At 44.9% G+C, this 144,179-nt stretch overlaps 1 protein-coding gene across 2 annotated transcripts; it reads right to left on the reverse strand.

Annotated features, from left to right (window-relative positions):
- Positions 1–20,567: 20,567 nt before the first annotated feature.
- SP3 (Sp3 transcription factor) lies at positions 20,568–66,981 on the reverse strand. Of its 2 annotated transcripts, none has more exons than XM_073545914.1 (6): positions 66,744–66,981; positions 66,410–66,534; positions 26,065–27,280; positions 23,440–23,632; positions 23,096–23,292; positions 20,568–22,405 (listed from the first exon to the last, which is right to left on the reverse strand). In XM_073545914.1, the coding sequence occupies exons 1-6, from the start codon at positions 66,748–66,750 to the stop codon at positions 22,092–22,094; spliced, it is 2,052 nt and encodes a 683-aa protein (XP_073402015.1). In that variant the 5' UTR covers positions 66,751–66,981; the 3' UTR covers positions 20,568–22,091. The 2 variants fall into 2 exon arrangements, with proteins under 2 accessions (XP_073402015.1, XP_073402014.1); XM_073545913.1 differs by having other exon boundaries at positions 25,957–27,280; positions 66,744–66,979.
- Positions 66,982–144,179: the final 77,198 nt, after the last annotated feature.

Consider the following 144,179-nt stretch of genomic DNA (forward strand, 5'->3'; position numbering starts at 1 on the left):
TAAAAGTTATTGTGCAATTTGTCCTGAGTACGCTGATACCCCATATGTGGGTGTAAATGACTATTTGGGCGCATAGCAGAGCTCGGAAGGGAAGCAGCGCCATTTGACGTTTTTGGCTAGAATTGAGATCGGACACCATGTCGCGATTGGAAAACCCCTGATGTACCAAAACAGTGGAAACCCCCCACAAATGACACCATTTTGGAATCTAGACCCCCCCAAGGAACTTATCTAGATGTGTGGTGAGAATTTTGAACCCCCAAGGGCTTCACAGAAGTTTATAACGTACAGCAGTACAATTAAAAAATCATATTTTTTCCACAAAAATGATCTTTTCACCCTCAATTCTTATTTTTCCAAAAGTAACAGGACCCTAAAAGATATTGTGCAATTTATCCTGAGTACACTGATACCCCACATGTGGGTGTAAACCACTATTTGGGCGCATGGCAGAGCTCGGAAGGGAAGCAGCGCCATTTGACGTTTTTGGCTGGAATTGAGATCGGACACCATATCGCGTTAGGAAAGCCCCTGATGTACCAAAACAGTAGAAACCCCCCACAAATGACACCATTTTGGAAACTAGACCCCCCAAGGAACTTATCTAGATGTGTGGTGAGCACTTTGAACCCCCCAGTGCTTCACTGAAGTTTATAACGTCCGGGCGTGAAAATAAAAAAATCGTATTTTTTCCACAAACATGATCTTTTAGTCCCCATTTTTTTTATTTTCCCAAGGGTAACAGGAGAAATTGGACCCCAAAAGTTATTGTCCAATTTGTCCTGAGTACGCTGACACCCCATATGTGGGAGAAAACTACTGTATGGGGACACGTCGGGGCTCGGAAGGGAAGTAGTGACGTTTTGGAATGCAGACTTTGATGGAATGGTCTGTGGGTGTCATGTTGCCTTTGGAGAGCCCCTAATGTACCTAAACAGTGGAAACCCCCCACAAATGATCCCATTTTGGAAACTAGACCCCCTGAGGAACTTATCTAGATGTGTGGTGGGATAAAAACTGAGGAAAGAAAGAGCGCAATAGGGTCTTATCTGGGTAAAAGTTGGAATAAATTCAAATGGAATCTACTCACCTTTACCGAAGCAGATTAAAGCATGTAAATCAATGTCAGCCTGCTGCACGCCCGAGGTTCACAACCGTGACCGCCAATGTAACTCCTTTTGGATAAAGTATTTAGGCTTACTGTGCGCTGCTGAGACCAGGATAAAATTCACCACATAAGGAACTTTTTAAATCTTTATTCCCAACGCGTTTCAAAGTGAAAAACCACTTCTTCTTCAGGGGATGACATATAGTGAATAGATACAGCCTTCTCTCATTAAATACATCCAATATTTGAATTTGGGCGCCAAAAACTCACATGGGATGAGGGGACAGATGTCAGAGTTCAAGGGTTAATAGTGCGCAAAAGGCATTTACAAATGTTCTTATTACTTAACAGTTATACTCTCTTAATTTGTATTTTACAGATAATGTATAAGAATATATGAAGCAAAAAGGAATTTTATAACATATACTGAAAAAAAGAAGAAAATGATATAAAAGTTGAAACGAACCCATTAAAAAATTGTATATATATATGTCATAGTCCGGAGTCTATACCGCTTGAATAGAGCGGATTTCGTTCGGGAAAGGAGGAAAAAATCAGATGCAAGAAAAAGTTAAAAATTATTACAGGAAAAAATATATATATAATAAAATGTCATTAAAAATTCTTTTATTAAAAATATAAATGTACTAAAATATGTAAAAAATTATATATATATATAAATATATATGAAAAATTATTATGTGTAATAAAATTGAGTTGGACTGATGATTGTTTGGAAACGGTTTTTTCTGTATAGGCTTGGGAATATAGCTCAGGTGAAAATGTCCGAATGATTGGTTGGTGCAAGACAAAAGAAGTGGACCTACAGAAATAAAACTGGGGAGATACCTCATGAGAACAAGTTTGCGTCACAAAGGAAAAGCACACCTGAACCAGCAAAAAAATCTTTAAAGGAAAGAAGGAAATAATTGAAATTAGATAATAAATGAGTGAGAGCGCTCTAATGGAAGACAAGACAAATATGCAGTGAATTCTATGTGAATGTACTCCAAAAAATTATTAAAAGAAACAAAAATTTTTAAAAAAGGGAGATTATAGGAAAACTTCTGTGATTTCGTTTAAACCATTAGGCTTCAGCGTATTTAGTCTATAAATCCAAAAGATCTCCTTGCGGTTCAATTATCCCAATCTGTCAGGGTGATCACTGGGTATATGTTCAATGGGGATTATTTTTAACCCATTAAAGTTTTTCCCATGTTTAAGAACGAAATGCCTGGAAAGACCGTGTTGCATAAAACCTATTTTAATGTTATGTCTATGGGAATTAACCCTTCGATGTAAGGGCTGAGTTGTTCTTCCCACATATTGCTTTTTGCAATCGCATTGTATTACATATATCACAAATCCTGTAGTACAATTTAGAAAACTTCTAATAGGGAAGCATTCTTTAGTGACAGTAGATTCAAAGATTTTTTCTTTATGGGAAATAATACCGCAACATAAGCAATTTCTTTTGCCACATTTGTATATCCCTATTATTGAATTCAAGGGAGCAGAAGATGGTTTTATTCTAAGGCGACTGGGAGCAATTAGATTTTTAATTCTAAGGCGACTTCTACCTTCCGTAGAGCACCTACTATTAAAAATCTAATTGCTCCCAGTCGCCTTAGAATAAAACCATCTTCTGCTCCCTTGAATTCAATAATAGGGATATACAAATGTGGCAAAAGAAATTGCTTATGTTGAGGTATTATTTCCCATAAAGAAAAAATCTTTGAATCTACTGTCACTAAAGAATGCTTCCCTATTAGAAGTTTTCTAAATTGTACTACAGGATTTGTGATATATGTAATAGAATGCGATTGCAAAAAGCAATATGTGGGAAGAACAACTCAGCCCTTACATCGAAGGGTTAATTCCCATAGACATAACATTAAAATAGGTTTTATGCAACACGGTCTTTCCAGGCATTTCGTTTTTAAACATGGGAAAAACTTTAATGGGTTAAAAATAAGCCCCATTGAACATATACCCAGTGATCACCCTGACAGATTGGGACAATTGAACCGCAAGGAGATCTTTTGGATTTATAGACTAAATACGCTGAAGCCTAATGGTTTAAACGAAATCACAGAAGTTTTCCTATAATCTCCCTTTTTTAAAAATTTTTGTTTCTTTTAATAATTTTTTGGAGTACATTCACATAGAATTCACTGCATATTTGTCTTGTCTTCCATTAGAGCGCTCTCACTCATTTATTATCTAATTTCAATTATTTCCTTCTTTCCTTTAAAGATTTTTTGCTGGTTCAGGTGTGCTTTTCCTTTGTGATGCGAACTTGTTCTCATGAGGTATCTCCCCAGTTTTATTTCTGTAGGTCCACTTTTTTTGTCTTGCACCAACCAATCATTCGGACATTTTCACCTGAGCTATATTCCCAAGCCTATACAGAAAAAACCGTTTCCAAACAATCATCAGTCCAACTCAATTTTATTACACATAATTTTTCATATATATTTATATATATATAATTTTTTACATATTTCAATACATTTATATTTTAATAAAATAATTTTTAATGACATTTTATTATATATATATTTTTTCCTGTAATAATTTTTAACTTTTTCTTGTATCTGATTTTTTCCTCCTTTCCCGAACGAAATCCGCTCTATTCAAGCGGTATAGACTCCGGACTATGACATATATATACAATTTTTTAATGGGTTCGTTTCAACTTTTATATCATTTTCTTCTTTTTTTCAGTATATGTTATAAAATTCCTTTTTGCTTCATATATTCTTATACATTATCTGTAAAATACAAATTAAGAGAGTATAACTGTTAAGTAATAAGAACATTTGTAAATGCCTTTTGCGCACTATTAACCCTTGAACTCTGACATCTGTCCCCTCATCCCATGTGAGTTTTTGGCACCCAAATTCAAATATTGGATGTATTTAATGAGAGAAGGCTGTATCTATTCACTATATGTCATCCCCTGAAGAAGTGGTTTTTCACTTTGAAACGCGTTGGGAATAAAGATTTAAAAAGTTCCTTATGTGGTGAATTTTATCCTGGTCTCAGCAGCGCACAGTAAGCCTAAATATTTTATCCAAAAGGAGCTAGATGTGTGGTGAGCACTTTGAACCCCCAAGGGCTTCACAGAAGTTTATAATGCCCAGGCATGAAAATAAAAAAATCGTATTTTTTCCACAAACATGATCAATTAGTCTCCAATTTTTTTATTTTCCCAAGGGTATCAGGAGAAATTGGATCCCAAAAGTTGTTGTCCAATTTGTCCTGAGTACGCTGATACCTCATATGTGGGAGAAAACTACTGTATGGGCACACGTCAGGGCTCGGAAGGGAAGTAGTGACGTTTTGGAATGCAGACTTTGATGGCATGGTCTGCGGGTGTCATGTTGCTTTTGGAGAGCCCCTGATGTACCTAAACAGTGGAAACCCCCCACAAGTGACCCCATTTTGGAAACTAGACCCCCTAATGAACTTATCTAGATGTGTGGTGAGCACTTTGAACCCCCCAGTGCTTCACAGAAGATTATAACGACCGGGCGTGAAAATAAAAATATCGTATTTTTTCAACAAACATCATCTTTTAGTCCCCATTTTTTTTTATTTTCCCAAGGGTAACAGGAGAAATTGGACCCCAAAAGTTGTTGTCCAATTTGTCCTGAGTACGCTGATACCTCATATGTGGGAGAAAACTACTGTATGGGCACACGTCGGGGCTCGGAAGGGAAGTAGTGACGTTTTGGAATGCAGACTTTGATGGATTGGTCTGCGGGTGTCATGTGCGTTTGGAGAGCCCCTGATGCACCTAAACTATTGAAACTCCCCACAAGTGACCCCATTTTGGAAACTAGACCCCCCACGGAGCTTATCTAGATGTGTGGAGAGCACTTTGAACCCCCAAGTGCTTCACAGAAGTTTATAACGCCTGGGCGTGAAAATAAAAAAAACATTTTTTTCCGCAAAATTATATTTTTGCCCCCAATTTTTTATTTTCCTAAGGGTAACAGGAGAAATTGGACCCCAAAAGTTGTTTTGTAATTTGTCCTGAGTAGGCTGATACCCTACATGTGGGGGTAAAACACTGTTTGGGCGCATGGCAGAGCTTGGAAGGGAAGGAGCACCATTTGACTTTTTCAACGCAGAATTGGCTGGAATTGAGATCAGATGCCATGTTGCCTTTGGAGAGCACCTGATGTGCACAAACAGTGGAAACCCCCCAATTATAACTCCAACCCGAACCTCAACACACCCCTAACCCTAATCTGAGCCCTAGCCCTAACCCTACCCTAACGGGAAAATGGAAATAAATACATTTTCTTTTAATTTTATTATTTTTCCCTAACTAAGGGGGTGATAACGGGGGGTTTGATTTACTATTTATGGCGGTTTTTATGTTTGGCAGCTGTCACACGCTAAAAGACGCTTTTTATTGTAAAAATAGTTTTTGCATCACCACATATTGTGAGCTATAATTTTTCCGTATTTTGACCCACCGAGTCATGTGAGGTCTTATTTTTTGCGGGACGAGTTGACGTTTTTATTGGTACCATTTTCGGGCACGTGACATTTTTTGATCGCTTTTTATTCCGATTTTTGGGAAGCAGAATGAACAAAAACCAGCGTTTCATGAATTTCTTTTGGGGGGTGCGTTTACACCGTTCCGCGTGCGGTAAAATTGATAAAGCGTTTTTATTCTTCGGGTCAGTACGGTTACAGCGATACCTCATTTAGGTCTTTTTTTATGTTTTGTCTGTTTTTTGCAATGAAAACAATTTTAGATAAAAAATAATTATTTTTGTATCGCTTTATTCTGCGAGCTATAACTTTTTTATTTTTTTGCGGATGACGCTGTATGGTGGCTCGTTTTTTGCGGGACAAGATGACGTTTTCAGCGGTACCATGGATATTTATATGCGTCTTTTTGATCGCGCGTTATTGCACTTTTTGTTCGGTGGTATAATAAATCATTATTTTTTGCTTCGTTTTTTATTTTTATTTTTTAAGGGGTTCGCTAAAGGGGTTAACTAATGGGACAGTTTTATAGGGCAGGTCATTACGGACGCGACGATACCAAATATGTGTACTTCTATTGTTTTGGGGTTTTTTTATTTTGAAAAAATGGATTTATTGGGGAATATATTTTTTTTTTTTTTTACTAATTTATTTAGCGATTTTTTTTTAAATTATTTTTAACACTTTTTTTTTTTTTTTTACTTTATTACCTTGTCCCAGGTGGGACATCACTGTCCTGTGACAGATCACTGTGACAGATCAGCGATCTGTCACAGGCACTGCTGCAGACTTCCTCATGCCTGCGCTTTGCAGGCAGTGAGGAAGTCAGCTCCCTGCAGGCCCCCGTCGCCATCTTGGATCCGGGGGCCTGTAGGGAAAGAGCTCCCCGCAGCAGCGCTGCACATTGCGCTGCCGTGGGGGGCTCAGGGAAGCACGGAGGGAGCCCCCTCCCTGCCGATGCTTCCCTTTAACCCCCGGTACACCGCGATCGCGTTTGATCGCGGTGTACAAGGGGTTAACGTGTCGGGGGCGGTCCGTGACTGCCCCTGACACATTGTGCCGGGTGTCAGCTATGATAATTAGCTGACACCCGGCCGCGATCAGCGGCGCTCACCACGTGGGCGCCGCTGATCGCTGGGACGTAATATTCCGTCCATGGTAGTTAGGTCCAGGGTCACATGGATGGAATATTACGTCCTTTGTAGGTAAGGGGTTAAAAAGAGCTATAAGAACATCTGATGTCAGTATCACGATGCAAGTCCAGAACGCAAATTGAGCTTCGGCCGCCATATTTTTATTATTTCCTTTACATTAATATTTTTATACAGTGTTAACTGTATGATATAAATAATTAATTACAGTACTATCTCTTTCTAATTGAAGTTCAGTGACTCCGGTGGACTATGCTTTCTCAAGACACTAGTTATTCATTTGTGGCCCGAAAACAGAAGGAGCTATAAACGGCAGTATCCAAGCGAACAAACAAGAACCAACATAAGCTGAACCGGGGAAAGGAAAAACATTCAAAGGGAACAAGGAAAATACAGTAAAGTGCAGAGCAGGATCTGTCCCTCCCAATGTGATCAACAAGAAAAGGCTTTTAAGGTAAGTACAAAAATCTCAGGGATTTTGTTGATCTGTTTTTTTGAGACCCTGCACTATGGAATATTCAAGAGCTGTCCCAGAGGGAGGAGAAGAAAAAACAGAATTGTTGAATACTGGAGATACCAGGGGTGCTGCTGAGGCAAGAAGCTGCTCAAACTGCTAGCGACATCTTTCTAAGTGCAGAGCAACTGCTGTGACCTGGAAATAGCACATATGTGGTACAGGTCATTTCCAGGTCACAGCAGAGGAGCCTTTTAATGCACGTGTTCATGGACCCCTGTCTTGTTAGTCTATAGCAGGCCTTGGCAAACTGCGGCCTGCGGGCCACTTCCGGCCCCCTCACTGTACCGACACAGCCAGACAGCTGGAGAACTGATCTTTCTCAGAATCGTCATTGCAACTGAAGCCCCGCCCCATCTCATTGGTGGATGCAGGGCTGCTCAGTTCCAGGCTTGCATAACTGGTGAAACCTGTGCAGGAGGCAGAGCAGTCAGGACAGGAGGAGGGAAGCAGGGACTACAACACCCATCTGCTGTAGTTAATGGGCAAGTAGTTTCTAAGAGGAGCCCACCTGGGAAGCAGCATCGTGTGTCTGCTGTGCCGAGTAGGTCACAGCACCTGCGTTGCCTCCTTTCACAGTGTGGAATTAAAGTAGTGGGACTGCAGTTTATGTTGAAGAACAGCAGCTAATTAGCAGCCACTGCATCTCGCCGGCAGCTGATAGATAAAACACTGGGGATGAGTATTCCTACTGAATATGGGGTCCAGCACTGGAGTGCCCCCTCACCTCCACTACATGCAGCCTGCAGCTGGGATATTCCATGTGCTCCCTAAACTGCTCTTCTGCCCCATCATGCACTCTGCAGCCTCCTCACCTCTGTATGTGAGGGTTAACCCTTACCTCCCTCTTTGCTCCAAGCTTGTACTGTTGTACAGTCATGGCCAAAAGTTTTGAGAATGACACAAATATTAATTTTTACAAAGTCTACTGCTCCATTTTTTCTAATGGCAATTTGCATATACTCCAGAATGTTATAAAGAGTGATTAGCTTAACAGCAATTACTTGCAAAGTCAATATTTGCCTAGAAAATGAACTTTAACCCCCAAAACACATTTCAACATCATTGCAGCCCTGCCTTAAAAGGACCAGCTAACATTGTTTCAGTGATTGCTCCATTAACACAGGTGTGGGTGTTGATGAGGACAGGGCTGGAGATCAATCTGTCAGGATTAAGTAAGAATGACACCACTGGACACTTTAAAAGGAGGCTGGTGCTTGGCATCATTGTTTCTCTTCTGTTAACCATGGTTATCTCTAAAGAAACACGTGCAGTCATCATTGCACTGCACAAAAATGGCCTAACAGGGAAGAGTATCGCAGCTAGAAAGATTGCACCTCAGTCAACAATCTATCGCATCATCAAGAACTTCAATGAGAGGGATTCCCTTGTTGCCAAAAAGGCTCCAGGGCGCCCAAAAAAGACCAGCAAGCGCCAGGACCGTCTCTTAAAAGTGTTTCAGCTGCGGGATCGGGCTACCAGCAGTGCAGAGCTTGCTCAGGAATGGCAGCAGGCAGGTGTGAGTGCATCTGCACGCGCTGTGAGGCAGAGACTCTTGGAGCAAGGCCTGGTCTTAAGGAGGGCAGCAAAGAAGCCACTTCTCTCCAGGAAAAACATCATGGACAGACTGATATTCTGCAAGAGGTACAGGGAGTGGACTGCTGAGGACTGGGGTAAAGTCATTTTCTCTGATAAATCCCCTTTTCGATTGTTTGGGACATCTGGAAAACGGCTTATTCGGAGAAGACCAGGTGAGCGCTATCACCAGTCTTGTCTCATGCCAACTGTCAAGCATCCTGAAACCATTCATGTGTGGGGTTGCTTCTCAGCCAAGGGAATGGGCTCTCTCTCAGTCTTGCCTAAAAACACAGCCATGAATAAAGACTGGTACCAGAATGTCCTCCAAGAGCAACTTCTCCCAACCGTCCTAGAGCAGTTTGGCGATCAACAATGCCTTTTTCAACATGATAGAGCACCTTGCCATAAAGCAAAGGTTATAACTAAATGGCTCAGGGAACAAAACATAGATTTTGGGACAATGGCCTGGAAACTCCCCAGATCTTAATCCCATTGAGAACTTGTGGTCAATCATCAAGAGATGGGTGGACAAACAAAAACCTTCAAATTCAGACAAAATAAAAGCATTGATTTTGCAAGAATGGACTGCTATCAGTCAGGATTTGATCCAGAAGTTGATTGAGAGCATGCCAGGGAGAATTGCTAAGGTCCTGAAGAAGAAGGGTCAACACTGCAAATATTGACTTGCTGCATTAACTCATTCTAACTGTCAATATAACCTTTTGTTACAGAAATATAATTGCAATCATATTATGAGTATGTGATAAAACATCTGACACACACACATAAAAACCAGAGGCCAGCAGATCATGTGAAAATATAATATTTGTGTCATTCTCAAAACTTTTGGCCATGACTGTATGTCCTGTGCAGGAGAGGTAAGGGTTAAGTCCCCCATAGTGCTCCCCCGTTATCTGTGGCTTATCACATCCACTCCATAGACTGCAGTAAAGGGCCAGTCACACGAAGTGAGATCGCTAGCAATATCGCTATAACGTCACTGGTTTTGTGACGCAGCAGCGATATTGCTAGCAATATAGTGATACATAGTAATCACATAGTGATGTGTGACACTTACCGCCGACCGGCTCCCCCGCTGGTTATCGCTGATCGCGCGAGAACGGCCTGGGCCGTTTCTCGTCAGCTTCCTGCTGTGGCGACGAGTGGACGCGGGCGGGAGGACGTCATCGCCTCGTCTGACAGGTAAGTAGCGACCGCCGAATCGCTGGTGAGATCTGCCTGTGTGGCAGCTCACTAGCGACCACTTAGCAATGCACCAGCGATCCTGACCGGGTCGTATTGTTGTCGGGATCGCTGGTGCATCGCTAAGTGTGACAGTACCTTAAGGCTTTCTCACCCCCTGCCTGTCAGCTCTTGGCCCATATGTGATGTGGAGCTCTGCATGTGGAGCAGAGGTGGGGAACATTTTTTCAATATTCCCAATTTATTGCTTGAGCAACTACTATTAGGGAGAGTGCACACAGTGTGGAATGACCTGCGGTTTACCCCTGCGTTTGGATACCTGGACAATGGAACAGGTGTCAAACTGCTGGGGAATCCACAGAAAGAATTGACATGCTGTGGATTTAAAACTGCAGAAAAATCCGCAGCATGTGCACTGCAGTTTTTAAAAGCCATTGATTTGCATTGTATTGTACATTGCCGGCGAATCCACTGCAAAATCCGCACCGTGTGCACACACCCTTAGGGTATGTGCACACGTTGCGGATTTGCCCCTGTGGATCCACAAGTGATTTACAGTACGTTATTATATGGGGGGAAAAAAAACACTATGCACATGCGGAAATGCAGCTTTTTTTCCGCAGTATGTCAATTCTTTGTGCGTATTCTGCAGCGTTTTTACACCCATTCCATTATAGGAATCCACAGGTGTAAAACCCCAGGCCAAATCCGCACAAAATCTGCAATAAATCCGCAGGAAATCCACATAAAAAAACTCTCGCGGATTTTGACCTGCGGATTCTGCCAAGAGATGCAGATTCCGCAACGTGTGCACATAGCCTATTACTTGTTGCAATAAAACTTATTGTAACAAGTAAGGGTATGTTCACACGACTGTGTTATTTGTCCAAGTGCTGTCAGTGAACAAAAAAATAAACCCAACCTCACACAGAGGCACTAGGAGCAATGTTATGGAATTGGGCTATCCAGATTACAGTCAGAAATGTTTGTGTGAGAAAGATCACAGCACCCATCGGTCTCTTCTGTATTTCGAATGAGAATCGCTTGTTGAAGTCTGTGTGTGTGCAAAAATAAAAATAGAACCCACATGAATCATCCCTATAACATCCGATTTTTAATAAATAATAATAATCTTTATATAGCGCTAACATATTCCGCAGCGCTTTACCATTTGCACACATCATCATCGCTGTCCCCCATGAGGTTCACAATCTACATTCCCTCTCAGTATGTCTTTGCAGTGTGGGAGGAAACCGGAGAACCCGGAAGAAACTCACGCAAACACGGGAATAACATACAAACTCCTTGCGGATGTTGTCCTTGAATAAATGGGTACTAGACATGTTAAATGTGGAAGCCAAGGATATCAAAAAATTAATCATTAAATTGAAATCCCCCACATTTGAAACAGGACTAAGCAGGATAACTGCACATTTACTAGAAATCACCAAAAGGACAAGCAGTCTAAGAATCCATAAAAAGCAATATTTTTTTAGTAATACATATAAAATTGTAACAAATGGACACTACAGTGCATGGAATGGGGGAACAGTATAAATGGACGTGCACAGTGGTAAAGAGGACCAAGTACACTGTGAACACAGCACCAGGAAAAAAATATATTGCTCAGTATGTAACATAGTAACTACATAGCCTTAATACAAAGTCAGGAGGACATACTATGGATGCATATATCCATGAGTGCATTACAATGATAGCACATAGCAAATGCTGCTGCCTATAGTTAGACTACCGCAATTTCCTGACACAGTAAAAAGAAGAGGCTATTGCAGAGCTTAGTGCTCAAAATAAGTGCCATACCCGCTGGATCATAGCAATTACAGCATAATTACCTGGGAGCAGTGAAATTGGTCCTGTCCCCGACGCGCGCTTCAGAGCTAGCGGCTCCTTCCTCGCCCCGAGGAAGGAGCTGCTGGCTCCGAAACGCGCGGGTATGGCACTTATTTTGAGCACTAAGCTCTGCAATAGCCTCTTCTTTTTACTGTGTCAGGAAATTGCAGTAGTCTAACTATAGGCAGCATTTGCTATGTGCTATCATTGTAATGCACTCATGGATATATGCATCCATAGTACGTCCTCCTGACTTTGTATTAAGGCTATGTAGTTACTATGTTACATACTGAGCAATATATTTTTTTCCTGGTGCTGTGTTCAGTGTACTTGGTCCTCTTTACCGCTGTGCACGTCCATTTGTACTGTTCCACCATTCCATGCACTGTACTGTCCATTTGTTACAATTTTATATGTATTACTAATAAAATATTGCTTTTCATGGATTCTTAGCCTGCTTGTCCTTTTGATTTCTAGATGTTGTCCTTGGTGGGATTTGAACCCAGGACTCCAGCAGTGCTAACCACTGAGCCACCGTGATGCCCTTCCATTACTAACAAAGGACATTGTATTTAAATTTTAGTCACTTCTGATGTATAAAAATGAATGCTATACGGCTGACAATAGACAGAAAATCGTCTTTTTCTGGATGAAAATAACGATTTTTTCTATACGATCGGGTAAACTTAATCACATTAGCAACTGCTTTATATAAAGTGAATTTACATCCATAAGGTGCCAATGCCTTAGGACAACAGAAGTAGGTTAGCCCCTTCCTATGCAGGTCAATATTAATTTTTGCACTTTACTTTTTTTCCCTTCATACTCCACTTGCCACCCCTTTCTACAAAGCCATGAGGGTTTATTTTTTTGCAGGATGAGCAAATACATTACCTTAGAATGTAAAGTACCGAATAAACAGGAAATACACATCAAAATGGGGTAAAATAGTGAAGGAATATAAAAAAAAAAAAAAGTCAGCTTTAGTTTTCCATCAATTTAGGGAGCTCCACTTTGTTTCCTCTATTGGCTGGTTATTAGAGTTGGTCCAAATTGATTTGCATGTCATTTCATTAGCTAGCCTGGCGCAAAGTCACGCCGCACCAATAACATTGCGCCAGGCCGGTTAATGAAGAGCCACAAATGTCATGAGGCAAGAGGAAGTACACCCTCCCATTTCAGCAGCCACGACCACTATCCTGGCCAATGGAATGGAACATGCAAATTTATTCATACCAATTTTGATATAAATATAAAAAAATTTAACAGCCATCTCACCATGTCAAGGTGACACTATTTTTGATGGTCCTAACCTCTAGTATTAAATCCTTACCATATGTCAAATGACATAAATGTGAACAAGAACCCCATGATGGATGTCGGGGTCCCAGTCCTGCTCGGCCTTTTCATGTATTCACCATTTGACATATGGTAAGGTTTTAATGGTAGAGGTTAGGACCATCCTAAATAGGGTCACCTTGACAGGGTGGGATGTCTTTTACATTTTTTTTATCAAAATTTTTTATTTTCATGCGCTATTGCTATTTATTTTACTGCAGGGTATTCGCTCATTTTGTTTTTATCTACGGTTTTGAGAACAAGCTGGAACAGGAAGATTTGGACACGCTATTTACGATTTCAGCTTCATTTTTATTTATAGAAAGGGCTCATTTATAAATTTCTGGCTTCCTGCAGCTTCCAATAAAAGGACCAAGGGATCTACAAAGTCAGGTTATGAAACTATTAGTACAAAATTTCTGACCTACACTCAATTTAAAGGGAGGTGGTCTCACGACAAAACTTTGTTTTTACCTTTAGAACCTGTCAATTTGGGCAGCAGTTGAGGTTGCAGAGGTCAGCTCTCCATGGTTCTTAGTTTTATATCTTGTCAATCAAACTGGTTATAAAAGTACAGACCGGGTTTCTGCAGGACAACCCTTTCACGCTTCATAGAAAACTGTACAACCTCTTCCTTTACTCTCTAACATTATCAAAAGGTGAGCAGATCAGAAGAGTCTTTTTGACAAATCCGATGATGTGTTTAAAGAGTACCTTTCACCATAGACCACTCGTATATTAGGGTATTGAGATGACAGAGTAAAGACAGTACATCCATTAACCCTTTCACCTAAAAGCATATGGGAGAAAAGCAGAAAAAAGTCCTACTTAATCCCCAAAAGTATGCAGTAAATCAACAAGATGTCAGAAGGCAAATGTTATGGACCATCTCAAAGACCTGCATCAAAAAATATTAATTTTTCTTAAAGGACATGCGACAACTTTAGGAGAAATATTTGTATTTTTGGCTTAAAGAGGAAGTTATTCTAATTTTTTTGCATAGATAATCCACGTAAAAATAAGCAACTTTGTAATACATGTTGCCAGAGGAATACTGCTTTTCTGCCAGGACTGATTTTTTTTTTTTTAAATCACAATTCACAGATAGTCTGCATTCAGTGAAGACCGAATGTTATATTACTGGAACAGATGACATTGCTGCTGCTAAGACTCTATGTAGAGGAGAGGAGGTGAAGAGGGTGGAGCTCTGCCACTTGCTCCTCCCCTCTACATAGAATGTTATCAGCAGCAACTGTCAACTCCTCTCAGGATCATAAAAATACATGTTCACTGACTAGATTTTACCAGAGAATTTTTAGAATAAATGATCAGTTCTCGTAAAGGAAAAGCGCAGATTTCTCTGATAAGATATATTATAATGTGGCTTATTTCAGGTGTACTATTACTTTAACAAAAGTTAAAAAGAAAACGGTTAGCCTTTAAAATCACTTTTGCAATTTGGTTTAATTAAAAACAAAATTTTAGAATGATTCTACCAAGAATCTATCAGTGAGCTTGTTCTGTGGGGAGATTTTGACTCTTACTTTCCCTCTCCTTCGCTCCTCGCAGTTGATTTATGACCACACGAAAGATGAGAATCAGAACTTTGTGGCCATAAGTCTGACATAAGATTTAAAATCTTCCTTTGGAACAGGCTCCCCGATGGATTCTCAGTTTATACCCTGCAACAAACAATGCAATACTCAGGGCCCGATTCATCAAAGCTTTCAACTCCAAAATTGTGGCGTATAAGCTTTGAAGAGTTGCAAAATTTTGGAGCAACTCACTTGCACCAAAACTTTGCAACCTTTGGCATTTTCATGCTAGTTTCTTGAAGGTCTGCCTAAATGGGCAGTGTCGGACATCACAGCTCATTTAATTCATGGCAAACTGTGGCGTTCCCTACACCAGAAAAATCTCACTCCAGTCTGACTGTTGTAAGATTTCTGATGTGGCACACAACACTTGTCTGATGCTCCATGAATCCATTGGGAAAATCTGACTTCAGCTGACCCGCTCATCACAACCGGCATGAATAATTCCAGTTCTAATGAACTGGGCCATCATTAGCAGGTACATAGTGCAAAATTTAATTGAATAGATTTTTAGTCAAACATACAAGCAGACAAAAAAACAAATTAAAAAAAAGTCCCATTTCTCCCATCGCCGTCCATTTTTTTAAACTTTATTTTATGTGAATAACTTTTGTGCACATAACCATGGTTGTGAGTTGAGGTTGTCAGTTGTAGTTTTCATGATAACTACCTTGCTTAAAGGATATACAAGCGAGTCATTTTGAGACAATGCTCGTGTCAATACATTTTTTTCTTACCTTTCGTGGAGATATATATATATACACACACACAAACATACTATGAAATCCAAAGCTTGACATATAGTTAATTGTTTCTTCACATCGCATTCCAATCCGATTCACAACAGCCTATCCCAGTCCAGCCCTGACCATTAGAGGTGTATGCTTGGAAACCGCTAAGAGCAGAGAAGTTACATTACTTCCATATACAACCCCTGCCAAAAATTATGGAATCACCGGCCTTAGAGGATGTTCTTTCAGTGGTTTAATTTTGCAGAAAAAAAAGCAGATCACAGACATGGCACAAAACTAAAGTTATTTCAAATGGCAACTTTCTGGCTTTAAGAAACACTAAAAGAAATCAAGAACAAAAAATGTGGTAGTCAGGAATTGTTATTTTTTAGACCAAGCAGAGGGTAAAAATTATATGGAATCACTCAATTCTGTGGGAAAAATTATAGAATCACCCTCTACATTTTCATTCCCAAAACTAACACCTGCATCAAGTTAGATCTGCTCGTTAGTCTGCATCAAAAACAGAGTGATCACACCTTGGAGAGCTGTTGCACCAAGTGGACTGACATGAATCATGGCTCCAACACGGGAGATGTCAATTGAAACAAAGGAGAGGATTATCAAACTAAATCATCACGCAATGATTCCATAATTTTTGCCAGGGGGTTGTATATGGAAGTAATGTAACTTCTCTCTGCTCTTAGCGGAGCTCTTGTAGCATATAGAAAATGAATGGGACCTAACAAACCAACATCAATCTGCTTTCTGTTTGAAAAGGCAGTCTTTTCTGCTGACAATTATCTTAAAAGTCTCCATACAGATTGGCTGAATTTCAGCAATTGTGTTCCAGCCACCCCTTAAACACTTGTTGAACCTGCACATGACAGATCCATTTGTCTTAAAGGGAACCTGTCTGCAGGATTGTGCACAGTAACCTACAGATGATGTCATGTCAGTGCTGTTAAACTGATTAAAATGATACCTTGGTTGATGAAATCTGTCTTTGTGGTTGTTGTTTAATCTTTATTTTCAGTTTTGAGTTAGTGATATGCTCATTCCCCAGGGCGGCCTGTGGGGGGGTCTTCATGTTGTGCTCTGAATAGCTATTCATAAAGCAGACTACTGACAGGTCACTGATCTACTGCAGTGCTTAGGCCTGTTTCACACTTCCGTATTTTCCAGTCAGTCAAAGTCCGCCAAGTTTTTTAAAAAACGGATCCGCCATAAAAGGGGCGGATCAGTTTTTTTCCCCCATAGACTTACATTATTGGCGGATCTTGACTGACGGTTGTCCGTCCCACCCGTTTTTTTATGGATCCGCCAAGATTTTAGCGGCTCCCGGGAGGATGAGACGGACCCTGCAACTTTTTTTTTGCTTTGACGGTCCGCTTTTTTGAGCATTAACCCATAAAATGCCGTTCCGGGAGCCGCTAAAAATCTCTCTCTCTCTCCCCTCACGTTTCCCCGATCTCGCTCCACCTCCCGGCCGACCACTCTCGCTCCAACTCGCGGTGGCTTTAAATTACACCACGTCGCTTCTCCCGCGGATCCTTCCTTCAACAACTCCGCTGCCATCCGTCCGTCAAGGATCAGTTGCTCTCATCCTTTGGCGGATTTCAACTGACCGCTGACGACGGAGTTATGAAACAGGCCTAAGACAGGCAACCACAAGACTATGTGCACAGAATGATGGGCCCAAAGATACTGGGTGGGTTTGGAGCCTTTGAGGATGTTTTAGGGGGTTAACTTTCTTTTTATGGAGTTTGCCAAATACATGTCACTAGATGACACTTCTTGGAGAAGAGAAAATTTATTATACCTTTTGCTGGGAGCAAACACTGGTTGAGAAGTCTCATTAAGCCTCCAGACACTATCCAAAAGGAGAAAACTCTGCTTGATTTGCTTACTGAAGAATGGTTACAGACGTTTTGGCATATATGAACTAACCTTACACAACCCTTATATTTGCAATACAGGTGAACAATGCACTTGCATAGATGATTTTTCACTTTTTATAGGTGTAAACAGAGTGGAGAAGAAAACAGGAATATTTAAAGAAGTTGTCCATTACTTTGACAACTTATTTTCATACCCCTCGCTTTGACCTCAAAATAATAAAGCTTATACTCTCCTCCCGTGCGGGTGCCCTTCCCGCTGTGTCGGCACTTGGTCTCCAGTGCTGTTCTGACACGTGACGCTGGCGTCACTGTCCCAGTCTCCTGTCGAATTGAGCAGAAAGGAATTCCAAAATCAGCTGCAGCCCGGACTTCCTCTTCATGTTTGATTTGTCATAAGGCGGGGACAGTGACGCCAGCGCAGATTGGGCACCGGTGTCATTAACCACACGAGAACCACGGGACCGCGAGTATCGACACGGGAGGCAAGTACAGGCTTTATTTTGATTAAGAAGAGGTTGTCCTAGTAGTGGACAACCCCTTTAATGAAGATTTGCTCTGCAGCTGTGGAGGGTCTAAATTCAATGCATTAAGTAACTTTTCAACCCCAAAACACGTATCGCTAAAAATCAGTAAAGACACCATAACTTTAATAAAAACTCAAAGGCTGATATAAAGTAAAACGTTTACAGATTTACAGATTTGTACTTTATTTTTTTTCTTTAAATCTACCTATGCAGCAAAATTCCACCTACATGCATATTACAGAAATATACCATAACGAAACACATAGGAGCAAGTATAAAAATGCATTATGTTTTAAACAAAGACATAAATCTTAAACTATTTAATGGCAGAAGACGAAAAAAAAAAAATAATGGGAGTATAATTTTAAAACAATAAAGAAACACATGGAAATAAAAAAGGAAAAAGAAAGAAAAAACTTTAGAGGGGAAAAAAAAAGTCGCCAGATTCTGAGTGTACAAGACACAATTTAACATCATACACAACTTTATAAAAAGGTCGTTACAGCTTAATTGGGTGAGCATTTCTGATTGCAAAAAAGTGCTGACAAAAAAAATATATATGACAGTTCACAGTTCAATATTAAAAAGGTGTATATTTAATCTAACAAAAAAAAAAAACTGTATAACGGTTGGACTTCATCTGGGGCTTGCAGTAGAATTTAATTAAAACGTTAACGCAAAGAAATACTAAAATTATGCCGGGGCGGGAAGAACACTAGGGGAATGTTTAGTTTCAGAAGCATGACACAAACAGCTACAACAGATCACAGGCCATCATCTCGACATAGGCTTTTGGTTTTCTTCGTTATTTTAACCAAACATATCTTGCGTCATTTTATTTTGCACGAGTTTGAATGTACATTTTTTAGATTATAATATGTAGATGCCCACAATAAAGACAGCCACCTCTTGTATTCACCGGGCAGAACAACTCAATTCATTATGACGACTGGGCCAATCATAAGGTCGCAATCATACAGTACTTTGAAAGGGAACCTGACTGGAGATTTATGCTGCCAGATCCAAACACAGCATGACTCAGACACTGGCTGTGGTATTGGAGCAATTTATGTTTAAGGCTATAGCTACAGAGCAACAAGTGTTGCGAGACTTTGAAATTGCAGTGCCGTATTGCAACATTGCATCCAATGACTTCCTATGGGCATTGCGACCTACTGCAACAAGTCGCATAGACCTTCAAATGGGTCGGATATTCTGCTGTTGGTCACAAAATGCATGAGACTCACTTACCATAGGCTTCATTGCAATTCGCATGTGAATGATCGCAACTCTAAAGTAGTCGCAGACAAGTTGCAGATTTTTTTTTTTTGTCGCACGCCTTGTCTGAGAACTGCTGTTGCGTCAGCCTTTTAAGAGAAAACATACTTTGATGAATCAGGGCTATTGCCTTTTTTTTGGTGTGTGTTTGCACCAATCTGGTATAAAAGTATTTTAAAAAAATTGCATCTTTTTGGTAGCTTTTGAACGTTTTAAGACCAGTTACATCTAGCTCCTCCAAAGTTGATGCAGGACCAAAGCATCCCGACGCCTGCTTATATAAATCAAGACAACTTGTGGTGTACCTTATTCCACAAATGTTAGTCCAGTCTGTGAATGAAACGTGTGCCTGTCTCCAATGCGAACCCCCCCCATCCTGATTGGCACAAAGCTGGTCTTGATGAATTGGGGCGAACATGCTTTAGTTGACTTCTGAAGCAAGGCCCTTGTGGTCTCTGCTTGCCCCACTACTCATGACTGACCCGCCATACACACACACATACAGGTGATCCACAGAGTCTAGGAAAGCAAGGTAGACCCTCTTGGAATCTGTCTCTTGGACAAGTCTGAGACCCATTGTTTCCAGCCACCTTTTCAAAGTATGTCGTCTCTAACACCATTTCAGAGTAAAACTTGGAATATGAAATACCACAGCCACTGTCTGAAACATGTTACCTTTGGGTTGGGCACTATGAATCTTCTGTCAGGTTCCCTTTAACATGAAGCAGTTACCGTATGTAACAATTAAACATAAATCGAGTTGCTTAGCAGTTTACCAAATGATTTCCCCTAGTTTGAGATGTGAACATTTATGGGGATAACAGGTAATCTGACATATTGAGAAGATCGCAAATAAAGTCAGCCCAGTCGTTACGCCAGATCAATGGAGGCTCCGTTTACCCGTTCCATACACATTTGTCTTTTATGACAGTTAATACAAGCCATACTCTAAATCCTTTTTACCTAAATGTGAATTTAGTAATTCTGAACTGTCTACTTTACAAGAATTTTCTTTTTTTAGGGCCAGAGGGGTTGAAAAGTTTGAGCATACTTCAATTAGGTGGGTGGGGTGGGGGAGAATATATAAAAAAAAACCTTACCATAAAATGTAAAGCAAATCTAAATGTGTGATCTATTATTTGTTCTTATTATACATACATTCAGTGATTTAAAGGCAGTTTAACTTCGCCAACTGTGCTGAAGCCAACGTGAGAATAGAATATAACGCTAGATGACTATATATTTGGAACGGACAAATATATTCAATGAGTATGAAAACAGCAAAGTCAAAAGAAAGAAAATAGTGTTTTATTAAACTACCACACTGATATAATACACTTTTAAACATACACATTTTTGTTTTTTAAAGGTAGCTTTTTTTCTTCTTTGTTTTTTTTTTTTCCTTTTAAATCTGAGGTGGTCAGAACAATAAGAAATAGACCCAAATAAAGCCGGAAAATAGGTGAACTGTTGTAGGTGCTGCAATTTTTAAATTCTTTTCTTTTTTGTCTTTTCATTACACTACGTGTCTTTAGAAAAAAATGGTACAGACCATACATACCTGCAATGTAACTTTGTATTTGTACACGTTCTATAGTTGAAAATATAAACAATTAAAAAATAAAATGAAAACAGCAAAAAAAACAAAACAAAAAAATATACATATTTATCAGGTACATGTATTAGATACAAACAATTTTAATGGGTAGAAGCAAATAGGTTGTTTAAATGCTGATTCACCAACTAAGTAAAAAAAAAAAAATATATATATAATTAAAAAAAAAACCCACCCTTATATTTCCCCTTTAACCCATGACTAGTATTTGTATGCCTCATATTGTCACTATGGAAAAGGACTCAATCATGTTTGCATATGCTAGACTACTTCATTTACAACGTTTTGATGTCCGAGTACTCAAAATTGATAGATGTGCTGTTGAATGACAGTTCGCTATTTTTTTGGTCCACCGGTATATTCAATAACATGGGTGCTTAATAATAATAATAATAAAAAAAAAAAAGATTGCGTCAGCCTGCAAAGTCTTTCTACATTGGTTATATTGCCTCCATGACTTCGACAAGATTTGGTTTGGCAAATTAACGCTTGCACATGGCTTTTTTTTTTCTTTTTTTGACAATCCAGACAGTGGCAACTGTCAGGTTAAAAACCTTGCTTTGATGTACATTTTTTACAAGAGAAACTTTATTTTTTTTTTTAAAACTGTGTACATTGGTTCACCTGGTTAAAACAAATTGGTTGTTAATTTGGTAAGTTGGTGAGTCGTGGTGAAACCCAAGCCAAGTTATCGTATGTGCTGGGAAACGTGATTTGTCAGTTATGCATAATAAAAATTCCAGTCGTTGAGAAAATTACAAAATTTCATACCATAACATAATTTCTATTACCCATCAACTTTGTTATCTTACAATAGATAAATACCAACATGTTCTTAATTTTTTCTTGTTTTTTTTTTCCTTTTTACACTAAACCACACAGGATTGATGCATTTGGTTAGACTACCATATCCATCTCCGTCAATATTATTTATACTCGAGTCATGGTAAAATTGTATCAATTCTAGATTCCAAAAGTACCTACAAAAGCCATGCAATTTTACCAATTCTTCATACTTATGGAATAGCATACAAAGTAAGGCATTTCAGTGTCATGTTTAACCAAGTTACTGTCAATCCAAAAAAGTTTGCACATCAATAAAAAGATATCTAAGAACTCAAGAACAAGGTTTCTGGTTTTTTTTCCCCTCACTACTGTATAAAAATAACCACAATTAACAGGTTTCATGTGATATTTACTCAATTGTCTCATTTCCAGAAACTGTGACAAGCTGTAGGGGAATCTCTGAATTGGAGAGGAGATCTTGACCGCCGGTGCCTGTAGTTACAGTCCCTATGCCGGATACAGACCCCTGTTGAATGTTTGCAAGGATAAGGGTGGTACCTTCGGCAGTTATCAATGTATCCTCAGGCTTAGCTTCTATGGATGCCAATACAGCGCTGCTGGCATGAATGCCTTTCTTGTTTTGATGGGTTTTAATGTGTTTGGCAAGGTGATCACTTCTCATAAATCGTTTGGAGCACTCAGGGCAGACAAACTTCTTTTCACCTGTTGATGGAAAGTGTAAATTATTCCAAACATAATAGTTACATAATAAAAAGGGGGTCTTGATGCAGAAATCACCCACTGATCGCTAGAATGAAGGAGCAGCTATAGCGTTGTTTCAATTTCCATGTACAGGTGCATCTCACAAAATTAGAATATCAAAGTCAATTTATTTCAGTTCTTCAATACAAAAAATGAACCTCATTATATAGAGTCATTACAAACAGAGCGATTTCATATTTATTTATTAAGCCTCACATATTTTGGAGCTGGAGAACACGATAATTAGAAGACTAACTAAATGAGGACGTTGTAGAGCTCTTGCATTCATATGGACAAAGATTATAAAAAAAAAAAAAAAAAAATGAATAAAAATATGCCTGAACTTGAACAGAGGGAAAAAAGTAAACTAGTCAAAGTGAAAAAAAAAGCTTTTAACCAGCAGATAAATACATGAAAAACTCAGCATCTTACTCAGGCAACCTAAAGAAATGAGGTTGTGGGTTATTCCAATTACTATTTTCCATTCATTAAGGAATATTGAAGCATAATATATAAAGGATTCACATAAACAAGGCAATCTGGAGTAACCAAATAGGTAAAAACATTCTAGGATTATCATACCCATAGATCCACAATTATCAAACACATTTGACTGATAAAAAATTTTAAAAAAGGACCCCCAAGCCTTACCAGTATGTGTCCTTCTGTGTCGCTGTAGTTCATCACTTCGTGTAAACCTTTTACCACAGAACATCCAAGTACAGACAAACGGACGTTCTCCAGAATGCCAGCGCAAATGAGCTCTCAGATGTGATGTTTTACCATACACTTTACCACACCCTGGGATATGACAGATGTGTTGCTTTTTCTTTCCCAGGTTGGTACCCCTGAAATAGTTTGAAAATAAATTAGGGACATTATACATTCTGCTATGGTATATACTATAATTTTCACATATTCACTCTGCACGATAAAGTACGTGCTAGTTCATTTACTGAGAAAAAAAAACCTGTTGGTGAGATTCTGGTACAAACCTTCCGGCTCCATCTTTACAGTTGGGACAAGTACAAGCCACTCTTCTGAGTCTCTTTCCTTCTTGATTTGGTTGGTCCAGTTCATCCTCAACAACCTGGACCCTCAGGTGGGTTAAATCATTGGTGTTGACTGTCGAATCACCAGTAAGTTGCCACTCCTCCGGATCAGGTTCTTCTTCCTTAATTCGTATACCTATGGAGAATGGAAAAGAATAAAAAAGAAATGATAGAAAACATGAAGGTTTTAAGTAAAGATTGGAAAACCAATATAATAAACGCACTTAATACAAAATAGGAGCTTCCTGAAATACTACAGAACTCACTCTGCAACACAACAGTTTATTAATTTCCAATAAAGAAATTAACCAGACATTTTTTAGTTACATGATGAATAACTTAAGTTTATTGGCTTCAACCCCTGTACTAAATAATTTAGTTATTGGCATAAACAATGCTGAAAGATCCATCTTGTATAGGTGTTTGCAGTTTGATGGCTCTGAATAGTAAACATTTTCTTAAAACTGACTATCACCCACTTGTCAAGAAAAGTACTTCATCTTTCTACTCTATCACAACTTAGAACAGTACTTTGCAAAAAAAAAATTTTTCGCTAAAAATATCTCGTTTTGTGTACACAGTTCCTTTGCAGTTTTAGGTCTCTATGGCAACAGTGTAGTCAAATGCATTCTGATCCTGCATTTATCTGCCACACTCTTCCGTCTGACCGTGCTTGGAAAGAAAGAGGACTCAGATGGAAAGGAACTGCACAGGATTGTCTGATTTGGGTAACCATAAAGACATACACATCTGCGTAATAGCTGTATACACATACATGTAATGCCAAAATTCTGCTGCCTGCAGAAAAATAGCTGGGAACGATATTCTCCCCCTGGTTGCTAATTATAACAGCTTCTAGTTGTAAATGAGGCATTTTTGATAGCATTTAGAACAGAATGGTATACCATATATTTTGGAAAGCATGTCCTGATGTATCAACTGACAGGTACACCACATTGTTTTCATGTTACATAACACTTTTCCTTGGAGGATGGTGAAGTGGAAAAACTATACCTTCAAGTACAACATACCAGATGCTATGAAGGATGTGTTGCTTAGGTTCATACTAATTTTATAGATATGCAAGGGAACTTTTAAATAGGGGCTTTCTGGGTTATTTAGACCATAAAGACTAATCATTTTTCAACCACCAAAGCCAATCTGGTAACCTAAACAGTGGACTACTCTCATTTGGGAACCAACAGGGCACATGGAAAAGGTTTGTCTTGGTGACAATAATAAAACCATCAAATGGGGCACCACTTCTACCCACCAGGGCTATTAAAAATTGCTAACGTCATACAACGTATTTGATAATTCCTGGCCACATGTTTTAATGTGAGTCACCAAATATTAAGAGTCTTCTAAATGATTTTAGCGTGTACATTATTAACAATACACATCTCAGCTGCTGCAGAACCACTTTTTAAAAGTAACCTCAAATTTGGGTGTTTTCGGAAGGAGATGAGCAGCAGTTATAATGCTAACATTTAATGTATGTCAGATGCGGGTCTCCCTCTGAGATACACACTGAATTAATCTCCAAAATAGCGATTCCCTGACCTCTATCCTGTCAGGTTAGGCAGCCATTGCTTGCAGACAGGGAATGAATGGAAAGGTAGCCGCATACAAAAACAGCTCTCTCCAATCATTTTTGTGGGCGGTAAGGAGACAACAAAGCTCGCCTGTGGACAGGTCTTACATGTCAAAGATGAGAATATCACTTTATATTTGCCAAACTCTAGCAAAAATAAACAATTTGCAGGATTCTGGTTGAAAGGCAAAATCGGTAGCCCAAGGCGGCCGGACTGGAGCCCTGACAACCTCCTATTACTTCAGCATCCCCACTGACTTTTCTTTATAGACTGTTGTGACCAGGGCTGTGGAGTCTGTAGCCTCAGACCATGTACATGATGTGCAGTACAGATTAATCTCAGCTAAAAGCCAAGACCTTTATATCAGTAATAGAACAGACATTTATTGGACATTTCATAACTTTCTGAAATGCTTATGAAACATTTACACCCTACACTGAACTACTGAACCCAATTTATTATATATTTTAGGAGTTGGAGTCAGTCCATTTTATACCAACTCCAACAAAATGGACACTGACTCCACGGCCCTGGTTGTGACAATTTCTTTGCGACGCACACTGGCCTAGTAATCAGAGGAGGCGCCAGGGATGCCACATTTAGGAGGAGGTTTGCACAGCTTGTCTGGCACTCGCAAACTACCGATTAGTCCAGCAAGCTACATATCCTGAAAAACTTTTTGCTCTACTTTAGAAAGTACCTATTAATGCATGTTATACTACATATTACGCATTCCTAGATAGCAAAAGAAAATTATAAAGGATAAAAAAAACAACACTAGTAAGACATTTTCAGGCTTGTTGACTAGCTGGTTCAGATTTGCCTTCTTTTATTTCAATTAAGATAGGAAGGAAAACAAACATACCTGTAGGGCTATCAGAGTGCTCTCCGTGCTGCAAATGGATACCTGCAGCATCCACAGAGTTTACTGTAACAGTCTGCAGATTTGGCAACTGACCCGCACTTAACGTACCTCCTCCGCCAACCTGGCCAAGCGTGAGTGTCTGCACAGGTGTCAATGTTATCTGTTGAGGAGACGAATTCTGAATCTGCAGGTTTTGCAAGTTCTGCACGCCTTGAACTTGAAATGTTTGCCAGGCAATTTGGCCAGAAGGAGTCACCGTTTGAGCTTGAATCAAAAACGTTCCAGGGTTCAGCTGCAACTGAAGGTTTTGCAAAGCTTGTGGCGATAAGCCTTGTCCTCCAGTCTGAACAGCCTGGATTGCCTGTTGTGCAATGCTTTGCACAAGTTGGGCTTGACTGGTTTGCTGCTGACTATCGTGAAGCTGTATTTGCTGTACCATTGGTTGTGATGTGGTGACCTGAATGTTGTGCGACTCATCAGAAATTGAAGCCTGGATGTAGTTTCCCTGAAGATCTGTTTGCACATGCCCAGATGGACTGTCGGCCAAACTGTTTCCACCCTGCTGAAGCATTCCTGTACTGTCTATAGTAACAGGAAGCTGAGATGAAGAAGAGGTTGGCACAAACAAATCTGTTTCAGAGTTTGTTTCGCCGACTTCAGGAGAAACATGTTCTTGCTCTGCAGTCCTTTCAGAAGTATCAGAGCTATCTATGGCTTGCCCTGCACTTATCAAGTGTCCATCTGCAGTAATGCCCGTCATGGCTTCTGTGCTACCAGACAGACCCAGCGAATCTAGGTCAACACTATTTATAGGGACAAAAGTGATGTTACCAGGAAGACCAAGCGGGACGTTAGCAACAACTTGGGTCTGTCCTCCATATGTCTGTCCTCCGATTGTAACTCCTTGAATCTGCTGAAGTTGACCAGCTTGTGTTAATATATTTGGATTGGATGACAAAAGACTAGAATTTCCAGGAATAATCTGAATCTGACCAGATTCTTGATCTAAACCCCCATTATCAGCAGATGTGGCAAAGCCAAGCTGGACCTGTTGACCATCGGATGTCTGAAGCTGTGGTATAACTTGATACTGCACATTGGAAAGCGTGCCATTAGCAGTGTCTGTTCCTTGCGCTACAGAAAAGAGATGCTGATTCTGAAGAGTCTGAATAGGCAGCACATACTGTCCACTGGATGTTACTGTAGCACCACCCGGAAGCTGAACTATGTTTCCAGCTTCATCTTTCAGTGCAGCTTGGGCCGGAGTCAAGACTTCCCATCTGTTAGGGCCTCCTGTCAATTGCACGGTTGTCAAATCCTCGGTCTGTATGGAAAAAGGATAACAATTAATGTCGCACAGCAGTAATCTGTAAGAGATTTTGATACAGGAAATTTCAACCTAAATTTAAATACACTACGTCTAGTCACAGGGTTATTTTTTCCCCCTTTCATTCCAATTAGAATCTTTATTGTATGTAATCTATTTTTTTTTGATCAGACCGATTCCTAAACAACCAAAATAAGATCAAGCAGAGATCGTAAAAGTCGCAAGAAGGCATCAAGCAATTTCTAGTGTAGTGAATCTCTATTTTTCATAGCTAGGTGTGCTCTGAGGATGTCAGGACAGCAGAAATTACTCCATCACCAAGATGAAGTAGGTTCCATTACCTACTGATAGTGGCAGGGCAGCAGATATGGGAATGTCATGTTCCAGCAACTGCTCCCCCCTTTAGTGAAAAACAAAATTTCCAATAGGGCCAAGTTATTACAAACATCTATTTGGTCCATGTGTTGTCAGTGTGGAAAAGACGCTGCACATGGAACAATGTCAATGTTTTATTCCCCCATATTTAGATTACACTTGCACAAACATTAGCATGGTGGCTCTGTGGTTAACACTTGCTTTGCAGCACTTATTTTTAACGTACTGTAATGGAAAAAAAACAACATGGACATAACGCTGTGAGGAAAGATTGTTCAAATTACTGATTGTTCTTTCTCCAATACTGTTCATAAACCTGTCTATGGCCAGGGCTTCACGCAAACGGTGGTCGCAACAGCCATTGCACAACCGAAGTTCACTTAGTGCTGCTGCTAAATTGCGATGCTATAAAAGAGAAAGGAGGTCGCATTGCGACACCTATACTACCGCGACCAGCCAGTTGCAAAAACTTAGGCTCCACTTGGAGTTGTTATGACTTGCTTGTTTGTTGTTTAGGTGTCAATGAAATCCCTTTCACTTCTAAAAGTGCCGGAATGAACTGAGCGACCTGTGGTTCAGCAACACCCGTTGCAGCCCAAATCGCCATGTAGCCCAAGCCTAAACAGGCTGGTAAACAAGTGCTGTTTGTTTAGTTGTTCGGTGCTCGTTAACCCCTCACTGCCATTGGACGGAATAGTGCGTCCAATGGCAGTACCCACACTTTGATGAGGGCTCCGGCGGTGAGCCCGCATCAAAGCTGGGACATGTCAGATGTTTTGAACAGCTGACTTGTGCCCACAATAGGCGTGGGTGGAATCGCGAATCAACTGCAGCTATTAACTAGTTAAATGCCGCTGTCAAACGCTGACAGTGACATTTAACGCGCGCTTCCGGCCATCGGGCTGGAAATACGCACACCGCTGACCCAGTCACATGATAGGGGGTCATCGGTGCGTTGGCATAACAACCAGAGGTCTCGTTGAGACCTCTATGGTTGTTGATGCCGGATTGCTATGAGCGCCACCCGGTGGTCGGCGCTCATAGCAATGCTGTAATTCTACTACATACGTAGACGATCTGAGCATCGCCTGTATGTAGCAGAGGCGACCAAACTATGGCAGCTTTTAGCCTCCCATGGAGGCTATTGAAACATGGCAAAAGTGTAAAAAAAAAAAAAAAGTTTTAAAAATATAAAAAGAATAAAAATATGAAAAGTTTAAATCACCCCCTTTCAAAATTAAAAAAAAAAAAAAATCATACACATTAAGTATTGCCGTGTTCAGAATCGCCCGATCAATAATAAGATCATATCTGCACAAAAGTGGTATCATTAAAAATGTCAGCTTGGCACGCAAAAAAAGCCCTCACCCAACCCAAGATCACGGAAAATGGAGACGCTACAGGTCTCGGAAAATGGCGCAATTTTTATATATTTTTTTTTTTTGCAAACGGGCGGAAACCAGTTTAGTGCAAAAACAGTAGAACAATGACAATCAGCCTTAATGTCGTAAACAATATGTCTGGCAAGGGACCACCCTGACATTCATGAAAAAATGCACATTAAAAAAACACGAGCCAACCGGCTAACAGGGTTGGTGCTGTGTCCCCCAATGAGCGTCTCGGAGAAAAGGATTTTACGGTGAGTACTCACAAAAATCCATGTTTCTCCTTCGTCTCATTGGGGGGACACAGGTACTGTTGGACGTCCTAAAGCAGTCCCTGGGTGGGATATTGACTCACCGATCCAAGCTACATGCACCTCTTGTATAAAGGTGCAACACCGCTGCTTGGAGAATCCTTCTACCCAGGCTCGCATTCGCCGAGGCCTGAGTATGGACATTGTAATGTTTAGTAAACGTGTGCAGGCTGGACCAGGTTGCTGCTTTGCATACCTGCTCCGCCGTAGCCTGATGTCGAAGCGCCCAAGAGGCGCCCACTGCCCAAGTAGAGTGCGCTTTGATCCCCGATGGAATCGGCACACCTCTGATACAATAAGCCTCCTGGATAGTTGAACGGACCCATTTGGCTATGGTCGATTTCGAGGCAGCAAGTCCCTTCCTTCACCCTTCAGGGAGCACGAACAGCGTGTCCGTCTGACGAAAGGGTGCCATCCGCGACACGTACCTCCTGAGTGCTCTGACCAGGTCTAATGTGTGAAGGGCTTTTTCCACATGATGTACTGGCGCTGGATAAAACGAAGGCAAGACAATGTCCTCATTGATGTGGAATCAAGACACGACCTTCGGCAGAAAGGGGGGAGCAGGTCTAAGGACCACCTTATCCTTGAAGAAAACGAGAAAAGGTGCCCGGCAAGACAGAGCCGCCAGCTCAGAGACTCGTCTAACGGAAGTAATGGCTACCAAAAATACCACCTTCCAGGAGAGGTACGACAAAGATATCCTGAAGCGGCTCAAAAGGAGCCTCCTGCAGAACACTCAGGACCAAGTTAAGATAACAGGCGTCCATTGGCGCCCTATAGGGCGGTACCAAATGCGAGACTCCCTGGATGAAAGTCTTCACCTGTATCCTGGTAGCAATCTTTCACTGGAAAAGGACGGACAACGCCGAAATCTGCCTCCTAAGGGAACTCGGGGCTAGTCCTGAGTCTAGGCCTGACTGGAGGAAGGCCAAGATGTTGGGAATAGAGAAATGTCAGAGGAGAAAACCCGCGCCATCTTTCCTAGAATCCTCATCCCAAAACGAATGGTATGCGGGACTGGCTGCTGGAGCTTCTGGGCCCCTTGCCGGAGCGCTATGGCTTTGTCTTGAGAGAGAATTACCAAACCTTGGGAGGTGTCGAAGATCATACCTAGAAAACCAATCCTCCGGGCTGGAACCAGAGATTTTTTCCTGTTGACCAACCAACCTAAGCGGGAGAGAGAGTATCCAGCGTAATGCTGACATTCGCCTCGCATGCCCGAAATGAGGGATCCTTCACCAAGAGGTCATCTAAGTAAGGAAAGACGACTATGCCCCGAGAGTGTAAAACGGCCATCACGACTGCCATTATCTTTGTGAACACTCTGGGGGCGGTGGCTATCCCGAAGGGCAGTGCTGCAATTTGGAAATGTTGGCCATTGATGGCAAAACAAAGAAACCTTTGATACGGAGGAAAAATGGGAACGTGCAGGTAGGCATCCTGGATGTCGACCGAGGCTAAGTACTCTCCCCGCTCCATGGCTGATATGACCGAACGGAGAGATTCCATCCTGAAATGTTTGATTTTGATGAACCTGTTCAGTCGCTTCAGGTCCAAAACCGGCCTGACTGTCCCGTCCTTTTTGGGGACCACGAACAGATTGGAATAAAACCCGAGCTTTCTCGTGCTCTGGTACAGGAACAATGACTCCGTTGTATTGGAGTGCATCGATGGCCCCTTGCAGCGCCTTTGCCCGGGACCTTACCCTGGGAAGTTGGGAGAGAATAAACAGTGTTGGGGGGTACCTGATGAATTCTATTTTGTACCCCGAAGACACCAGTTTCGTCACCCATGAGTCGTGTGCTACCTCGGCCCAAACATGACGAAAAAAGAGCAGGCGGCCGCCCACCCTGCTGGTGTCGCCTCCCAGGGGCTCCGAGTTATTTGGCTGCGGGCCTCTGGGCCCTGGCCCCTCTCGACCTGGGCTGGCGAGCGCGCATCCTTCCCCCTGGATTGGGTCTATATGAAAACTGTCGCTCCCTATCCTGGTTGGAGCGAGCTGGACCGGCCAGGATGGCTGATGCCATCCACCCGGTGTTGCGAAAGGCTCGAAAACGTGCCGGGGCCTGGCGAAAAGGCTGTTTAAGCTTTTGCTGCGGGAGGGAGCTGCTTTTTCCTCCTGTAGCATCAGAGATGAGTTGATCCAACTTCTCCCCGAACAGGTGGCCTCCCTGATAGGGCAAAGAAGTCAAGGACTTCTTGGAGATTGAATCGGCTTGCCAGGTTCTTAACCAGAGGGCTCTCCTAATGGCTGCCGCGTTAGCGGCTGCAAATGCTGCACAACTGGCTGCATCCAAAGAAGCATTAAGTAGTCTCCCGCCATGGCAATCTGACTTGCAACCTCAGACACCTCCGCAGGCAGGTCTCTATCCTGCAAAGCCTTACTCTATATATATACACCTTTTTTTTCCTTTTCCCTCTCTAAAGGAGAGGGGGGGAGGCGCCCCCTTGGTCTCTAGTGGGCCTCCGCAGCGAAGCTGCACTCACCTGTTCTGCGTCCCCCGCACAGTTAAAGCGCACCGCAGCAAAAACGATCCTCTGTGGGGCAGGCCGACCACTTCTCTGGTCGCGGCCTACCCCGATCTGAAGCCGGGGCCTAAATTTAATCCGGCGCCCGCCCAGTTCATGGGGCGGGCCCCCGGAAGTGACACTGCGCGGCCGGGGGCGGGAACTTCCGGCGCGGCCTAGCCTGACCAAAAACCAGGACCTAAATTTAACACTGCCCACGGCGGTGGTGGCGACGGTGCGATGCGGCGCCGATAGCGACGCCAGCGCCCTTTTCCTTTCTTTCTCCGGCCCCACTAGTTGAGGGGCAGGGAAAACCCCCACTGCCTGCTGCTGCCCAGGAGCCCCCGCATCTGACGAACGCCCTCAGCTAGCAGGAGCCGAGATCCCCCCCCATGCCCAGTGCCTTCATCCGAATAACTTTACAGGTAGGCAAAACCAGGGAGACCGGGGGGGTGGTGGGGGGATCCAGGACAGTGCAGGCACCCAAACTCCGTCCAGCCAGGCCGAGGAGAGGGACCGTCCGCCGCCTTGCAGCACCCCCGTCATGCGTTGGTGGAGCAGTGGGGGCAGCTCGGACCGTATTGTGCCTCTGTATAGCCCATGGCTTCAGTACCTAGGGGTGGACAGGGCTAGGTCCGGCATAATGTCCCACGTCGCGGAAGAGGATACGTGGAGGGACACACATGCTCGCCCGTTGATGGTTTGGGGGAAATCGGACCCTTTCAATAGGATCCGTTGCCCGTCTCATCTTCTTAGAAAAAAGAAAAGAAAAAAACAAACAAATAAAAAATTCTGGGTAATTTCCCAGATTTGTCCCACAGTGCGGAAAAGGATACGTGGAGACGATACTCGACACGTGCTCGCCCGTTGTTGGTTTGGGGAAATCGGACCCTTTCAATAGGATCCGTTGCCAGTCTCATCTTCATGGAACAAAAAAAGTCTGGAGAAAAAAAAAAAGACCAGACGTGTGCCTCCATAGACACCAAGCAAAAAACTGGTTTCCGCCCGCAGTTAGGGCGAGGGTGTATACGGCAGGGGAGGAGCTAACCTTGTGTTGTTTGCCTAGTGGTAGCACACACCCACAGTACCTGTGTCCCCCAATGAGACGAAGGGGAAATTTATATATATAGATATATATATATATATATATATATATATAAATAATAGATTTATCTGTGTATAGCCCCAACGCCGCATAGCCACATTAACTATAATATCCCACATCATCCCGTCAGCCAGAGATACCGGACTACTACCCCTAATATCCCACATCGTCCCGTCAGCCAGAGTCACCGGGCTACTACCCCTAATATGCCACATCATCCCATCACAGCCACCGGACTACTACCCCTAATATCCCACATCATCCCGTCAGCCAGAGCCTCCGGACTACTACCCCTAATATCCCACATCATCCCGTCAGCCAGAGCCACCGGACTACTACCCCTAATATCCCACATCGTCCCGTCAGCCAGAGCCACCAAACTACTAATATCCCATATCATCCCGTCAAAGCCACTGGACTACAACCCCTAATATCCCACATCATCCTGTCAGCCATGCCACCAGACAACTACTCCTAATATCCCACATCATCCTGTCACAGCCGCCGGACTACTACCCCTAATATCCCACATTATCCCGTCAGCCAGAGCCACCGAACTACTCCCCCTAATATCCCACATCATCCCATCAGTCTGGGGTCAGAACCAGAGCGCTGAGTGGAATGGCCCTAACTTCTATACCAGGGATCCCTTTAAGAGAGGCCTGGGGTCTGTACCAAAGCGCAGAGTGAATTTGCCCTCACTTCCATACCAGGGATCCCTTTAAGAGAGCATGGGATCAGAACCAGAGAACTGAGTGGATTTGCCTTGACTTTCATACCAATGATCCCTTTAATAGAAGCCTGGGGTCAGAATCAGAGTACTGAGGGATTTGCCCTAACTTCCATACCGGAAATCCCTTTAAGAGGGAAAATGTGCCTATGGATGATGTATGATATGTATATGGGCACGGGAGGGGGGATCCATTTCTGTCATGTGCTCTCTGCTCCTTTCTGGGGGCAGACAATGGCTGGGAGCTTATGATCCCAGGGATGCTAGATTTCGCTCACCATTTCAGTGTCTGCTGAGGTGTTTTCTGGAGTGGGAAAACTGTTGCTCACAGCAACCAATCACAGCTCAGCTTCTTTTAAACAGCTCTGGTGAAATGAAAGATGCTTCGTGATTGGTTGGTGATACACACATTCATTTTTATATATAGAGATGACTTGCATTGCATGCACAGAAGAGAATATATAGTTTATTCTAATGAGCTAGCAAATGTTGAGCAGAAGCTACTTTGCTTTTTAGATTTGCTCAACCCAGTCAACTATGAGATAAATTTTTTATTTCCCTATCTGCATTCAAACACCATGCCTTATTCTGAAAATCAGACTCTGGATAACCGACTTGTCACCTATAAGGTAATTGATCTTACAGTATCAACGCACTGCAGTGATTATTATATGAAGAGTCAGATGTAAAATTTATCAACCAAGTTGGATTGATCATAGATTATGTTGTTGCAAGTTTAATTTCACTGTTTTGGCAATACCTTCCCATTTAACCTAAACAGCTGTTCACCCATTCACCTCTGTTCCTAAATAATCCTCTTCCCTTGCTCAGATGCATAATCAGCCAGTATTACACATGCACACAGATGACTACATTCACATGCCCTTTCTCCCCAATTAACATTCAGCAGGTGACTCCTATGAACATCTGGCTCCTGCAGCACAAGGTTTCCAGCATAAACTATAGAGAAGCAGAAATCATACTTTATGCTTTTCAATACAATCCTATAGGCCTTTACATGGTTAACTGAAATATCAAAACTGAGGAAAAAAAAACAAAACAGGAGAATACATGTTGCCATTGATTATTCATCAATAATAGGGTGGGAAAAGTATGGCAGAAGTAAGACTTCTTCCTGAATATCATTATTTACTTTTGGAAAAATAAGCTGCAAGTCACTGCAGATGATAGCAAAAACTGTGACACTGCCTGATGAATTTGGTTGAAGGGTGGCTTGCATTGTTACACTAGTGCTGCCCATTTACGGCCATGTTTGAATGATACTGCAGACCCCGAGCATAAAAACCATGTCGCAAAGGGGTTAATTGCACAGAGCTGCAAAAGTAACCTTTAGCTCACACTACAAGTCCACAACCTGATGATCTAACATTCATACTGCAGTGACCCCATATTAATCAAGTGATTCTGCACATATCTTACAATTTACCTAAAGGGAAGCCACCCTAAAAATGACTTTGGGTATGTGCACATGTTCAATATTTGCAGCAGATTTGTCCACTGCAAATACTGGAGTGTTAGCAGAAAAAAACAAACACTAAGGCTATGTGCCCACGTAGCGTTTTAAAACGCTCACTAAAAACCGGACTCCTTCCCAGAAATCGCGCGTTTTTCTCCGTTTGGCAGGTCACCAGAATCCGCAGCAGAATCCGCAGCGTGTGCACACACCCTCAGGCTATGTTCTTTTATCGCTTTTTTTATGCTGCGTATTTCCGCTGCGGCAAAAGCGCAGCGTTTTACAGTACCAAATAAATGAATGGGATTTATTGAAATCTCACCTCCGCTGTGCTTTTTTATGCTGCATAAGTTCACCCTGTGGCGCATTTTTACAATACGCAGCATGTCTATTTCTCATGCGGAAACACAGATTTCTGTGCGGAATTTTCCCATAGACTTGCATTAGATGCGGAAAATCAGCAGGTTAAAAAACAAAACAAAAAAATAAACATACTTTTAGTGCATTTACGCAGCGTAAACTCCTCAAAAACACATGCGATTTGCACCTAGGAATGTCAATACCAGTTAGTTTCAAAACCAAAGCAGCTTTATTTAAAGCCTGACACTAGAAAGACGAAAAAAATGCAATGTCAAAAACGAAAGTAAACTAAAGTGCAGAAATCCTGCAGCGTCAAAAATGAAACAAACATTGATCGTGGGATCGTAGCCTTAGTTTCCTATGATAAAGAACTGCAATGTATCCACAAGAAATCCAATGCTATATGGTGGCTCTGTATGGCATAAGATTTTTTTTCTTTGACAAACAGACTTGAATGGGCGAGTCTCATCCTAAACTAGAAACTATAGCATGCTACAATTTTTCACATGCAGATTCAGTCAATTTGGAAAAAATATATATATATCGCTCATCTTCACTGCCCCTTTGAATAACAGTGGAGTCATTCAAAAGTACAACTTGTTCAGCAAAAAACTAGCCTTCATTCATTTGTATGGACAGGAAAAAAAAAAAAGTTATGGCACCTTGAAGAAGGGGAGGAAAAGACGAAACCGCAAAACTGACATTGGACATGAAGGGAAGGGGTTAAAAACTGTTTTACCTGCTGCAGGTCTAGCAGTTCACTTTGTAACCCCGCTCACACCAGTGACTGGCAGCTGTGTGTACACTGTGCATGCCCAGGAAGCTGCCAATCAGTGGGGGTAAGGTTGGATGCCCGGCAGGTTTTTTAGTCCTCTAGTCATAATCTGCTGCTGCGAAGACAATGATTTTTTATAAAAACCACACAAGTAGCCCAGTTAGGGACACATCGCTGAAATCAGGGTCTCGGTCTCTACATTACTCTGGTCTCAGATTAGGTAGCTGAGACCAGGTGACAGATTCCCATTAAAGATTAGAATTTGGAGGGGGTAGACCTTGCTAAAAATATTTTTAAAATATTGAAAGGTAAAAACCTGATTTTAAAGGGAATCTGTCACCCCTTTTTTCAAATATGAGCTGCCGGGACCCGCCATCAGGGGCTTACCTACAGAATTCTGCAACGCTGTAGATAAGACCCCGATGTAACCTGAAAGAGAAGAAAAAAGTTAGATTATACTCACCCTGGCGTTCGATCCGGTCCGATGGGTGTCGCGGTCCGGCACCTCCCATCTTCATATGATGCCATCCCCTTTCCTTCCTATCGTGGCTCCTGTCAACAGGGCAGAGCAGTGCGCCTGCGCCACGACAGGAAGGAAAGAGGACGGCATCGTATGAAGATGGGAGGCCCGGACCGAAACACCCATCGGACCAAGACAGGACCGCCCCCTGGTGAGTACAAGCTAAAGCCCCCGTCACACATAGCGATCTCGCTAGCAAGACAGCTGTGTGTGACACTTCTCAGCGACCGGCCCCCCTGCTGGGTATCGCTGATCGTCCTGGGATGGCCAGGACATTTTTTTGATCGCTGGTCTCTCGCTGGCCAGCACGCATCGCTGCGTGTGACAGGCGGGAGACCAGAGATCTGCCGCTGGTAACTAAGGTAAACATCGGGCCTCTAAGCGGCACGCAGCGCTTAGAAACCCGATGTGTACCTTAGTTACCAGCGCGCTGGTGCAGGGAGCTGGTAACCAAGGTACACATCAGGTTTCTAAGTGCTGTGCGCCGCTTAGAAACCCGATGTGTACCTTGGTTACCAGCTCCTTGCACCAGCGCGCTGGTAACTAAGGTACACAGTGGGTAACTAAGAGACGTGCGTCGCTTGTTACCCATGTGTCGCTGGTGCTGATCGCTGGTGAAACTGCCTGTTTGGCAGCTCACCAGTGATCATGTAGGGACACACCAGCGATCCTGACAAGGTAATATCGTTGTCGGGATCGCTGGTGCGTCGCTATGTGTGACGGGGCCCTAACTCTTTTTTCTTATCTTTCAGGTTACATCGGGGGCTTATCTACAGCATTACAGAAAGCTGTAGATAAGCCTCTGATGGCTGTGCCGGCAGCTCATATTTGAAAAAAGGGGTGACAGATTTCCTTTAAAGGGAATCTGTCACCCTTGTGGCGTATATAACCTATTAATACAGCTGATAGAAATGTTAAAATAGTCTACCTATATGCCTCATATCTGCTGCCTTGCTGTTGAGGCACACCCTTTGCTTTCTTTATGCCAATTATTTTCTCCCAGGCTTAATTTGCTTCAGCATTCTTCTGCCCAGCGATAAGAGTCTCTCCCCATTTCCTTCCTCCCTGCATAGTTAGGAACCATACAGTTTCTGATGCCCCTGTCACTCATGTATGCATGGTGTGGAGAACATCTTATAGCTGTGCACATCAGAGGTCACTGCAACAGAAGTAGCAGTGACTCGCCTGCGCAGAAAAACGCTGAAGCCAATGCCCATAAAAGAGTGGAATAGGTACTGTATAGTTGCACTATTGCAGGCCACAGGAGCTGGATTCCCAGGCCACCATTACACATCGCAGGAACTGACACTGATGGAGGGTGGCGGTACACAAATGAAGACAGGAGGCAGATTTCTTCCAGGCACTGCACACACTGGAGCCTGGAAAAAATCATTAGCATAAAGAAATAAAAGACCATTTCTCAACAAAACTGCAGATAAGGCATACAGCTAGGACTAGTTTAACATTTTTACCACCTGTATTCCCATATTAATAGGCTATATACGTCAAAGGGGATGACAGATTCCCTTTAAACAATAGGTAATTTTCTGATTGCTTCCCTTTAAAATCTTCCTTTAACGTATAGATGCGTCATAGGTCATGAATCCCCCTTTTATGTGGGCTCCAGCACTGAGTCACATCTTTTCAGGCACATAACAGTTGATTTGATCAGCTGTCATGTGCCCCTAACAGCTGCAGGTGGAATCAGGATCCAACCATGGCTGTTAACATGTTAAATGCTGCTGTCAATCTCTGAAAGTGGCATTTAACATGATCACGCCAGAACCACGTCACAAACCAACGCCCATCGGCGCCCGTCACATGATCAAGGGACGCCAATGGGTTAGCATGACAACCGGAGGTCTACAGAACACCCCCGTGCTCGTCATTGCTGATCTGCTATAAACACCAGCAAGTGGCCGGCGTTCACTCTTAAGGAGACTATTGAAACAAGTAAAAAGTAGAAAACCATGTGTTTTAAAAATATGAAAGTTCCAGTCACCCTCCCCTTCTGCCCCATTAAAAGTAAAAAAAATACACATATTTGGTATAGATACGTTCAGAAACACCTGATCAAAATAGAATTAATCTGATCAGTAAACGGCGTAACAAGAAAAGTCGTCAAAACTCCAGAATTACTTTTTTGTTTGTTTGTCGCAACATTGCAATAAAATGCAATAACAGGTGATCAAAACATATCAACCCCAAAATGGTATCAATAAAAACGTCAGCTCCACAAACAAAATAATCCCTCACCCAGTCCCATATCAGGAAAAATGGAGACATTACGTGTCTCTAAAAAAGGCGCCATTGTTTTTTTTTTGTTTTTTAATTTGGATTTTTTTTTCACCACACAACTAAAAAAAGAATCTACACATTTGGTATCTGAACTCGTAATGACCTATAAAATCATAATGGCGGGTCAGTTTTAGCATTTCGTGAACATGGTGGTAAAAAATAAATTTTGGAATTGCACTTTTTTTTGCAATTTCACTGAACTTGGAATTTTTTTCCCGTTTTCCAGTACAGTATATGGTAAAAATAAATTGTGTTAAAAAGTTCAACTTGTCCCACAAAAAAACAAGCCCTCACTCGACCATATTGACTGGAAAAAATAGGTATTAGACCTACCGGTAATGTTTCCAGGAGTCCATCCTGACAGCACCATGGAGGACGTCCTCCTCCGCCTTACAGGGACAGGAAAAGCACACGAGAGGTTAAAAGGTTTCGTCCCACCCCACTTCCCTCAGTGATTTAACAAATACCACAGCGTGGATAATGCAAGTAAAATTTTAATGATACAATCATATTACAGCATATGACATCACATAACAGGGAGGGAACTACCCGTGCTGTCAGGGTGGACTCCTGGAAACATCATTACCGGTAGGTCTAATACCTATTTTCCAGGACGTCCCCCTGACAGCACCATGGAGAGTACCAAAGCACCTCCTTAGGGTGGGATTACCGCCTGGAGAACCTTTCTCCCAAATGCGGTCAGCTGACCCACTAGCACTTCAAGCTTATAGTGCTTGAAGAATGTATTAAGTCTGGCCCAGGTTGCTGCTCTACAGATTTGATCAACCAAGGCGCCCGCCCATTCGACCCATGAGGCCGATACTGCCCTTGTAGAGTGGGCCTTTATCTTACCTGGCGGATTAGCGCCTTCAGCTTGGTAGGCGTCTGAGATTACTGACAATCCATCTTGCGATGGTTGCCTTAGAGGCTTTCTTCCCATTTTTACCCCCAAAAAGGATTTGGATCAATACGCCAACTGTTGGTGGCCTCTAAATAGTCTATAACCGCGCGTCTCACGTCCAGTGAATGAAGACGCTGTTCCTTCTCATTACAGGGATTGTCACAGAAGGATGGTAACACTATCTCTTGGTTTATATTTTGGCAAAAGGCTACCTTTGGAACGAATCCCGCGTCTAATCTCAAGATTATACGATCTTCTCTAATCTGGAGATATGGGTCTCTGGTGGACAGGGCCTGGATTTCCCCTATTCTCTTGGCCGTGGTAATGGCTACAAGGAAGGCCGTTCTGCAAGTTAGAGTTGAGATAGTCATCTCTTCATTGGGGACATAGGTTCCTATGTAGGGATCCCTAAGTACCAGACCAAGGTCCCATGGTGGGGTGAGCAGCCTAATCGTGGGGCGAAGACGTTGCGCGGCCTTTATGAATCTTACTACCCAGGGATGAGAAGCTAACGGTTAATCGAAGTAGGAGCTTAAGGCTGAAATCTGGACTTTTAAAGTGCTGGGCCTAAGACCTTTATTAAACCCTGACTGTAGAAAGTTTAAGATACTAGGGAGGTCAGGGGTAGCCGCCACGAGGTCGGACCTGCCACAGTCCAAACAAGAATCTCTTCCAAATCTTCCGGTATATTGCGGACTTAAATCGGTTTCCTGCTGGCCTGTAGGGTAGATATGACCTGATCAGATAAGCCCTTTGCCTTCAGGATGTCCCTTTCAGGATCCAAGCAGAGAGGTGAAGCCTTGCTGGATTCGGGAGGCGGATCGGGCCCTGGTGGATGACATCTTTCTTCAGAGGTAGCTCGACTGGGCTTTCCACTGCCATAGCTCCTAGTAGGGGAAACCAGCTTCTCTTTGGCCAGTATGGAACCACCATTCTCACTTTTGCGCGGTCCTCGCGGATCTTGCCCAGTACCGCCGGTATGAGCGCTAGTGGTGGGAACGCGTAAGAGAGGGGTTCTTCTCAGGCCTGGCTCGGGGCGTCTACACCCTCCGGGTGGTCTGTCGGGTTCAGGGAGTAAAATCTGGAGACCTTACAGTTTCTTCGATTTGCGAACAGGTCTATGCTGGGGGTCCCCCAACGCTGACATAGTTGATGAAAAATCTCTTCGTCCAGTTCCCACTCTGTCGGGCAGACCTGTTCTCTGCTTAGGTAGTCTGCTATCACATTCTGGGAACCCTCCAGGTGGACTGCTGTTACCGAGAGGACTGTTCTCTCTGCCCAGGTGAATATTCTCCCTGCTAGAGCCTGGAGCGATCGATGCCTGGGGCCTCCTTGGTGCTTCAGGAATGACACTGCTGTTATGTTGTCGGATAATACTCGAACATGTCGATTCTTCAGGATCGGCCGGTTCCGTCGCAGAGCTTCCCAGACCGCGTAGAGCTCCCTGTAGTTGGAGTATCCGTTTCCGATTTCTGCCGGCCATCTTCCCTGTAAGATCATCCCTTTTACGTGGGCTCCCCATCCCCACGTACTGGCGTCTGTGGTACCACGTATGGAGAGGTTGTCCATAATATGCCCACCTGGAGATTCCTGGCCTGTGGCCACCACCGTAGTGACTTCTTCACTAGTCCTGGCAGCCTTATGGATCTGTCGAGTGAAGCCCGACTCCTGTCCCATACTGCGAGGATCTGCTTTTATAACGGTCTCGAGTGGAACTGGGCCCACCTGACGCACAGAATGCAAACAGTCATTAAGCCCAGAACCTCCATTGCCCCTCTTATGGAGGAGCGGTGCTTCAAGAGGTCCCCCGGCTCTGTCTTGAATAGTCTTCTACTTGCCCTTTGGTAGCAGGGATATCCTGTCTTGTGAGTCTAGGAGAACTCCGAGGAAGACCTTCCTGCACTCTGGTATGAGGTCTGACTTCTGCCAGTTGATCACCAGCCGAGGAACTCCATTAGTGTAGTTGCCCGGTCCCTGTCTCGAATGAGCGCTTCTTCGGATCCTGCCACCAGGAAGAAGTCGTCTAAGTATGGTATGATGACGCTACCCTGACTTCTCAGGAAGGCCACTACCTCCGCTACCAGTTTTGTGAAGATTCGGGGGGCCAAAGCCAGCCGAATGGAAGGCATTGGAACTGGAAGTAGCAGGTCCGGGTTGGTAATTTGACTGCAAATCTTAATAGATTTTGGGATGAGGGATGGATAGGGACCTGATAGTATGCACTCTTCAGGTCGAGGGTGCACATGACAGCGTCACTATTAGCTGCATTGCGGACCGAATCGATTCCATCCGGAACCTCTTGTACCTGACCCAGGCATTTAGAGGTTTTAAATTTATAATAGTCCGGGGGTTTTGCAATGGGGAACAGGGAGTAGTGTCCCTTTCCCCTTTCTGTCAAAGGAACCGGTACTATAACCTCTGACCTGATCATGTCCTGTATGTCTGACCACATGGCGGAGTCCACCGGGACTACGGTGGGGAGTAAAGTTCTATACTGTAGCCCTCCGCGATGGTTCTGAGGACCCCCTGGTTGTGGGTGACTCGGGCCCAATTTACTGCAAAGTGGCGAAGTCTTCCCCCGATAATTGTTGCGTCATTGCCTCCTAGACCTGGAGGTTGACGCAAAAAGGGAGCCTTTGCTTCTCCCACCCTGGCTGTGGGAGCCTCTATATGAGCCTCTATTGCGCCTGGCTTGGGTCCTAGAGTCGGTCTGTCTCCTATAGAAGGGGCTTCCCCGAAAGAGCTGGGGACGCTTAGGTTTTTCTTCTGGGAAACCTTTATTTTTGTCGGACTCTAGCTCTAAAATATTATCTAGGGCTGGTCCGAATACCCTTAGGACAGAGAAGGGAATGGAGCAGAGCTTCGCTTTATAAGCGTTATCTCCTGACCAGGATGTAAGCCAGACTGCTCTTCAGGCCGCATTAGAAAGGGAGCTTTTTCTGGCTGCAAATCTTACTGATTCGGCTGACGTATCCAACAGGAACGCAATGGCCAACTTCATGAGGGGAAGGGATGCTAGGATCTAGGTGTCTTGTTGGTAAGGTGTTCCTCCAACTGCCCCATCCACAGAAACATAGATCTGGCCACCGAGGTGGCTGCTATGTTAGCCCTGATGAGGGCCGCTGAAGTCTCCCATGTCTTTTTTAAAAGAACATCCGCCTTTCTGTCCATCGGGTCCCGGGATGGCGGTCTTCTTGGCGACCTTGGCTACAGGAAAGTCGATCTTCGGAACTTCCTCCCATGATAGTGTTTCCTCGGGATCGAAAGGCAGTCGACTTTTAAAGTCACGGGATAGCACAAGTCGGCGTTCCGCCTCCTTATACTCCTCGAGGACCATTGTTTTGATGTGTTCACTTACAGGGAACACGGTCTGTGTCTGAGACACGAGCCCTCCAAACATCAGGTCCTGTCTAGATTGCGGCTTAGGAACTTCCTCAATCTGCATGGTGTTCCTCACTGCCTGGACCAACTTGTCCATGTCCTCTAGCCTGAACAGGTATTTCCTGCCTCGATCCTGTCTGTCCGCCGGGATCTCTCCTAACTCCTCTGGATCTGAGTCCCACAAGTCTGACCCTTCATTAGAGCTTGGTTCGGATACTGGCTCTGCCTCCCACCTCGGACGCTTTCGGCTTGGCCCTGGACTGGGGGACTGCCGCTGTGCGAGGCAGACTCTGGCGGCCTGGACTTCCTCCCGTATCAAGGATCTCATCTCTGATAGGAGGGATGGCTGCTCATCTCCTATGACCCTTGAAGTGCAGGGTCCACATAGGGTTTTGGTATAGGTGTCTGGCAGCTTTACCCTGCATACTGGGCATCTGAACGACTTAGAAGCGGCCTTGGCCGGGTCCTTAGTCACTGTCAGGGGGGCTGCTGGGGTTCCCTTATCCAATGATTAAAGATAGGGTAGTCAGGTCCCCTGTCCTGGGCTGCGGAGGATGGTGTGGGGAGGGTGATCTGCGCCAGGCGCACTTACCACTTCATTCGCCGGTTCGGTATCCATTCTCCCGCTGTCCGCGCTTCCAGAGAGACGCTGAGCTCCTGGAGCGCGCGCCGAGATTCAAACTCGGCGCGTGACGTCAGTGACGCGCGTCCTCCCGCGATAGGACGGGAGTCGCTCCGGCCACTTCCACCTACCCGGACGCTAGCCCCGCCAGCGCCTCTGACGACACTTCCCGATGCCAGCGCCCGCTCGGCCAGCTGCCTGCGGGTTACCGGCCTTCGCCTCCATGGCGGCCACGACTGGAGCAGAGAGCCTCCCACTGGGCGGAGCGGCTCCCTCCAGGAGCGTCGTCCTGCTCCTGGCCTTTGGGCAGAGGGACTCCCCCACCGGGAAGTATCGGCCCCAGGCGTCTTGACAGGTGGAAGGATTGGACTGGCCGCCCGATCCCCCTGGGCCCTCCGGTAAGCACTGCAGCACTTCCTCTCGCGTGTCCCTCCATGAAGGGACAGGATAAACACTGAGGGAAGTGGGGTGGGACAGAACCTTTTAACCTCTCGTGTGCTTTTCCTGTCCCTGTAAGGAGGAGGAGGATTCCCTCCATGGTGCTGTCAGGGGGACGTCCTGGAAAAAAAAACGTTATGGCTCTGGGAAGGAGGGAAGCAAAAAATGAAAACGTGATAATGGAGAAATCCCAAGGTCGTGAAGGGATTACACTTTTGCACAAATGTATATTCAACAGGGTTAAGTAAAAATATTTGCTGCATCCTAGACCAGCAAAAGGAGATGCCAGGTAGAAGGTTCACAGTGGTTTGGGGTCCAATGGCCACAGACAACCGATATGGACCCCGAACTAAGTTATAGAGATATTATTTTGCTTAATTTTAGTCATTGGTTATTCCTGCCACACAGAAGCACAGAAGGATTGATGGAAAGATTTTGAGCTCAGGAATAACTGTTGCAAAAGATGACTTCAGATGAACGGTGACCCTTATTAACCATGGGAACAAGGGTCCTTAAGTCACCCGTATAAATGAAGCTGTAGAGCACATACGCGAGCACTCCATTCACTGTACTGTGTTCAGCGACACACACACTAATCCATCACTCACACATCGTATTCAAGGGACCTTTCTCCTGACCAGTAATGTATCCCAGAGGTCGAACTCCAGCAATCAGATATTCTGTAAGGCCTCTTTCAGATGTCAGTGTGTCGGGTACGTGTGGTGACAGTTTTCACACGTATCGGAGACACCCATGTAGACCCATTCAAGTGAATGGGTCTGTGCACATGTCAGTGTTTCCAAGGACCGTGTGTCCGTGGGTAAAATACGCCGAAATGTCAGTTGTTTTTTTTTGTTTTTTTTTTTGTTTTTTTTAACAGCACCATGGGCCGCAGTACGTTCCACACACGTGCACACTGACGACATCCATGTGCCATCAGTACGACACGTACCAGCGCCTGGGAAGCAGCACTACTGTTCGCACTGTTCCCCGGCACCAAGTGCTGAAGACAGCTCTCATTCTCCCCTGCTGGCGCCAAGATCACCGCTAGCAGGGGAGAATGTTGAGAGCTATATTCAACTGATAACAGTAAGAGCAGGAGGTGGCAGGGGCGTGGCCTGGACCTCATGTAGGGAGGACGTGGAGTGAGAGAGCTCCTGCCCGGATCCGACAATAAATCCTGATTACCGGCACTGCTGACGAGTCCCACTGACCTGGAGGGCTGCAATATCTCCCTGGGCGTTTAGACAGCGGAGGATCCTTGGGCCATGTCGAACCGCAGCAGTAAAAAAGATAAGGAGACGCCGGGGCGCGCCTCTGCTACATCCAGGATGGCACCAGCAAACAACAAGTCGGCTGGTAGTGGAGCGATGGGAGCTGCTGGCGGGCTGGAACGATATGCAAGGGTGCCTCCTGCTGCTGCTCGATCGCCCAGTGCACAGACTGAGGCAGACGCTGGATGCAGCGTGGAGCTGGAGGATCATCTCTCCAGGGAGGGAACAGTGAGTAAACTGGGCCCCCCTTCAGCCCAACATGTGCAGACACAGGGGCCTGTGCTGGAGGAGGAAGGAGTGGGGGATGGGGAGCAGCCGGAGTCTGTGACTGCTGAGCCCACGCTGGGAGAAATCCTCGCAGCAATTAACTCCTGCAATACCACACTGGCCACTCTAAGTAATCAAATGGAGATTGTCACCAAGGACATGGCCTGTATTAAACAAGAGCTGCGAGGGGTGACTGCCAGGGTGGGGGAACTGGAGGAGCGTGTTGGTGCGACGGAGGATAAATTGCCACCAATAACACGGGAGCTGGGAAAAGCCACGCAAAATATTACAATACTGCTGAACAAGGTGGATGATTTAGAGAACCGCTCCCGTAGAAGTAATCTGCGACTGGTGGGGGTTCCGGAGAGGACGGAGGGGACTGACTCACTTGGCTTTTTTGAAAAATGGCTAATGGACACCTTTGGTAAAGATGTTTTGTCCCCATTCTTTACTATTGAGAGAGCACACAGGGTCCCTACGCGTGCCCCCCCGCCGGGAGCACCCCCGCGTCCCATCTTGCTTAAGCTCCTACACTTTAAAGATAGAGATGCTATCCTGCGCAGATCCAGAGACATTAAGGAACTTGCTATTAATGGGAGGAAAGTCTCCATTTTCCCTGATTTTTCCCTGGAGGTGCAGCGTAAAAGGGCGCAATTTATTGAGATTAAAAAACGCCTACGTGACTTACAGGTGACATATTCCATGATGTACCCTGCTAGACTGCGGATTGATGTGAATGGAGAAACGCACTTTTTTGATACGGCGGGAATGGCGCTGTCCTGGCTGGATATTAATGAGAGGTCCATGAGGAGGAAGAATACTTGAAGTTGTCCCTTTTTTCGCCACCAGGTGTTGTTACTCCTTTTTGTCTAGGACGCTATGCTGGTATAATTACTACTGTTCATTCCATTTCGGATTCAGGGCGGGAGCTGACCGGATTGCTGTGGACACTCGTTACAGTGACAAGCTGTGGACCCTTCTCCCTGCATGGACTCTGGGCGAGTTTTCTAGCCCTGATTCTCTCTATTTGAGAGAAATGTGCAAGTTACACTTGTGTTTGGGGGTAGGGGCGCTGTGCACTGGTGTGCAGTGCTCCCTCTCCCTCCTTTGTTTTTTTCGTTTGTTGTTGTATTCCCTAATTGTTCTGTGGGATGTGATGTGCGTCAGCCGTGTCGCCCAATTCATTGTACTGAGGGATGGTGGAGATTGCCTCTCTCCCTCGGGAGTGGAGTATGTTCCGATTTCTCATTTTTTAGTCTGCTCTTATGGCGATATCACTTAATATTGTAGCGTGGAATGTTAGGGGGCTCGGGGATGCAAATAAGAGATGTGCTATATTTACTAATATGCAGAAATTTCTCCCGGCTATCCTGTGTATGTCTGAGACCCACATGGTGAAAGATAATATTCATTGGCTAAGAAAGGGATGGGTTTCACATGAATATCATTCCACGTACTCGACCCATGCGCGGGGTGTCAGTGTGCTGGTGCACAGGTCCATCCCCTTCTCATGTACTAAATCAGTGGTTGACCCTGGGGGCAGATTTGTATGTTTGCTTTGCACGTTATACGGTATACAATTTATTTTGGTTGCCATATACATCCCCCCGCCCTATTCAGTCGAACCAGTAAAAAGAATCTTGTCTATTTTGGGTTCCTTTCCCCCTGCGCCGACTCTTCTAATAGGAGATTTTAATACATATTTGCATCCCTATTTGGATAAGTTGCATTCGGGAAACATATCAGAGGATGCAGCCTCAACCTCATTTGCTAGAACGTTAGTGGAGCTGGGTATGGTAGATCTTTGGCGTGTCCAAAACCCCACAGCCAGACAGTTTTCCTGCTACTCTAGCTCCCACCACGCTATGTCACGGATAGACCTGGCCATTGGGAATACACTCATGACCCCATATGTACGAGGGGTGGCCTACCTGCCTAGAAGTGTATCTGATCACTCGCCGCTACATGTCACACTTTCATGGGGACACCCCCTCACCCTATCTAGACCTATCTGGAAGCTTAATCCCTTCTGGATCCAGCTTATAGGGGGATCTTTGCATGATGCCATTCTAGAATATTTTCAACTTAATGAGTACTCTGCATCATCACACATAGTCTGGGATTCCATGAAAGCCTATGTCAGGGGCTTATATATTAGAGAAATATGCACACGGAAAAGCCAAAATAGACGCTACACCCAGAGTCTGATCCAGGAGGTGTCTGTTGCGGAGGCTGCGGTGATACTCAACCCGACAGAGGAAACTAAAAAAGCTTTGGAGAAGGCACAGGGGTCGCTCAGGGAAAACCTTATGTCGGCGGCAGCAAATAAACGTTATTTCCTCAAACAAAAATATTTTATAGAGGGGGAGGGAGTAGGACATTTATTGGCCACGGTCATTAGAGCACAGGACGGATCTTCATATATCAATAGGCTAAAAACGGACTCGGGTGGTCCTGTGACAGACAGTGCGGACATAGTGAGTGAGATAAGGAGGTATTATATGCGACTATACACATCAGATTGCAGTCTCACGGAGACTGAGATTGAGCAGTACCTGGATGCTCTCTCTCTCCCTGCATTGGCTGATAGCGATAGGGATTCATTGGATCGGGACATCCTGTTGGAGGAGTTGGAGGAGGCGCTTGGTCAGATGCAAAATGAAAAGGCTCCAGGAATGGATGGCCTGCCTGGCGAGTTTTACAAAACCTATGCACCCTTACTGCTACCTAAGCTACTTAAGGTATTTGAAGAGGCTGAAAGGCAGAGGGTCCTCCCGCCATCTATGAGGGAAGCTTTGATAGTTTTAATATTAAAGCCCGGAAAGGATCCAGAGGTTCCGGATTCATATCGCCCGATTTCCCTATTATCAACAGATGTTAAATTATTGGCCAAGGTACTCGCCAATAGGATGTCCCGAGTTATCTCATCTGTTATACAGAAGGATCAGACGGGATTTATCCCAGGCAGAGCCACATCTATGAACCTTAGGAAACTATACTTGGGGATTCAATATAGTTCTGGGGAGTTGGGGGGAAGAGCAATTTTGTCCTTAGACGCCGCTAAGGCGTTCGATAGTTTGGAGTGGGGTTTTTTGTGGGCGGTACTTCGGAAAATGGGCTTTGGACACAGATTTATAAATTGGGTGAGGCTGTTGTATGGCTCGCCGGTGGCGAAGGTTGGGGCTAATGGCAGGGTCTCTGAGTCTTTTCCTCTTGGGAGAGGTACTAGACAGGGGTGCCCGCTCTCGCCCTTGCTATTTGCTACTGCGGTGGAGCCATTGGCAGTTGCAATTCGGAAGTCCAGAGAAATAATGGGATTCAGATGTGGAACTGTGGAGTTGAGGATATCATTGTACGCGGATGATTTACTTCTATATTTAGATAAGGTACATTCCTCGATTTTGCCGGCAATGGAGGTCATTCGAGAATTTGGGCTGAGGTCTGGTCTTCGGATTAATTGGTCCAAATCAGCTTTAATGCCGATAGACCCTCTCCCGGCGGATTTCTCAGATTTGCAGATACCGGTCCCTGTAGTTCGGAGGTTTAGGTATCTGGGTATAATTGTTAGTCCTGCCCCGAAGGATTTTCGGGCTCTGAATCTGGAGCCCCTGTTGCAGCGATTTAGAGCAAAAGTACATACTTGGTGTCGCCTGCCGTTGTCGAATATTGGTAGATCTAACTTAATCAAAATGGTAATGATGCCACAATTATTATATTTGATACATAATTCTCCGGTGTGGATCTGTAGGGACTTTTTTGCAAAAATAAATACATTATTCCGGGAATTAATTTGGAAGAAAAAACAGGCTAGGATTCGCTTGGAGATACTGCAGCGAGGGAAGGAGGAGGGAGGATTGGCGGTGCCAAACCCATTCATATACTTTATAGCCTCCCAGATGCAACATCTTAAGGGTTGGGGTAGAGACGGGGCGTGTGACAATGGTGGTGATATTGTGAGGGAAGGATCGGTATGGAAATATCCAGGGTGCCGGTTGGAGGTGGGAAGACGGCAGATAAATGGGGCACGATACCCCACGTTGGCTATGATTTTCAAGGTGTGGGATAGGGGTAAGTCTCTTTTGAAGATAAATGGGCCTACGGAATTGTGGCCATTGTGGCGAAATCCGGATTTGCAAGAGATCAAAAAGCTGGTGGGGTTCGGAAGATGGGAAGATAAAGGGATTTATCTGGTGTCACAAATTTTGCAAAATAATACTCTTAAGAGTTTTGAACAATTGAGAACAGAATTTCACCTCCCGCACGTCTTCTTTTATCAGTACTTACAGCTAAGACATGCATTGGAAAAACAGAGAAGGACAAATCCGGTGATAGTGACACATAATCAAACACTACATATGCTACTTACATCTGAGTCTTCTAGGGGACTTATCTCTGAATTATATAAAAGATTATTACCTGCCCATCTGGAGACATATCCACTGACTGCTGCTAAGAATAAGTGGGAACGGGACGTTGGCCCCCTGACGGAGGACCAGTGGTCCGATATTCTAGAACAGGTCCCTAAAATGGCGGTTTCTGAGTGCCAGCGGCTTTCGCAAATATATCTCATTCACAGGGTATATAAAACACCCAGCTTATTATTTAAAATGGGACTTAGGCCCAATACACAATGTGTTAGGTGTGGGCAGGATGATGCCCACTTGATGCATGTTATGTGGGAGTGCGGGCACATTGGGGATTTCTGGAGGCAGACCCTGGGACTCATAGCCCAAGTATACCATATCACAATACGACCGTCACCTCGTCTATGTTTGTTGAATTTGTGGGAGGAGGGGGTTGACCCGGACTCTGCAGTGGCCCTGGGAATAGCACGCATCCTGTATCAGGCAAGAAAGATACTTGCATATCATTGGTTGGATCCTATGCCACCAACATTGTCAGAGCTTAAAAATAAACTAAATAATGTCATCAGATTGGAAAGGGGGGCTTATTTAAAAAGAAATGCATTAAGAAAGTTTTACAAAATTTGGCAGCCATGGATGGAGTCACCGGGTCTCCCCTCGGGCGCACTGGTACGGGATGCGATGTTGGACCAGTTGCTGTTGTGCTTGCGATGAGAGGATGCTTGGGGGGTGAAAATAAAGTCTAGTGCCCTTTGTGGCGAAGTAGATTTTGAGTGGCGCGGTGGGAGGGAGCTGGGGTGGATTGGACCCGATATCCGTGGGGGGCGGGGGGGGGGGGCGAAATATGATGCGGAGTGGCGCGGCTGGCGGGGATGGTTTTCCCGCTGAAATGAGGCACTGATGTATAATTTTGATTTTTGTTTATTTGTGGAGCCATGTTGTTTATAGGCTCAATTTTATGCAAATATCTGTGTTTTGAGATTTCTTCTTTTTATTTATTCTTACACAGGAAGAGTTTTACCCTTTAAATAATATTTGCTCTCAATGTAAATTTTACTAGCTATATAAGAGGTCATATTCTTTCTGTATTGATTCCTGAATGTTTAATAAAAAAGATCTGATTCAAAAAAAGAGCAGGAGGTGGCTGATGAGACTACTACTCCCATCAGCCTACACTTGCTGCCGCTAATAAGGCCTCTTTCACACATCAGTGTCTCCAGTACATGTGGTGACAGTTTTCACACGTACCGAGACACTGACATATGTAGACCCATTCAAATGAATGGGTCTGTGCACATATCTGTTTTCTCACGGACCGTGTAGCACAAGTGGACATGTCAGTTTTTGTGCATCTACACTGCTGACACGGACCTATACAAATACATGGGTCCATGTAGACATGTACTGCACATGGATGGCGTCCGTGCGCAATTTTAAAGTCATAGGATTAAAATTGAAACAAATTGTTTAAATACTAGGCTCTGGTACGTATCTATCCACATGGACAGCACATGGATTGTACACACGGGACACATCTCCAGTACCATTTTTTCCGGTACCGGAAATATCAGGATGTGTGAAACCGGCCTAACAGTGAGAGCAGGCAGCGGCTGATGGGGGTATGGTTCCCCTGTATGTTTGATAACCAACCAGGCAAAACTGACAGCTGCATGATGCAACCCTCAGCAAGGCTGGTTATCAAGAAGACAGGGGTCCCCACGCTGTTTTTTTAAATTATTTAAATAAATAATTTATGGATATTTGCCTGCCCAGCCTAAAAGTAGCAGCCCACAGCCGCCTAGAAAAGGCACATCGATTAGATGAGCCAGTTCTGGCGCTTTGCCCGGCTCTTCCACTTGCCCTGTAGTGCTGGCAAGTGGGCTTCTTATTTCTGGAGTTGATGTCACCTTTGTATTGTCTGGGGATATGAAGCCCACGGGTTAGTAATGGTGAGGCTTCAATAAGACACATATCCATTACTAATCTTATTGTTGTATGGTAAATACACACACAAGTATAAAGTATTTTATTCGAAATAAAAACGAAACATTTCCATTTTTATGTAAAAATAAAAGACAGTTGTACTCACCTAACGCCCATTCCATTGAAGCACTTGTCTGCAGTAATAAAACAAAACATATCCCTCACCTGTCCGAGATTCTGTCCCACGCCGTAATCCATGTCTGGGGATTAAGTTTTCAACCTGGATGGTGCCAAGATACGACCGCCAGGCTGAGAACCACTGATGAATGAGCTGCTGTGAGCCCAACATAAGTGAGCAGCGGTGACATCAAGATTACCGCTGGTCACCGACGCTGCGTTCCCAGCCGGGTTGAACTGCGGTAACCTCAGCACTGTGAGGAAAAAAGTCAGCGAATTCACAGCAGATCACCATGAAATTCTCAGGGTGATCTGAGGGGAACACACTGACTTTTTCTCACAAAGCAGAGGTTAGCGCAGTTCAGCCCAGCTGGGAACGCAGCTTTAGTGACCAGCAGTAACCTCGATTATAACACTGCTGCTCACTGATTCTGCGCTCACAGCAGCTCATTCAGCAGTGATTCTCAGCCTGGACGATCGCATCTTGGCACCGTCCAGGTTGAAAACTATTTATCCCCAGACATGGATTAAGGCGTGGAACAGAACGAAGGACAGGTGAGGGATGGGGCTGTTTTTTATTTTTGTTTTATTACAGGATATGAGGGCTTCAATGGAATGGGCATTAAGGTGAGTATAACTGTTTGCTGTTTTTAAATAAAAAGGGAAAAGTGTGTTGTTTTTATTCCAAATGAAAGACTTTATACTCGTTGTTTGTTTATTTACAATACAACTATAGGATTAGTAATGGATAGGTGTCTCAAAGAAGCCTCTCCATTACTAAGCTGTGGGCTTGATGTCACCTGACAAAGGTGACATCAACTCCACAAATATGAACCCCACTTGCCACCGCCACATGGCGAGTGGGAAGAGCCAGGCAAAGCACCAGAATTGACACCTCTAATAGATTTGCCTTTTTTGGGCAGATGCAGGCTGGCCATTTACCAGCATGAGAATACCAGCCCCCAACTGTCTGCTTTAGCAAGGCTGGGTGTCAAAAATGGGGGGATCCCACACTTTTTTTTTAATCATATAAATAAAAAAAAAAAAAAAAAACAGCGCGGGGACACCTCTATTCTTGCTAACCAGCCTTGCTGAAGCTGACAGCTAAGGGTTCCATAGAACAAAAAACCTGACCAGCACATCCACATAGTATGACCAGGTGCCTACTGCAATGAATACATAACTTGCAAAAAGGAGGAAAGTAGCAGCACTCTGTAGAGACCAATATATATGCAAACACAAAATATATCATAATTGCTGAGTAAACTGTAAGTAAAAATTTTTACTTACAAAAGTGAAGGTTCATAGCCCATAAATTGGCCAATTCATGTGAGCCCATCAACCGCGACTGACTCTGCACCCCACCAATCAGCCCATGGGTGTTTATAACCAACTCTGGTTCCTACCAGCTTACTTTAATGTGCAGGTTTATAACCCAGGAGAGGCATGTTTGCCCATTCACAAAGTAGACTTTTATAGCACAAGAGAGGCATTAGATGATAGGACCCATCAGAGAAGTGTCACCTTGTCGCAGTTGATCGGCTCACATGAATTGGCCAATTTATGTGCCAACAGCCATAACTTTTATAAGGCTGGGTTCACATTGTGCTAATGGCAATGCGCTGACGGCATCCGTTACATAGCGGCACTAACGCTATGTAACGGATGCTTTATCGCAGCCATAGATAGCCATTATGTAGCGCATCGCTAACGCGTGCCATAATCGACATGCGTTAGCGATGTGCAGTCATTCTGTGACCGACCCTCGGACGTGGGCTGCAGAGTTCGGGGGTCCGTCACCGTTAGCACAGACAGGGAAGCTGCGCTAGCGTGATCGCTAAATACGATCACAAAATGACAGTACCATTAATGCCGTCCGTAAACGCTATGCGTTGAACGGACTGCATTAACGCAATGTGAACCTAGCCTAAGAAATTAAAAAAAAAATTATTTTTATTACAGTTTCCTCAGCAATTATGGTAGATTTTGTGCTCGCATATATATTGGTCTCTACAGAGTGCTGCTGCATTCCTCCTTTTTGCAAGCTAAGGGTTGCAGCCTGCAGCTATCAGTTTTGTCCGGCTGGTTATCAAAAATATAGGGGAACCCACACCTTTTTTTTTTGCTGTTTTTATTTATAGCACAGGCAATGGATGAATACTCCCATCAGCCGCCACCTGCTCTCACTGTTATTAGCGGCAACAGGTGTAGGTTGATGGGAGTAGACGCCGCCTGTTCTCGCTGTTTTCAGTTGAACATAACTCAACAATGATATGAGCGGTCTTCAGCACCCAGCGCCGGGGAACAGCGCTAACTGTACCGCTGCTTCCCGGGAGCCAGTACGAGTGGTACTGATGCAGCACACTGTTGCCGTATGAATGTATGTATGTTACATGTATGACACAGGAATACAGGTATCTCCGGCAATACTTTTACCAGTACCGATAATATCTGAAAGTGAGAAAGAGGCCATAGATTTTTGATTTAAAAAAAAAAAAAAAAAAAACGGGTGGAGCGCAGCTGATCGCGGCCGGGTGTCAGCTGATTATCACAGCTGACACCCGGCACTATGTGTCAGGGGCGGTCACGGCCCGCCCCCGACACATTAACCCTCGGCACACTGCGATCAAACATGATCTCAGTGTACCGGGGCATAGCAGAGAAGCGCGCAGGGAGGGGGCTCCCTCCGTGCTTCCGAGACCCCCGCAGGAGCGCGATGTGCAGTGCTGCTCCGGGGGTCTCCTTCCCTGCAGGACCCCGGATCCAATATGGCAGCGGGGACCTTCGGGGAGGCCTGCCGGGAGCTGGCTTCCTCATGCCCGCAAAGCTCCGGCATGAGGAAGCCTCCAGCACTGCCTGTGACAGATCGCTGATCTGTCACAACGATCTGTGATGTGACAGATCAGCGATGTCACATGACAGTGATGTCCCTCCTGGGACAATGTAATAAAGTTATAAAGTTAAAAAAAAAGTAAAAATTTATATAAAATCGCTAATTAAAAAAAAAATATATTCCCTAATAAATTAATTTTTTGAAAATAAATAAATAAAAGTACACAGATTTGGTATTGCCGCGTCCGTAATGACCCGCCCTATAAAACTGTCCCAACAGTTAACCCCTTTATTGAACCCCTTAAAAAATAAAAAACGAAGCAAAAAATAATGCTTCATCATCAGGCTGTGTGCACACGCTGCGGATTTTGCTGCGGTTCCGCAGCGGTTTTGGCCGCTGCGGACCCGCAGCAGTTTTTGCTGCGGTGTACAGTACAATGATTCCCTATGGGAATCAAAAACCGCAGTGCAGACGGTGCGGAATTTTCCGCGCGGATTATCTGCGGTTTTCAATCCGCAGAAGAATTGACATGTCAATTCTTTTCTGCGGATTCTCCTGCGGTTTGCCATCTCCTCTATTGAGGAGATGAAAAACCGCAGGGCAAAACCACAGAGCAATCCGCAGGTAAAACCGCAGGTATTTTGACCTGCGGATTTTACAAAATCCGCGCGGATGAATCCGCACCTAATCCGCAGCGTGTGCCCACAGCCTCATACCGCCGAACAAAAAGTGCAAAACGCGCGATCAAAAAGACGGATATAAATAACCATGGTACCGCTGAAAACGTCATCTTGTCCCGCAAAAAACGAGCCGCCATACAGCATCATCAGCGAAAAAATAAAAAAAAAAAGTTATAGCTCGCAGAATAAAGTGATGCAAAAATAATTTATATAAAATTGTTTTCATTGAATAAAAGTGCCAAAACAAAAAAAACGACATAAATGAGGTATCGCTGTAACCGTACTGACCCGAAGAATAAAACCGCCTTATCAATTTTAACACACTTGGAACGGTGTAAACGCACCCCCCAAAAGAAATTCATGAAACGCTGGTTTTTGTTCATTCTGCGTCCCAAAAATCGGAATAAAAAGCGATCAAAAATATGAAACGTGCCCGAAAATGGTACCAATAAAAACGTCAACTCGTCCCGCAAAAAATAAGACCTCACATGACTCTGTGGGTCAAAATATGGAAAAATTATAGCTCTCAAAATGTGGTGATGCATAAACTATTTTTACAATAAAAAGTAAATCAAACCCCCCGTTATCACCCCCTTAGTTAGGGAAAAATAATAAAATGTATTTATTTCCATTTTCCCATTAGGGCTAGGGTTGTGTTGGGTTTAGGGTTGGAGTTAGAATTGATCTTTTTTCACAGAAAAAATTACTTTGGGTTCAATTTTTTTATTTTACCAAGGGTAACAGGAGAAATTGGACTGGAAAAGTTATTGTGCAGTTTGTCCTGAGTACGCCGATACCCGATATGCGGGGGGAACCACGGTTTCGGCGCATGGCAGAGCTCGGAAGGGAAGCAGCGCCGTTTGACTTTTCACTACAAAATTGGCTGGAATTCAGATCAGATGCCATGTCAAGTTTGGAGAGCTCCTGATGTGCCAAAACAGTGGAAACCCCCCACAAGTGACCCCATTTTGGAAACTAGACTCCCCCCCAAGGACTTATCTAGATATGTGGTGAGCACTTTGAACCCCCAAGGGCTTCACAGAAGTTTATAACGTACAGCGGTACAATTAAAAAAATCATATTTTTTTCCACAAAAATGATCTTTTCACCTCCAATTTTTATTTTCCCAAGGGTAACAGGACAATTGTGCAATTTGTCCTGAGTACGCTGATACCCCACATGTGGGGGTAAACCACTATTTGGGCGCATGGCAGAGCTCGGAAGGGAAGCAGCGCCATTTGACGTTTTTGGCTGGAATTGAAATTGGACACCATGTCGTGTTTGGAAAGCCCCTGATGTACCAAAACAGTGGAAACCCCCCACAAATGACACCATTTTGGAAACTAGACCCCCCCAAGGAACTTATCTAGATGCGTGGTGAGCACTTTGAACCCCCAAGGGCTTCACAGAAGTTTATAACGCCCGGGCGTGAAAATAAAAAATTTGTATTTTTTCCACAAACATGATCAATTAGTCCCCAATTTTTTTATTTTCCCAAGGGTAACAGGAGAAATTGAACCCCAAAAGTTGTTGTCCAATTTGTCCCGAGTACGCTGACACCCCATATGTGGGAGAAAATTACTGTATGGGCACACGTCGGGGCTCGGAAGGGAAGTAGTGAAGTTTTGGAATGCAGACTTTGATGGAATGGTCTGCGGGTGTCATGTTGCCTTTGGAGAGCCCCTAATGTACCTAAACTATTGAAACTCCCCACAAGTGACCCCATTTTGGAAACTAGACCCCCCACGGAACTTATCTAGATGTGTGGTGAGCACTTTGAACCCCCAAGTGCTTCACAGAAGTTTATAACGCCCGGGCATGAAAATAAAAAAATCATTTTTTTTCCACAAAAATGATATTTTTGCCCCCAATGTTTTATTTTCCTAACGGTAACAGGAGAAATTGGACCCCAAAAGTTGTTTTGCAGTTTGTCCTGAGTAGGCTGATACCCTACATGTGGGGGTAAAACACTGTTTGGGCGCATGGCAGAGCTTGGAAGGGAAGGAGCACCATTTGACTTTTTCAACTCAGAATTGGCTGGAATTGAGATCAGACGCCATGTTGCATTTGGAGAGCACCTGATGTGCCCAAACAGTGGAAACCCCCAATCTAACTCCAACCCTAACGCCAACACACCCCTCAGCCTTAACCCTAGCCCTAATGGGGAAAATGGAAATAAATACATTTTCTTTTAATTTTATTATTTTTCCCTTACTAAGGAGGTGATAACGGGGGGTTTGATTTACTATTTATGGCGGTTTTTATATTTAGCAGCTGTCATACGCTAAATGACGCTTTTTATTGTAAAAATAGTTTTTGCATCACCACATATTGAGAGCTATAATTTTTCCGTATTTTGACCCACCGAGTCTTGTGAGGTCTTATTTTTTGCGGGACGAGTTGACGTTTTTATTGGTACCATTTTCGGGCATGTGACATTTTTTGATCGTTTTTTATTCCGATTTTTGGGACGCAGAATGAACAAAAACCAGCATTTCATGAATTTCTTTTGGGGGTGCGTTTACACCGTTCCGCTTGCGGTAAAATTGATAAAGCGGTTTTATTCTTCAGGTCAGTACGGTTACAGCGATACCTCATTTAGGTTTTTTTATGTTTTGTCGGTTTTATGCAATAAAAACTATTTTATATAAAAAATAATTATTTTTGCATTGCTTTATTCTGCGAGCTGTAACTTTTTTATTTTTTTGCTGATGCTGAATGACGTTTTCAGCGGTACCATGGATATTTATATGCGTCTTTTTGATCGCGCATTATTGCACCTTTTGTTTGGCGGTATGATAAATCATTTTTTGCTTTTTTTTATTTTTTAAGGGGTTCGCTAAAGGGGTTAACTAATGGGATAGTTTTATAGGGCAGGTCGTTACGGACGCGGCGATACCTAATATGTGTACTTTTGTTTTGTTTTTTTTTATTTCCAAAAAATGGATTTATTGGGGTAATTTTTATTTTTTCTAATTTGGTGATTTTTTTAAAATTATTTTAAAACTTTTTTTTTTTTTTTTTTTTTTTTAACTTTCTTACATAGTCCCAGGTGGGACATCACTGTCCTGTGACAGATCAGCGATCTGTCACAGGCACTGCTGCAGACTTCCTCATGCCTGCGCTTTACAGGCACTGAGGAAGCCGGCTCCCTACAGGCCCCCGTCGCCATCTTGGATTCGGGGGCCTGCAGGGAAGAAGCCCCCCGCAGCAGCGCTGCACATTGCGCTGCCGTGGGGGGCTCAGGGAAGCACAGAGGGAGCCCCCTCCCTGACGATGCTTCCCTTTACCCCCCGGTACACCGCGATCATGTTTGATCACGGTGTGCAAGGGGTTAACGTGTCGGGGGCGGTCCGTGACCGCCCCTGATACATTGTGCCGGGTGTCAGCTGTGATAATTAGCTGACACCCGGCCACGATCAGCGGCGCTCACCACGTGGGCGCCGCTTATCGCTGAGACGTACTATCCCGTCCATGGGCATAGGGGCCCGGGTCCCATGGACGGGATAGTACGTCTGATGTCAGGAAGCGGTTAAACATTCAAAAAATTCCTGTGAAGCACCTGAAGGGTTAATAAACTTCTTGAATCTGGTTTTGAGCACCTTGAGGGGTGCAGTTTTTAGAATGGTGCCACTTTTGGGTATTTTCTATCATACAGACCCCTCAAAGTGACTGCAAATGTGATGTGGTCCCTAAAAATAAAATGGTGTTGTAAAAATGAGAAAATCGCTGGTCAACTTTTAATCCTTATAACTTCCTAACAAAAAAAAATTTTGGTTCCCAAATTGTGCTGATGTAAAGTAAACATGTGGGAAATGTTACTTGTTAAGTTTTTTGAGTGCCATATCTCTGTGATTTAAGAGAATAAAAATTAAAAGTTGGAAAATTGTGAAATTTTCAAAATTTTCACCAAATTTCCATTTTTTTCACAAATAAAAGCAAGTTATATGACTGAAATTTTACCACTAACATGAAGTACAATATGTCACGAGAAAACAATGTCAGAATCACCGGGATCCATGGAAGCGTTCCAGAGTTAAGACCTCATAAAGGGACAGTGGTCAGAATTGCAAAAATTGGCCCGTCATTAACATGCAATCCACCCTTAGGAGTAAAGGGGTTAAAATCACACTGAAAATAAAAATAAATAAATAAAAAAAAAAAAAAAAAAAAGATTCAGACGATGTCTCTATACTTTGATGTGCCTGTTCATTTCAAGCGAGTGTACGACACCTAAGATATTGAGACCCTCATCAAAACTAAGACTTAAATTAACCTCTTTCCACTGCAGCCAATTTTCGTTTTTCTTCCCCTTTTTACAAGAGCCATAACGTTAACTTTTCCATCCGCATAGCCCCGTGTGAGGGCCTGTTTTTGTGGGATGAGATTTAGTTTATGATATTCATTTTACCATATTGTGTACCTGAAAACAGGAAATTTCCAAGTGAGATGAAGTTGCGTGAAAAAAAATAAAAATAATGCAACACCAATACTTCTTGGTTTTGTTTTTACAGCTGTCAATATATCCTAAAAATGACCTAGCAATGTGATTTTCAAGGTCAGTAAAATTACAGTGATATCAAATTTGTCCTTTATATTTTAGTAATAAAAGAAAAAAAAAGTGTGAAATAACAACTACCACTCTGTATTCTCAGAACAGTGACTGAACCAGCGCCAGCGTTGCCCCCTGTATATGTATATCATGGCAGGCAAAATGGTCTTAAAGGGGGGTTATCCCATAAACAAAGTTAATTTTAAATCAACATTTTGAATCAATATATCTTCCATAATTGGATATATTTTAAGAAAAAAATGTTCCTGTGTTGAGATAATCAAATAAATATGCCCCTGCTGTGTAGAGTGTAATGGTTATGTCTGATCGTGCAGGAATATGGTCGGATCATACCACATCTCCTGGGCAGGGGAGGAACCAAAACAGTATACCGACATTACAGCATGGGATCGCTGCCGATTCTTTGAGGTAAAACATTGCTGAAAAACAGGCAGTGAAATGTTTTGGCTCACAAGAAGAATCAGCTGTGATCCAATGCTGTAATGTCTGTATACTCTTGCTTCTTCTACTGCCCAAGAGCTGTGGTATGATCAGACCTTGTCTCTGCAGGGTCAGACACAGCCATTACACAGCACATAGCAGGGACCCCTTTATAATATCTCAGCACCGGAACATTTTTTTCTTCAACATATCCAATTGTGGAACTTATTTTTATTCCAAGATCTATTTTATTAAAATGAACTTTGTCCATGGTAAAAAACCCTTTAAGCAAGTCCCCACCTAATTTGTCAACCTGTTGACAACTCTCGATTGCGTTGTGAAAACATGGGGTGGGGAAAGGGCCCTCAAAAGAGCGCACGCCTCGATGTAGTACCTTCAATGCTGCTTACAGATATTGGTAGCGGCACTTAACACGAGTGATCTGAGCACTGCTACAATCGCTCCTGTTACATTCAGATGCCAGTTGTGAAACACATTCAAGTACAGTGAGGCTCAGCTCCTGACCCCCGTCTCATACATGGAGAACTGACATGGAGTGTACATGCTTGGCGATTGTTGGGAAGGGGTTAATCTTTCATCATAGCTTAGATTCTACATCCCCAAAGTCAGTTTAGTTGCCTTTCTTTTACATTCCTACATCTCCAGGGCATTCTTTGTAGGATTCGAAGCCCAGAACTGAACTGCGTAAACCAGATGAGACCTTGCTAATGATTTGTAAACTGATATTTTATCCCTGTCCTGTAACTTCATGCTTCAATACATGACAATAATCCGCTGGCCTCAGAAGCAGCTGAATGACACTGCATACTGTTTTTTAAAGCCTATGATCTACTAGCATAACCTGATCTTTGTCTATATGTGACATTTGCCAAGTGGCTACCCAAACATTCAGCGTTTCCAAGTCGGTTACTAATGGCTTGAAAGCTAGCCATGTAGAAAGTGTTCCAGAATGAAATATTGTGTGCAATGCTTTCTCCTGTTCACTTATTTCATGTGTAGGTTTTCAGTCCTATATTCTACTGAAAGGAAAATTAGATTTTTTTTTGTCATTGACGTCACTGCTGTTTCTTGTAGACTTCCGAAGAATAAAATATTTGGCAGCATAAACCTGGTTAATTGCATAACAGCAAACATGCTTTGGGTGACCACTACAAGTCTGCTTACCCCTGTGTATTTTGCTGAGAAAATCAATCCAGGTCATTTCCTATAGATGATGTAATGCTATTACCGACCAATCACCTCTTCACTGCAGAGGACCGGAGTAGATACTGTCTTACATGATTGCCGTTACATAGGGATGAGGATACTACTTATAATTTGGAGTGATCTATATAAAATAAAGCTTCTGATAGATGTGATTACTGGGCCAAACATCATGGCACCTGGTCATCAGGTATCCGCCTCATTACTAGGTTTGGCGGCTCCACAACACAGGAGATGGATTTCAATAGGCATGACAGAACAGAAGGCTACATTAGCCATTTCTATGAATCCGGTCAGCTAAACCCCCAGGAGTCAATGAAGCACATTAGCTTATGATTGGGACTACGGTATATATTATTAAGTTACTTTATTAAAGATCATTTGTATATATTTTTGGGTATGGACAAACTCTTAAAGATTATTATATATTTGAGAAGAGCGAAGAGATTCACAGGAACCAGAGGTCCATGACCAACAAAAGAAAGTCCTATAAACAGCTTGCGACGCACCGTAATCCTGTGACTCTTGCGATTTGTAGGCCTGGCCTTATTTCAGTAAGCATCACATCGGGCCTGCTAATCAGAAGACGACCTGGGGATTCTGGAAGATCATAGGTGGTTAGAAAGGGCTCCAGTCTGTTAGCCATGGGTCCCGCTAAACAATTTGCTCATCTCTAAGGTATATTGTTAAAGTTGAATGGAGGTCTGGAGTTAACAATATAGTTTTACAGTATAAGAGGCAGGACTCGCTACAACCTGAGCTTGTAAGACGATCAATCAGCACAGCTGGCCGCTATTGATAACTTTTCCAGTACATACATGCATATGCATACTGTGAGTGAGGGGTGGGAAACCTTAGGCATGTGGACCGTTTACAGCCCTTGACCTTTTATCCGGCCCCTGGGAAGATTCCTGGGGACCCCGCAGTGCTTGGCCCAGCAGCTGTATTTTGCCGGCCGCCATCCCATTACTTTCTTCCTGCTCTGGGAGCAGGACCACGCAGTGTTCACTACTGACCACGGAGGTGCGTGCAATGAAAGATTACATACTGACAACAGTGCCAGCGTCAGGACATACTTTGTGGGCAGAGTTAGTGCACAATTTGTACAGGCCCCGAAGGATTGTATAAATATCCAAATGGTCCTAACCTCTGCTGTAAGATGTTTATTGTTAGTCAATGTATGGCTGGCTTCACATGTCCACAAAACATCCTCAGATTAGAATACTGAGCCTGTCAGGTCACACCACCCAAACTAACAGCTTCTTATAAGTCAATGAGGCCACTTTGGGTCTCATTCACCAAAGTATAGTTCAATGACAACAAACCCTATTCAAGTGAAAAAGGATTGTCACCCATGCAGTGGTCACATGACTAGCCCACTTGGAGAAAAAAAGACCCGCGAAGACTCAAATATGTAAAGTGAATGATTTATTATTTATCATCATGATGGCACTGAAAAAAAAAACTAAACAATTCAGTAAAGGAAATCTATTTACAGAATCATTCACTACTTTTACATTTCTACATAGTGTAAAAAATATATATTTCAAGAGTCTTAGAAAGATACCACCAATATGTGTATATCGCATTTTGAAATGAAAAGTCTGTCCCAAAAATATTAAAAAACATATATAATATTAACTGCAGATTTTAAAGCAACATTCAGATGAAGCCTGATAAAAAAAAAAATAATAAAACCATGAAAGTCACCAGAGATAAAACCAGAAAATTGCAACAAATTGCTGCATGTAATAAAAGCCTAAGGGTATGTGCATACGTTGCGGAATCTGCTGCGGATATGTCCAGGCGGATTTGGTCAGATGACCTGCGTTTTACCTGCGGATTAGCCTGCGGTTTTCCCCTGCGTTTTGACAGCTAGTGACGGAGAGGGTGTCGGATTCCGCACAAAGAAACTACATGCTGCGGATTTTAATCCGAAACATGTGCACTGCGCTTTTCCTTTTCCATAAACTTTAAAAAGGTACTGTACAATGCAGCAGAAACTGCTGCGGATCCGCAGCAGAATCCGCAACGTCTGCACACACCCTAAAGCAGTTTTTCCATATGATGCAAAGATGTCAAACATGGATAACCTGTGGCTGTCAAGGCAGGCTAGGAGTTGTAGTTTAACAACAGCTGAAGTGTGCAGGTTGCAGACACTTGTGACGATTACTGACAGCCGTCATGTTCCGGGAAGGCCAATCATTGCCTGTCAGTGTCGTGGACAATGATACCTGCAAACAAAAAGGTAATGCAACAAGCAAGACGCAAAAATTATCCAACTGGTTTAAGACTTGCTTGTACCTTGTGGGCAGCAATGCTTAATAGCTTGCATCACACTGCAATGTAGCAGCGGCACAGACCTTTTGGCCGGGTGACCTGTGACACAGCCAGACATTGTGTAGCCTCAGTCTTAGGCCGCAGTCATAAGTCAGTATCTTACATCAGTGTTTGTTTCACTTCTGGTTTACAATCAGATGAAACTATAATTGAAAAATTGACACCTGTTCTGCATTTGGAGACACTTCTGGTTTTAGCATACCATTACTGATGTGTGAATAAAGCCTTAAAGATACATAAAAATGTTCATCTAAGAAGCAAACTGAAAAGACTCATGTGAATAATAAGTTCTATCATTAAAATAGAAAACACGTCTGTAGTGAAAGTCAACAAGAATGTTTCCATTCAATGACAGCAAGAAATAAAAAAAAGTCATCAGAAAGTTGCAAAACATTGGTCTAAACCAGTGTTTCCCAAACTCCAGTCCTCACGGACCCCACGGGTCATGTTTTCAGGATTTCCATAGAGTTGCACAGGTGAGAGAATTCCTGATGCCTTGATACTTCCACCATCTGTGCAATAAGGAAATCCTGAAAACATGACCCGTGGGGTCCGCGAGGTCTTAAGTTTGGGAAACACTTGTCTAAAGGCCTGTGACACCATAAGTCTCAGAATGATTTCTGCAGGACCATAGTAGGCAGACACCATAAGTCTCAAAATGATTTCTGCAGGACCATAGTAGGCAGACACCATAACTGTGAGGGCAACGACAAATCCCAAAGACCAGTACAGACAGCCTGGACTGATACCAGAGAACAAGAAACAGTCGAGGCAACAAAGAACGTATTAGAAAGCTGCATTACTTTACGCTATTGACAATACTGCTCTGAGGGTCTGTGACACTACAAGTCTCAGCTTGAGGGCTGATACCAGGGAACAGTAGTTGTCAGGGGTGACAATGTCCATGTTAGAAAATTGCATAAGTTTACATTATCGGCACAATATTGCTCTTAAGGACTGTGACATTACAAGTCTCTGCATGATTTTTGTAGGATGATAGCAAACGTATATACTGGAGTGGAGGTGACAAAGCCCGTGACCACTCCAGGCAGCCAGGGCTGATACCAGGGAACAGTAGGCAGAGGTGAGTGGCGCTAGATGCAACGTTGCTCTTACCAACTGACACTACAAGTCTCAGTATGACTTCTGCAGGATCATAGGAGCAGACACTTGTAGGAAGGCCAGGCAGCCTGGCTGATACCAGGGCACAGCAGGCAATCTGCAGCAGTAGAGGTGACATTGTGCCCTAATGACAAGGTCACCAACCCCTCCGTGCAGGGGCCACACATCCCGGCCATGGTACAAGCCGGTGTCAGCCATCCCCACCATGTGCAGCCAGCACACAAGGTGTAGACCTCCCCTCCCCCATCCTGCAGACAGGCACTCCCCGCTGTCATCCCGATTACCGGGCGGGGATCGGTGGCGATGGCTCGGGGACCCCCTCCGGAGCCGGCCACCAGGGAGGAGGAGCGGTGGGAGGCTGAGCCGGGGAGGTAGAGGGGTGGGGGGTTCAGGAGGACATCTGCCCTGCCTCCCTCCCCCTCGGGGGGTTGTCTATGCTCCAGCCGCGGCTCATTACTTACCGCTCCGGCGCCGTCCTCCAGCACCGAGCCCGCAGCCAGGCGGCACGACGAGCTGACGGCGGAGCGTCCTACCCACAATGGGCGGCACCTGCACAGAGGAGTGGGTGGCCGTTCCTCCGGAGCAGACACAGGAAGTAACGCTTCTTGTGCCCTTTATTTTGGTGCCTTTTAGTGCCCTGTGCCCCCGGCCTGTGCCCGGGTACCGTGCCCGCGGGCGGGGGGAGACGCAGGCGAGGCCGGGGGCCGCCACCGCGCTGTGAGGCCTACGGGCCTAGTCCTTACCTGGCCGCCGCCACCTCCGCCGCCTTGGTCGCTCTCGTCGCTGCTGTTGCCGTGCTGCAGATACTCGCTCTGCCCGTCCACCTCCATGGCGGCCATTTCTTCCCTCTTAACGGGCTGTTCCGGAGCTGAGGAGACACAAAACCACCGGATCAAGCGCCATGACTGCAGCCCGCGGGGTTCCCCTCCTCCTCCCTCTGTCTCCGTCGCTTCCCTCCCTCACACTCCCTCCCCAGTGCGCGCTAGAGAATCTTCGCGCTCTTTTTTTTTTTTCTTCCCCCCCTCCGTCGCCTCTAAAAAAAAAACGTGCGGGCGGCTGATTTTTTTGGTTACGTACCGGTCATTGTGTTTGTGGCAGGATGTTAGAGGAGGAAAAAAAACCTGTGCAATCCACAAGACGAAAGCCAGCAGGCCCGGGCGGGCAGGGCTGCGCAGGCCGCGGTCGCTTTATTAGACGCGTAACATGATTCGAGTATATAATCACAGGCGCGCTGCGGACGGAGAGAGCCAGGCGCGTTTTTTTTTTTCCTATTTTGATTGACGGTGCGGGAAACACAAAAGGTGGGGCTTGCAGCCAGTACGGGGGACGTGTGACGTCAGACGTACGGAAGACCCGCCTCTCTTCCTTAACGTCATTGGTAGAGGAGAGGTGGGTGCACGACGCCTATTGGTGGTAAGGATTGTCACTTATTTCCGGGGATTTTTTTCCCCTCTTCAGACGACGCCGGCTTCCTGTGAGGGTTGCGTGACGTGCGCGCCCCCTGTGTTTACGATCGCAGACAATGAGAGCGGCGCGCGTGCACGACCGTCCGGGGCCTGCGCGCGCTCTCCCGCCTGTCCGCTCGCTTTCTCAGGGCCTAGGCCTGCAGGAAGCGCCTCACTTTCTATTTTTTGTGACTAAACCTATAGTCTTAATCAGCCAGTGTGACATTTTCCTGACAAAATGGACGCCACGTACTCGTCGCGTCACTGAGGACGGTTATTAAATGTTTAACCCCTTCATGACCCGACCATCTTTGGTGCGTTTTTTCATACATGCGGTTTTTAAGAGCTGCTTATTTCATGTACCAACATTTTTTGCCACTTTTTTCTTGATAAATGAGGCCTAAGTTTTTCCCATTATATAAACATCCAGATGGGGAATTGGATGGAAAATCTATGATATAATGCTAGGAGCGACACTGTCCGAAGCCTTTAGAGACTGCGCAAGCGCAAAGTGCGTGTGCGGTTTAGTCCCCACAGAGTTACGCATCCAGGGATGAAGAGTGTGTCCCAGGAGATCGCGGTACGCGAAAGTACTGAACACATACCGCGATCTCCGGCACAACAACTTACCGATCCGGTATTGTCACTGGGTCTCTTTGAGCCGGAGGCCGGGACAAGAATCCTCCGTCAGAAATAGTGCATGCGTATAGGGCACTTCAGGCACCATTTTGTTGGTGGGCGGAAATTATTGAAATAAGGCCGTGATGTCAAGAGAAGGCGGGTTGTGGCGCCGGAATCGGCGCCTATGAGGATGTAGGATGGGAGCAACACATGACAGAATGGGGGCGCAGGATGGGAACAGCACATGACAGAATGGGGGCGCAGGATGGGAGTAGCACATGACAGAATGGGGGTGCAGGATGGGAGCAGCACATGGCAGGATGGGGGCGCAGGATGGGAGTAGCACATGACAGAATGGGGGTGCAGGATGGGAACAGCACATGACAGAATGGGGGCGCAGGATGGGAACAGCACATGACAGAATGGGGGCGCAGGATGGGAGTAGCACATGACAGAATGGGGGTGCAGGATGGGAGCAGCACATGGCAGGATGGGAGCAGCACATGACAGGATGGGGACGCAGGATAAGGAGTAGCACATGGCAGGATGGGAGCAGCACATGACAGAATGGGGGCGCAGGACGGGAGCAGCACATGACAGAATGGGGGGGCAGGATGGGAGCAGCACATGACAGAATGGGGGCGCAGGACGGGAGCAGCACATGGCAGGATGGGAGCAGCACATGACAGAATGGGGGCGCAGGATGGGAGCAGCACATGACAGAAGGGCGCAGGATGAGAGCAGCACATGACAGAATGGGGGTGCAGGATGGGAGTAGCACATGACAGAATGGGGGTGCAGGATGGGAGTAGCACATGACTGAATGGGGGCGCAGGATGGGAGCACCACATGACACAATGGGGGTGCAGGATGGGAGCACTGCATGACAGCATGGGAGCAACACATGACAATGGGGGTGCAGGATGGGAGTAGCATATGACAGAATGAGGGCGCAGGATGGGAGCACCACATGACACAATAGGGGTGCAGGATGGGAGCAACACATGACAATGGGGGTGCAGGATGGGAGTAGCATATGACAGAATGAGGGCGCAGGATGGGAGCACCACATGACACAATGGGCGTGCAGGATGGGAGAAACATGACAGAATGGGGGTGCAGGATGGGAACAGCACATGACAGAATGGGAGTGCAGGATGGGAGTAGCACATGACAGATTGGGGGCGCAGGATGGGAGCAGCACATGACAATGGGGGCGCAGGATGGGAGCACCACATGACAATAAGGGTGCAGGATGGGAGCAACACATGACAGAATGGGGGTGCAGGATGGGAGTAGCACATGACAGAATGGGGGTGCAGGATGGGAGCAGCACATGACAGGATGGGGGCGCAGAATTGGAGTACACATACCAGAATGTGGGGGCAGGATGGGAGCAGCACATGACAGGATGGGGGCACCACATGACAGTATTGGGGTGCAGGATGGGAGCAGATGACAGGATGAGGGCACAGGAAAAGAGTAGCGCATGACAAGATGGAGGCGCACAAAACAGGATGAGGGCTGCACATGACAGGAAGGGGGCGCAGGATGGGAGCAGCACATGACAGAATGGGGGCGCAGGATGGGAGCACCACATGACACAGTAGGGGTGCAGGATGGGAGCACCACATGACAGGATGGGAGTAGCACATAACAGAATCGGGGTGCAGGATGGGAGTAGCACATGACAGAATGGGGGAGCAGGATGGGAGTAGCACATGACAGAATGGGGGTGCAGGATGGGAGCACCACATGACAGGATGGGGGCGCAGAATTGGGGTACACATACCAGAATGGGGGCACCACATGACAGTATTGGGGCGCAGGATGGGAGCAAATGACAGGATGAGAGCAGCACATGACAAGATGGAGGCGCACAAAACAGGATGAGGGCTTCACATGACAGGAAGGGGGTGCAGGATGGGAGCAGCATATGTCAGGATGGGGGCGCAAGATGGTAGCAGCACATGACAAGATTAGGCACAGGATGGAAGCAGCACATATCAGGATGGAGACCATAAGCCAATATAAATGCTCTCCACCCGGTCATAGAACGGGTTCAATAGCTAGTGTCTATATATTTATTTATGACCCTATGTTTATCAGGAGGAAAAGGCGGCTACTAGTGATGGGCGAGTAACATCATTGGTCGGGTTTTTCCGAGCATGCTCGGGTGATCTCCGAGTATTTTGGCGTGCTCGGAGATTTAGTTTTCGTCGTCTCAGCTGCATGATTTGCGACTTGTAGACAGGCTGAATACATGTGGGAATTCCCTAACAGGCATTCCACACATGTATTCAAGCTGTCTAGCAGTCGCAAATCATGTATGTAAGGCGACGAAAACTAAATCTTCGAGCACGCCAAAATACTCAGAGACCACCCGAGCATACTCGCTCGCTCATCACTAGCCGCTACACATTTTTCCATTTTTATGTCTTCAGATTGAAAGTCTCTGAAAGGGTTGTCCAGTCTAAAATGACAAGCGTGCAGTCACTTTGCGTCCTGACCGGGCACAGGGACGGTGGTCAACTGACCACAAGCGTACGATGTGCACACTCCCGGCCAAAGTCTGACTAGTCTGTTTCCGGCCTTGTGAAATACACTTGCATTGAGTGAGGCCAGAAACAGTCAAGTTGGATTGTGGCCGGGAGTGTGCGCATCGCATACTAGTGGTCAGGTGACCTAAGTTCCCGACACCGTGAGTATCCTCACAGCTCGCACTTGTGATTCCACAGATGAGACACCACCACGCGTTTCAGGCTTTCCTGAGCTTTGCAGTGCATCATTTACACAATCATGAGCAAGAACAGTGTGTGAACTTATATTTATCGGATGCCTCTGAGGATAAGAAGAAACCGAGAACCTGTGTGGCGATCCAACAGGTAACGGTCTTGACAACCATGTGTTATACTGACTGGAGTCAGTGGAAGACTGTGTGAGAAGTGGCTATAGGGTGTCTCTAGATAAGAGGTACCCGGGAACTTGTATGGCCGACACCAGCGGGTAACGGACAGGTGTCCGTGTTATACTGACCGGGGTCAGTGAGAAGTATTTTCAGTGGGAGACTGTATCTGTATTCATGTGCTAAAGCTGAATGTTTAACAGACCGTGCAAATGGCTGCTGGAACTGTTTTAGTAATAAACTGAATGGCTTCATTTTAAACCCTGAGCGTGCCAGTGTTTACCTCAAAGACCTGCAAAGTGAGTAATCCCTGTCCACTTACATGGTGGAACGTTACACCGTGTACACAAAAAGCCCACTACTGTTCCCCGAAAACCAGTGGAGGAGACACAGCATGAATAATCACTGTAGCCCCTTTATGTCCAGGATCTGCTGTGACTTGTTATGTAGAAGATAGACTACTATAAGCCACCTCCCAGGCTGTGTCCACAATTATGTTGAGATATATCCTTTACGACCACTCCAGATGATACTGACTAATTTGCAGTCCTTCAGACATCCGAGGATCACCCAAAGTGTGAGTAAAGTATGCCATCAGCGACCACTGACTGGCAAAAGTGCCCACATGGGAATACAGTTTTTAAGAAGGAGCTAAGTAGTGGACAACCCTTTTAAACATCAGGTCAGTGTGCATATGACTCTGCAATTATGTTTTCAACAAGGGGGTAGACAGTTTTCAGACATAGTTGGACTCACCATAGTGAAGGAAGAGATGTTTTATTACCGTCTCTGCATTCCTGATCGCTGTATACATAGAACTGAGTAAGAGCTGTTGTATACAGTGATAGGAAGCGCTGACGATGCTTCCTCCTCCGGACTCAGCAGTCATGTGATGGCTGGGTCCTGGGAGGGATCAATAGCTGATGAGGCCTAACAGATTCGGTCACTTCTGCTGTATAGCCAGGTGGCTGAATTCTCCCTGTAACTGGGGTTAATATACCAGTTACAGGGGGAAATCGGCAATACAAAAATGTATAGAAATGTTGAAATACCTCGATATGGTCTTTTATGATCTTATGTGTGAAATAAAAAAAAGGCCACAACAGGTCCAAATCACTGTTTTAGCCCCGCCACTAGGAAAAAAAATAAAAAAACACATGTATAATAGTCCATGCAAAAAATTTGAGTTCAGCACGCCTATCAACCACTGGTCGCTTGGCAGCTTACTAGGCAGAACAATGAGGAAGAAGTCAAAATTTTCCAGTTTTATTTGTTCAGATTATAAACATACTGTGATTCCACAGAGAAATGAAAACGTCCTACTCACACGCTTCACTTCTGTCCCTGTTGTTTAATAGCCTGTTTACACAGGCAGGCCGCAAAACATGTGCACTGAGAGATCTGCTATTGATCCCTCAGGGCACACAAGTTGCCATAGTTCCTGGCAGTGCGAGTCCTCTTTACACAGGATGATATGTCGCCAAAGACTATCTTTTATACTGCACAAAAGATCATTTCACCCAAGTGTTTTCCTCGCTCTCTGGGCTCATATTCACTTGCAAGAGTCTCGCATGAAAACCTGGCACTGCCGCCAGCACTGGGACCGGAGCGTGTGGATGCATAGAAATACATGTAGTCGCACGCTCCGGTCCGAGTGCCGGCGGCAGTGCCAGGTTTTCGCAAGTGAGTATGAGCCCTTTGGCAAACATTGATACTGAAAGGTTAAAGGAGTTGTATACTATTTGGACAACCTCTCCTCATACCCCACGATTGGCCCCAGTAAAATAATAAAGCTTAGGCCGGCGTCACACTAGAGAGGAATACAGACGAGTGAGAGACGATAAAAAAACGAATTACCCACGGACAAATGATTCTCTATGGGGTAGCTCCCATCAGCCGTATTTTTCTCGCGTATTTTCTACGGTCCGTGCTAATCGCAGCATGCTGCGATTGTCAGCGTATTGCGACCGTAGTACGCCAATGCAAGTCTATGGGTGCGCAAAAAAATCGCATTACACACGGACCACCCGTGTGACTTGCAAGAAATATGCACGACTTTTCCTGGTCACAGGAAATGGGCCAATCCATCATCAGGAAGCTTAGACATGAAAATTAGCTCAAATAGCGCTCCAGACATCCAGGAAGTACACCTCCACGGAGTCCTGCAGCATCATGTCTGGCCACATTAATGTGGAGCTCCTAATTGTGTTGGTACAGGAAAGGCCCGAACTTTGGGACCAACGGGATGCCCATTATTCTGACCAGGGCCGCAAAGAGGCGGCATGGAGGCGCATGTGTGTGCACATGTTCCCAGACTATGCCCAACGGCCACGTGAGGAGCAACAACACATTCGTAAGTAAATGTAATTTTTACCAATCATCTTAAAGGCCAGAAGTGAGCTTTTTTAAATGTAGCCCCTGCAATCCTAGACTGTGTATGTGGAGCGCCCTCACTCACCAGGGCCGTGGGGTACTCGGAACCGGGCTGGTTGATCTCAACGGGGGTTGTCACAGCAGCGGTGACCCGGTCCGTGGCCCTGGGGCTGCATTGCAAAGGGGGTTGTTTCAGTGTGCTTATGGAGGTGAAAGTTTATAAGTGATTCGTGACGCCACCTGTGGTGTTGGCAATAGAGATGTAAGCCGACGCTGCAGACAGATCCTCTGGGACAGATGGTGTGGTGCAGCAGAGATGTTATAGCCCTCCACAGGCAGGGCTGTAGTCCCAGGGCAGTGTAAGTGAAGTGACACATAGATGGTGTAGTGTCAGGCACAAGGGATGTAGCAGTGCTGGGCAGGTTGGCGCCGGAATAAGCAGAGGACACCAGGACATGTAGTTCCAAAGCTTTACTCACAGTCTGTTGCAGGTACAGGTGCCCGCATCCGTGCCGTGTCCTCCAGGTCAGGAGCTCAGCCAACTTCCAGACAAGATGAAGTACTCCTTTCCAACACTCCCCCAACATATGTGCCTTTTCGAAACGTCTCCTCTTATAGCGCCTAAGAATGAAGTACTCTCAGTACTGAGTTACACTGGAGTGCCTTCTGTCAGATGTTCCTATGAACTCTACTTGTACGTCAGACAGCGGTAGCCTGCTTCGGGGACTCCTTGCTACTAAGTCCCGGCTCACTAATATGTTGCTGTTGTGCCCCCAAGTCTTGTGTGGGAATAAAGTGGTCACTACTTCTATTCCTCCGGTGTCTGCTGCTGGACCATTAGTATCCGTACAACCTCGGGGACCGGGCCCCGGCCTTGCGCTTAGAACTTGAAAAGGGTTCTCCTCTAACTCAGGTCCTTGTTCTCTTATTCTCACGCTCCGTTCTAATCCTTCTTCCCAATGGAGAATCAAGCTTCCTTTCTCTGTCTCCTTCCTGTGCCAGCAGACCCAGCTCACTGTGGCCTGCTGCAGCACTTCCTTCTTCCATCCCTCTCCCGGGGATCTTTTCTGTCTCACACTCCGTCCGTCTGCATCCTCACTCTCTGACTGAATGAATGACTGACTGACTAACTCAACTCTTCCCGCTCTTTTGTGTCAACTAAACTCCACCCACCTCCCAGCACGTTTCGTGTTCCAAGCAGGGAGCCACCAAGGGGTACTATGCTATACTCCAAGCAGGGAGCCGCCGAAGGTGCTCTGCTACACTACTTTGTGGTGTGGGGTGCAAGTGTTGGAGCGGGGTCAGGAGTCTCCACCTTACCTGGATAGTGGAGTACCACACCTCAGGAGGAGGTGCAGTACCTCTGTGGCGACTGAACCCTCAGGGGCGCCACATACCCCCCCGTTAAACACAGCACGTCCGCGGGCTGCAAGAAAACAAAGTTGACAATACAGGAACATACAAAATTTTGTAATGCAAAATAAACAGTTCTTATCTAATCTTCTCAATATGAGAGGCACAGTTTATTGAACGTTGCAAACAGTTTTTAACTATCTAAATTCAAAGTTATGCTACCTAATTTAAAGTACTATGAAAGCAAACTCACTACCAATTCAAGTAACACATTTTCTAGCAACACATTTCCTTTCTGTCATTTTCCACATTTTCTACTTTTCTTCTTCTTCTTACCCTTAAGTGACAACTGCTGGTGTCTGGTTCATCATCTGCATATCTTTATCCAATCTTTATTCAAACATTGTAACACATTATGTCTTTCTTAATGAAACTCTATAAAATCTGTCCTATCACTATCTAAGTTCTAGTCAAAAATATTAAGCATTATTAGTAAGTGCAATGGTAGACACTGGTTCGGCCAATGTGTCTGGAAATGTCCTTATAACGAGGTAGTCCTTATTTCAAGGAAAGGTTCCTATGTAAAACCAAGAGAAAGCACCTAAAGAGGTGCAAACTATTTACAATTACAGTTCTGGATCACTCAGCGTCCATGATCTCCATAGTTCAAGTGTAAAGGCTGCCAATCAAACTGGGCAACAACTGGGAAGAAAACAAGAAAACAAAAACATGATGACCAAAAAGAATAGAAAAAATAAGAACAAAGGTGCAAATACCCTCCTGGGTAACGAGAGTTAGTTTAAGTCGACATTATGGATAGTTGTCCCCTCCTGGGGTTCTGGAAGCTGGTTGCTTGGGCTGCTTCCAGGGGAGATGCTCTGGGTGTCCACCTCCTGGTGGGTTGATGAACTGCTGGTTCTCATCTGGCATGGTTCCTGCCTGAGGTACAGCTGGTGTTGCGACTTGTACCATGGGGTGAATGACGGGTAGATGTAGCCTGTCTGGTGTTGGTAGGGGCAACCACTACCGTAGCAGGTATTCCTACTGGGGGCACATACGCCTTCTCCTTTTTATAGGCCGCGATGAAATCCTCGGATGTGGCGGACATTCATGGCGTACCAGCCACGCAGTCCCTCATGCCGGGTGAAGGTTACATACTCCCCCGGGTGCAGGTCTCTAGCAGGGTGTCCCTTCCTTAGGTGTGACTCCATGTCCCTCCGGTTGAAGAACAGGTCACTGATCTTCTTGGGGTCAGAGATAAACCCAAATCCCCGTTCGTGGTCCACATTCAGGACCTGGCCCCATCCTGCCGAGTCCCTGGGGCCGTAGTGACCAGCACGGACCATCTCCTTCTGGTCTATATCCGGGGCCAGCACAGCCTGCCTCCTCTGCTCCCTTTCCCGCTGCTCGGCTGCCAGCTGACGGATGGTTGCCTGGCAACTGGCCCATGTCTCATCTTCCTCTTCGTGAGGCCTACCTTCACCCACCAGGGACTGTGGCACCACTGTCAGGGGTTCCGGTGCTTCCCCCTGGGACTAGTATCCCGGTCCCAGACCAAGTCCAGCACCACCTGTCCGGCTGCGGCAGCCGGTGGGCACCCAGTGGCCTCTCTAACTTCAGGGCCGACGGGCATACCTGGGGCCTCTTGGTGGTGTTGCGGTTCCGGTGCAGGCCTAAGACGGTGGGCAGCTGCAGGGGTATCCACAGGGGTAGCGGGTCCAGATACCGGCGGTGGTGGAGCAGATGGCAGCTCCAGGTCCGCGGGGATCTCCGGTGGGACCTGTGCGGCCGCGCTGGGTCCAGACGGGAACTTCTCTTCCTCCGCTTCAGCTCCCAAAGCTTCACACAGCAGCGGTGGCAGCGGAGAGATGACAATAGACGCTGCCGGTGACATTGCAGCAGTGTCAGACGCTACAGGGTCTTCCTGGTAGAAATCCGGTGTAGCGGTGGCAGGTACCGGTGACACGGGTACCGCGGGTGTAGGCCCCTCCTGGGTGCGCTGCAGATTCAAGGTCCACAAGGCTTCCTGCCTCAGTCATAAGCGGTGCGTCAGCTGGGCAATCTCGTCCTCCAGCTGCTGGCGGTTCATCCTGGAAGCCGAGTCGGAGCCTTCAGCCATGGCACCGGGGAGATTCAGCTTAGCCTCATCGCACTCCGCAGGCCTCCTCCCTTCTCTTTCCAATATGGCGTTCTTCCCGCCTCGGCTCTCTTCCCGCCACTGGCTTCCGCTCCTCCTTCTGGGGGTGGCGTCTTCTTCCAACTCCTCCATACCAAGCCAGTATACGAACCCCTCGGGGGGTGGACCATGTTGCTGTCGCATAGAAGTTCAGACAGGGGAAGCCCAGGACAGTCCGCGCTCTTAGGACCACCCACAGTGTCACGCCCTTCTTCACCGCGCTGGCGGACAATTTTAGCATTCATTTTACAGTCTACTAAATTAGGTCTTCTGCACATTTCCAAAAGTTTTAAGTCCAACAAATCTCAGGCACACAACCCGATGGCATCAGGTCTCATCATCCTGTTTGTGACGCCAAGTTGGAGCGCCCTCACTCACCAGGGCCGTGGGGTACTCGGTACCGGGCCGGTTGATCTTCTCAACGGGGGTTGTCACGGCAGTGGTGACCCGGTCCGTGGCCCTGGGGCTCCATTGCATAGGGGGTTATCTCAGTGTGGTTATGGGGGTGAAAGTTTATAAGTGATTCGTGACGCCAACTGTGGTGTTCGGCAATAGAGATGTAAGCCGACGCTGCAGACATGGTGTGGTGCAGCAGAGATGTTATAGCCCTCCACAGGCAGGGCTGTAGTCCCAGGGCAGTGTAAGTGAAGTGACACGTAGATGGTGTAGTGTCAGGCGCAAGGGATGTAGCAGTGCTGGGCAGGTTGGCGCCGGAATAAGCGGAGGACACCAGGACATGTAGTTCCAAAGCTTTACTCACAGTCTGTTGCAGGTACAGGTGCCCGCATCCATGCCGTGTCCTCCGGGTCAGGAGCTCAGCCAACTTCCAGACAAGATGAAGTACTCCTTTCCAACACTCCCCCAACATATGTGCCTTTTCTGAACGTCTCCTCTTATAGCGCCTAAGAATGAAGTACTCTCAGTACTGAGTTACACTGGAGTGCCTTCTGTCAGATGTTCCTATGAAATCTACTTGTACGTCAGACAGCTGTCGCCTGCTTCGGGGACTCCTTGCTACTAAGTCCCGGCTCACTAATATGTTGCTGTTGTGCCCCCAAGTCTTGTGTGGGAATAAAGTGGTCACTACTTCTATTCCTCCGGTGTCTGCTGCTGGACCATTAGTATCCGTACAACCTCGGGGACCGGGCCCCGGCCTTGCGCTTAGAACTTGAAAAGGGTTCTCCTCTAACCCTGGTCCTTGTTCTCTTACTCTCCTCAAGTTCCGTTCTAATCCTTCCCAATGGAGAATCAAGCTTTCCTTTCTCTGTCTCCTTCCTGTGCCAGCAGACCCAGCTCACTGTGGCCTGCTGCAGCAATTCCTTCTTCCATCCCTCTCCCGGGGATCTTTTCTGTCTCACACTCCATCCGTCTACATCCTCACTCTCTGACTGAATGAAAGACTGACTGACTAATTCAACTCTTCCCGCTCTTTTGTGTCAACTAATCTTCACCCACCTCCCAGCACGTTTCGTGTTCCAAGCAGGGAGCCACCAAGGGGTGCTGTGCTATACTCCAAGCAGGGAGCCGCCGAAGGTGTTTTGCTACACTACTTTGTGGTGTGGGGTGCAAGTGTTGGAGCGGGATCAGGAGTCTCCACCTTACCTGGATAGTGGAGTACCACACCTCAGGAGGAGGTGCAGTATCTGTGGCGACTGAACCCTCAGGGGCGCCACATATGTAGGTATCCCTGTTTGCTAAAGAAAAATTTACATAAAATCCACCCCCTATCAGGCCACGTGACTATGTGAAATGTTAGGAATATTGCTTGGCACAATTCCCAAAGGTTACAGTCCCTTTTCACTTCACATTGCAGTTGAGGATGTGATGAGACGGTGGCGCAGCATCCGCGACCAGTACCAGCGGGAAAGACAGCAGAGGGCCAGGAGTGGGGCAGCAGCACCGACCAAGTGGAAATACATCTATTTTGACCGCTTGGCATTTTTGGCACCCAGTATGGATCTCAGACCGTAAGTACAGACATCACACCACATGACATATGCTTTTTAGGGTCAGAGCTACATTTGTTTTTTTGTAAATTTCCTAACAGAACTCAGTCTAACCTCACAGAGAGGGAGACAGGGTCAGATACTGAGCCCATTATAGACCCGGACGGGGGATGTGAAGAGGTGGCTGGCCCATGTTCTGACCAGAGCTTTTGCAACCCCCCAAGCTCCACCACATCAGGTTCTGCACCTGGTCCAGACCCAGCAGAGCCACCAGCAGCCAGCAAATTAGAAGACCCTGGCAATAGCAGCAGCCCTACTGGCCGTTTTGAGGGGTCCCTGTTATGAATGAGTCACCGTAGGAGGCAAAAACAGAAATGCTAGCTAAGTCCAGAAAACCAGAGAAGTTGGCAGTTATCGGATTGCAGACCCCTGAACCTACCAACAACAACTAGCAGTAGCCGTGGGGGGTTCCTACGGTGCCCTAGACCCCTCGATCACAGCCGGAGAGCTAAATAGCCTAAAGACAGAAAGGGAAATCTAAACTGCCCCAGAGCAGACCCCAAAGCAATAGGCAGCCCCCAACATATAATGACGGTGAAGCAAGAAGAAAAAACACTAACACAGATAGAAAGATAGATTGAGCAAATGATGGGGCCCAAGCTAACTAGATAGGACAGGATAGGAAAGCTGCTGTCTGCAATCCGCGAAAAACCCTATGAAAATAAGAGCCAACAGACTGACACGGAAAAAGGCCTTGAAGACGCTAGGCTTCAAAAAGACTATGTCAGTACTCAGGTATTTTCTGAAGACAGAGCAAAAAGGCAAAAAGGAATTCAGCTCACCCCAGCAGGGAATGGCAGAATCCAGAAAAGCAAGGCAAACTAAAACCAAAACACAAATGCAAAAAGGCAAAGCAGAAAACTTAGCTTTTGAGGAGCAGGAATCAGACTGGTCTCCTAGAATTCCACAGAGAAGTCCCCAGCGAAGCAGAAGGGCGTCGGCTGCCTTATATCCAGTCAGAGATCCCCGTCGCCCAGTCATCCTCTCCCAGCTCAGGTGCTTGGTAATCAGCCTCACTACCTTCCTTCACCAGAAGAGGGAGTTCATCAGACCTCAATGGTGAAGGGGAAAATGAACTCATAACAGTACCTCCCCCTTGAGGTGGGGTCACCGAACCCTCATCCACGCCACCAGGGCGATCAGGGTGAGCCCGATGAAAGGCATGCACCAATCTTTTGGCATGAATATCAGAGGCAGAGACCCAGGAATTATCCTCCTGACCATAACCCTTCCACTTAACCAAATACTGGAGTCTCCGTCTAGCCAGACTGGAATCCAGTATCTTCTCTACCTCATATTCCATGTTACCTTCAACCAATACAGGTTCCGGAGGTGCCACCCCAGGAACTACTGGTTCAACAAACCTCTTCAACAAGGACTTATGATACACATTATGGATTTTAAATGTGACAGGAAGAGCCAACCGAAAAGAGACCGGATTAATGATCTCCAAAATCTTGTAAGGCCCAATAAATCTTGGCTTAAACTTAGGAGAAGCTACCTTCATAGCGATATTTTTTGATGATAACAAAACCATATCACCCACCTTAAACTGGGGACCAACGGTCCTATGTCGGTTGGAAAACCGCTGGGCCCTTTCCTGGGAGAGAGATAACTTATCCACCACTTGGTCCCAGATCTGGTGCATTCTCTCCACCACAGTGTCAACACCTGGGCAGGCAGAAGGCTCCACCTGCCCTGAAGAAAATCGAGGATGAAACCCAAAGTTACAAAAGAAAGGTGACATCAAAGTGGCAGAACTAGCTCTATTATTTAAAGCAAATTCGGCCAAGGGCAAAAATGAAACCCAATCATCCTGATCAGCGGAAATAAAACATCTCAAATACGACTCCAAGGTCTGGTTTGTTCTCTCCGTCTGCCCATTGGTCTGAGGGTGAAACGCAGAGGAGAAGGACAACTGAATTCCCAGCTTGGAACAGAACGTCCTCCAAAATCTAGACACAAACTGAACTCCTCTGTCAGATACAATGTTCTCAGGAATCCCATGCAAGCGAACCACCTGTTGCAAAAATGGGGGCACCAACTCAGAAGAAGATGGCAACTTAGGGAGTGGTACAAGATGAACCATCTTAGAGAACCTATCACAAATCACCCAAATAACAGTCATTCTCAGAGAGACAGGCATATCAGAGATGAAATCCATTGAAATATGGGTCCATGGCCTCCTGGGGACCGGCAAAGGCATCAACAACCCACTAGAGCGAGAACAAGGTTTAGACCGGGAGCAAGTCCCACAGGACTGCACAAAATTCCTGACATCACGAGACAAGGCGGGCCACCAAAAAGACTGACTCACCAGATCTCTAGTACCAAAAATACCTGGATGACCAGCCAATGCAGAGCAATGAACTTCAGACATCACTCTCTTCTTCCACTGGTCAGGAACATACAACTTTCCACTGGGACAATGCTCAGGTTTGTCCTCCTGGAACTCTTCCAGAGCACGTCTCAAATCAGGCGAGATGGCAGAAAGAACTACCCCTTCGCCTAAGATGGTAGCAGGCTTGGTCACCACAGGAGAATCAGCAAAGAAGCTCCTAGAAAGAGCGTCAGCCTTGACATTCTTAGTGCCAGGAAGAAAAGAGACCACAAAATCAAAACGTGTAAAAAACAAGGCCCATCTAGCCTGTCTGGGGTTCAAGCGTTTGGCCGACTCCAGGTAATTCAAATTCTTGTGGTCAGTGAGGACCACGACTTGATGTTTAGCTCCCTCCAACCAATGTCTCCTCTCCTCAAATGCCCATTTCATGGCCAACAGTTCCCGATTCCCCACATCATAGTTACGTTCAGATGGGGAGAACTTTCGGGAAAAGAAAGCACAGGGATTCATTTTAGATGTTACAGGATCCTTTTGGGACAAAACAGCTCCTGCACCAATCTCAGAAGCGTCCACCTCTACCTGGAACGGGAGTGAGACATCAGGTTGCCGCAAAACCGGGGCAGAAGTGAATCTTCGCTTCAGCTCCTGAAAGGAAGAAACAGCCTCCGGAGACCAATTCAACACCTCAGCACCCTTCTTAGTCAGATCAGTCAATGGCTTGGCAATACTAGAAAATTTTGCTATAAATTTCCGATAAAAATTAGCAAAGCCCAAAAACTTCTGAAGGGCCTTCAAAGAAGTGGGCTGAACCCAATCATAAATGGCCTGTACCTTGGCTGGATCCATTTCAATAGTTGACGGAGACAAAATAAATCCCAAAAATGAAATCCTCTGTACCCCAAAAAAGCATTTCGATCCTTTGACATACAGGGAATTCTCCCTCAAGATCCGGAACACCGTCCGAACATGTTCCACATGAGAATCCCAATCCTTGGAGAAGATCAAAATATCATCCAGATAGATAATCAAAAATTTATCCACAAAGTCTCGGAAAATGTCGTTCATGAAGCACTGGAAGACAGAAGGGGCATTAGTGAGCCCAAAAGGCATCACCAGGTACTCAAAATGTCCCTCTGGAGTATTAAACGCCGTCTTCCATTCATCTCCATGCTTAATGCGGATAAGATTATACGCCCCCCTGAGGTCAAGCTTGGTAAACCAGCAAGCACCTTTAACTCTGGAGAATAGATCCGAAATCAGGGGTAACGGATAATGATATTTAATAATAATTTTGTTGAGGGCACGATAATCAATACAAGGCCTTAATGAACCATCCTATTTGGCCACGAAAAAAAACCCAGCACCTAATGGTGAAGAGGATGGTCTAATATGACCCTTCGCCAACGCCTCCTTAATATAGGATCGCATAGCCTCGTGCTCGGGTACAGATAAATTGAAGAGCCGACCCTTGGGAAATTTACACCCCGGGCTCAGTTCAATTGCACAGTCATAACTCCTATGAGGAGGCAAAGACGCAGACTCATTCTCACTAAATACATCATAAAAGTCCGCGAAATAGTCAGGAACATCATGCGACTGAGGAGAGGTGGAAAAAACCGGAGCCTCACTAAGGGCACACCGACAACCCCAACTCACCACAGACACAGATTTCCAGTCCAAAACTGGATTATGAATTTGCAACCAGGGAAACCCCAGAACAATGGTATCATGCAAATTATGCAACACCAAAAATCTGCAATTTTCTTGATGGTTTGGGGCGACCCGCATTACCACCTGGGTCCAAAACTGAGGTTTATTTTTCGCCAAAGGAGTAGCATCAATCCCCCTCAAAGGGATAGGCGTCCGCAGAGGTGTCATAGGAAATCCACAACGTTTAGCAAAATCCAAGTCCATTAGGTTCAGGGCTGCTCCCGAATCCACAAAATCCTTGGCGGAAAATGTGGACAGGGAGCAGATCAGAGTAATTGCCAGAAGAAACTTAGGTTGAACACCACCCACAGAAAACGTGTGTGCAAAACGTTTCTCTCGTTTAGGACAGACAGAAATAATATGCGAGGCATCTCCACAAAAAAACACAGCTTATTACGCTTTCTGAACTCCTGACGTTGCTCCCTGGACAAAACTCTATCACATTGCATAGGTTCAGACACTTGGTCAACAGGTGGCAACACCTCTCGTGCAGTCCTGCGTTCACGTAAACGCCGATCAACCTGAATGGCTAATGACATAGAATCGTCCAGACCAGAGGGAACAGGAAATCCCACCATAGTATCTTTTACGGCTTCTGACAAACCCTTCCGAAAGAGAGCTGCCAAGGCATTATCATTCCAGGTAGTAAGGACCGCCCACTTTCGGAATTTTTGACAGTACAATTCTGCAGAATCTCGACCCTGGCTCAATGCCAACAGAGTCTTTTCAGCCTGATCAATAGCATTAGGTTCATCATACAACAACCCCAAGGCTTGAAAAAATGCGTTCACATTAGTCAGACTAGGATCATCAGGTTTCAAAGAAAACGCCCAATCCTGGGGATCGCCACGCAGCAAAGAGATGACAATTTTAACCTGCTGCGCGGAGCTCCCTGACGAGTTAGGCTTCAAGGCAAAAAATAATTTACAATTATTTTTGAAATTCAAAAATTTAGACCGATCCCCAAAAAACACATCAGGAGTAGGGATCTTTGGTTCAGCAGCATGTGAATGAGCAAGGTAGGCGGAAATTCCCCGCACTTCCGCAGCGATCTGCTCCACACGATCAGACAATTGCTTTATCTCCATTGAGAGAGAAAAAAAAATTCCCCCTACGGCCTCAGAGATATAAAGGAAAAAATATACACACTTTTTTTGATTTTTTTTTAATTCTTTCCTGCTATTGAGTACCCTAGGATCTGCGGTATGGCTGGGGATTCTGTTATGAATGAGTCACCGTAGGAGGCAAAAACAGAAATACTAGCTAAGTCCAGAAAACCAGAGAAGTTGGCAGCTATCGGATTGCAGACCCCTGAACCTATCAACAACAACTAGCAGTAGCCGTGGGGGGTTCCTACAGTGCCCTAGACCCCTCGATCACAGTCGGAGAGCTAAATAGCCTAAAGACAGAAAGGGAAATCTAAACTGCCCCAGAGCAGACCCCAAAGCAATAGGCAGCCCCCAACATATAATGACGGTGAAGCAAGAAGAAAAAACACTAACACAGATAGAAAGATAGACTGAGCAAATGATGGGGCCCAAGCTAACTAGATAGGACAGGATAGGAAAGCTGCTGTCTGCAATCCACGAAAAACCCTATGAAAATAAGAGCCAACAGACTGACACGGAAAAAGGCCCTGAAGACGCTAGGCTTCAAAAAGACTATGTCAGTACTCAGGTATTTTCTGAAGACAGAGCAAAAAGGCAAAAAGGAATTCAGCTCACCCCAGCAGGGAATGGCAGAATCCAGAAAAGCAAGGCAAACTAAAACACAAATGCAAAAAGGCAAAGCAGAAAACTTAGCTTTTGAGGAGCAGGAATCAGACTGGTCTCCTAGAATTCCACAGAGAAGTCCCCAGCAAGGCAGAAGGGCGTCGGCTGCCTTATATCCAGTCAGAGATCCCCGTCGCCCAGTCATCCTCTCCCAGCTCAGGTGCTTGGTAATCAGCCTCACTACCTTCCTTCACCAGAAGAGGGAGTTCATCAGACCTCAATGGTGAAGGGGATAATGAACTCTTAACAGGTCCCCCCAGCCTGCAGCTGTAGGCCGCCATGGGAGACGGAGAAGGGACAGCACTGCCTCATACCCGGAGGCATGTAGACACAGGTGTCCTAAATCACCTGTCCAGGGCTGCCCATGATGAGGGTGAAGAGGCATATTCCCGAAGCCTGGCCCGGTACCTCCGTCCCCTACCCCGTGAGGTGAGGCTTCGTGTGCGCGGATCCATTCAGATCCTAATTGATGCATGCACACACCCCAATGACCCATATGAGTTGTTTGAGTATCTTGAGAGGTGGCAGCTTTCAACCCGTAACCGTCTCCGCCTTGTCCGACAACCAGCTGTGCATGCTCAATTAGGATCTGAGTGTCCGCCTGCACGTGTGCCTACACCTCCACCCATTCCCCCCCAAACCAACCTTGGCCACAACAGGGCCAAATGGCAGCCTATAACCAACCTGCACAATATGGCCACTTGTACAGACCTGGTCTTGGAGGTTGGGGCCAACCTGGGTTTGGACGATATGGTCATATTGGGGGGTATGATGGACGTGGCAACAATCCGCCACAGGATTATAATCGACAGTATCCTTATGGTCTCTTTGGTGTGCAGCTGCAGGAACATGGCCACATCTTCCCACAGGGCCAAGATCATCCACCCCAACAGGGTGATGGTCAAGCTGGGCACCCCAACTTCCAACAAAGAAATGAAGGCCTCCCGCCATCACCTCTGCCAAGCTACCAGCAGTTATAAAATAGCTAATTGTTTTGTACATTATTTTTGTTGGTATTTATTATTTCTTGTTACCTCTTTGTGTGTCAAAAAATGACAATGTTAGGCTAGTTTCACACTAGCTTATTTTCCACGCAGCGCTCGACGCCGCTAAGCCCCACCCCCTGCCGGCTCCCTGCCCGCCCCATCCGGTCATCACCGCCTACTATCGCACACGGCTGCATGTGATCTGCGCACCCTATCTTTAGCATAGGGTGCACAGACCGTGCGCTAGTAGGATTTTAGCGTGTGCTGCGCACTTTTGAAAACTACAGAAAAATATTGTTTATAATTATAGAATTGGGACCCTGAGTTCGGCGGCTTATGCACACAGATGTGCTTCCCATCCAGGGCTCCAATACAATTGGGGAATTGGCAGTGCAACTCAAATCCCCTGGCAATCCTCAACCAGTCTACCATCTTGGGCTCTGGCTTGACCAAATGATGAACTCTGGACCAGATTTCCAAACATGTAGCACGAACGATGCCGTATATTGTCGATCGCCCAATCAAAAACTCCAGTTTTAAGAAAGGCCAGTTGAGAGGAACCTACAATTAAACAAATGTAGAAAATATATACATTAAAATACATGCTCAAGGATTCACACATTACATATAGATCACCACAACAGTGTGTAAGTTAGAAGCTAGGCAAACAATACATATACACATGTCCCACGGCTATGTAATGTGGAATAGCACATCAAAGTGTTCTAAGTTTCAGAGCATATATTTGGTACCAATACCTAATGTTTCTTGGCCAAAAAGGGGTTACTGAGTAAGAGAATTAGTTGAGAAAATAATCATCTACATACATTCTGTATCTGAGAAATACATACTGTAACATAAGGAGAAGGCTCTCCTCCGCAGAGATACATTTGCGCATCTGGGTGTCCTGGAAGGTGATCCCTGGGCGCACTGTCTCCAACAAAGCATCAAAGGTAGAAACGGTGATCCGACAATAGAGGAAAAACTTGTCAGGATGTGTCCTCAGAGCGGCATAAAGCCTGTGAAAATGGCCTTTATTGAGGTGTTGTCTCAAATGCGGATGCACCCACATGCATCTCCTCCTCCTCGGATCCAAAATCACTGGGTATGGCTGGCCAAAGCGCCTGGACAAAACCCAGTTGAAGAGAACACTGTCAGTTGGGGTGAACTGAAGTGTGTCAGACATGTTTGCTAACAACTAGCAAGTCACCCACACAAGCACAGTACCAAAATGGGCAGATTGGAGGCTGCCACCTGATGTTGAGGCAATAAATAGGGTTGGTGCTGATGATTTAAATTATGTGCAGGCCTCAAAACCGTTAAATGTCCATTTTGCAAGGTTGCGAGAAGAAAACGGTATACGGATCACATACGGATTACATACAGATGCTTACATGAGAAAAATACGTGGCCACACCCTGACAACGGATGACATACGGAGCACTATTTAGGGACCATTAATGCGTATTACGGATGTAAAATACGGTCCGTATTTTTCTACCTTGTGTGTGACTCCAGCCTTATACTCACCTCCCGGACTGGTGCTGTAGTCAGCATTCGCTCTTCCCGGGGCTCTCATGCTGTTGTGACACGTGACGCCGTAGCCCAATCAGCGCTGGCGTCACTGTCCCTGCCTTCAGACAAATTGAACATGGAGAGAAAGTCAGGGATCAGCTGCAGCTCGAACTTCCTCTTCATGTTCAATTCGTCTGAAGGTGGACACAGTCACACCAGCGCTGACTGGGTGATGGCGTCACGGGTCACAACATGGCACGAGAGCCCCAGGGAGAGCGAGTGCTGACATCGCAGGAATGGCGCAGACACAGTATGTAAGTATAGGCTTTATTTTTTTTTTATATGGGGCCAAGAGTAGAGTATGAGTAGTGGTTGTCCAAGTAGTGGACAACTTTTTTAACCTGAGAATGAGCTGTTCTTGCTCATGATATATGAAGCTCGCTCAGCTCCTGAGCCTGCTCCATAAGTAAGTGTCCACATCCACTGTACATTTATTGGGGAAGTCACAAAGGTGTTAACCTATATTTCAACATTATTCACCATAGCCTAATGATATTTAATCTAACCATGTGCCAAATGCAAAATTGGGACTGAACGTAAAGAGTGGGGAACTTTTCGAATTGTGGACCATGTGCCATATTAATAGTTTTTAACACTTGACTGAAGAGTTGTTATAGCTAAAGATGCACCTAAGTTTCGCTGGTGTTAGACAGAGGTGTCTGAAAATGTATCATCCGTCATGAGCCACTGTGATGAATTTCGCACATTTTCAGACTAGCTAATCTAAGTTTACGTTAAGTTTTGAATATTTACTAAATCTGCAACAATGCATCTATTGTTTAGTATGATATACAAGAGAATATGCAATAAAAAAAGACTGAAAGATAGATTTTGATTTATTATTTGTGATGAGGGAGCGTGCTGGGATAAGGTGTTATCCAATAATGCTTGGGTGCTAACAGAGTGTCTTCAGCGTGCTCAAATACTATGTTCAAGTCCCCGCGGCTGCATGTCTCGTGGCTGTTTGACAGACGCAATACATGCAGGGATTGCCTAACAAACAGAAAATCCATGTGTGTGTTGCAGCTGTCAAACAGCCGTGAGACATGCAGCCGTGGAGACTCGAACATAGCATTAGAGCACGCCGAAGATACTTTATTAGCACCCAAGAGTGCTTGGTTAACACCCTGTTCGAGCACGTTCGCTCAACACTATTATGTATGTATGTATATATATATATATATATATATATATATATATGTATATATATATATATATATATATACTGTGTATATATATATATATATATATATATATATATATACAGCTCTGACAAAAATTAAGAGACCATTGCAAAATTTTCAGTTTGTCTGATTTTTCTCTTTATTGGTATATTTTTGAGTAAAATGTAAATTGCTCCTTTATTCTATAAACCACTGACATGTCTTTGAATTTCCAAGCACTACATTTTGTATTTATTTTCAGAAAATGAGAAATGGTCAAAATAACAAAAAATGCAGTGCTTGCAGACCTCAAATAATGCTATGAAAACAAGTTCGTAATCATATAGAAACAACAATACTAATGTTTTAACTCAGGAAGAGTTGAAAAATAAATATTTTGTGGAATAACCATGATTTTTAATCTCAGCTTTCATGCGTCTTGGCTGCTTTCCACCAGTCTTTCACACTGCTTTTGGGTGGCCTCATGCCACTCCTGGTGCAAAAATTTAAGCAGTTCTTTATTTGATGGCTTGTGACTATCCATCTTTCTCTTGGTTACATTCCAGAGGTTTTCAATGGGGTTCAGGTCTGGAGATTGGGCTGGCCATGATAGGGATTTGATGTGGTGGTCCTTCATGCACACATTGATGGACCTAGCTGTGTGGCATGGCGCATTTTCCTGCTGGAAAAAACAGCCCTCAGAGTTGGGGAACATTGCCGGAGCTGAAGGAATCAACTGTTTTTCCAGGATAACCTTGTATGCAGCTTGATTCATACGTCCTTTGCATAGATAAACCTTCCCAATTCCAACCTTGCTGAAGCATCTCCAGATCATCATCGATCCTCCACCAAATTTCACAGTAGGTGCAAGACACTGTGGCTTTTACGCCTCTCCAGGTCTCTGTCTAACCATTAGACGACCAGGTATTGGGCAAAGCTGAAAATTAGACTCATCAGAGATTATCTTACTCCTGTCCTCTATGGTCCAATCCTTATGGTCTTTGGCAAACTTTAGCCTGGGTCTCCTTTGCTTCTTATTGATGAAATGCTTTTTTCTAGCTTTACATGACTTGAGCCCTGCCTCTAGGAGCCTGTTACGAACTGTTTTTGCCATGCACTTCAAGCCAGCTGCCATTTGCCATTCTTTTTGTAGGTCACTTGTTGTCATCCTGCGGTTGCTGAGTGACGTTCGAATAAGATGACGGTCATCCCGGTCAGTGGAGAGTCATTTTCGCCCTCTGCCGGTCTGTAGCTTTGTTGTTCCCAATGTCTGCTGCTTGACCTTGTTGTGATGAACTGCCGTGTTAGAAATTTTAAGGAAGGAGGCAACATGACGCTCACTGTATCCCTCTGCTAGTGAGGCCAGAATTGAGCCCTTCTTTTGCTCACTCAAGACTTTTCTTTTCAACTCTTTTGGCATGGTTTAAAGTTATTTTTTCATTCCTATTAGTTTTGGGATATTACAAGCATTTGTTTTGCCATCCAGCCTGTCCTATTGCAAGTATTGCAAGCGGAATTTGAACACCACAGCAGGTTTTTTTTTTATATTTCCTTCGTTAAATAAGATTTGGTTCAGGTGATCACCTAATCAGAAGCTCATTAAGTAGAATGAGTACTCTGGTTGGAATTTAACTGACACTGGAATGGAATGGCTGTCACACATGAAGAGAAGCTGATTTTTTTTAAAACTGTGGTCTCTTAGTTTTTGCCAGAGCTGTATATATATATATATATATATATATATATATATATATATATATATATATATACACACACAGTACAGACCAAAAGTTTGCACACACCTTCTCATTCAAAGAGTTTTCTATATTTTTATGACTATGAAAATTATAGATTCACTCTGAAGGCATCAAAACTATGAATTAACACATGTGGAATTATATAATTAACAAAAAAGTGTGAAACAACTGAAAATATGTCTTATATTCTAGGTTCTTCAAAGTAGCCACCTTTTGCTTTGATTACTGCTTTGTACACTCTTGGCATTCTCTTGATGAGCTTCAAGAGGTAGTCACCGGAAATGGTCTTCCAACAGTCTTGAAGGAGTTCCCAGAGATGCTTAGCACTTGTTGGCCCATTTGCCTTCACTCTGCGCTCCAGCTCACCTCAAACCATCTCGATTGGGTTCAGGTCTGGTGACTGTGGAGGCCAGGTCATCTGGCGTAGCACCGCATCACTCTCCTTCTTGGTCAAATAGCCCTTACACAGCCTGGAGGTATGTTTGGGGTCATTGTCCTGTTGAAAAATAAATGATGGTCCAACTAAACGCAAACCGGATGGAATAGCATGCCGCTGCAAGATGCTGTGGTAGCCATGCTGGTTCAGTATGCCTTCAATTTTGAATAAATCCCCAACAGTGTCACCAGCAAAGCACCCCCACACCATCGCACCTCCTCCTCCATGCTTCCCGGTGGGAACCAGGCATGTAGAGTCCATCCATTCACCTTTTCTGCATCGCACAAAGACACGGTGGTTGGAACCAAAGATCTCAAATTTGGACTCATCAGACCAAAGCACAGATTTCCACTTGTCTAATGTCCATTCCTTGTGTTTTTTAGCCCAAACAAGTCTCTTCTGCTTGTTGCCTGTCCTTAGCAGTGGTTTCCTAGCAGCTATTTTACCATGAAGGCCTGCTGCATAAAGTCTTCTCTTAACAGTTGTTGTAGAGATGTGTCTGCTGCTAGAACTCTGTGTGGCATTGACCTGGTCTCTAATATGAGCTGCTGTTAACCTGCGATTTCTGAGGCTGGTGACTCGGATGAACTTATCCTCCGCAGCAGAGGTGACTCTTGGTCTTCCTTTCCTGGGGCGGTCCTCATGTGAGCCAGTTTCTTTGTAGCGCTTGATGGTTTTTGCCACTACACTTGGGAACACTTTCAAAGTTTTCCCAATTTTTCGGACTGACTGACCTTCATTTCTTAAAGTAATGATAGCCACTCGTTTTTCTTTACTTAGCTGCTTTTTTCTTGCCATAATCCAAATTCTAACAGTCTATTCAGTAGGACTATCAGCTGTGTATCCACCAGACTTCTGCACAACACAACTGATGGTCCCAACCCCATTTATAAGGCAAGAATTCCCACTTATTAAACCTGAGAGAGCACACCTGTGAAGTGAAAACCATTTCCGGTGACTCCTCTTGAAGCTCATCAAGAGAATGCCAAGAGTGTGCAAAGCAGAAATCAAAGAAAAAGGTGGCTACTTTGAAGAACCTAGAATATAAGACATACAGTATTTTCAGTTGTTTCACACTTTTTTGTTAATTATATAACTCCACATGTGTTAATTCATAGTTTTGATGCCTTCAGAGTGAATCTACAATTTTCATAGTCATGAAAATAAAGAAAACTCTTTGAATGAGAAGGTGTGTCCAAACGGTCTGTACTGTGTGTATATATATATATATATATATAAAATATATACTGTGTGTGTCTGTATTTACATGTACTGTATAAATATATGTGTGTACTTATTTACTACAATGCAAACTGGTTTAGCAAAGAAATACATATTAAATACAGATTTTTTCAATAACTACAAAACATATCTACTAAATTAATATCCTTCTTTAGGTTTGATGCCACTAGCAATAGGGAAGGGTAACTAACTAGAAAGAACACTGATTGATGGATGGGATAACTACCTAAGAAAACCGGTATTTCAGAACTAATGGCTAGCGTGGCATTGGGTATTTTAATTCCATCCTGTACAATTGCATGTTCGTTCATGTTAATGGATTCCTTTTTAACCCCCTCTTGAGGCATATTGACCTCTCCTGGCTTTAAGCCCTTTAGCATTTTTTCCAACTACCGTAACTTCTTGTTTGCTTCTTGTTTAGTATGTTTTGAGCTGTTATTAAGAGCTCTAATCTGTAATGTTATATTCTTCATTTATTCTTCAGAAATAAATCGTCTCTGAGAGCCCCAAATGAAGCATATCTTTCTACTTTTCCTATTGCTCCTTACAAAGGTGATATAAGGCCCCAATAAAGAGTAGACTAATGTCGCCTGAACCCACCAATAGCGACGCGTTCGGCCAAATGTCCAATATATATGCGTGCGCCTGCCCAGTGATGATTGGGAGAGATGTCGATCAGGCATGTCTGATTTCGGACTGCCAAGCACATTGTTCTCTTGGAGATAAGCCAACGGACGATGTGTTAGTCGGCAGCTCTCTTATAGAGAACACAGGAGCGGTCAGCCGAACAAGCACTCCTGTGTATGGGAAGTCGGCTGAGAAGGCCGTCGAACTAACGATCTGCCTACAGTTATCTAATGTTTATGGCCAACCTTCCACAGTTAAATTCGGAAGCCAGGTGAGTGTTCAATTTCCCCATAGTGTACTTTACCAGTTTCACTCCAATCCCTTCATTGTCCACTTCTGGATAACTTTTTATCAATAGTGCTGCATAAAGTAAGAAAAAAAAAACTACATAAATCCTGAATGGGCACTGTTTTTCTGTTGGTCTTTGCATTTAAGCGATGTCATGTGACCACTGATTGGTAGCAGATCCACTTAGACAAAATATGTGAACGCTGCAGCCAGTCGGCGACCCCTGATCAGTTGTAGCGGTAACGTGACATTTTTTAAATCAGGAAACTGATGTCAAACAGTGCAGAAAGAAAAGCAGCTGCGCCGGTTCAGGAGGTTAGTATAAGATTCATCTTACTTAATGCAGCATCCTGGGGCCTTTTATATTAGTCTATCCATTAGCAGACATCCCCTTAAAGGGAACCTGTCAGGAGGATTGTGCACAGTAACCTACCCAAAGTGTCAGGTCAGCACCGTTATACTGATTAAAATGATACTTTGGTTGATTAAATCCGTCTTGTGGTTGTTGTGTAATCTTTATTTTCAGTTTTGAGTTAATGATATGCTCGTGCTCTGATTAGGTATTCACCAGTATGGCTTCTGACAGGTCAGTGATCCCTCAATGAGCTGCTCTCTAGTTTGCATAATGAATATCTGTACATACTGATAGAAAAGAAAATCTTTCTGCAGGCAGGTGCCGGCCGTGGCACCTGCTCTGCAGCATAATCACATGTTTAGTGTCCGAATAATAAATATGGTTGATGCTATTCAGATATTGAGATTTAAAAAAAACTATTTTAAAATGGCGCCCGCCGCGTCTGCACAGTGCAGCTATCAGCGTATACAGAGGTGATCCGTTAGCTGCTACTGCGCATGTGCAGGCGGCGCCATATTGCTGGAGAAGAAAAAAGAATTTCCTGCGCAGTAGCAGCTCTCTGCTATCTCTGATAGCTGATACTGTGCAGATGAGGGTGGCGCCATCTTGGAGGAGGAAATTAACTTTTTTTGTTCTCCAACAAGATGGGGCTGCCGGCGCATGTGTGGCACCCCAGAGTCCGGTTGCCACGGTGACATTGCCTCCCTCTAAGGGGTGATGTCATGCCTGGAGGAAGGGGTCCCCATGCCAGGTAACACAGTGTACATGTCAATTCCTGCTCCAGGCCAGAAAGGGGAGCTTCCTTATAAATTATGGCCAGCAGGTGGGGTTAGAGAGTTAGAAAGAAGTCAGCAGAGAGAGTAAACAGGAGAGTTGTCGTGGAAAAGGGAGCCAGTTGGAGCTCCTGACAGGACAATGAGAGAAGAGAGTTGGCAGTTGGTCTGGGGAGAGGGAAGAGACATGAGCAGAGACAAGAGCTCAGGGGAACTAAAATTGCGAATAGCTGACTCCAGAGCGGAGCGCTGATAAAAAGGGACGTCAGAGTCCTTGGCTGGGCGGGTGCTGTATCCCTGACAGCCGAATCTGGAGGGCAGGGGACTGCAAGCTCCCTGGCCACACCGAGCACCTGAAGGCACGGCATCAGACCAAGAGCCCGGGGCTGACAGTGCCCATGATATAGGCTCACGCTGCCTGCCACAAGCAGCAGGGACCCAAAAAGAGAGCCCAGAAGGAAAGGTCCCCAACCCCACCTGGCGGGGTGGATCCCCTGATTGTCTCCAGGCAAGCCGGACTCAATCCGTCATCGGTGATTGCCTCTACTTTCATGTAAAATGTAAAGAAAACTACACCTCGCTGTGTCCTTCACTTATTCTCTGCACCCCAACGATCACCACCATCTGAACAATCAAATATATTTGCCCTGGGGCCCCTCTCTACCCGTGGGGAGCTGATCCATCTTTGCTGCTTCATCATCAGCCCCAGTTGGCCAAAATCGCAGTGCCGGCCACCCATTGCCGAATACCATGGTTGGCGTCACAATTAAACACAACTATCCTCTTTCATGACACGGCCAGGGCCACGGAAACGGATCACAGCCCCGTGAACTCCCCAATAGAACTGTCTGGTCCATTTCCGGGAACCCCACGGCTTGGTGGGCGCGTCACATGCGCAGTAGCAGCTGTCGGAGATAGCTGAGAACTGCAACTGCGCAGGCATGGGCAGAACCATCTTGGAGGAGGAATTTTTTTTTTCTCCAGCAAGATCACGTCAACCACATTTATTATTAACACAGTAAAAATGCAATTATGCTGTCAGAAGCCATACACATGAATACCTGAATGCCGCAACACGGGCATATCAGTAACACAAAACTGACAATAAAGATTAAACAACAACCACAAGACGGATTTCATCAACCAAGATATCATTGTAATCAGTATAACGGCGCCGATCTGACACTGTCTGTAGGTTACTGAGCACAATCCTGCTGACAGGTTCCCTTTAAGCGAAGGGAGTGGGATAAAACTGGCAAAATGTAATATGGGGAAAGTGAACATGAACTTTGTTATCTAGTTTGATTGTGTGACTAGGGTGTAAGCGCTCATTTTCACTTGTCGACCATGGCGATTTAACAATCACTACTTGGCTATCTTTGTTTTCTTAATGTGGCGCCCTGCGTCTTTATCACCACAAAAGGGTTAAATATGTACTGTTTTGTATGTATTTAGTGAGCAATGGGAGTTATGCTTTCCCTGCTAGACACACACACAATTTGCCTCACTCCCCCACTTGTCTGAAGCGGAGAGCTTTGCAGATATACCCTAACTGGGAGGGGGAGGGGCCGACTTGTTCTCAGTGTGAAGAAGGATTCGGAAGTACGCTTGGGCGCCATGATGACGTGGCTGATCCAGGAGTGAGAGCTAAAAAGCAGGGAACCAGCCCCTATATCATCCATGCTTTCAGAGCTGAGTGGTAAGCTGAGAGACTATGTGGGATTACACAACCAGCAGAAAAGTCTTTTCCCTCAGAAATACTGCAATACCATGGAATCAGTGAAGGACATTGCAAGTGGGAACTTGAGTTGTGTCACAAAGGATTCAAACTGCAAGTTTGCTGAAGGCGAAATACACAGTGAGTAAAGGCAATACTGGGAAGCTCTAAACTCCAGAAAGCCTTGGTCCCAGAAGGGATTAGAATAGCAGGAGGTTACACTGAGTCACAGCAACGAGAAAGATAACTCCCATTCTCCAGAGCAGACTGTAACCTGGTGAGAGTTGTAATATCTCCTCTGAACTGCACCTGAACTACAGTAAGGCTATGTGCACACGTACTGGAACTCTCGCGGAAATTACCGCGAGAATTCCGGAATTCCATTCCGTGGGAAAATCGCATTTTAAATTCCCGCGATTTTCCTGTGGAAAAACTAGCATTTTGCAAGCGTAATTAGCTTGCAAAATGCTAGCGTTTTCCAAGAGATCAGTAGCATCGCTTGGAGAACTGATTGACAGGTTGGTCACACTCGTCAAACATAGTGTTTGACAAGTGTGACCAACTTTTTACTACTGAGGCCGCCTATGCAGCATCAGTAGTAAAGGATAAAATGTAAAAAAAAAAAGAAAATGGTGTTATTCTTACCTTCCGACGTCCCGCGCAGCCGTTCCCAGTGATCCTTTGCGAAAATGCCCGCGATGACGTACGTTCTCGCGGGATCGCGACGTCTCGCGAATGACCACGAGACTTCGCGATCCCGTGAGAACGGACGCCATTGCGGGCATTTTCGCAAAGGATTACTGGGAACGAGAGCGTGGAGAGAGGCGGGAAGGCTGCGCGGGACGTCGGAAGGTAAGAATAACAATATTTTTTATTTTAAATTCTATTTTTTACAGGGATATGGTACCCAGAGCCCGGAGGACAGTCTCCTCTCCTCCGGACCGTGGGTACCATCCGCAAATGTTCTGCTTACTTTCCGCATGGTGTGCACAGCCACATGCGGGAAATAAGCGGAACAATGCATTCCTATGGGTGCAGGATCGCCACGATTCCGCAAAATTAATGAGCATGCTGCGGTTTTTACCGCGAAGCGATTCCGCCGCGGTAAAAACCGCAGCATTAGCACAGCATTGCGGAATCCCATAGGAATGCTTATTTTTCGCGTTTTCGTGGCAAAATCGCGCGGTTAAAACCGCCGCGGAAACGCGAAAAAAATGCAACGTGTGAACTCAGCCTAAATGATAAAGTGACTTTTCGTGTCTCCTGCCTTATTACTCCGTGCCTTCTACTTGCATCATTATCTCTGGGGGTCTGCCCTGGCTGGAGAGGGTTAAACATCTGCACTGCCATCACCATCTACTCCCCCCAGGGTTCATCTGCAGTTTTGGCTATACTACAGTCGAACACTCCAACTGGCGTCACGAATCACTACATAAACTTTATCCCCATTCAATTCTACCCCTTTTACATGACCGCCCGGGGCCACGGACCGGGTCACCGCCACTGTGACATCTCCCATTGAAGTTAACGGGCTCAGTTCTGAGTACCCCACTGCCCCTCGGGCGCGTCATTAGTCCTTTCCAACTACTGAAGCAGCTTGAAACGAATAGACCCAGTGTCTTTTTTCATGTGTTTTTATTCATATCTCTGGTTTTAATGAACCAAATAAATGTGATGTTTTAATATTTTTTCACTTTTTTCTGCTCTTGCTGGATTTTCCCCACTTATTTTTCGGCGCTCTATCTACCATGTATTTAAATAAGATTATCGATAACTGCTGCTAAAAAAAAAAATTGTAAAACAAAAATCGTATGATGGTAGAAAAAAATAGTTATCAGGTAACTGAAAAAGTGCAGATAAACTTTAAACTTTATCATTATGGGATACTGCATTGTCTGGTCCAACATTTTGTCTTTTTTTTAAGGTAGTAACTCACTTGAAGGAATGTGAAAGGAGAAGGGGAAATTGCTTTCTGGAGCAAGATACTGTATGCAGTCTTTGATGTGTGGGTCATGAGCACTGGGATCAATTGCAGATGACAGTGATTGAGTTGTCACCTTCAACCTTTAGAATCTTTTTTTGAGATTTAACTGCTCCTCTTCCCTCAGTCGGGAACACTCTGGATTCAGGGATGGGTGTCCTTATCACTTTTGCTCAGCTGTATTCCATACTCCCATTGAAGCAGTGCAGGGTGGGAGATCACAGGGGCAGTTACCTGGGCCGCAAAATGTCTCCCCTCTTCCTCCACTATTAAATGATTCAGGAGGATCAGCACTGGAGAGTTTTCACTGCACTGAGCAAAGCTTTTTTATTTTGGTCTCTGCCTACGCATAGCGAAGCAGCTCATGACAAGCTGATCTTGACTTCTGCGCTCTGCATAGGCAACGACTAAGATGACCAAGGAGGAAATGGATAAAAGCAGTATTTTATCGTGTACTGCACTGTGCTCTCCGCATCTCTTGTTTCTTTTGTCACTTGTAATTTCGTGAGAGCAGAGACAGACATCTGCTGAGAGAGGTGTTCCATTTTTTTAAAGTGTCCTCTGTAAAAAAATAATACATTCCATGTTTTTTTTTTTACAAACATTTTCTAACCCTAACTAGGGTTAAGCTTAGTGTTAGGGTATTAAGATAGTTACATTAAAAGAAATGTGATAAAAATAGAAAAAGTAAAAACAAAAATTATAACAATTGTGGTGTAGTGACCACTGTGTCCGCTAGGGGGCGCTGTGTGGGTGTCCCAGGACAGGCGTATAAGCATTTCCAGTGTACTGATAGGAGTAGGATGCTAAATGATCATAATGTATCTCAAGGTGGGTGGCCTTGAGATGAAGGCTTGCTTATGTGATGATCAGCAGAGCTGATCTTTCGTTCCAATGTATTAGGGAGAAGTCTTCAGGTAGCTGGTGAGACGGGCGGAACCAACTACCTACAAACACACCCAGCGTCTGACAGTTCCCAGGGGAGGGAATGAACGCCTGCAGTGAACTGAAGCAGCTATGAGAAGGTAACCCTGACAGGGGATATAACTGTGAGGCTCAAGAGCCTGTGTGCTGGACATTGCACAACCTGTGTGACCACAGGATAAACAGAGGGAAGCTCTGTCATGGACGCTATGCTGTTTAGATGAACTTTATGTTGCTGGTCATGGTTTATGATGTCTGAATAAACCACAAGGACTGTTATTGTTTTATGGAAAACCCGTGCCGGACGTGATTATTTGGCTGCCAAGCTAGTGTCCCCTATTTGAATAACAAGCGCTACCTTACACAATATACAACTATATTATTTTAGAAAGTCACACAATTTGGTGCAAGACATGCTTACGCAAACATTTTCACACTTCTGTTTTCACTTTTCCAAAAAGTCGGTTATGCTTTGCAATAAGAGGGTGTGGCCAATGAACGTATGACAAATTTACTATAATGTGAATTTTCTAAAGCCGCTGTGGATTACATTTTCTGGCACCCAGACAACCCAAAGATGCGCAGCCTCACGTGTTTTTATTTATTTTTTTAAAAAAATAATGAAAATCCACTACATTTTAAAAGAATAATATTAAAGACATAATCAGTAAATGGGTATCTATTAGTAACGAGCAAACATTCTCGGATAAGGCGTTATCTGAGCATGCTTGGGTGCTAACCGAGTGACTTTAGGATGCTCAAAAAATATGTTGGAGTCCCCGCAGCTGCATGTCTCACGGCTCTTCGACAGCTGCAACACATGCAATGATTGCCTGAGAAACAGGAAATCCCTGCATGTGTTGCAGCTGTTGAACAGCCATGAGACATGCAGCCTCGGGGACTCGAACGTATTTTTCGAGCATGCCAAAGACACTCGGTTAGCACTCGAGCATGCTCAGATAACGCCTTATCCGAACACATTCACTCCTCACTATTTTCTAGCCTTTCTTTACTATCAAGAAATAAAAGAGATTCACATCCTCTGTGTTTTGCAATAGACTGGATACTTCTTTGTCAAATGTTATTGTAGTTCAAATAGCAAGAACTGATATTCTATTAAAAAGATGCATATCCATTGTCTTACTTTGTTTTAGGGTTAAATGGCAGACAAAACAAAAAAAAGCAAAACAGGATAAAATTTAAAAAAATGATAGTAAGAGGAAATGTTTGAGCAATCATTGTAAATCTCTTTTCTCCTTTGAAGATCATAATTGGCATTTATTTATTTTACTCACTAATATATAATCTGAAGAACTCAGAGGAAACCCACGCAAACATTAATAAAATACAATGCGAATGAAAGAAAAGAGAAATCTAAATTAAATCATCACCCTTTGCCTTAAAAACAGCGTCAATGCTTCTGGCTACACTTGCTCAAAGTCAAGGATTTTGTAGGATTATAATCAAGTGGATGTGCACCCAATTATGCCAAATAGGTGATAATGATCATCATTTTCATAAGTAGATTGAAACACAGTCATTACCAGAAACAACTGGGTAGGAACAGCCAAACTCTGCTACATAGGTGAGGTTGTGAAAGACAGTTTCATGTCACAGGTCATACAACATGACAACTCTGAGCGTAGCAACAAGACACAAGGTAGTTCTACTGCATCAGCAAGGTCTCTCCAAGGCAAATATTTCAAAGCAAACAGGGGTTTCAATATTTACTATTAAGAATATTTTGAAGACGCACCAAGAATTGGGCAATGTTGTTGACTGTAGATACAGCGGTCGGCCAAGTAAATTTCCTACAGGAGATAAATGGTACATCATACTTACTGCCTTTTGAAATGAAGAACACAAAGTTCTGAAAGTGATGATATGGCCCCACAGAGCCCTGATCTCAACATCCTCAAATCTGTCTGGGATTACAGGAAGAGATAGAAGGATTTGCACAAGTGACGTCCACAGATCTGTGGTTGATTCTCCAAGATGTTTGGAACAACCTTCCTGCTGTGGTTCTTTAAAAACTATGTACAGATGTACCAAGAAGAATTGATGCTGCTTTGAAGGCAAAGAGCGGTCATACCAAATATTGATTAGATTTAGATTTCTCTTCTCGTCATTCACTTTGCATTTTGTACATTGATAAAAAAAGAAACTATTTTTCTATTTTTAAAGCATTTTGAATTTGCTGCATTTTTTCCAAACCTGCTTAAAGTTTTGGAAAGTACTATAAATAAATACATTTAGAGGTGTTGTCCTATGTGGACTATGCTCTTTTGTTAGAAGAGTGATTTAACGAAAAACTTTTATCATAGAGTGTGCTACTGCTGGGACTCGGGATCATGTATCTGTGGAGAAACTGGACAGTAAGGGGCCAATTCAGCAAAGATTTTATGCCTGAAAACTAATGTAAAAGATTATAAAAGGCACAACTTTTTTACACACATGCCAAAATCGGCCAAAACTTTGCGACCTTTGGTTTTTACATGCCAATCTTAAAGAGCTCTGGCAAAATGGGCAGAGCAAGGGATGGTGCATGTTACGCATGTACATATTCGTCATCCCAATTCATGGTGGCATTTTGTATGCCAGAAATTCTATTCCAGTGCCTGACTGGAGTAGCATTTCTAGTGAGTTGCACGGAGGCACATACCACTCAGAAGAAGCGGCAAATTTGTTAAGTGCCCTGGGCCTCCTAATGAATTTATCCCTTGCACTCCAGTGAGCTCTTCATCAAAGGGGTTATCCGGAATTATATTTTGCTGTAAGGCTAAGAATTAACAGGTAGGTAGTTGCTAACTACCTGTCTGTCCTGCCTGGGTATGATCTCTTTTGGCTCAGAGCGGTCATGGATCCCTCCTGTCAGCGATTCTGTGGTTTCCGCTGACGTCACATCGACAGCAGCAGCATCTTCTCTTCCGCTCTCATCAGTTGATGATGCCTTTCTATCAATGTCATGCTGATTGACAGCCGGCTCCTCTCTGCCAATCAGCATGATGTCTGTAGTGATGCCCCGACAACAGAGCAGACCGGAAGAGGAAGAGTTGCTCTGTTAATGAGTGGTGAATTAAACAACAGAATCTCCGAGCGAGCCAGCAGAGATCTTCCCCGTGCAGAACAGGCAGATAGCATGCAACTACCAGCCAGTTAGTTCTTATCCCTGTGCACAAAAATAATAACACCTTTGCTAAATTAATCTTAATGAATCGGCCCCTACATGTCCAATTGAAATCAATGGACTGTCCAAGTAAAATGCTGATGTGTTGTGCCTTCTGGCTGTCACTGAGCTGCACACGTAATCTCTGCACACATGGTCACTTACAGGAACACACACAAGCACTTACAGCTCAGGCTGTACCTTTTTTACCAGCCATCTTTACCACCGATCTGTGTCCCTCAAGTACACCGGCGCTGAATATTGCATCGTCGCCACTGAAGTCGTTATTAAAAAAATCTTCACTCCCCACTAAAATGAAAAAAAAAAACTGCCCTGGACAGTTTGCTCAATAATGGACAATCGCCTTAGATACAAAATAATTCTATTTATTTACATATATCTATTGTAGACAAAAAAAACTCTTCCCAATAGCAGACTTGGTGGACATGTACAGGCTACTTTAAAGGTTACTATGACAGTGGAATGACTGTTTAGCAAGAGAAAGATTAATGTTGTACTTCCTCCTGGAAGCAATTTCTTACACCGCACCCTCTCTGTACATAGTACACTCCGTTCCAATTAAGACTGGAAGGACTTTGTAAAGGTTCAGCACAGAACTGATATATTCATAGTTTTCAGGCCTGCAGAATACTGTATCTATTTGGATTTGACCAGAAGAAATCCTGATGTTATGAAACACAAGTCTCTCTTCACGTCATGTTAGCGGCATGTGCTTGATATACCGTATACAGTATCTCCTCTGACGTAATGCTCCAACCGATGCATTAACTATTTAGTATTAAATGCTACATGGCAGCATTTATCATCCTTAGGATTCTGTAAACTGCCAGGTATATTTTTTCTCCAGTGTTCAGCCATACAGAAAATTACAACATACTTCCTTTTGGTACAGTTGCAATTAAAATGATTTAATCTGTATTGCAAAATTTGGTTTATTGATGAAATATACAAACTTTAAGCTGTTTGCAAGAAACCAATAACAGTTTTAATAGCTCAACACAACTAATATAACAAGTGGTTTCTTCAAATTTAAAACAAACTGTCATTTTTTAATGACTTTTGAAATCTCTGATTTATTTTAGATGTAACGGGAACCTGTCACCAGGTTTTCCCAATATAACCTACGGCTACCGTCTTTACTGCCTCTTTTACATGTTTTTAGCAAGCTGTACAGTGCCTTGCGAAAGTTTTTGGCCCACTGGAACTTTTCAACCTTTTCCCACATATCATGCTTCAAACATAAAGATACCAAATGTAAATTGTTGGTGAAGAATCAACAACAAGCTGCAAAAAAAATGTCATCAATAGCTTAGAAAGAAATGCAAAAAAAACCTGCAAGGGAACCTGGGGTTAATCTGCAGGTTAATAGCATTCTGAACCTAACGAGTGCACTTAGACCCCTGATGCCGGGATGAGAGTACATGTCTTTCTCCCGGTAACGTTCTGGTGTCAGTTACAGGTGTGGCTGGAACCACAACTTTGGATCATTCATAGATCCACAATGAACTTCTAGAGTGAGTTTGCTGCACTGAAAGTAAAGGAGACGAATAATACTGCACGCCCCACTTTTCAGTTTTTGAATTTCAACAAAAAATTATAATAAGCAATAAATTTCGTTCAACTTCACAAATGTGTCCCACTTGTTATTGATTCTTCAACAAAAATGTACATTTGGTATCTTTATGTTTGAAGCATGATATGTGGGAAAAGGTTGAAAAGTTCCAGGGGGCCGAATACTTTCGCAAGGCACTGAATATAAGTCCCATACAACCTGTGAGTAGCTCAAAAATACCTTTTGTTATCCCCCACACAGCCCAGTCCAATGAGCATCGCTGGTCCAGCTTCAGTGCTTCTCCTCTCCCTGCAATGGCCGTCCTCCTTCTTGCTGGATGTGGATGATGAGTCCTACGTCGCCCACACAGTGTCCTCCATCACGCTCCTGCACAGGCGCACTTCTCTCTGCCCTCCAAGGGCAGAGCAAGATGCTGTACTGCACAGATGAGGTACAATGATAGCTGTGGGCCTGCTGAAGCTCCCAGGCTGCTATCTTGGTATTCCTATGTAGCTCAGCCACTGGCTGAGCTACATAGGAGACTGTGTTTTATTCTATATACTGCAATACTTTGCTATTAAATAAAATCTCTTTGATCCTTGTAGTATCCCGTGCTTATAGCTTAGTAATTAATCCCCATCTGTCATACTACATACTCTACTCAGAGAAAGTGGCCAGAAATGCACAAGAAAATAAGGAATAAATTTAAAAAATTACAATTTTATTAATTACTAGCTGAAGAGCCCGGCATTGCCTGGGCATAGTAACCAACTGTGGTTAGTTATAACAAATTATAATGATTATGCTGCACATAAAAACCGTGCATCTAATCCTATCCTGTGTGATACTGACTGCTGAGCCGTGTATCTAATCCTGTCCTGTGTGATACTGACTGATGAGCTGTGTATCTAATCCTATTCTGTCTGATACTGTCTGCTGAGCCGTGTATCTAATACTTTTCTGTGTGATACTGACTGCTGAGCTGCGTATCTAATCCTATCCTGTGTGATACTGTCTGCTGAGCCATGTGTCTACTCCTCTCCTGTGTGATACTGACTGCTGAGCTGTGTATCTAATCCTATCCTGTGATACTGACTGCTGAGCCGTGTATCTAATACTATTCTGTGTGATAGTGTGTGCTGAGGTGCGTATCTAATCCTATCCTGTGTGATACTGACTGCTGAGCCGTGTATCTAATCCTCTCCTGTGTGATACTGTCTGCTGAGCCATGTATTTAATCCTATCCTGTGTGATACTGGGCTCCCCCTGCAGTCTGTGTCAGAGGGTGGTCTGTGTTGGCATGGTAATAAATTGTGTTATTTTCAGCTTTACAGAAGGACGATAACACCATAGAAATTATAAGAATAATAGGCCTCAGTTACCACAACTGTCTATAAGGAAAACTGTTGCTGATAGCAACCAATCACAGCTCATTTTTCATCTTTTAAACAGCTCTGGGACAGCGTGGTGAGTTTTGAGTGGCGACTTTTGTGTTTGGACTTTTATGTGGCGAGGTTGGTGTATGTGTGGTGAAATGTGTGCTGAGGGTGGTATATGTGTTGAAGAATGTGGTAGTGTGTGGCGCATTTTGTGTGTGTGTTCATATCCCCGTGTGTGGTGAGTATCCCATGTCAGTGCCCCACCTTAGCAACTGTACGGTATATACTCTTTGGCGCCATCGCTCTCATTCTTTAATTCCCCCTTGTTCACATCTGGCAGCTGTCAATTTGCCTCCAACACTTTTCCTTTCACTTTTTCCCCATTATGTAGATAAAGGCAAAATTGTTTGGTGAATTGGAATGTGCAGGGTTAAAATTTTGCCTCACAACATAGCCTATGACGCTCTCAGGGTCCAGACGTGTGACTGTGCAAAATTTCGTGGCTGTATCTGCGACGGTGCAGATGCCAATACATACACTTTTTCCCCATTATGTAGATAGGGGCAAAATTGTTTGGTGAATTGGAACGCATGGGGTTAAAATTTTGCCTCACAACATAGCCTATGACGCTCTTGGGGTCCAGACGTGTGACTGTGCCAAATTTTGTGGCTGTAGCTGCGACGGTGCGGATGCCAATCCCGGACATACATACATACACACCCACACACACACATACATACACACACATTGAGCTTTAGATATTAGATTCAAGAATAAACATTCAGTTATAACAAGATTAAAAACAAATGCCTCAAATGTGAGGCACTTTGATGATCATATATAAACCGATTAGCAATGCTTAATAGATCAGTGCAGCAATTGCCCATAGCCATTACCTTCTAAATGTGTATGGTGTCCACGCCAGCGTTCCTCAACCCTGACGCGCGTTTCATCCTCACTTCATCAGGGGGCCCTGATGAAATGACATGCACGCTGGACCTTCTCTGCATCCTAGTGCATCCTTAGATTTACCGCAGACATTGCCTGGCTCTGACTTTATTTTATGCTCTTTGCTCGCCTGCAGCACGTTGGATGGCAAATTGCCTGTGACGTCCATTAATCCATTAACAGCCAGCCTGGAAACTTCATCTGAGGGTGGCCAGAATTTATTAGGTGAATTAAATTCAGGTATGTCATGGTCACCGTGGGGTGAATGTGAGAGGATGGGGGTATTGTGGGAGCTGAAGGTGTGGTGGAGACAGGACAGTGCGATGAGGGTCTTATTAAAATACTTATTAGTATACTGTTTAGTGTTCTAAGATTATATGCACTCATCGCTTATAATAGCTGCTGTTTGGGGATGGTGGAAATGGGGAGGTAGGAGGCTTATTATTCCTATGGCCTGGGTCTTATTATAAGCCCAGCCTGTTAGTATAACCAGCCCCCATATAGTAACCATGGCATGAGCTGCATTGTATTTAATAACTTCATAATAAGCAACTTATTATTATGGTGCTTGAACCTCTAGGTTCAAGCAACATATTGTAATCCGATTTCTTATATTTATAGTGCTTTGAAGAAAGCACTATCATGTAATCTGAACTGTTATGAATGGGTCACCTAGGAGGAAAAAACAACACAAGCCAAGTCTCAGAAAACCAGAGGGGTTGGTAACTATGCAGATTGCAGATCCCTGATCTTACCACACAACTAGCAGCAGTCGTGGAGCGTACCTACAATGATCCTAGATGCCTCGTCACAACCGGAGAGCTACATAAGCCTAAAGCAGGAAAAGAGGAAAACTAACTGCCCCAGAGCAGACCCCAAAGGAAAGACAGCCCCCCACATGTATTGACGGTGAAACAAGATGAAAACACAAACAAAGGCAGAAAAATAGGCTGAGCAAACGATGGGGCCCGACTAACTAGAAAGGACAGGAAAGGAAAGACACTGTCTGCAATCTGCCAAAAACCCTACCAAAAAAATGTCCAACACTTCTGATAGCAAAATTAACCTTGATGTCACTAGACTTCTCCCAAATATTCTGCGACAGAGCAAAAAGAGGCCAATCTAATAAGGGACCAAAAGGCAAATACAGATAAATAGGAGTGGAAATTCAGCACAACCCCAGCAGGGGCTGGCTGACCACAAAAAACTGAATTGACCAACAAAAGCAAGTGTGAACAATAGCAAAAACAAACTTAACTTGAGAAGACTGGAACAGAGCTGAAGTCCAAGACCTTAGAAGCAGACTGAATCACCAGCACCAGGATAGGGTGTCGGCTGTCTTATATCCAGTCTGATACTCCAGAGATCCAATCGTTATCCTCCTCATCAGGTGGCAGATCACTACCAATTAAACCAACCTCACTACCTCCTGTCACCACCAGAGGGAGAACGGAACAAGAACTCTCAACTGGTGGAGCAGAAAATGAGTTCACAACACCGAACGCTGCTAACTTATTCTTCTTCTTATTATTATAGTGCTTTGAAAAAAGCACTGTTTTGTAATGCGAACGCTGCTAACTTCTTATTATTATTCAGTTGATTAACAACTACACACACAGACTCCTTTGAGGTGTCGTTTCGAAGCCAGCGTCCACGAGAGGTGTGCTAAGTATTTTTCGTGTTGATCGGATTTGTAGTTTTTGCGCAATTTGCGTTAAAAAATTTTTTTTCCCGTCATTGGAATGCATTGTCTCAATGTATTTGAATGGGGAAATTTTGCCATAGACAAAACATGCCCTGAGGCGATTGAAATGGCAGTTAAGCTCATTGATATGCATACCCAGTTACTATGCCAACGCCTACGAACTTCACATGATACCTCCAGGACACAGCTTCTGCCACATAATATCAGCTCTTAAAGTGAAACCCACAGCACAAATGCAAATCTAGCTTCATCACATGACGCTTGCCCCTGAGAGAGAATGTGTGCCAAAGTGGATTTAGAAGCCCAGTGAGCCAAACTAGCTCTTAAAGGGCCGACGCGCCAAAGTGATTCTTAAAGGGCCGGCGCACCGAAATGAGTCTTAAAGGGCCGGCACGCCAAATCGAAAGCTGAGTGACCCCAGGCTCCAAATCGGAGGCTGAGCCACCCCGGCCTCCAAATCGGAGGCTGATCGACCATGGCGTACAAATCGGAGGCTGAGCCACCCTGGCCTCCAAATCGGACCCAGAGTGGCCCCGCTCAAAAAATCGGACCCAGAGTGGCCCCACCCACCGGCCCCCCCACCAAATTGAACCCAGAGTGGCCCCGCCCACCAAAATGGACCAAGGGGGCTCCACCCACAAAATCAGACCCTAAGGGGCCCCAACCACAAAATCGGACCCTGAGTGGACCCGGCCACAAAATCAGACCCTGAGGGGCCCCAACCTCAAAATCGGACCCTGAGGGGCCCCGAACACAAAATCGGACCCTGAGGGGCCCCGGCCACGAAATCGGATCCTGAGGGGCCCCACCCACAAAATCGGACCCTGAGGGGCCCCACCCACAAAATCGGACCCTGAGGGGCCCCACCCACAAAATCGGACCCTGAGGGACCCCGGCCACAAAATCAGACACTGAGGGGCCCCGGCCACAAAATCGGACCCTGAGGGGCCCCGGCCACAAAATCGGACCCTGAGGGGCCCCAGCCACAAAATCAGACCTTGAGGGGCCCCGGCCACAAAATCAGACCCTGAGGGGCCCCAACCACAAAATCGGACCCTGAGGGGCCCCAACCACAAAATCGGACCCTGAGGGGCCCCGGCCGCAAAATCGGACCTTGAGGGGCCCCGGCCACAAAATCGAACCCTGAGGGGCGCCAACCACAAAATCGGACCCTGAGGGGCCCCACCCACAAAATCGGATCCTGAGGGGCCCCAACCATAAAATTGGACCCTGAGTGGCCCCGTTCACAAAATCGGACCCTTAGGGGCCCCACCTACAAAATCGGACCCTGAGGGGCCCCAACCACCAAATCGGACCCTGAGGGGCCCCGGCCACAAAATCGGACCCTGAGGGGCCCCGGCCACAAAATTGGACCCTGAGGGGCCCCGGCCACAAAATCGGACCCTGAGGGCCCCAACCACAAAATCGTTCCCTGAGGGGCCCTGGCCACAAAGTCGGACCCTGAGGGCCCCAACCACAAAATCAGACCCTGAGGGGCCCCAACCACAAAATCGGACCCTGAGGGGCCCCAACCACAAAATCGGATCCTGAGGGGCCCCACCCTCGAAATCGGATCCTGAGGGGCCCCAACCACAAAATTGGACCCTGAGGGGCCCAACCCACAAAATCGGACCCTGAGGGGCCCCAACCACAAAATGGGACCCTGAGGGACCCCACCCACAAAATCGGACCCTGAGGGGCCCCACCCACAAAATCGGATCCTGAGGGGCCCCGGCCACAAAATCGGACTCTGAGGGGCCCCGGCCACAAAATCGGACTCTGAGGGGCCCCGGCCACAAAATCGGACCCTGAGGTGCCCCACCCACAAAATCGGTCCCTGAGGGCCCCCACCCACCAAATCAGACCCTGAGGCCAAAGTGGCCCCTGAGAGGCACCCACACTTAAAACAGATCCTGAGTTGAAAGTCTTGCAGGGGCAGCAGGCAAGTCTCTCTTAAAGGGGCAGCCCGGACACCATTTCAAACCACTATCTGTACTTCCTTCAGGAAATGCACATCTAGTTATTATTATTAAGTTGATTTCCGCAATTAATGCGGCCCGAACCGCTACACACACAGACTCCGTTGTGGTGTCATTTCAAAGCCAGCGTCCACAAGAGGTGTGCTAAGTATTTTTCCTGTCTATCGGATTTGTAGTTTTTGCGCAATTTGCATTTGAACATTTTTTTTCCCGTCATTGGAATGCACTGTCTCAATGCTTTTCAATGGGAAACTTAAAACGTGCCCTGAGGCAATTCAAATGGCAGTTAAACTCATTGATATGCGCAGTCACACCCAGTTACTATGCCAATGCCTACGAACGTCACATGACGCCCCCAGTTTCTGGCAGATAATATCAGCTCTTAAGGCGAAACCCACAGCACAAATTCAAATCTAGCATCATCACATGACGCATGCCCCTGAGAGAGAATGTGCGCCAAAGTGGATTTAGAAGCCTAGTGAGTCACCCTGTCTCTAAAACGGCCGACGCGCCTAAGTGATTCTTAAAGGGCCGGCGCACCGAAATGAGTCTTAAAGGGTCGGCACGCCAAATCGAAAGCTGAGTGACCTCAGGCTCCAAATCGGAGGCTGAGCCACACCGGCCTCCAAATTGGAGGCTGATCAACCCTGGCCTCCAAATCGGACCCAGCGTTGCCCCGCTCAAAAAATCAGACCCAGAGTGGCCCCGCCCACCAAATCGGACCCAGAGTGGTCCCGCCCACCAAATCGGACCCAGAGTGGCCCCGCCCCCCAAATCGGACCCTGAGGGGCTCAGCCAACCAAATCAGACCCAGAGTGGCCCCGCCCACCAAATCGGACCCAGAGTGGTCCCGCCCACCAAATCGGACCCAGAGTGGCCCCGCCCCCCAAATCGGACCCTGAGGGGCTCAGCCAACCAAATCAGACCCAGAGTAGCCCCGCCCACCAAATCGGACCCTGAGGGGCCCCGCCCACCAAAATAGACTCAGAGTGGCCCCGCCCACCAAATCGCCCCGAGTGGCCCCGCCCACCAAACCGGCCCCCGAGTGGCCCCGCCCACCAAATTGGCCCCCGAGTGGCCCCACCCACCAAATTAGCCCCCGAGTGGCCCCGCCCACCAAATTGACCCCCGAGTGGCCCCACCCACCAAATCGCCCCCCGAGTGGCCCCGTCCACCAAATCGGCCCCTGAGTGGCCCCGAGCACCAAATCGGCCCCCGAGTGGCCCTGAACACCAAATCGGCCCCGCCCACCATATCGCCCCCCGAGTGGCCCCGCCCACCAAACTGGCCCCCAAGTGGCCCCGCCCACCAAATAGGCCCCCAAGTGGCCCCGCCCACCAAATCAACCCCCCGAGTGACCCCACCCACCAAATCGACCCCCGAGTGGCCCCCACAGTTAAAGCGGATCCTGAGTTGAAAGTCTTGCAGCAGGCAAGTCTCTTTTAAAGGGGCAGCCCGGGCACCATTTCAAAGCACTATCTGTACTTCCTTCAGGAAATACACATCTAGTTATTATTCTACTTCTCCGCGTTTTCTGCAATTAATGCGACCCGAACCGCTCGGCGCAGAAACCCAGTTCAGGCGGCGTTTCGAAGCCCTCGGTGGGGACAGGTGTGCTATGTATTTTTGGAGTCGATCCAATTTATAGTTTTTAAAAAAATCGCATTTTAAGCAAAAATTTTCCCATAGGAATTAATGGCGACCTTTCCATGACCCCCAACTGACATGGATTGAAGCCACAGCGCAGGTGCAGTGACCTTACAAAGATGGCAGCTATGCAAATGCAGCTTCCACACATGACCCATATTAGCTAATAGAAGCTGACAGATCGCTGATTCAAGGACTTAAAGGCGCAGCGCGCCAATGGCTTCTGAAAAGCCCCACCCAGTGATGGCTAACCTTGGCACTCCAGTTGTTGTAAAACTACAACTCCCAGCATGCCCTTGCAACCTGCAGCAGTTGAGGAATGCTGGGAGTTGTAGTTCTCCAACCGCTGGAGTGCCATGGTTCGCCATCAATGCAGTCGCACGCCAAAGTGGCTTTAGAAGCCCAGTGTGCCAAAGTGGCCCCTGAGAGACCCGGAGCGCCAAAGTGGCCCCCGAGACAAAGTGGCAGCATGTGTCAACATGGCTAAAGTGGCTACCAAGTGGCCAAAGTGGCTACCGAGGGGCCCAATGTGCCAAAGTGGCTACCAAGTGGCCAAAGTGGTTACCAAGGTGCCGAATGTGCCAAAGTGGCTACCAAGTGGCCAAAGTGGCTACCAAGTGGCTAAAGTGGCTGCTGAGATGCTGAATGTGCCAAAGTGGCTACCAAGTGGCCAAAGTGGCTACAGAAGGGCTACAGAGGTGCCGAATGTGCCAAAGTGGCTACCAAGTGGCCAAAGTGGAAACTGAGGTGCTGAATGTGCCAAAGTGGCTACCAAGTGGCCAAAGTGGCTACCAAGTGGCTAAAGTGGCTACTGAGGTGCTGAATGTGCCAAAGTGGCTACCAAGTGGCCAAAGTGGCTACCGAGGGGCCGAATGTGCCAAAGTGGCTGCCAAGTGGCTACAGAGTGGCTACAGAGGTGCCAAATGTGCCAAAGTGGCTTCCAAGTGGCCAAAGTGGAGACTGAGGTGCCGAATGTGCCAAAGTGGCTATCAAGTGGCCAAAGTGGCTACCGAGGTGCCAAATGTGCCAAAGTGGCTACCAAGTGGCCAAAGTGGCTACAGAGTGGCTACAGAGGTGCCGAATGTGACAAAGTGGCTACCAAGTGGCCAAAGTGGCTACCGAGGCGCTGAATGTGCCAAAGTGGCTACCAAGTGGCCAAAGTGGCTACCGAGGTGCCGAATGTGCCAAAGTGGCTATCAAGTGGCCAAAGTGGCTACCGAGGTGCCAAATGTGCCAAAGTGGCTACCAAGTGGCCAAAGTGGCTACCAAGTGGCCAAAGTGGCTACAGAGGTGCCGAATGTGCCAAAGTGGCTACCAAGTGACCAAAGTAGCTACCGTGGTGCCGAATGTGCCAAAGTGGCTACCAAGTGGCCAAAGTGGCTACCGAGGTGCAGAATGTGCCAAAGTGGCTACCAAGTGGCCAAAGTGGCTACTGAGGTGCCAAATGTGCCAAAGTGGCTACTAAGTGGCCAAAGTGGCTACCAAGGTGCCAAATTTGCCAAAATGGCTACCAAGTGGCCAAAGTGGCTACCGAGGTGCCGAATGTGCCAAAGTGGCTACCAAGTGGCCAAAGTGGCTACAGAGGTGCCGAATGTGCCAAAGTGGCTACCAATTGGCCAAAGTGGCTACCGAGGTGCCAAATGTGCTAAAGTGGCTACCAAGTCGACACCTGATACACTGCTGTAAAGCTGGCAGCGTTGTTCAAGCACCATGTATTTCCTTCAGGAAATGCCCATCTAGTTATTATTATTAGTAGTATTATAAAGTTATTAAAGGGAACCTGACAGATGATAAATGCTGCACATGGTTTAGGCAGCGTGTATCAGCCCTTCGCTGTAGTATCCCAGCTAAGTATGTTTGTGTCTGTAATCTGTGGCATTTCAGCGCAGAGAAAAAACATGCTTTTAATAGGTGCTAGGGACCTTTGGGCCCCATTTTCTTAATATGTGAAGCCATATCCCTCGTTCAGCCAACCTGTCCTGTCAGAATGACGTTCCCGATAACTGCAGATGCAGAGTTCTACAGCCAGCCAATCATAACGCTTGCTCACCAGTTTATGCAAATGATCTGGTGGCGAAAGCAAGCAACCAATGACTTTTCAACAAACTTCTCCTAAATATTCAGCTGGGGCGGTTCATTTTGTCAGCAGGGGTGTGTTCATTTTGTCGGCAGGGGTGGGTCAGTTTGTCAACAGGTCACTTTTGATCAAAACTAAAAGTTTGTGCCATTATTGGCATCTAAATAGAGCTGAGGTTTGCCTGTATGATTGTGTGTTGCTGAGATCATGGTAGTGTCGAGGTATAGGGTATAGTGTCAGCACGATATCAAGTGATCTCTCCACTGCACACTTTTTCCCACAGGTTTAGTGTCTTAGACCTTAGTCACCGGCGCAGCGCTGGGGTTTGAGGTTTAACTCGTCTTTTTATCTGGTTTCAGGTGTGATTTTCATATTTCCCACACCTGTTACTTGCCACAGGTGAGCTTGAATGAGTATCACATGCTTGAAGCAAAGTTGTTTACCCACAATTTTGGAAAGTGCCAAACATTTTGTTTGGACCATTTTTTGAAGATTTGTGTGAAATTATGTCCATTTTTCCTATTTTCCTCTTTTTTTGTTGTTGTTCCAATATACACAAATTAAATAATTATCTGTTTAACATAAGTTTTTTTGCAATAATTTTCTGGGAGAAAATTTTCATTTTCAGGAATAATTTTTAAAGTGTGCCTCACATTCGGTGTCTTGACTGTATATACAGTGTGTATATATATATATATATATATATATATATACACACAGTATGTATATCTTGTATATATCGGTGGATATGTCCTTCTAGCCTAAGGCGGGATGGGCGGTAAGTGCGCAGTATAGCACCAAAGTCAGCATGTGTGCATATCGCATTATGGCGCCATTTTATTGAAGACTCTGTGTGTGCGAATTCTTTAACAAAATGGTGTTGGAGTGGATTGTAGCTCTCAAACTTGCCAGGTCCGTGCGCCATATTACATACTGTCAGCCAATCACAGGCCAGCAGCAGACGTCGACGTCCATGTGACTGGGTGCATGGCAGAGATGTCATGCGCCCCCGTCGCTTGGATGTTGAAGTCAACTTCTGGCTTCAGAAAACAACAACGCACTGCAGGGGAGCGGGGGAAAGGTCAGTAGGAGCGTTTATTGGGTTTTTTTCTATCTACTTAACAACAGCAGCGCAGGTAGGAGGACATATACCAAGATAGGGGACATATACAAGGATGGGGAATATATAGCAATGTATGGGACATATTCAAGGATGAAGGGCATATACAAGGATGGGATGCATATACAAGGATGGGGGACATATACCAGGATGGGGGGACATATGCCAGGATTTGGGGAGCATATACCAGGATGGGAGAGCATATACCAGGATGGGGGCACATGTAAGGATTAGGGGACATATGCCGGGATGGTGAACATATACCTGGATGGGGAACATATGCAAGGATGGGGGGAGCATATACCAGGATAGGAAGCATATTTGTTTATATCTGTAATTTGGTACCCCTGCTCCTGTCTGTCACTGCACTTTGTTGCCCCTGTCTGCTCTGATACTCCTGCCTGCTCTCTGCTGCCCCATCTGCTCTACGCTTCCCCGCCTGCTCGCTATATGAGTTGTTTATTCTAAACTAAAACCTCAGTATTCAGGTTAAATTGCCGTGTTCGCACTTTGTGATAAATAGGTGGGTTTTGGGTTTCAGTTTGTGCGCTTGGTATCTAAAAGGTTCGCCATGACTGTTGTAGTAGATCACTTGAAAAAAATGGCGCCAATGTCTTGATTTTACCGAAGACATGCGAATTTGCAGACACAGTGTCTTAAAAAAAGTAAAAATGTAAAATAAAAATTGGTGTAAACATGTTCAATAACTAGTAGATATATATGTATATAAACAATATAACACCCTAGATTATGTATAGAATTAGGCCTCTTTCACACATCAGGTTTTCTGCTTCAGGCGCGATCCGGCGCTTTTGACTAAAACCGGATCCGTCGAAATGCAATGCCGGATCCGGTTTCCCCCCCATTGACTTGCATTAGAGCCGGATCGAGCCGGATGGCCATGCGTTTCATCCGATTTTCGCCGGATCCGGCAATGTGACGCGATCCGGCGTCTGGAAAAAACGTTGACTGTAACGTTTTTTGTATCCGTCGAAAAAGGCGGACACGCCGGATCCGGCGTGTCCGGCTTTTTCATACAATGAAAGCCTATGAGCGCCGCAATGCGCCGGATCCGGCGATAGCCGGATCCGCCGGCCGGATCCGGTTTCTTTGGTCTGAGCATGCTCAGTAGCTCTGCCCACAGGACATATATAAAAGCAAGACAATGGGACCCTCAGCCACACCCAACATGCCACCCAAACCAAGAACCAGGAGCAGGAGAAGGCAGCAGACATCTGCAGCAGCAGCACCATCAGCACCACCCCAAATGGAGCAGCATGCTGAACAGCGGGAGGGGAGTCCAGCAGCAGATGAGAGACGGTAATTATCAAATCCCCCATTCCTCCAAACTAGGGCTATGGAATATCAAGATATTCATTGGCCCTTTGTTTCTCTTTATTCAACAGCCGCCCAATAGATGCAGCAGCAGCAGCAGCAGCAATGGCAGCAGCAGAAACACCACCCTCAGCCATGGAGTCTGGCCATGAGGAAGACAGCACATCTTCAAGGAGCCCTCCCTCGCATCGTCAGCGTTTGACGGTAAGTTTTTATTTCCAAAATCCATCATCTCTGTAATTTATGTGTATTCATTGCCTTTTATTTCAAAACAGGAATCACAAGATGAAGAGGAGCTCCCAGAAGAAGAAGGAAGGGGTGGACAGACACTTGGAGTGGGCTCACAATTGGTAAGTTTTTTGCATCAAACGCAGAAACACAACATCACACTACACACAACACATAGAAAACAATGTTCTGCAGACCACACACAGCAAACAAATGCCTACATCCAAAGACATAACATTTTTTGTTTTCTTCTCTAGTCTTCCCAATCTGGTGCTCGGCCAAGAGGTCCTCGCAGTGCCTCCCAGGGTCGTCGGCGACAGCAACGCGGCGGTCACCAGCGTGTAAGTATAAATATTTTTGCTTTGTTTTTTTTGCACTTTTTATTTCATTTCTTTTGTGGAGGCTAATTATGTTATTTTTGTCTTTTTCTTTAACAGCCTTCACAGCGTGCTCCCGACTCTGACGGTGAGGATGGAGGGATTGATGTGGACCGCCTCATCGATCTCGTCAGAGAAAGGGAGCCGCTCTGGAATATGGCTGACCGACGCCACGCTGACCTGATCGTTACCCGACGACTCTGGGAGGAAATCTGTTCGCTCCTTGTGGACCGCTGGGAGGACCTCGAAGCTCGGGCCCAGATTAAAGAGCGTAAGTATATACAGTACCGGTTGCTTGATTTAAACCAGTGTTTCCCGAACTCCAGTCCTCGTGGTCCCCATGGATCATGTGTTCAGGATTTCTATTTACTTTGGAAATCCTGAAAACATGACCCCTGGGGACCATGAGGACTGGAGTTTGGGAAACACTGATGTTCTATACTAACCACTTTGTCCTTTCTCGTTTCAGGGGAGAGAATTGTGAAGCGGTGGCGGTCTGTGAGGGATCGTTTCAAGAAGGAGTTCAATAAAGAGATGCGGGCCCCGAGTGGATCTGGAGGACGCAGGAGCAAGTACAAGTACGCACGAGCCCTGTCGTTCCTCCGGGAGACAATGCTCACCAGAAGGTAAATATTACACACCACATGTGACAAAAAAATGTTTAGATGTAACTTTTTTTTTTCAGCCAGGGCCATACCATGTCACTATTTTAATTGTTTTTTTTTCTCTTTATTCCACAGCACGGTGAGCAGCACTCGGGAGCCTGCACGATTGGACCCTTCTGAGGCGATCCCTGAGGAGACCGGCACCGAGGGACACTTCGACCGCCCCGGTACATCTGCACCTTCCCAGCCTTCCCACACATTCGACCCATCTGTCCCATCCACCAGCACAGGAGCATCGTGGCCGCCTACATTACATGAAGCTGCTGGTGAGGAGATCGCTTTCCCTTTACCCCACCCTTCTGCCCCTGCCACCTCTAGTACACCTGCGGGTACTGGGCGGCAGCGGCAGAGGGGTCAGGAAAAGACTTATGCGCCAGAGTTCATGCATCTGAATGCATCTTTCCAGAACTGTCTAAAAGTCTTGTCAGAGCAAATCTCCGCAGGCTATCAGCAGATCAACTCCAGCATTCTGGAGGTGAAGACACTTCTGCAAACCATGCATTCAGAAGCAAGATCTTCGCCAAACCACACCTTTTTCAGGTCTGTTGTGGAGCGCATGGAAACGCTCTCTCCTGCCCAGCAGATGCATGTAATGCATTCATGCCACACTGCTCTCCAGCAAGTTACCTCCCAACCTCCTCCTCCCACCACAGTAGTTCCTCCACCTGCACCCCCTCCAGCCACTTTCCATCCTCCCCCTCCTATTACATCTACACCCCCTCCAGCCACTTTCCATCCTCCCCCTCCTATTACATACCATCCACCTCCCCAGCACCATCCACCTCCCCAGCACCATCCACCTCCCCAGCACCATCCACCTCCCCAGCACCATCCACCTCCCCAGCACCAGCAACCTCCCCAGTACCAGCAACCTCCCCAGTACCAGCAACCTCCCCAGTACCAGCAACCTCCCCAGTACCAGCAACCTCCCCAGTACCTGCAAACTCCCCAGTACCAGCAACCTCCCCAGTACCAGACATCTCCCCACTTCCAGCAACCTGCCCCGTACCTGACATCTCCCCACTTCCAGCAACCTGCCCCGTACCAGACATCTCCCCACTTCCAGCAACCTGCCCCGTACCAGACATCTCCCCAATTCCAGCAACCTGCCCCGTACCAAACTCCTTCCCCATACAACTTGCCATCAACATCATCTGCTCCTACAGTCCCTGCCCAACCCTCCACTCCACCACCCACCACCTCTTCTGCTTCCCACATGTCCACCCATTCTGTAGTTTTTCCACACCTTCACCTCTAACTGTTCCTTCCCCACCAGGATCCCAGTCCTCTCTCCACACTCCCAGTGTCGAAGTGTCCCGCAGCCCCTACAGCAGTATTTCCACCACACACTACACAGATTTATAATGTGTGTATTTAAATAAAAAATGACCAGTTTTATGGTTTCAAAGCTTTATTAAACAAGTTTATTAAAATTTTAAAAAAGTTTACTAAAAAAAACATTTTTCAATAAAAGTTAAATTATTTTACACTGGTTGTCTGTCATTTCTTTCTGCGGCGAAAAAGGTTAAATACAGGGTATTTAAAAGGTGAAATGGTATTCAAAACTAGGTATATAACTGTGGGTAAATTTTAGCTTTTTGCCACAGTTGTGTTCCTGGTTGTGTTTGAAGCAAAGTATTTCACCTAAAAAGTTGTGTTTATTGTTGGTGATTTCATAACAATGTACACAACTTTTGTTAAAAGGTGAAATACTTTGCATAAAACACAACCAGGTACACACCTGTGGCCTAAAGCTAAAAATAGAGACCATGACAAGATAGCCAACTTTGGTTGGCAAAGGTATATACTGTTGGTACAGAAGGTACACAAGTTTGGTTGGGCACAAATCTTTCACACTCTGTCATCCTGCCAGTGTACTCTGCCTTGAGGTGACATAAAGTATAGTGCAAAATTGTCCCTCATTACTGAAACCGTCACAGAACTTCTAGTGGTAATGTCATGGTAATCTTGCAAGGTGGTTTCTTCAGAGGTGTCCTCAATGGAAATGGGTTCCTTGCAGATAACAAAATTGTGGAGTACCACGCACGCTTTGATCACCTCGTCCACAGTTTCTGTCTTGAGGTTGATCGCAGTCAATAGGACCCGCCATTTGGCTGTCAGAATACCAAAGGTACATTCAACCATTCTTCTTGCTCTTGTGAGGCGGTAATTAAAAATGCGTTTTGGTCTTGTCAATCCTCTGCTAGAGTACGGTTTCAAAAGGTGTTCTGACAGCTGGAAGGCTTCATCCCCTACACAGACAAATGGCATAGGTGGATCAGATGTTTGCGGCAGCGGTCTAGGTGGTGGGAACTGGAAGGTGTTTCCATACAGTTTACGCCCCATGGCAGACAGTTTGAAAACTTGAGAGTCATTGGAGCGGCCATAGGCCCCAATATCAACCGCAATAAATTTGTATTCCGCGTCAGCGATGGCCATGAGGACAATTGAAAAATATTTCTTGTAATTGAAATATTCCGATCCCGATCCAGCTGGCTTTACAATGCGGATATGTTTCCCGTCCACAGCGCCCAAGCAGTTGGGAAACTGACATATCTGATGAAACTTGTCAGCAATTTCAATCCACCTCTCTGTTGTGGGCTCTGGTAAAAACTCTTCAGCTAAGGAGTCCCACAGTGCACGGCATGTGTACTTCACTATTCCAGATATGGTGGAAATCCCGAGTCTGTACTGGAAATGCAGTGACGAAAGGGATTCTCCAGTTGCAAGAAATCTGTGGGGAATTAAAAAACAATAAATTAGTTTTAAATCACAGCATTACATACCAAAACTCAGCTATAACACTTGGAGATACAAACTACCACCAACAAGATTGCAGTGAAAGTGTGCTCTGATGCGAGCATATCCAATAAATGTGGCTTACCTTAAAGTCACCATCAGACGCTCTGCGGGTGAAACAGAGAAGCGGCAATAGGTGTCCGCTTTTCTTATGAGGTGTGCAATGTGCTCCACCAAGTAATCAAAATTCTCCATTTTCATCCTAACATATCCAAAAAATTTATCCGGGTTTCGTCGAAGGTCCATGCAGAGTGTAGAATAGACCCCACGCGTCATTCTCTTGGCTGTGATGGGGTGGATCCACAAACGTCGTCTACGATGCCTGATGCGCCGCTGTCTCGCTCTCTCCTTCTCCAGAACAATCACCCTCAAACGATTCGCCTCCGCTATAAAATCCGCCAAATTCTTCAAAATATTTCCAATGACAACATCCATCTTCGCCAGTAACTTGCTCTTCTCTCCAACCTGCACTTTCTCCTCTACAACCTGTCAAAGAAGGGCTGTAGGAACATGCTATATATAGTTTTCCAGTAGCCAATCCCGTTCGGAAGGCCACAAGGGTCAATTTTAAAAACCGGATCCGGCGTAATCCGTCGAAAAACGGATAGAAAAACGGATGGACCGGATGAGACGGATCCGGTTTTGTCTGTCAAGAAAAAGACGGATCCGGCAGAAAACCGGATCCGTCACATCCGGTTTTACTAAACATTTGCCGGATCCGGCGTTCCGGCATGACGCCGGATCGCGCCTGACGCCGAAAACCTGAAGTGTGAAAGTAGCCTAAGATAGATAGATAGATAGATAGATAGATAGATAGATAGATCAGAGTTAGATTTAAGGATTCACACACAGGCCTGGAAAACAACTCTCCCTCCAATCAGAATTGGCCCTGTGCAATGGCGTCAGTGTGCCAAGCAAGGTGGCGCCGGTCTTTTTATAACCTCTGATGAGTTAATGATGCCAGCCAATCGCAGTAATGCCACTACCAACATGGCTACGGCATTACAGTGACAGGCAGGCAATCCCTGCATGTTCGCACTTGACTAGTTGACACACTTTAAATTGTTCCAGAAAATTATGAAATTTCACTTGTTTTGTTATACACATGTTTATTTATTATGTGTGTATTGGAACAACACAAAAAAGCATAGGAAAATAGGTAGACTGGACATAATTTCACAGAAATACCCAAAAATGGTAAGGATTAAATTGGTGGCAATTTCCAAAATTGTGAGTAAACAACTTTGTTTCAATCATGTGATGCTTGTTCAAACTCATCTATAGCAAGAAACAGGTGTGGGTAATATGAAAATCCAAATAAAAAGGGGAGAAGATAAGCCCAAAACCTCAGCGCTGTGCCGATCACTAAGCTCTGAGACACCAAACCTGTAGGAAAAAAGTGTGCAGTGGAGAGATCACGTCGTATCCTATACCTTGACACTATACCTTAGCCCTTGACACTACCATGATCTCGGTACCACACGATTATACAGGCAAACCTCAGCTCTATTTATATGCAGGGCTGCCATCAAGGGATTTCTGCCCTTGCTGGGGTATGGGGCCAGGCAAGGAGAGAGACCCGGTGTGAGCCCCACTCTTCACTGGGTCCCAGGGACAGAATTTGACCATTCATTCAGTAACTGAACGTGCGTCCTATTCCCATGCACGGCACGGTTTCGGGAACATGAGTTGGGGTGACCAGTACCAACACTGGTGCTGGGCCCCCCTCTCAAATACTTACCTCTTCTCATTCTCAGCAGCCCTGGTCTACTCTGCTTCTGGCAGGATAGGATAACACAGTTAAGTAGCTACCAAGGGGGGCAGAGCGGGTGGTCTTTCTGGTCCCCGCGCTCTGAGGGGCCCACCCAGAGCTACACTATTGTAACTCTATCGGCGTGCACAGCACGCTGATACAGTTACATTCTGTGGCAGAGCAGGGAGAATCGATCTCCCTGCTCTGCCACCCAGCCGCTATGGGGCCCCGGAGCAGGCTGGGGGGCCCGGTGCCAGCAGTGCTCATGGCAAGTTAAACGGTGTCGGCAGGATTCCGATACAGCTGACCACATTGATGAGAGTGGCAGCATTATCCTTCCTCTATCATCTCTCTCAGCGTATGACGTCACAGTCACTGACAGGGGTCGCAATTTCGTCACTACTCGGCACCTACTGTCTGGAGATGTGCGGGCACTCGTAGCAGCAGAGGAACAATGAAGAGAGGTGAGTATTGGATGTATTTATTTTTTTTCTTGGGGTGCTTTATATTATATACAGTCTGCCTATGGGGGGTGCATTATACAACACAGCGTCTTCCTATGGGGCGTGGATTATACAACATAGAGTGTGCCTATGGGGGCTGCATTATACTATAGTCTGCCTATGGGGGTGCATTATACTATAGAGTCTACTTATGGGGGACTTCATTATACTATATAGAGTCTGCCTATAGGGGGCTGCTTTATATTATATGGTCTGCCCATGGGGGGTGCATTATGCAACATAGAGTCTGCCTATTGGGGCTGCATTACACTATATAGAGTCTGCCTATGGAGGCTGCATTATACTATAAAGTCTTCCTATGGGGGCTGAATTATGCTATAGAGTCTGCCTATGGGGGGCTGCATCATATTATAGAGTCAGCCTATGGGGGTGCATTATACTATATAGAGTCAGCCTATGGGGGTGCATTATACTATATAGAGTCTACCTATGGGGGGTGCATTATACTATAGAGTCAGCCTATGGGGGTGCATTATACTATAGAGTCTGTCTATGGGGGTGCATTATACTATATAGAGTCTACCTATGGGGGGTGCATTATACTATATAGGGTCTGCCTATGGGGAGTGCAGTATACTGAAACAACAAAATATGATTCAGCTCACTCCTTAATGTTCATGATGAGGCACAGAAATCACGAGCAAGGACACGTCTCCACCAGACGTCACAGAGGATTCTTTGAAAAAAAGAGAAAGGTCCAGCTCTGAGGATAAAATTCAAAAAACTTTATTAGAAATCCATTAAAAAAGTGAAATGGCTGCTACATTCCTAGTACGATTGTATCCGACCAAAATGTCCAGAAACGAATTGCCCAGAGAGGACCTGGATGTGTTCTTAGACTCAGATTGACATCCAAAAGTAGCAGAGCAGGTTTTCAAGCTATGGTAATTACAATAATAAATATAAAAAGAAAGGCAAAAATAAATTTTTTTGTGAAGTTACAACATGAAAAAATACAAATGATATCACATCAGATAAACATGATATAATTGATATAAACCAAAGAAAAATTTAATTTAAAATTAATAATGCAAGATGAAATCCCTTCTAAAATTTAATCATGTTGGTACACACGTGTCCAGAAAGTAGATCAGACAGTGCTTCCCTATCCCGTAATAATTGTTCTCTGCTCCCAACGCGGGCGTGTTTTTTGATCCATCCTATAGCATATATATTGCAATGTGTAAAATGACGATTATGAAGGGAAACTAAATGTTTAGATATATTGGAGATATAGTGGGTGGTAGGTTGTATTATGTCATACAAATGCTCACAAATTCCATCCTCAGTTTACGAATGATAGAACCTACATACTTACATTGTTTGTATTCAATAATATATACAACATAATTAGAGTTGCAATTTAGGGACTCTTTCATTTTATAGTTTTTAATATTAGCAGAATCAGAAAAACAGTTTTTGCAGACAATTAACAAGTTTTGCAGGGAAACTGGCCACATTTATAGTAACCTATTGTGGATAGCCAATGTTTTGTTGCAAAGTCTTTATTGCTGCAAAAACTAGGAGATAAAAGATTGCCTAAAGTTTGAGCTCTCCTAGAGACTATTCTGACGCTATTTTCTAATAAACTGCTTGTAATACTATCGTTTTTGAGTATATGTAAATTATTGTTAATTATGTTGGAAATAATAGTTTTAAAGTATGTCCTATAAGTTAGGACAAGAGTGTAGCTGAATTGATCAACCATTCTCTAGATTTATTGTTAGTGATTTTTTAATCTCTAGGTCAATTGTCCATGATAGATTACCACGTTTGTTAAGACGTTGTCTAATGTTTCGTATTTCATTGCTGTTGGAAATCTTGTACAAAAAAAAGACAGTTGGAGTGTGGTCTGCCATTTTTCATTCTTATATACTCTGACAAAATCTGGATATTTTGTTTGGGGCCAAACTACTTTTGATATATATACACATATATAAATATATATATAGTAACATAGTAACAGAGCAACATACTTATTAAGGTTGAAGGGAGACTTTAAGTCCATCTAGTTCAACCCATATCATGTCCTAACCTGCCCTAACATGTTGATCCAGAGGAAGGCAAAAAAAAACCATGTGGCAAACAGTAAGCTTCACATTGGGGGAAAAAATTCCTTCCCGACTCCACATACAGCAATCAGACTAGCTCCCTGGATCAATGCAATATTAAGGAAACTATTGTATATACCCTGTAATATTATACTTTTCAAGAAAGGCATCCAGTCCCTTCTTAAATTTTAGTAGGGAATCACTCATTACAACATCATATGGCAGAGAGTTCCATAGTCTCACTCCTCTTACAGTAAAGAATCCACGTCTGTGAGTATGCTTAAACCTTCTTTCCTCCAGACGTAGAGGATGCCCCCTTGTCCCTGTCACAGGTCTAAGAGTAAAAAGATCATTAGAATGGTCTTGGTATTGTCCCCGCATATATTTATACATTGTAATAAGATCACCCCTAAGCCTTCGATTCTCCAAACTAAATAACCCCAAGTGTAATAACCTGTCTTGCTATTGCAGACCCCCTAGTTCCCTAATAACCTTGGTCACTCTTCTCTGCACCCACTCCAGTTCAGCTATGTCTTTCTTATACACCGGAGACCAGAACTGTACACAGTATTCTAAGTGTGGTCGCACTAGTGACTTATATAGAGGTAAAATGATGTTCTCCTCATGAGCATCTATGCCTCTTTTAATGCATCCCATTATTTTATTTGCCTTTGCAGCAGCTGCTTGACTCTGGCCACTAAATGTGAGTTTGTCATCCACCCATACACCCAGGTCTTTTTCAGTGACAGTTTTGCCCAGTGTTTTACAATTAAGCACATAATTATACATCTTATTCGTTCTACCCAAGTGCATGACCTTACATTTATCCCCATTAAAGCTCATTTGCCATTTATCAGCCCAAGCTTCTAGTTTACATAAATTCTCCTGTAATATAAAATTGTCCTCCTCTGTATTGATTACCCTGCAGAGTTTAGTGTCATCTGCAAATATTGAAATTCTACTCTCTATGCCCCCTACAAGGTCATTACTAAATATGTTAAAAAGAAGCGGGCCCAATACTGACCCCTGTGGTACCCCACTGCTAACCGTGACCCAGTCCGAGTGTAATCCATTAATAACTACTCTTTGTTTCCTATCCCTGAGCCAGCTCTTAACCCATCTACACATATTTTCCCCTATCCCCATTGTTCTCATTTTATGTATCAACCTTTTGTGTGGCACCGTATCAAAAGCTTTTGAAAAGTCCATGTACACCACGTCCACTGCATTCCCTTGGTCCAGTCCAGAACTTACCGCTTCATAAAAGCTTATCAGATTAGGCAGACAGGAACGGTTCCTTGTAAACCCATGTTGATATTGGGTCATGAGGTTATTCTTCTCCAGATACTCCAGTATAGTATCTCTTAGAAAACCCTCCAGGATTTTACCCACAGTTGAGGTTAAACTTAGGCTGGTTTCACATTTGCGTTTTTTTGCGCTGTAAAAAAACGCATACGTGCGCATGCATTTTTTCCCCTATATTTAACATGGGTGCGCATACCTGCGCGCTGGCATGCGCACGTATGCGATTTTCATGCGCTGCGTTTTTTGGGGGTGTGCGTTTGTATTTTCCAGACGCAGCATGTTGCATTTTTTGGCCCTGCAAAAAAGCGCATGCGCACGTATGCGCACGTTTTGCGCTAAAAATGGCCATTATAGCCTATGGATGCGCATACGTGCGCACTGGCATGCGCATGTAAGCGTTTTTTTAGCGCTGCGTTTTTTTGGTAGTGTCCACTTGTTGTACTAGTTATAATCTTCTAAAGTAAAAAAAAAAAAGTCTATATAAAGGAGGTGCCTGCCAAAACTCTGCCACTACTACACTGACAGATTGGAGAGCAGACAGTCAACAAGGAACCCATCTTATATCAGCGAAGAATGTGAGTATATTACATTATATGCCTGTCCTTTTAAATTATGTATGTACTAATGATTTTTATTATTTTTACATGCAGTATGTCTTCAGAATCCGAGTATTCCCCATCGCGGCAGGAATTGGCGCAAGCAGACCGTGAGGTGATTATTTTCGTGCATCTGGTAAGTATATCTGCTGCTTCTCCAAATCTCTTACGTTTTTTTCTACTTTTTTAAGACATCGTCATCATCATCTTCTGCGGACGGGACTAGTGAGGGCGAAGAGCAGGAGCAGCGAAGCCAAGTCCCGGTGGTGATACGGAATGTATGTATCAAATGATTTGTAATGTTCTTTATTTTTTATCTTCTATTTTTACTCTTTTTTATGTTTCTTTTTTTGTAACTTTTTATTCAATTTAAATTTGATTATTCTAATGAATGTGTTTTGTCTAGGTTCCACAACGGGATGAAGACGTCTACCTGGATAATGAGCAGCTCATCAGCCTGGTCCAGGAGCGTTCGCCGTTGTGGGACAGCCGTGACCGGCTGCACAAGGACATTGTGGTGACCCGGCGGCTATGGAATGAGGTGGCCGCAGCGTTGATGGATGGCTGGGACAGCGCCACAGCATCCTCCAAAAAGTCGTTTAGTGAGTATTTCCCTGCTCTGTATTGTGCCGCAGTGACTGTTGTCCTTGATGGCACTGTTGGGTTTCGTGCTAGGCATATTCTAGCAGGAAACCCAACAGTGTCATTGGGGTCTACAGTGACTGCTTTGAGTATTGTATTGCTACATTGTGCTGCAGTGACTGTTGTCCTTGACGGCACTGTTGGGTTTCGTGCTTGGTGTATTCTAGCAGGAAACCCAACAGTGTCATCGGGGTCTACAGTGACTGCTTTGAGTATTGTATTGCTACATTGTGCCGCAGTGACTGTTGTCCTTGACGGCACTGTTGGGTTTCGTGCTAGGTGTATTCTAGCAGGAAACCCAACAGTGTCATAGGGGTCTACAGTGACTGCTTTGTGTATTGTATTGCTACATTGTGCCGCAGTGACTGTTGTCCTTGACGGCACTGTTGGGTTTCGTGCTAGGTGTATTCTAGCAGGAAACCCAACAGTGTCATCGGGGTCTACAGTGACTGCTTTGAGTATTGTATTGCTACATTGTGCCGCAGTGACTGTTGTCCTTGACGGCACTGTTGGGTTTCGTGCTAGGTGTATTCTAGCAGGAAACCCAACAGTGTCATCGGGGTCTACAGTGACTGCTTTGAGTATTGTATTGCTACATTGTGCCGCAGTGACTGTTGTCCTTGACGGCACTGTTGGGTTTCGTGCTAGGTGTATTCTAGCAGGAAACCCAACAGTGTCATCGGGGTCTACAGTGACTGCTTTGTGTATTGTATTGCTACATTGTGCCGCAGTGACTGTTGTCCTTGAAGGCACTGTTGGGTTTCGTGCTAGGTGTATTCTAGCAGGAAACCCAACAGTGTCATCGGGGTCTACAGTGACTGCTTTGAGTATTGTATTGCTACATTGTGCCGCAGTGACTGTTGTCCTTGACGGCACTGTTGGGTTTCGTGCTAGGTGTATTCTAGCAGGAAACCCAACAGTGTCATCGGGGTCTACAGTGACTGCTTTGAGTATTGTATTGCTACATTGTGCCGCAGTGACTGTTGTCCTTGACGGCACTGTTGGGTTTCGTGCTAGGTGTATTCTAGCAGGAAACCCAACAGTGTCATCGGGGTCTACAGTGACTGCTTTGAATATTGTACTGCTATATTGTGCCGCAGTGACTGTTGTCCTTGACGGCACTGGTTTTTTTTTACCAACAGTGGACAAAGTCCGAACACGTTGGCGTTCAATCAAGGACCGCTTCAACAGTGATGTTCGTGCTGAGGGCCAGGTTCGCAGTGGATCTGTGTCAAGGACCAGAACTAGATACCGTCACTATCACGCGTTGCAGTTCCTAAGACCGGTCCTTGCCACGAGATCGTAAGTATTATAAATTTTGGGTTTTTATTTTTATTAATCTGTGTTTTTCTAATCCACAGCTGATGCTTCTTGTAAAGGCATGGTAGTAATGATTTTCCTTTATTCCACAGCACCTGGAGCAGCACCCTGCAACCTGGCCCTGGAGCGGTCCTTCCTCGGACGTCCTCTGACCCGTCCCAGCCATCCGACAGCCAGGAAGCACCTTGCAGGTCAGCCACACACACAGCTGGTGACCAGGAAGCTGGGCCATCAGGTGTTCCCCTGTCCCAGGTCTCTGCCACTGGTTATGCGGGCACTACCCGCCAGCGGCAGAGGGCCTTGGACAGGAATGTCTTGCCCGAGTTTATGCATTTGAGCGAGGCCTTTAATTCCAGCCTCAAGTCACTGTCCGACAGAGTTGAAAGCGGTTTTGCACTCATGGAACGTGGTTTTAACCACTTTGAACACCGCTTCAATTCTGTAGAACAGCGCCTTGACCGTCTGGAGGCCGACCTCAACAGACCAGCACACCATTTTTTTAGTAAGATTGAAAAGGGCATGGCGGAACACCTTAGTCCTGAGCAACAGCTGAATGTGCTGCAGGCCTGCAACAATGCTTTCTTGCAGGCTATGCAGCATAATCGGTACGGTCAGCAGTCAGTGGTGTCATTTCCACCTGTGCCACCATTGACTCGCTTCACCTCACTACCGACTTGTGCTGCATACCACTGCACGGACACCTCTATTCAAAGCCAGGACACCCACCGTTACACCACCACAAGTCTGAGTGCAGCTGGTCACTTCACCGACACCACCATGGCAAGCGCTGCTCCTGTCTGGAGCACCACCGCCACTCCCATGCATGCGTGGAGCTCAGCCACCACTAGGCAAACATGGAACAGCCCTGCCGCTACAACACCATGTAGTAGCCCTGCCACCACCACTCTGCAAACCTGGACCATCACTGCCGCCACCAGTCCTCCTGCAAGGACGAGCACTGCCAACGAAGAGCAGCAGCAGCAGCCACCTCAGCAGCAGCCACCTCAGCAGCAGCAGCAGCCACCTCAGCAGCAGCAGCCACCTCAGCAGCAGCAGCAACCACCTCAGCAGCAGCAGCAGCCACCTCAGCAGCAGCAGCAGCCACCTCAGCAGCAGCCGCCACCTCAGCAGCAGCAGCAGCCACCTCAGCAGCAGCAGCAGCCACACCAGCAGACGGGGGACCTACACTCAATATTTGCCCCTAGTTCAAGGCGAAATCTATCAAGGCGGGCATTGGGCCAAAGTCGGTCCAGGCACACAAGCCTACGGCGACATGCCATTACAACTCATGTACCTGAACAGATTTCCTCTCCTCCAAGTGTTCCTAGTTTAATTCCCTTAACTGGACTACCTTCCCCCACAAGTTTTGTTGCCCCTTCCCCTCAAACACCGTCTTCAACTGCAAGTGTTGCATATTCCCTGCACACCCCCAAATTGAAACCATCTGCCCCCAAACGCCGTAAAAAATAATTTTTTGGTTTACTTTTTTGATTAAAAATAAATTTACATTTGTGGTTCACCATTACAAAGTTTCATTAATGTTGTTTGCGCCGCTCACACACACTGATGGGTAAATACATGTTAAAAACCAACCCAAGGCCTAGTATAGTCATATGTGAAATAACACGGACTAGTGTAGTCATTCCAAGGCCTAGTGTAATAACTCTAGTTTTACCAACTAGAATCTGGTTTCATGAAAAACAAACTGTTGAAACTTGTCTAAAAAATAAGTTTCTTTCTAGTTTCACCAGTTTGTTTTTTGTGAAACAAGATGCTAGTTGTTAAAAATCGAGTTATTACAGTAGGCCTTGGTATGACTATACTAGGCCGTGGTATTTCACATATTACTATACTACTAGCCCCAAGGCCTACTATACTCATATTTGAAATACCACGGCCTAGTGTAGTCATTCCAAGGCCTAGTGTAATAACTCTAGTTTTACCAACTAGAATCTGGTTTCATGAAAAACAAACTGTTGAAACTTGTCAAGTTTCAACAGTTTGTTTTTCGTGAAACAAGATCCTAGTTGGTAAAAATCGAGTAGGCCTTGGTATGACTATACTAGGCCGTGGTATTTCACATATGACTATACTAGTAGGCCCAAGGCCTACTATACTCATATTTGAAATACCACGGCCTAGTATAGTTATTCCAAGGCCTAGTGTAATAACTTGTAAGTTGGAATGGAGCAGATTACATTCATCCACTCAATGCTGACTTGTATTCCCCATTGACTTTCATTGGGGTTGGGTTTTGAGGGTTGTGTTTTGAGAAAATCACATCCTTTTTTTTCAACTAGTTGCACAATTTTCTCTTGAAAAAATTTGGTTTCCTGATTCATGGCCTGCAGCTTTGCTCGTTCCAATATATTTCACGCAGACTAGCAATGCTGCATTTTAACTCGTATGTGTATTTACCTGCCCAGGTGTGTGAACATCAAAAAATTCAGTTATACATGGGAAGTTTTTTATTTAATTGGAGTTTAAAAAATATAGTGCACTCAGTAATGGTATCAAATAAGGTTTTTTATTACCATAAACAAACAAAAACATTACACCATTTCATCTTGCCAGTGCACCCGTCCTACATCAGAAATAAAGTAGGCCGCAAATTGGTCCCTCATTTGGCCAACTTCAACGGATGACCTGAGAGTGTGCTGAGTGAATTCAGGCAATGGGTTAGGAGCATCATCGTCCAGTTCAAAGGTCGGGTGCTCTTTAGCCATCACAAAGTTATGTAGAACCACACAGGCCTTCACCACCTCATCGACTGTTTCAAGTTTAAGATTAATGGCCGTGCCCAGAATTCGCCATCTGGAGACAAGAATCCCAAAAGCACACTCGACAGTTCTTCTGGCCCTGGTCAGCCTGTAATTAAATATTTTTTTGGTGTGGTCCAAGTCCCGGCTGGAGTAGGGTTTCAGTAAGTTTCCGCACATTTGAAAAGCCTCATCGCCAACCATTACAAAGGGCAGTGGCGGAGCTTCGGTGTGAGGAAGAGGCAGTGGCATAGGGAAATTAAATTGGTTGCCATACAACCTCCGGCCCATGTCTGAGTTTTTAAAAGCCTGTGAGTCATTACCACGGCCAAATGCTCCAATGTCCACTGCTACAAACATACATCCGGCATCCGCAATCGCCATGAGTACTATTGAAAAGTACTTTTTGTAATTATAGTACTCAGATCCCGTTCTTTGGGGTTTGATGATCCGTATGTGTTTACCATCAACAGCTCCCAAACAGTTGGGAAAATTGCATACTGTCCAGAATTTGTCAGCAATTTCCATCCACTTTTCAGCGGTGGGCAGGGGCATAAATTCTGGACAAAGAACATTCCAGAGAGCCCGGCAGGTGTCAGCAACAATTCCAGACAAGGTAGAGATTCCAATACGGTACTGGAAGTGTAGTGAAGATAGGGTTTCTCCAGTCGCCAGGAATCTGTGAACAGACAAAGAAGTAAAATTAATATTTATGTATATTATTTTAAAAAACTATAAAATAAAATATTAGTACATTCATGAAAACTAATTACCCAAGGTTTTGAATACTAAATTTAAAAAAAACCCATCAGACCGCACCCCTTGGTTTTTAAAACATACCGTAATGTCACCAGTAGCCGTTCCTCAGGAGGAATCGCACGACGGAGCTGTGTGTCCTGTCTCCGGATGGATTGTTGGACACGAGCAAGCAAATCCATGAAACTTTCGTGGGACATCCGGATATAATCTGTAAATTTCTCCGGGTTTGACTGGAGCTCGCTGTAGAGGGTGTGGTATGCCCCACGGCTCTCCCGGAGTTCAACAATCGGATGTATCCACATACGCCGCCGTCTTCGCTGCCTCTCTCTCTTCCTTTGTTCATGGCAAGCAACTGCATACGCCTGAGCCATCGTGATGTCCAAATCCAAGTTGAAGTGAAAACTCTTCCAGCGCAGATCCATGGTCACGAGAAGAATCAAGCAAATGTGAAGAATACTGTAGACAGGGTCTATATATTAACATACCACACCCACAATGCAGTCCCATTGGTCTTGTGTGTTGTTGAATGGTTGTTTTTTCTTTTTTGTGGGGTTTTTCCAAAATCTGTAAAAAAACGCAAATGCACAAAAAACGCATACAAACGCACAAAAACGCTGCGTTTTTTTCCTGCATGCGCATAAAAATGCTTGAAAAAAACGCAGCGTTTGTATGCATTTGTATGCGTTTTTTTAATGCGTTTTTTTGCGGGAAAAACGCGCTGCAAAAAGAAGCAAGTGTGAAACTAGCCTTACTGGCCTATAATTTCCGAGTTCAGTTTTTGTCCCCTTTTTGAATATTGGCACCACATTTGCTATACGCCAGTCCTGTGGTACAGACCCTGTTATTATGGAATCTTTAAAGATTAAAATTAATGGTCTATCTATGACTGTGCTTAATTCCTGCAATACTCGGGGGTGTATCACATCCGGGCCCGGGGATTTGTCAATTTTAGTGATTTTTAGACGCCGCCGTACTTCCTGCTGGGTTAAGCAGGTGACATTTAATGGAGAATTTTTATCCCTGATCATGTTATCCATCATGGGATTTTCTTGTGTAAATACTGTTGAAAAAAAAGTCATTTAGCATATTGGCTTTTTCCTCATCCTCCATTTCACCCAGACTATTTTTAAGGGGGCCAACACTATCATTTTTTAGTTTCTTACTATTTATGTAGTTAAAGAATATTTTGGGATTATTTTTACTTTCTCTGGCAATGAGTCTCTCTGTCTCAATCTTTGCTATTTTGATTTGCTTTTTACAGAATTTATTTAATCTTCTGCATTTAGTTAATGCCTCATCACTACCTACTTGCTTTAATTCTCTAAATGCTTTATTTTTATCTCTTATTGCGCCCCTTACAGCTCTATTTAGCCATAGTGGTTTCCTCCTATTTCTCTCATGTTTATTCCCATACGGTATATATTGTGCACAGGTCCTATTCAGGATGCTAATAAACGTCTCACATTTTCTTTGTGTATTTTTATGCCTCAGGATATCGTCCCAGTTAATTGCACCAACATCATCTCTCATCCGTTGGAAATTTGCTGTCCTGAAGTTTAGTGTCCTTGTAACCCTTCTACTACACATCTTATTAAAGGATACATGAAAACTTATTAATTTGTGATCACTTTTACCCAAGTGACCCTCAACCCTTACATTTGATATGCAGTCTGGCCTGTTGGTTAATATGAGGTCTAGCAGTGCCCCCCCTCTTGTTGGGTCCTGAACCAGTTGTGAAAGGTAATTGTCTCTCATAGTTGTCAGAAACCTATTACCTTTGCTGGAACTGCAGGTTTCCGTTCCCCAATGTATTTCAGGGTAGTTCAAGTCCCCCATAATAATGACTTCTCCTTGAGTCGCTGCTTCATCTATTTGCTTTATGAGGATATTCTCTGTTGTTTCCATTATTTTTGGAGACTTATAACAAACCCCTCTCAGTAATTTATTATTTTTCCCCCCTCCCCTTATCTCTACCCACAGGGACTCTACATTTTCATTAGATTCATATATATTATCACGAAGGATTGGTTTTAAGGATGATTTTACATATAAACACACGACATATATATATATAGTACGAGACTCGTACACATATTTAGTTTCTTTGTGTGTATTGGAACTACACAAACAAATGAAAAATCAAGTTGGACATAATAACACAAAACCCCAAATACGGTCAGGACAAAATTGTTGGCGTTTTCCAAAATTGTGGGTAAACAACTTTGTTTCAAGTATGTGATGCTCGTGCAAACTCAACTGTGGCACGTTAAATTCACAACCCCAATGCCTCGCCCATCACTAAGCTCAAAGCCAGCAAGCCTGTAGCAAACCTCAGCTCTATTTATATGCCAATAATGGCACAAACGTTTACCTTAGGGAGACTGAAAAAGAAAAAAAATCCAACGTGACCTGCTGACAAAGTGATCCACCCCTGCTGACAAATTCAACACACCCCTACTGACAAAATGACTCGCCCCTGCTGAATATTTAGGAGAAATTCTTTAAAAAGTTGTTAGCTGTTTCTTTTTTTATAGATGGGAATGTAACAGGACAGGTTGGCTGAGGGAGGGACATGGCTTCACAGATTAAGAAATGGGGTCCATCTCAGGATTGTATTTTCCAGTAGGCACCAATGGGCGGATGTCTTTGGCAGAAGGCTGCAGGGGACAGCGCCACCATGAATGAGTAAGAGGAAAAAAAAAATCCTCCTGCTTCACCTCTGGACCAAGTGTGACTATCGCAATTTTAGTTTTGTGGAGATATCTATATATCTATTTCTCTATCTAACTCAGATCTATCTATCCATCCATTATCTATCACATCCTATACATAATTTAGGGAGTCATATTATTTATATACATAATGACAAAATGACCCTCCCCTGCTGACTATTTAGGTGAAATTGGTTGAAAAGTCGTTGGTTGTTTCTTTTTTTCCCACCTTTTTTGCATAAAGCGATGAGCAAGCGCTATGATTGGCTGGCTGTAGAATGCTTAATCTGCAGCCATTATATAGGTATTGTAGGGATTCTACTCGCTTAGGTGCGACGGGAGACAACCAGGAGGCACGTTCCTTTTAAAAGTTCACAGGGTTTATTGCTGCATAACCCATAAAGCAGCACATAACACAAGGAATAGCCTCCAGCTCAGGCGAAAGCAAGTATAAGTGTCCATGACTTCAGGCTCTGTCCTGGAGCCTCAGCAAAACACAGGAGGCTTATCCCTCCTCACATACAGCCAATATACATAGGCCTCCCTGGGTCAGCAGCCTCAGCACGTGATCTTCAGGAAGGTAGCACACCTTCCTCCACATAAGCCTGCCGGGACCTTCCACATGGCCCAATCAGATCCATGCGCTCTCTCTATGTGACCTACTCTGGTTACCTTATATGGTCCGTAGCCACGCTCCCCAGGTCACATGGCTATGACCTCATCACAGGTCCTTCAAGCATTCATACACATATACTTTATTATGACACTTTTAAACACACCCCTGGGTGGGTTTGTAGGTAACTGGCCCGCCCATCTCCCTAGTTACCTGGAGACTTCTCCCTGATACATTAAAGCAGCACCTCAGCAGTATCACTGCTGATCAACACATAAGTCTCCACCTCAAAACCACCCACTTTGAGATACATAACGGCCATTCTGTATTCTGCCATTCTTCCTTTCTCCTGGGACATCCACACAGCGCCCCCTAGCGGACACAGTGGTTACTACACCACAGCGGGAACGTCATTCCGACCTATAGAAGGGAAAGGTCGCTTAGGGATTGACTGATCAAGAGTTACTTCTCCACACCCAGCCCCAGGACATGATTGTCTTCTGATTTGAAAGGCTGTTATAGGTGTGGTCAATGTGTTGTTTTTCTTATATAATGACTGGTAAGACTTTTCATAATAATGTGACACTTGGGAAGTTTGACATTAGGTATCTCATTAACTGCAGTACCAAGGGCATTGTGTACAAGGCCACATGTTTTTGTTGCCTTGAGTACATGGGTAAGACCAAGCATGAATTTAGACATCACATCGGCAAACACATGGGTGACATTACCCACTAAAGAGACACCCCACTGGAGAAGCTAAAAACTTCCATCAATTTTATGGGGAATGATAAAATCTGTAAATCGACTAGATGGGGGGGAGGGGGAGACTGGGATCAGCTGATTCTAAGAAGGGAGTCCAGATGGATCTTTTCTTCAGAAACAGTGGTTCTATCAGGATTAAATGAGCAATTGAATTTTGGCTGTCATTTATAATTCTTTTGTCTTTATGACTTATCTTTAAAGGTGCATAACCTTCTGTTTTTAGGTTCTAAGAAACCTTGAACTTGACCACTTACCGCTTACTATTTCCCCTCTGGGATGGCCAAGGATTTGGCTTTTATTCCAGTTGAAGCTACCTCTCTCCTTAAAAGACTTTTCATTGAATCAGGGTGGGTCCTGAGAGAGTGTATGTTTCCATTATCTGGGAAGATGCCTGATGTGGGATTTGTCTAGTTTGACACATGACCTATGCTTATATTGGAGTTCACCCCTCATTATATGCCTATTAGACATTATTTATCCTCCCTTTTTCCATTTTAATTGGTTAATAAGCAGGATCCTTCGAGCTACGATCTTGTGATCATGTGACTCCGTCACGTGACTGATAATGCGTCGTTCCAGGAAGATCTTGTTTCAGGAGCACCTTTACGTTCTAATGGAAGGTTCTGAAAGGCAACGTCGTAGGGTCAGGTTTTGGCCACATGTTAACAGTATGTATGCAGCACATGGGGAGGCTATAGGGGTGACATGCTGCACATATGAGGATGCTATAGGGGTGACATACTGCACATGGGGAGGCTATAGGGGTGTCATGCTACACTTGGGGAGGCTATGGGGACCTCATGCAGCATAGAGGGAGGCTGTGTGGCGCTCATGCTATTTAGAAGGAGGCTGTGTGGGGCTCATGCTTTATATACAGAGGCTGTGTGGGGCTCATGCTATATATGGGGAGGCTGTGGGGGGCTCATGCAGTGTATATAGGGAGGCTGTGTGGGGCTCATGCCGTGCATATAGGGAGGCTGTGTGGGGCTCATGCTGTATATGGGCAGGCTCTGGGGCTCATACTGTGTATAGTGAAGCTGTGTGGGGCTCATGCTGCATATGGGGGAGGCTGTGTCTGGCTCATGCCGCATATGTGGGAGGAAGGTGTGTGGCTTATGCCGCATATGGGGCAGGCTGTGTGTGGCTCATGCCGCATATGGTAGAGGCTGTGTGGGACTCATGCCGCATATGGGGGAGGCTGTGTGTGGCTCATGCCGCATATGGTAGAGGCTGTGTGGGACTTGTGCCGCATATAGTGGAGGCTGTGGGACTCATGCCGCATATGGGGGAGGCTGTGTGGATATCATGACACATATGGGGGAGACTGTGTGGGGCTCATGCCACATATGGTGGAGGCTGTGTGGGTCTCATGCCACATATGGTGGAGGCTGTGTGGGTCTCATGCCACATATGGGGGAGGCTGTGTGGGGCTCATACCGCATATGGGGGAAGTCTGTGTGGAGCTCATGCCGCATATGGGGGAGGCTGTGTGGGGCTCTTACAGTATATAAGGGGCTGTTGGGGGGTTCTTACGATATACAGAAGGGGCTGTACTCAGGATCAAACCATATACCATATATAGGGGGATGTCAGCATACTTAATTCTGCTCAATATTAAGTGATGCAATTATTATTAATATAATTATCAATAATATAATAATTATAATATATCGATATTAATATTGAATAGAATTAATTTCGGTCTATTGGTTCGGCCCTTCACAACAGTCACGGTCTCTCATGTGGCCCCTCGGGAAAATTAATTGCCCACCCCTGATCTTAGGTATAGTGTATAACACCGGTGTCCTAGGATTTTCAGGCTTTGAGCAGGGGGTTGGACCAGATGGCCCAGGAGGTCCCTTCCAACTCTACGATTCTATGATTCTATGATTCTATGATTCTATGATTCATGTAAGAAAGGCACCACTAGCATTAATCCAAGTTCATGGTTATCTATAACAATGGCCCCTTGGCCCACACAACATTGACTCATCAATCATCGTGGGCAAGCTGTAGCATTTATACATGCCAATTTCATTGCACCATTAGCCAGCGCTGATTGACTAAGCAGAAAGTATTTAGTGCTCGTGTGTTGGTAGATTGTTTACACCGGCTACTGGCTTTTTTTTGCTTCCATAAATGAACCAATCACTTGATGAACAATCATACATTGAGTGTGTTAGGTGCCCGAGTGGGGTATTTATGGGCAATCTGTAGCTCCTGCAAGCTCTGGCACCCTACAAGAAAATCATGTCCCATTCCCAGTGTGCTGTTAGGTGTGGGGTGCAACACATTAACCTGTGGGCCATAGGCCTCTGCTGACTCCAGCCTTCTATCTTCAGGAACCACCGAACACAATCCAGGGGGCACAAAGTGCTTTTCAACAGTCAAACTTTCACTGAACAGTTTGCAGTAATTACAGTGGAGCATGTGGGATAGAGTACAACAGATTACAGTTAGTGAAGGGCGAATAGCATCGTTGCTTGGGTCTCCCAGAGCATGCTTGGGTGATCGAGTATTTTGGCGTGCTCGGAGATCTAGTTTTCTTCGTCTCAGCTGCATGATTTGCGGCTGCTAGGCAAGCTGAATACCTATGGTAATTCCCTAACAAACAGGCATTCCACACATGTAATCAGCCTGTCTAGCAGTCATAAATAATGCAGCTGAGACAACAAAAACTAAATCTCCGAGCACGCCAAAATATTGCTCTTGTTTAAACAAAAGTACAGGAGGAGGACTTGAGATGTGCCCTTGGACTATTGGACAGACTGTTATCCCATTGGCCTTGGATAACAATAACTGTCCTCTTTATCTTGGAGCCCAGTGAACTGAACATGGACACTATCTACCTCAGGAAAAGAGGTTATTAAGACTTTGTGTTGAAATGAATTGAGACATTAGATCTGTATGGTTGTCTTGCAGGTTTCCAGATAGTCGGAGACGAAAATGTGCAAAGAAAGGAAGAATGTGAGGATGTGGACTGTCTTACCCAATCCCTACCCTGAAGACAACCATCGTGTGCATAAGTGTAATGTGAACAGTGTTATGCGTTTTATGCATTTAATGTGTATGATCCCTATGTATTATGTTAATGTGTAGAATAGCGGGGGAAATGCAGAAACCCCATGATAGTGTATAAAGATAAGTGTTTTATAGATAAAAGAAGAGGTACCTCCTGGTCATGGTTGGTTAGGAGATGCAGAAGGTCAAAGCAAGTTCTTTGTGGAGTTCAAGTGCAGTGGGCTGGTAGGGCCAACATGCGGCTATCACTCAGGGCAGTGGATTACCATACAATTCCTCCATGTGTATCCATTCGTCGAGCCCGGGATCTCAAGATTGACACCGGAGTCATCGGGCACATCGCACATGCAGGTCTGCAGGGGAAGATGGACATGGATCCTCAGAGGCGTAGGATGATGGAATCTGGAGCACTGCCATCGGTGGAGAGGGTTCCCTAGAGGTAGTGGAGACAGCAGGGAAAAGGGGATACTCTATAGGGAACGAGTGCTAGGGCTGAAGTTATGTCCGGTATCTGAGATAGACTGTGATCTGTTGTGCCCTATCCTACATGCTCCACTGCAATTACTGCAAACTGTTCAGTAAAAGTTTGACTGTTGAAAAGCACTTGGTGTCCCCTGGATTGTGTGTGGCAGTTCCTGAAGATGCAAGCCTGGAGTCAGTAGAGGCCTATGGCACTTGTGTGATGCACCCAACAACTAACAGCACACTGGGAATGGACACGATTATTTTGTAGAGTGCCAGATCGTGCAGGAGCTACAGTTCGCCCACGACTACCCTGCTCAGGCACCTTACACACACAATGTACGATTAGTTCATTTGTAGTGGTGGTAGCCGGAACTGCTCAGTTATGGAGCTGCACAGCACAGCTCCGTTGACGGAATGGTGGCCGCAGCTTGGTACTGCACATCCAACCCCAATTGATTTGAATATGAGACGGAGATGCAGTACCCGGCCGCCACCACTATACAATAGACGGAGCTGTGCAGATCCATAAATGAGCAGTTTTAGCAGACACCAGGAACTACTGATCGGCGGGGTTCCGGGTGTTGTACGCCCACCAATCAGACATTGGTGACCTAGTCTGGGGATTAGCCATCAATGTTAAAGTCCCAGACAACTCCTTTAATGGGGCCTGTTGGGGAGTGCCTTTGGTGTCCATTGTGTGATGTATCCAGCACTGTGTGATGACATCTGACCTGATCTGGTCAATACAAAGCGGTGCATGTTGCACTCAATATAATTGTTCTTCTCTATATGCCCCACCAATTTATATATATTTATATCCGTATGAATGTCTGGAAATATCGAAAATTGACATTTGTCATATTTTATTATTGAACACGCAATTGATGACGAATTTCAGATAACTTATCTCTTTCTTTCTCCTTCCAAGCGGTGGCTGGAGCCTGCCAGCCTTACATGTGTCATATCAGGCAATGTGTTTTAATTTCCCAAGCCTTTTTATCTTTTCGCACATTTCAGAGGAAAACAATTATCGCCTTCAGTGTGTAAAAAATGATCCCTTTTTACAAGGCCACTTGATAGGAACAACAGAGAACAATAACATTAATGGCCCCAAAGAGGGAATAAAAAGTGCTTGTGAAGGACAGCCGTCATCTGGCACATTTGGCACGTTTCAATAAGCAAGGAGCTCGTAAAGGAATCGTGCGTAATGTTGATTAAATAGCTAGGAAGAAACACGGGAGCAGAGAGAATGCAAAATGACAGAGGGAAAAGTCCTGGGGAAAATTGTCTAAAATCTAGAAGCCGCTATGTTCACGCAGTTACTAAATTGGCCACAGTAGAACGTATTTCATTTTTTTAATCAGGGGCATAACAGTAAAAAAAAATGTAAAAATATTATAAAAGCTTCAGGATGATTATATTTTACTGAATCTAGAGGGTTAATTAGAATTTATTTTTGAACACTTTTGATCAGTTGAAAATGAAAAAAACCTACTGCAAAAATACGTGAACCTGTCTTAGCAGATGTAACAGGAAATTTGTGGATTTACAGCTATATGTGTGAGCGAGCCAAAATGAATGTTACTGTCCTATTAACACATTGTTCTACAATTCAGATGTTTACACACATGGACATTTTGCAAACTTCCTCCGGGATAGGAAAATGCGACCAAGAAGTTTGGCAATATTTCAGACATGGATGATTCTGCATTTCTTTTTGTTCTTGGAAGATTTACTTCTACTTTAGCTAAAAGGTATCTTCGATAAGTGGGTTTAGATTGTGAAAGAAACAGTATTAGTTTGCTTTAAAGAAATATTAAATCTGCTGAATTTAAATAATTTGCTTTGCGAAATCGCCTAAAAAAAGCTGTTGCCATTTTACACATTACATCAACCAAAGAAGGGTCACCTGGGCCTCTGACATGGCTGAGCTGCCTTCCAATCAGCCAATCAGAAGGGACTATCATAGTTTTATATAAAAGCAGAAGCAGGGAATGCAGCGGCCATTTTTCCATGAAACTTGACAGTGAGATGATGTCATATTTCACATCTGAGCCATAGTGATAGGGAGAGAAAACAATAACACACTGAAGAAGCAGTACAGATCCTGTGTGACAGAAGAGCAGTGATGACTAGTGTGTGGGAAAAAAAGAGAATAATACAGATTTAAATGATAGGGAGAGATAGCAGTGTCACTGTGTGGTTACCATCCTTTTCCTCAGATTGTCAGACATGTTTTTTTAGGGCAATTAAAGGCTTTGCAATTATACTTTTGATTTGCGGCTAATCTATTCATCAGAAATCAAACTTTAAAAAAAATACATAAAAAATCTGGTGAAGCTGGCAAATGTGAATCTTAAAGATTCACGCGTCATGAATCCTCCTATCAGTGTGTCTTGACATAGTAAATGACAGTTCTGCTGTCCAATTTAGGACAGGGAAGTGTGGAGCTTTCAGTATGTTGATGGACAGCTCAGCCGTCCAATCGAATGTTGGAGCGTGCTGAGCCGTTAGTATCTAGAGTGACAGTTTAGCTTGTCTAATCAGGACCAGGATGTGCCGGGGCTTTATCCATGTATCTTCAGTTACCATTGAATATCTTGCTATTTAACCAGCTCTCTATCTTAGATCTCTGCCAATTGTAGCTTTGCTCAAGACGTGTGTGTTTGCTCTGTGGTCCTAATCTTGTATTCTGATCTTTGTTGCTCAACCTTGGATTTGCCTTTGACCTTGCGTTTGCCTAGCTCTTTTGCCGTGATCAGCTACCTTCTTGGAATTTTGACCCCGAACTGTGCCCTGACTACTCCTTTGTCTCACCCCTCAATCTATGACATATCCTCCTGTCTTTTGACCTCGGACACCATGACTATCCAGCTTTGCGGCTTGTCCATGAGTAGTGACTAACGTCACATCATGCATTTCTCAATTTGTAATTGTTTGGACCACATATTTTTCAAACAGGTTTGATTATAAGGCCAACTCCTGTCCCTATGTCTTATTAGTCTTTTAGATGTCAAAGAGGAGGACACTTGCTTGCAATCCTCTATTTTGAATCAGAATGAAGGGCTGCATTTTGCATGGTTGGCCAATTACTTACATTCCCAGCATGTGATGGTCCATTTCTCCTGCAGGGTACGCCATAAGAACACCTCTACTTGCTTACATAATAATTATAATAAAATGGATTAAAAAGAAGCTGGTTTCTATCAAGAGTAAAAAAAGCTTAACAGACGCTCTCCTTAATAAATATTGTGGGGCGTGGGAGGGAGTTCTTTTTCTCTACATCAGATTATTGACTGGTGTACAAAGACCACAATGCCCCATACACGTCACCATAACATTTTCTGGACGGATTGAGAAATTCCATCTTTGAGTTCTCCAAATTTGTCAATGCAAAGATTTATGACACCGCCTAACTGTGAGGGCTCACTTACACTAGCGCATAAAAAAATCAGTCTGATTCTCATCCAGGAGAGTGGAGTAATCACCTATCATCCGTGTAAAATCCGTTATTTTTTTACTCAGCAGCTATCATTTACAGGACCATTTACAGTTTTCTACGTGACAGAATTGTAATGTATCCATTAATATCGGATGCCACTCTGATGGTCTGCATGGCATCCGATTTTTTTTTTCACACCCATCAGATTTCGGAGTGAAATTGCAGCAGGTTGCAATTTTTTTCTCATACCAAATTCATCTGAAAAAAAAAAAAAAAAATACACAGATCTGCACAGCCTCATTGAATAACATTGGTCCGAGTGCAATACCTTTTTTTCCCACATTGCACTCGTCTGTTTTATACACTCGTGTGAGCGAGCCCTAAAAATAATGCAAAACAAGTACAAAAATTATGTTGTTTCTTGTGCATCACATTTGTGAGAAATGGTTTTAAAAAAGGAGAAGTCTAAGGGTATGAGCATGTTGTCTTTTTCAGGTGGATTCTGCCTGGGACCCACCTGAAAAAGCGATGAAAGGGTGTTCCATAAAGTGAACATAATGCACAGCAATGTCAAAATGATGTTACTGTGCACGTTGTCTTTTTTTTAAACGCTTTATGGTTTGGAAACCCTATGGTCCCGTTGACAGGTTCATTATTTGAAAGCCAAAACCAGGAGAGGGTGAAAATTACAGAAGTGGTGACGTGTTTCTATTCATTTTCTGGTTGTCCCACTCCTGGTTTTGGCTTACAAATACTGAGCGTGTTAATGTGGTCTAAAGTTGATAAAAGAGGTGACATGCTCATTCTTCTGACATCTCCTGCTGGGATGACGCCATCGCTCTACAGTTCACGAAATACAGAGAAAGATGCCAGCGGCACTGCCTATGCAAGTACAGCAGCAAAACCACCGGCTTCGTCTGGAAAAACTTGGCGGCTGTGCCGGCATCCAAAGGACACTGTGTACATATAGCCTAAGGGTAGGTTTACACAGTTTTTTTTTTAAAGGTGGAAAAATCCAAAAATGGAATTCAATTTTTTTCTAATATGGTTTTTTATTTTGATGCAGTTTTTGAAGAGTTATTTTCCACATGGCCTTCGCAGCACTTTGTGGAATTTGCACCAAAATTTAAAGGGAATCTGTCATCCATTTTTAGTGATATCATGTAAAGATATCATTCAATAGTGTTTTGTAGAAAACACTGTGCACTACTGTAGTGGTGCCAAGTTAGGTTCCCAAACCATATATGATAAAATGAAAACCTGGCACTCAACTTAAAGCTTGGTGAGGCAGTTTATTGTAGTACCAGAAAACGTTTCGGTCAATATAGACCTTCATCAGTTACGTGCTGGTATGTTTGAAAGTAGCTTGAAGGAGGGCGCTTTTTATGTTATTCACTGATAACGCCAGTAATCAAATGGTCAGAATGCTGCTGTAACGCAGGATAATCTTAATAGTTGAAAATATCAGTGCAGCCTGGTCCTCCTGGACGTGGGTAAACACATACTAGCACGTAACTGATGAAGGTCTATATTGACCGAAACGTTTTCTGGTACTACAATAAACTGCCTCACCAAGCATTAAGTTGAGTGCAAGGTTTTCATTTTATCATTCAATAGTGTGTCCCATAAGGATTCTTTTAGGACTTTTGATTCCCCCCGACCTCACACCTTTGATGCATAAATACCTTTTTTATCTTGGTGGAGATGTATGGAAATCGCCGCGGTCTGGTCCGATGGGCGGGGCTTATTCGCCTTCTCCCTCCTCGGCTTGCTGAACATAATCTTCATCTGTGAATATCACAGATTCCGTAGTTTTCCGCGCTTGCGCATTGAAAAAGCCTCTGGCACTTGCGCAGTATGCTTTGCCCAACTGTGGGCAAAACATATAATCGCTACTGCGCATGCGCCAGTATTTTTCAGCGCGGTTTATGCCCCGGAAGTCTTCACATGCAGGACACACTTCCGGGGCATAGACCGCACTGAAAAATACTGGCGCATGCACAGTACTGATTATATGCTTTGCCCACAGTTGGACAAACCATACTGCGCAAGTGCCGGAGGCCATTTCAATGCGCAAGTGCGGAAAACTACGGCATCTGTGATATTCACAGCTGAAGATTACGTTCAGCAAGCCGAGGAGGGGGGGAGAAGGCAAATAAGCCCCGCCCACCAGACTGCAACGATTTCCATACATCTCCACCAAGATAAAAAAAAGGTATTTATGCATCAAAGGTGCGGGGTCGGGGGGGAATCAAAAGTCCTA

This window comes from Dendrobates tinctorius, unplaced genomic scaffold (assembly GCF_039654945.1).
Source record: "Dendrobates tinctorius isolate UK_male_01 unplaced genomic scaffold, ASM3965494v1 ptg000143l, whole genome shotgun sequence".
NCBI lineage: Eukaryota > Metazoa > Chordata > Amphibia > Anura > Dendrobatidae > Dendrobates > Dendrobates tinctorius.

Coding starts and splice junctions, on each gene's coding strand:
- SP3 (XM_073545913.1), bottom strand. Junction 23,293..23,439: donor TGTAAAGATGGAGCCGGAAG/GTTTGTACCAGA, acceptor AAACTATTTCAG/GGGTACCAACCTGGGAAAGA. Junction 22,406..23,095: donor ACACAGAAGGACACATACTG/GTAAGGCTTGGG, acceptor TTCCATCAACAG/GTGAAAAGAAGTTTGTCTGC.